The 144179-nt window shown below is 39.9% G+C and overlaps 4 protein-coding genes across 9 annotated transcripts; 2 read left to right on the top strand and 2 right to left on the bottom strand.

Moving 5' to 3' along the window:
* Nucleotides 1–30621: 30621 nt before the first annotated feature.
* Nucleotides 30622–41392, top strand: LOC143736253 (myelin-oligodendrocyte glycoprotein). Of its 2 annotated transcripts, XR_013203403.1 has the most exons (5): nt 30629–30771; nt 39940–39980; nt 40088–40408; nt 40525–40913; nt 40997–41392. XR_013203403.1 is itself a non-coding variant. In XM_077226975.1 (4 exons), exons 1-4 carry the CDS (start codon nt 30752–30754, stop codon nt 40635–40637), a joined length of 495 nt encoding a protein of 164 aa, XP_077083090.1. In that variant the 5' UTR covers nt 30622–30751; the 3' UTR covers nt 40638–41392. The 2 variants fall into 2 exon arrangements, 1 of the variants encoding a protein (XP_077083090.1); XM_077226975.1 differs by having other exon boundaries at nt 30622–30771; nt 40525–41392.
* A 10155-nt stretch (nt 41393–51547) lies between these two features.
* Nucleotides 51548–91058, top strand: LOC143736244 (uncharacterized). Of its 3 annotated transcripts, none has more exons than XM_077226965.1 (6): nt 51548–51843; nt 51922–52254; nt 52394–52531; nt 52790–52866; nt 53219–53304; nt 54696–56267. In XM_077226965.1, exons 1-6 carry the CDS (start codon nt 51783–51785, stop codon nt 54757–54759), a joined length of 759 nt encoding a protein of 252 aa, XP_077083080.1. In that variant the 5' UTR covers nt 51548–51782; the 3' UTR covers nt 54760–56267. The 3 variants fall into 3 exon arrangements, with proteins under 3 accessions (XP_077083080.1, XP_077083081.1, XP_077083082.1); XM_077226966.1 differs by having other exon boundaries at nt 53219–53312; XM_077226967.1 differs by lacking the exons at nt 51548–51843; nt 52790–52866; nt 53219–53304; nt 54696–56267 and adding exons at nt 90626–90690; nt 90943–91058 and having other exon boundaries at nt 51927–52254.
* A 5706-nt stretch (nt 91059–96764) lies between these two features.
* Nucleotides 96765–106664, bottom strand: LOC143736248 (uncharacterized). Of its 2 annotated transcripts, XM_077226970.1 has the most exons (3): nt 106580–106661; nt 102096–102143; nt 96765–99631 (listed from the first exon to the last, which is right to left on the bottom strand). In XM_077226970.1, the coding sequence occupies exons 2-3, from the start codon at nt 102118–102120 to the stop codon at nt 98994–98996; spliced, it is 663 nt and encodes a 220-aa protein (XP_077083085.1). In that variant the 5' UTR covers nt 102121–102143; nt 106580–106661; the 3' UTR covers nt 96765–98993. The 2 variants fall into 2 exon arrangements, 1 of the variants encoding a protein (XP_077083085.1); XR_013203398.1 differs by lacking the exon at nt 102096–102143 and having other exon boundaries at nt 106580–106664.
* Nucleotides 106665–116030: 9366 nt separating this feature from the next.
* Nucleotides 116031–128858, bottom strand: LOC143736242 (V-set domain containing T-cell activation inhibitor 1-like). Of its 2 annotated transcripts, none has more exons than XM_077226961.1 (6): nt 128584–128858; nt 123201–123244; nt 122711–123034; nt 120021–120338; nt 119798–119879; nt 116031–117951 (listed from the first exon to the last, which is right to left on the bottom strand). In XM_077226961.1, exons 1-6 carry the CDS (start codon nt 128592–128594, stop codon nt 117942–117944), a joined length of 789 nt encoding a protein of 262 aa, XP_077083076.1. In that variant the 5' UTR covers nt 128595–128858; the 3' UTR covers nt 116031–117941. The 2 variants fall into 2 exon arrangements, with proteins under 2 accessions (XP_077083076.1, XP_077083077.1); XM_077226962.1 differs by having other exon boundaries at nt 116031–117945.
* Between the last annotated feature and the right edge of the window lie 15321 nt (nt 128859–144179).

The following is a 144179-nucleotide window of genomic DNA, read 5'->3' as shown; positions in this document are numbered from 1 at the left end:
ATGCTCAAACAGCAACAGTTCACACTAGCTAAAGTTAGAAAAGTGAAATCGTGTTTTACAACCCCTTTAAACCGGGCCTATAAGGCATGGTGTGTCTTTAGTGCTCCTTACACTTATCTGCTTGTTCTGTGCAAGTGGACACACACTGACCGTTTTAAGTAGCTATGTGAGGAGATCTGTGTTCAAAACAAAATATAGCTTTTCCAGAAAAGTTTTTACTTTTTCCAACAATTGACCCTTCGCTAAGCCCCGCTCTCCCTAGTTACTGTTGCTACGCCTGTCAAGCTTTCGCGCCTGGCACGTCTATTACAGTGTGTATGCACCGGTGTCAGACATTCCCAATTAGATAATTAGTAATTTTTGGCGAACATGTGAAATATCTGAGAGAGCAAGATAAAAGGGACTGCAGTGTGCATTCGAGGGATATATCCGCGACATAATATGCAACCGATTAGAGAATAATTTCATAAAATTTAAGCTAAAGCCTATAGTCCCAGTCCAAGCAGCGCCTCATACGCTGACCATTCAAATGGGAAACACACAAATTGAGGAACAGCTATGCTCGTGCACAGCAGGGTAAGTGAAATGTGAAAATATTCTAATAATTATAAATCAAACAAATTTTGATTTGCCCTAAATTTTGTGGAATAACACTAACACCGGGAGAGCCACGATCGGATTGGGTGAAAGTTACTCAGTCAGGGGTAGTAGGCCGTCGATTAACAAAATGCTGAAATATATTTTAAAATATGTCACTGAGCCTCCGTCTTGTCTTTAATCGTTCATATTTTACGTTTAAATATATGCATTATGAACAAAGAACCGTCATTATTTCCAACTTCCAAGCAATAGGTGTTTTTGTTAATCCTGTCGACATTTAGATGTGAATGGGGTCTCCCACTGCTGGATCATGCCCATCATTTCTCCCCTTGGCTTTTAGATTTTCGGGAAGGAAAAAAATTCCACTCCCCTGTCCAAACTTTTAGGATACCGGGTATCAGATTTGCACAATCCATACGCACAACGCTTCGGCATGTTTCCCTCGCTCGAAAGCTTGCCAGATCTCCCGCACCTAGTTACGGTTGCTAAGACACGATTGGCCAGTGGCGGTTTTCGGGCGTGGCTTAGCGAAGGGTCAATTAGCTGTGCAGTGCGGCGAGTATTTTTAATGTCATATAGGCCTATAAAGTTGAGAGAGCGGAGGTAAACCACCACATTGTCGGCATAGAGCTGGCAAGTCAGATTTATTCAGTCTTAAAAGGTCCTCTCTCTCATACTGTATACCTTTGGAAAGGCATAGTCTATAGCCTACACAATACCAGTCCAAATTTTTCCAAAACTTTGTAAAACGTTAAGATGTCAAATGTTTTTGAAAAAAGTCTCTTAAGCTCACCAAAGCTGTATTTATTTGATCAAAAACACAATATTAATGTTTTGTTGTGTTTCTGATAAAATCAATACAGCTTTGGTGAGCTTAAGATACTTCTTTCAAAAACATTTGACATCTTAATGTTTTCCTGAAGATGTGAAATATTATTAGACTTTAATATATATTAACATATTAATATAATTTCCCGTATCTGCGGGAATCGATGCTTCTGAAATGCATAGACGAGATTCTTTTAGGTATGCGTTATCCTTCGCAGTCTTCCAGACGAGGTCTCGGAGTGAGTGCGTAGAAAATCTTATGATTTCGATGAGCACCATCCTGGTTACGTCTCCCGAATTGGTGCATAACGTCAAGTGCATCGTTGAGCTTACCAGAGATGTCAGGTGCCACACGTTTGAGAATGTTCGTGACAATCGAGTGTAGATCCTCATTCTTGGATTCAGGAACCCCGTGCACTTTTAAACACCAATGCCGACTGTAGGCAAGCTGCTCAATCGGCGATTGAAGCTCTGTAAGGCAAGGCAAGGCAAGTTTATTTATATAGCACATTTCATACACAATGGTAATTCAAAGTGCTTTACATAGAAGAAATTTAAATAAAAGAAATAAGAATAATTAAAACAGTTTAGAATAAAAGATAAAATGCAGAAATAATCAAAAGAGATCAGAATAATTAAAACATAAAATAAAATACAGTACAAACGGTCGGACGAACAGTGGCACAGTGCTCATTCAGTAAATGCACAGATAAACAGATGTGTTTTGAGTTTGGATTTGAATGTGATTGTAGGAGCACATCTGATCTCTTCTGGAAGCTAGTGCCAGCTGTAATGTCTCTTGTTATTCTGCACATCTTCTCCGAGTGCTCATTCATGAACAAGCATCTGCACTACTACAGACAGGTTTTCAAATGCTTTCTTTGTAGCATCAGTCGAGTTCTTGATGGAGATTAGCTTTTGAAAAGTTGCGTCTTGTTTTGCAGACAGTGCTTGAATGGCATTCAAAATGCAATTAAATTCAATATCCCTGCTTGTTTCAGACGACTTTTTAGATTTTTTAGAAGGAGGACTTTTTGCAGGAGTCGTTAGAAAGGGCGTCGCTAAACAAAGACTTGTATCACCAGACGCAGGAGGGTCACCAAGCACACCAAACCAGTTGCTCAGGCAAGCGTCAGAGACTAGTTCAACTTCAGCACCAATATCGATATCCATAGCTTTCGAAAAAACACGTCTCTTTCTTCCCATTTAGCAGAAGTCGATGCTAAACAATGTAAAATGTTCATGTAGTTGACCACAAAGTATAAAAGAACAATTAAAGTAAACTGATTAATCACATTACTACTACAACACATCAGAACTAAAATTAGACGTCCGTCCTCCACGACGCCATCTTCCCTTGTCCAAAACTGAGTGTATTGTCTTAAAGAGAAATCATGACTGCTGCGTATTTACACTTGACTGAACATTGGTCTGTGCTTCACACCCACTCTGCGCTGTCTAGTGCAGCTTCAACACACAGATTTTACTCATTTAACTCACAGCTAAATAAAACAGGCTGGGTGCAGAATCAATATTTTATATTTCTGATATAAATATGTCTGTTAAGTTGGACAGAAGAAAGCCCAAAATTGATTTCAGGGGACCTTTAATCACACTCCTCGCCCCAGTTCAATCTCCAGTCTCGTTCATAGACACTTGTTTGGACTCCCTACCTGACTCATGTGATTCATCTCCAATGTTGGCTGTATACCAAATGGCACACTTGGTGACGTCAGGAAGTGCAGTCCTAAAAGAGCAGACCTCGAGTCCGTGCGAGAGTGTATTTTGGGACAGGCTTGATGATAGCATGCCACCTAAAGTCAAACAGCCACGAAACTCCTCCCCTCGTTTTTTTAATTGGGCGTTCGCAATGATTCCTGGGTAGGTAACTCGTGTGGAGGGTGCGAAAGTGGGTGCAAAGGCGACACTCGCGAGGACACCTCTGAGCGCTGAAATGCCAAATGGGACACCCTACGGACTCGTACACTTGGCAAGCATGCGTCATTTAAGGCCACAAGACCGCGAGTCCACATAAAGTGTGCCATCTGGGATCCAGCCGTTATCCTCCAGCAATCATTCCCCTACCTCATTCCTCTCTGAGTTTCTCCAACGTTTCATCCCACCGTGTTTCCTGGTCTTTCTTGTATGCAGAGGTGTAAAGTCCAGTGTGGCGAGCAGGACGAGGCAGAGGGCCGTGAGAGAGAGGCACGACGCACCGGTCTCGATCTCCACTGTCTTTGCTCCTCCTTTTATGCTTCCGCTCCGCCATGAGAGATACGAGACCGGTGCGGCACGCAGGAGTCGCTCATCAGTAATCCACCACTCGTCCTGCTCGCCACATCCAGGTTCAGAAAGTAAAAGTAATCCTCAGTATTTTGTTCCAATCACCTTGATTTGCTAATTAGCACAGTTTTTCAGCCAGGAGAACTAATTAGTGAGATCAGCTGGCTGAGTTCATGGGTGGAATAAACATATGGCAGGATTTTTACTAATATTTACTTTTTGACCCAAGGACTTTATACCTCTTGTATGATTGTTCTCTTTCATTGGTTCACTCGACGCTGCGTAGCGATGACGCAATGGGAAAGTTCTTGGGGCGTTGCTGATTTTCTGAACTTGTATACAATCACGCCAATTCATTGGCTGAATGCTCTCCCCCGACGCTCTGCTGTCAATGATGCGTCCAAGGCCCTTCATAAAGCTGAGGCCTGGGGATCGGACGTCGAGATCGAGGTGTTAGAAAGCGAGCAGGCCTGCTATTCCCTCTCGCTCTCTCTCTCTCACCCGAGCGTGCGTGCGCCACGCTGATTCTCCGGTGGAGTTTCTCCATGATTATTTATGCCCCAGTCCAGAGGCACGCAATGGCGTTTCTTTTGGATTGGAGGATACTTTATTCACCGTGGCGTCTGATTCTGAGGATTTCGGGGCCGCAGCCGACGCTACCTTCCCATTCAGCGAGGTGTGCATGCGTTTCCATGCCATCCTGCTTCCGTCATCTACAATATCCTGCACCTGTAGACAGAGACTTCCATTATCATCCATATCTCTTCCAGTCATCGATATCTCTCATCGCTCATTCACTTACCTGTTTCTCATCATTCTGCTCTGTGCTGCTAAATAAACAACCTGTCATTATATCTCACTGTTTCCGAGTCTGTGTTCCATAACATTATTGTGTTAAAAGACAAAACCCTTTGTCTCCATCTGTTTTTATTTATGTTTAACTCAAGGCTGTTCATGTTAAAACTGTTCATCTTGCATACATTATTTGTAGTGGATCTTATAACTATTGTCAGTAGATTGTGTGGCACATTTGTTTGTGGATTGTTTTGTGAATGCCACAGGGTAAAGCAGGCTTTGCAAACAGGCTGTTATTTGGATAGTATGAGGAGTGCAACACTGAGAGAAAACCTACATGGGATCCAGCAGAAAACCAGCCCGTATGTAAGCAATGTTACTATTTTTTGCAGAAAAAGAGGGGTCATAGAAACAGTGGAAAATAGTCATAACTTTTATTGAAATAATTTAATAACTCTGAGTAAAACTTGACATTATAGTGTCAATTAAGTGTCACTTAAGTTTAAAAAAATGTATGATATGTTTTTTAAAACAGAGATGTAATGTAAAAGGTAAAGTGCATGTCCTAGATTATTTTAATTTATTTATTATTTTAATAAAATAAGCCAACATTTTTCCTATAATATATTTGTTCTTATTGTTTTACAGCTGTTTTTACAGCACCAAAAGTGCATTTGGAATGAATTAGAAATAACATTAGAAATAATATGTTTATGATAGTGTATGTGATTATTATCAATTCTAAAATTGATATGGCATAATAAAATGAAAGTGTGCGTGTGTCGGGGTTCAGTCACATTTTTAAAAACATTTTAGCTTTTCAATAGTAAACTTACAAATTCATACTCTGTACTATTCAAGTTGTTTTACTGATTACAAAAGCAGCAAGCGCAATTACTTGTGCTATGTCTATTTGCAAGGCTATCAATAACACATTGAAAATGAAGCAAGCACTATAAAAATGTTTATCAACAGAATCTCAAAGTAGGCTTTTATTAAGCAAATCAAGGAGTTATCCTCTCTTTTAATTTAAAACTGACATCTGTTATTAGGCACACAAACACTTCATAATTTAGTAAAGCTTTCTGAAAATGGTCGATTAGGCAGTTTATATTCTAAAAATCTGGGTTTAAGTTTTGTTCTGTGTAAATTAAATAAGTTTATAGTTTAGCTTAATAAAGTTTTATTTGGTTTAATTTATTTACAATATACAATTTAAAATGTATTAGCAATGTAATCTTTCAGTTGCTATACCCACCCAGCAAAAAAACTTGTTGAAAAGATAACATTGCCAGATGTATAAACAACGTTAAAATTTGTTTGGAAAGTGAACGTTGAAAAGAAGTCTTTTTCAGGCCTAATGCATGATTATATTTAGATATAATTGCATATTCAAAATTACTGTCAAAATAGACAATTCACAAAAGAGTACCAAAACATTTATTGACACATCAAATACATCTTTCAGGTAAAAAACAATTTCCTGATCATATTTTAAGCCTGCATTTGATCAAACATACCCTACGAACAGTAATATTCTGAAATATAACTACCAAAAAAAAATTCTACGAATTATAGTAAAGTGTAATTTATTCCTGTGATCAAAGCTGAATTTTCAGCATCATTACTCCAGTCTTCAGTGTCACATGATCCTTCAGAAATCACTCTAATATGATGATTTGATTCTCAAGAAACATTTCTGATTATTATAGTGTTTAAGTGATTATAGTATCACTTAAACACTGATTATTATCTGATTATAGTACTGTTTTTCAGTATTCTTTGAATAGAACTTTCAAAAGAGCAGAATTTATTTGAAACAGACTTTTTTTTAATTTAAAAGTCTTGACCAACTTTTGATCAAATGAATCCATCTTTTCTGTATACACCTAATTTTTTTAAAAACAATAAATCTTTCAAATATTGAAATGTTTATAAAACAGAACAATGACCAAATATAGCCACATTAGAACAATAGGAATATTAGGAATTTATTAGGAATAGTTCACCCAAAAATGTAAATTCTGTCATTAATTACTTATCCTCATGTTCCTCCAAACCCATAAGACTTTTGTACATTACATAAATGAAGATTTTTTTAACAGATGCCTTGTGTGCGCAAAAAAAACAACAGCAACAAAAAAAAACAATTACGTCTTTATTCATCTCCAACATATGTTGCACCATGAGATGGCCAGCTCTCACGCCAACACAACACGGATGCATCGTGGTGCTCTCGTGAACACGTGTCAGAGATATATATTTTGTGAATAAAGATGCAATGTTTTTTTAGCACACAAAGCATTCACAATGTTTCATAAAACTGAGGTTAAACCCTTGGAGTCATATGGATGACTTTAATGATGTCTTTACTCACTTTCTGAGGCTTGAAAGTAGTACAGTATCTTTTACTGTTCCTCCGTCAATCTACCAGCAACAGTTCTTTCATTAGAGCTGAGTTGTTGGCGTTCAACTTGCTTTGAGGCTTTACGGTTCCCACCTCGTCGATGCTCACTCAACCACAACCTACACGTCTTTTCCACCACTTTCTCCTCTACCTCCTTTCATTTAAATTCCTCCTTTAATACCATTACCATTTATACCAAATTGGCGGAAATTACATTGATTTATTTGTTTTTTGGATTGTTGATTCAGCTCCGCCACACTCCTCCCCCCTGGAAAAAATAACAACTCCAGGTTGTTAACAAGGTAGCATTGTCAGAAACCAAGAAACTCCTCATCTTCGTCAGTGGATTCGTGGAAGATTTCCAAATGTTTCAATTTTTCCTGGTGGTTTAACACTTCAACAGTAGGAAAACATGGCTTTAAGTTGCATTCATGAACATCCTCACCAGTGTCCTCTCGATAAGTCAGTGGTCCCAGCTGTTGTATTATTCGGTAGGGACCTTTTCATTTGTTGGCAAGTTTAGCACAAAAAATGGTGAAGTGCACTTGACTGCGGGAAATGTTTCACCCATACACAATCTTTTTCTTTATTGGTGACATCTCTTCGGGTTTTGTTGTAACTACGGAGCTGTCTTACTGATGCTTTCATGGTGAATTCTTTGCCTCTAGCTTGCAACTTGGACAGATGTTCTGTGACATAGTAAGATGGAGCAGTTGAAGAAAGATTTTGCCCATGCAGCAGCTTGTCCATTGGTCCCTGTAATTTTCTCCCTAGGTGAAGCTCGGCTGGAGACATACCAATGGTTTCTTGTACCGCTGAATTAATGGCAAACCATGGCTCAGGTAGGTGTTGGTCCCACTTTTTATGGTTGTCATCCACATTTGCTGAAATCATCTGTTTTAATGTTATGTTCACTTGTTCTGTTAGGTTTGTCTGAGGATGGTATGCTGTAGTCATCTTCTGGGTGACTTTCCTTTTCGCACAGATGTTCTGAAAGACGGATGACATGAACTTAGACGGGATGAAATCAGGTACCACCGAGTAAGGATTTCTTTTCTGAGGTGTGAAGCGACGCAAGGGGAATAGTTTAACCCATCGGGAATAGTATACTCCCAACATCTCGTTTGGACAAGTGGTGGTTGTCTACTGAATTTTCCCAGCAGGTTTGCGGTTCTTATTTTTCAAGGTTTGGCATTTCATGCACCTTTTAACATATTATTTTACAGATGTCCACATAGCTGTCCAGAAAGCGACCTGATGCACCCTGCTGTACGTTTTGTAAGTCCCTAAATGACCACTTAAGGGCTGTGCATGGTAATGCTCTAGAATGTTTGGGACAAGGGTGGCAGGGACATAGATTCTGTAACGCACTTGTCCATTGGTCAAATGAGTTTGATGATATAGTTTGCCTTCAACTACTTCATATTGGTCTTGCACAGATGAATAATTTTCTGCTAATGATTGAAATAGCTGGGCAATTCCCGGATCTTTGTGTTGTTCTTCCCAGATGTCTACTGCTGAAATTGGAAATCCAGAGTCCTCCTTATGAGTGGAGTACAAGTGGCATCCAGGTACGGAGTACATTCGGGATAAAGCATCTGGGGCTTCATTGAGTTTTCCCTTTTGGTACTCACCCACAAAGTCAAATTTTTGTAGACAGAGAGCCCAACGGATTAGACGTCCCGTGGTTTTTTGTGGAATTCATGACCCACCGAAGAGCTGAATGATCTGTAACTACTGTGAAGAGAGATGAAGATGAAGAAGATTAAGACGGACGACAGGATTACAAAACATTAACAAGGTTTTATTAAACTAGAAGGTAGGAGGCGTAACCCTGTACACTAACAAAAATAACAACGGACAACTAAAGCGTGAACAAGGAGGAACTTAAATACACATTGGTGACAAACAAAATGTTGAGCAGCTGTCACGGGTGTGTGCAGGTAGCTGAAGACGAGGATGCAGGAACTTCAAAGTAGTTGATTTATTTACAAAATTAACTTCAGGAACAAAATAACAAACTCCAGGAATTCAGTAACACAACCATACAAGGACGACGACCAACAAACACTGAGGGAAAACACAGGGCTTAAAAGAACTGGGACTAATGGGATAATTAACTGAACACAGGTGAAGAAACTGAACACAAACGAGGAGCGGGAAAAACTAACAGGACTAAACCAAAATCACAAAGACAGGGGGAAACCAAATCACAAAACAGAACTTAAACATATTGAAACATGACAGTACCTCCCCCCTCCCCGAAGGCGCGTCCTCGCGCCGTATAACATCCAAAGGGGTGGGAGGGTGGGCGCCCTGGAGCCTGACGAGGGCGCGGTTGCACAGGAGCGGGAACCCTCCAGGGCGGGAGCTGAGGACCCTTCGGGTGGGCGCCCCCCCAAAATTTTAATGGGGAAATTGACAGGAAAGAGGGGTTCTGGTGCAGGATCAGTGGGCTCTGGCGCAGGATCAGTGGGCTCTGGCGCAGGATCAACGGGCTCTGGCGCAGGATCAACGGGCTCTGGTGCAGGATAAACGGGCTCTGGCACAGGATCAATGGGCTCTGGCGCAGGATCAACGGCTACTAGAGCAGTAACAGCTACAAAGACTGACACAAACACAGAAACAAACATTGGCTCGGGAACAGACACCGGCTCAGGAACGGGAACAGACATCGGCTCGGGAACGGGAACAGACACCGGCTCAGGAACGGGAAAAGACACCGGCTCAGGAACGGGAACAGACACTGGTTCTGGCTCAGGAACAGCAGACACTGGCTCCGGCTCAGGAACAGCAGATACTGGCTCTGGCTCTTGCTCGAAGACTGACTCTGGCTCTTGCTCGAAGACTGGCTCTGGCTCTTGCTCGAAGACTGGCTCTGGCTCTTGCTCGAAGACTGGCTCTGGCTCTTGCTCGAAGACTGGCTCTGGCTCTTCTGGACCGATGAGAGGAGGGAGATCGGTGAAGTCATCAAACTCGTAAATAAACTTGACTGTGCAGATGACTGGTTCTGGTTTAACTGGACTCGGAACTGGACTATATCGCCCATATCCTCCCCTGTGACCTCCACGGTTCCCACGGAACACAGCTTGGCGGGTTCCCACAAAGGCTTGCTTCCAGATCTCCATCTTCCTTTTTTCTTTTCTTTATGGTTGGTCGTTCTGTCAGGTTGTGTGTGCAGGTGGCTGAAGACGAGGATGCAGGAACTTCAAAGTAGTTGATTTATTTACAAAATTAACTTCAGGAACATACAGGAACAAAATAACAAACTCCAGGAATTCAGTAACACAACCATATAAGGACGACGACCAACAAACACTGAGGGAAAACACAGGGCTTAAAAAAACTGGGACTAATGGGATAATTAACTGAACACAGGTGAAGAAACTGAACACAAACGAGGAGCGGGAAAAACTAACAGGACTAAAACAAAATCACAAAGACAGGAGGAAACCAAATCACAAAACAGAACTTAAACACATTGAAACATGACAGCAGCAGAGATGAATGGTTAGTGTCCATGGAAACAGATGAGTGGCGGGAAACAAAGACAAAGAACAAAGTTATTTTGACAATTTGCATTTTTCCCGTTCAGAGGCTGCATCCTTGGAAGGCCTTCACTTTGGTGCGACGAAGGCTCCTTCAAATGCGGCGTCCAAATGAGTCCTTCGTTTCCCGCGAAATTAAGGATACAACAGATGGATCCTTCAAGGCCTCGCATACTGCACAATTCATTGCTTGCCAGTGACAACAGGATTTTTTGGATAGATATTGCCGAATGTAAATTTTAAATGCAAGTATTGGGTTTCAACTTACCCAAATATCTAATTATACAAATGTAAAAAAAAATAACTTTAAAGCGGTTCAAATGTTGACTTATATCTCACTAAGACGCGATTATATATAGACTAGTTCATACTCTTTCCTATACACAGAAATGGACCATTGAACATATATAGACAGTTTGTGAAACCTTTTTTTCAGACAGTTTAATATAATTTTTAAAAAAGTCCAGTACAAAAGTTACTGTTACTCATCAACAGCTTTCACAGTTGCTAGGCAACAACAACTATCCTCCGTAGGCTAGACCGTCCCATTTAACAACTCTCAGTCCGACCTTCACAGCCTTTGAAGGATGCAGCCTCTGAATCGAGAAACCGCTATTCCCTGCCCTAGCATGAATTTTAATCCCAGTGCTACTTTGTGTGGTTCTGTCATCCTTACAGAATAATTAGCAAGTTTTTGTCTCTAGTGTTTTAGCACTGACAATTTCTCCTAAAGCTTTCTTCAGTTCTTTTTTTAGCTTGATGGGATTTACTTCTGTTACTGATTGTGTAAAAATGTCAACAATACCTTAAATTCTTCGATCTTTTTTTCTAAAAATTCACTGCTTGTACCCAATACTTGACTGCAAGTTTTCTTCGTTTTTCGATTCACAACTTTACTTTCCCTATCTTTTCGCCAGCACATAATCCATCTTCTATTCCCGGATCAGTACCTGAACTACGGTAACTTCCTTCCATCGGCACTCCAATCATTATCCAGTGTTGCCAATCGCCTCTGGGACCCACTCTAGACACCTTTTAGCACACAGGCCAAACCATTGTTTGAAATTGTGCAAGAGAAGTCATGCAAGTATGTTGCATTGATCAACAAACCAAAACGTCTGCATAGAAGTAGAAGTAGAAGTAGTGCTTAGATCAAAACTCGACACTGTATCAATGTCACCTTGCTATGGGGTGCTATGGTGATACAGTATGTGCTGTACTTTCATTCTAATCACAATACTTCAGAAGGATTTACTAAGATTTTGTCTGAAATGAAGGATATTCAAGGAACTTAATTCCTATATTGCAACCAAGGATTGAAATTAACATCCCCCAACCCGAGAGTGAAATCGACCATGGCCGGTAATGCATATCAACACACTAGCCAATTGGCGGGTTATAATTCATAAATTGTTTTATCACTTTGCATTGCACCACTATCAATGACCTTCCCCTAAAAGAAGCCTCAAACATTATCAAAACAAAGGGTGAAGAGGGTCACACACTGAGAGAAGCGCTGCGCAGCACCATGTCTTCAAAATTTGAACATTAAAGGGATAGTTCACCCAAAAATGAAAATTCTGTCAGTATTTACTCACCCTCATGTTGTTCAACCCCGTAAGACCTTCGTTCATCTTCGGAACACGAATTAAGATATTTTTGATTAAATCTGAGAGCTGGATCACTCCTCCATAGGCTTCTTCAGGGATTGAAACGTGCCAGCCCCGAAAAGTTTTTAAAAACATCGTTAAAATAGTCCAAGTGACTACAGTGGCTCAATCTTAAGTTTATCAAGTGACGAGAATACTTTTTGTGCGCAAAAACAACAAAAATAACGACTTTATTTCAACTATTCAATTCCTTCTCTGTGGGCCTCTAGTCAGTTAAACTAGTGTGATTGCATAGAGCTACGTCACACGTAGGCTCACTATTGGCCGACGCTGGTCATGTGGTCAACAACAGAAGCGTACGCTATATCACTAGTGAACTGACTCGAGGCCCACAGAGAAGGAAATTAATAGTTGAAATAAAGTCGTTAATTTTGTTGTTTTCTTGCGCAGAAAAATTATTCTCCTCATTTGAAAAACTTAAGATTGAGCCACTGTAGTCACTTGGAATATTTTAACAATGTCTTTAATAACTTTTCGAGGCCGGCAAGTTTCAATCCCTGAAGAAGCCTATGGAGGAGTGATCCAGCTCTCAGATTTAATCAAAAATATCTTAATTCGTGTTCCGAAGATGAACAAAGGTCTTACGGGGTTGGAACAACATGAGGGAGAGTAAATACTGACAGAATTTTCATTTTTGGGTGAACTATCCCTTTAACGGTGCGCACCCGACTACGACTCCGGCTGTTCAAAATAATGCTGCACCACAGCGTCACTCACATTTTCCATTTAAAATATAAAGATTTTGGAAAAATATACGTACGTACTGACTTCATTCTTGGCTGAAATATTGTGTATTGTGCATATTACAATTAGTTTATTTTGGCTTGAAAAAATTATTTTGCTTTCATAATAATATAGCCTAGATCGCCTCTCCGTTTGCGCCATTTTTGTTCAACTCATTGATGCCACTTTGTTAATTCCTGAATTGAACTTTTGCCTGTATAGTGATTAGATTCACTGTTTTGGACTGCCGCCTTGAACTTGAGAAAGCAAGTAGCCTACAAAGTGGCGTGACCGGTGTGTTAAAGAGTCCTAGGAGACAATTAAGATGCCACTTTCTCCGACCCAGTCTCATAAATGCCGCATGTCCAAGACTTAGAGTAAAAAGCACCCTATAGCATCTTTATTGCTATGCGCAGATAAACCCGTGGCTTTTGTTAAAGGAACATTTGCGGTCATTACTGACACGAGAGGCATGAATTGACAGCCTATCCGCAAATCAACATGTTTAAATTTAAACATTAATTTGAGCTATATTTGGAGTTTACAACTAAATAAATGTTGTTAAAATTACAAGAGAAGTCACAGAGAATATTTATTTTATTTTAATAGTAATGGTATGCATAAACAGTGAATGGCTGTCATAAGGCTGAAGGCGATTCAATGATTCAGAATCAGATTTAATAATAAAGCTGTGATTATGATAATCTGATTTATTAACAGAGCCGGCCCGAGCCTTTTGGGGCCCTAAGCAGAATTTGATTTTGGGGCCCACTCCCACTACGCGGAGTCACCTGAGCTTGACGATTATTGACACAAATACCACGCAATAATGATACATTATAAATTAATACAGTGAGGTTATGTCTTATTAATACAAAATAAATACTTAATAAAAAATAGATAGCCTACTTAAATAAAAAAGTTTTAACTTTTACTTTACTCTTTTACTAACTCTCTGAAACTTCTTAAAACAAACTGTCTCAAAACATATCAAATAAATTATTTGCTAAAATAATGACAAAACTGAGAAATCAGAAACATAATAAGAGCAAGGGTTCAACAATGACAATTATTGTTGAAAACTGTAAAAATATTATTATTTCTCAACTGTCTCAATACAGTGTAACTGTCCTCAAAAGCTTTTTTTTATTTTTTATTATTATTGTAACAGACTTTGTTGGATTGTGCATGACATTTGTCTCCTCCTCTGTCATTTTTGTCTTTCTATTTTCGGCACCAGAGGGATCCGTGCTTTTTGTGACATGGCTTGACATTACCGTGACTATGCACAGTTGCGCACGAATTGAATGCACGCGCGAGGTGTCTAGTTTATGCGCATGACTTAAACGCTGGCAGACCCAGCAGCCATTGTAGGCAGGTATGTTGATCATGAAATCAGAATTTTCTTGTCTTTAATTATTCATTCATTCATTCATATTAATTCATTCATTTATGTCACTTAAGTCATCTAAAAAAAATTTCTTCGATTTTTCGACTCGATTGGGGGGCCCCCTGGTGGCCAAGGGGCCCCAAGCAGCCGCTTAGTTCACTTATGCCTCGGGCCGGCCCTGTTTATTGATGATAAATTTGTTTCGGCTAGTAGAAGTTATGAATGGCCGGTAACTTTAAAATTGAGTAGCTAAATTGGCTGGTGAGTGAAAAAGTTAATTTCAAACCCTGATGTCAACTATTTTAATGTTGATTTTATTTTGTGGACCATGTATTATGCAATGTATTGAAATTTGATTTTCTAGTTTTGTGCCAATCAATATACAATGCTTAAGAAAAGAGTGTTTTAGAGAGGAGGACAGAATGATTGTTTACAGGGAACTCTTAAAGGGGATAAATGAAGGTTCCGAGGCCTGAGGTCGTGCCGTACATGTAAGGGTTTCGATATTGACTGATATGCATGGAAATGTAGCAAGTTATCCGAAGCACTTACAGCACACAGAATTTCCGGTTCATCTTCAATTGTGTTGAAGTTGACACATTTCAGTCTTCTAAAGAGTAAAACTTTCACAAATATGCTTTTGAGGTAAAAACAAGAAGTACAAGTTTTTTCTATGATAAATGAATATGCATAACTAGCAGATTATTTGACCAATAAACTTTGAGGAAGTAGAAGGAGATGTGGAACATTGTTTGTGTGTTTTATTCTTCTCATGTGAGAACGCATGAAAAGGATCTGAAACGGCACGAGCGGAACAACAGAGGAAAGTTTGTTGGAAAAGATAAACTCAGTTATTAATTTTTCTTACAAGTCGTGAGCATCTAGATTGAGATGTAGTTAATGACAATTAACTAAATGAACCTTTCTTTCTGATTATGGTGTGAAATGTGACCCAGGCATGAGTTGACAGAAAATACTCTTTATATGTCACTTATAAAGCCACTGAACTGATATGGCATGTAAACAGACCTTTATCCTTGTGTGGGAGGGACCATTTGTCTAAGGAAGTGATTCTTGTGGGAGTATGAGTTACGGTGGTTTTTGCACATGATCTGTCATTCAAACAACAGGTTCCAGTCACTGTTCGGTAGGTAATTATCTTAAATGTTTTTGAATAGTTCATTGCATTTATGTTTATATTTTTTTTTCTCACATATCTCCTTGTCTCTCTTTTGAGTGTCACATTAATCATGTTGCTTTTAACGTTGATGTTGTATACTATGTGGCCAGAATCATGTGTATTTAATGGTATAGGCTATAAGTAATTTTGTGGTGTTGTGGACATTTTATGGTGGTAAGGCTGCATTGGATGTTAGACATTTGTGACAAGTGTGTGGTTGTGATCGCATTGTGTTTGCGCCCCTTCTGAGTTGCATGTTAGTTTTGTAACCGAGTGAATGTATTTATAATACAAATGTGTTACATTCCTACCCCAGTCTATGGTTAGGGAAAGAAATAACAAATATTAATGCAACAAGAAGACACAAAATGAAAATAGATACACCACAGCAGATAAAAGCTTAACAAAAACTTTATTTGGTTATTTGAAAAATAATTAGGTGTGTGTGTGTGTGTGTGTGTGTGTGTGTGTGTGTGTGTGTGTGTGTGTGTGTGTGTGTGTGTGTGTGTGTGTGTTTGAATCATACTAAAGGAAGAACAAAACTAAACATCCTACCAAAATAAAATAAAAATAATGACAGAAATCATACTTCCCTCCCTGACTAACGACAAGCATGTTTTCCTTAAGATGTGCCTATAACCCAGTTACCATACAAGTTCAAACACGCTAGTCATGCTATTCCAGCAGACTCTCCAAGCATTTTTCCCTATATTATCCGATACTGGTAAAAAAAGAAAAGAAAAAAAAGTCTCTTTTTAACATTCCATGTTTGACTAGGGCTAAAAAAAACTAAAAAGGCTAAAATTATTGTTTTTCTACTTCTGTAGTACAAATACTTTAGTATGTAGCAAGCATAGACTTGTTCCCTAAATGTTAATGTACCGCTTATTTTAACTAATTTTCTTCAGTTGTGGAAAAAAAGAGAGGCTAGAAATGAGAATAGGATAAGGGTTGTCAAACAAGTATAAACCAGCCCAAATAGCCAAATGACCCTATCCCAAATAACAAAACTCAAAAAATGCCACTCCCATACCTAAAATACATATTTTACAGTCACTTTTATGCGCTACACACAATTTCAACTTGAAAATCACAATATAGTACTAATCATAAACACAAGTTTACCTGCTTTAATTTTTTCTTCACATTAAAAGAGTCACAATTTATGCAAGACTTAGCAATAAAACAAAAGCAAGGATAATACATAATTATGAACGTGTCACTGTTGCGTATTCCTACTTACTGGTATCAAAGGGTAAAACCATGGTACATATCATGGTACTGCAATTCACATACCGTGGTAGTCTGGTTCATCTCCAAAACACCACCATGACACAAGTGACTGACTGGTGTGTAAGCGCCCCCATGCTAACACAGCCTTAATAAGCTGTGGAACTTAAAGGTGCTGTCTGTAAGAATGTCAGCTAGTGGTGGAAATAGGTACTGCAGTCCAAATTCAAAATATCAGAGACCGTTGTTCCCCCGCCCCCTCCTCCTCAGACTCGACGCTCATGCGGGTTGCCAGTTTGAGGACACGCAACAGGAGCGAGCGCAATTGATGACGTAAACCGAGGAGACTTACGTAACGTAACATTGCGTAAGTTAATGAGTTGATTTATCTGCATTTTAATATACTCTCGTTTATAGAGATTTTTAAATGGATATCGAGGCTTTTTAGGTTGTGTGGAATCTGCAATCTCTGACCAGATTGTTTGCAAGGCTGTGATACGCTGCGTTTCCTGCCAATGGCATCCCGAGGTGTCGAAATATTATTGGGTGAACTGGCAGTTTAAAGTACAGTATGTGAAAAATAAGATTTAGTAAAGAACATTACTGTAACAATGAACAATGCAATAAGAATGTAGAAAAAAGCTAAATGATAAGGCAGGAAATGACTGAGTTGCCCTTGAGCAAGTCACACAACCCCCAAACACTCCTGTGTGTTCACTACTCACTGCTCCTAATGTGTGTACACTAACTTGGATGGGTTAAATGCAGAGGACAAATTCCAAGTATAGGTTACCATGCTTAGCCTTCACGTGACTTCATAATTAATAAACATTAATATTCATAAACCTTTAACTCTGTATTTTAATTTTGAACTGCTTGCACAAATTTCACATCCTGGCACACAACTAAGTTATGAGGTTCTTGCTGAAATCTATCAAGACCTGATGTCCTTGCGATGGACATTTAATAAAAAAAAATATCCTGTTTTCTACAGCTCTGAAAGATCTTTAAATTAACTTTGAATATTATCACTTGATACTAAGATTCAAATTTTGCATTAAATTGTCCCATTTAATATTGGAAATTTTCTATGTAAAATATTAAAATAAGTTTAAAAATAGAAAAACCAGCTCTGAAAAAATTGATTTGATATTGTTGTTGAACCACAGAAGCACTATGCGTAAGGACAAATATCTCCTGACTGAGATGGAATGTAAACGGTATGTCTTTATGTTTATGAGAGAGGGGCATGTACAGTGTACATGAAGTGGTTGTTTTAAGAATAGCAGGTTTGTGATTTTGTCTTCTCCTGAGAAGCTGTGGAATGATTCGATCATCGTTTTGTTTTAGTATATAGTTTTTGCGATGTGATCTGGCATTTACTGTAGGGTTGAACAGATTCCAGTGGCAGTCTGGTAGGTGATTTTCTTTTGTATAGATGGTGTGCAAATGAGCTGCTATATTACACCATTTGTATAGGTGGTGTGTTCAGTGTGTGTGTGTTCAGTACTCACTGCTTTGTGTGTGTCCACTTGGATGGGTCAAAAGCAGAGCACAAATTCAGAGTATATTGGACACCATATTTGGCAAGTCACTTAGAAGAAAGTTTGATGTGAATATTTTGGAGTTCAATCGGATGTTCTTACTGTGCATTCTCCTGAATTACTTGAGCTTTTCTGTTACTGTGTATTTTAAAAAACATTAATATAAATCAATCGCGTGATATAGCCAAAGACATTTAGTTTAGCGGTACAGGAATTAATCAGTTATTACACAGAGCTTTTGTGGTGTTTGTGTTCAGTGAATATAATGTGTCTTTAATGTTGTGTACAGTATATTTAGAGTGCTTCTTCAGATTACTTTTAATTCATTTTTACATTTATTTTTGCTTTTATTTGCATTTTTTTTAAGTTAGTGTGTGTGTGGTTTTTCTATGGTTTGCGATAATTTATATCAATTAATCTGGTGGGTTGTGAAAAATTGTTTGTTTGCTAATACTATTCAGTATTTGTCCCAGTGTGCCATGTGTTTAAATTGCACTTCTGCTGTTTTGTTTACATTTTTTATATTTTCCAATGCAGTCTGTGTTTAGAGTTCTCAGTGTAAAATCGATTCAGTGAAGTTATAGAATCTGTCTCTATTCAAACTATTCTCACTTTTAATAAAACTAAAAAGTCCAGATGGAGATGGGTGCTGCATTCTAGTTAACTGAACTTTACAAGTTTGAGATTGTTGTAGACATGCTACTCTAAAATCCCTGAAACAGTGAGAGCTAAACAGAGTTAAACATTTCAACACTCAAGCTCCAATATATGAGCAATTAGCCATTACTCTTTACCATCAACCACTGGTAAAAACAGGTTTAAAAAAACACTCACAAAAATATGTTTCATGCTTTATATCATTTTTGATACATCATTTATGGCTCATATATTGAAATGTCTCAATGATGACAAAACAATGACTTCTCACACTAAATCTTTTATTCTGAATGATGACACAGAATAAGTTTACAACAGACAACTCACCACTCTATGAACCCCTGAGAAATGAACCCCTTAGGTTCTGTAGCATGAACGGCAAAGTAGAACAATAGTAAGACTGTGGCAAAACACTGCAAGTCGATCACATGAAGCACTACTGACTGTCGTCATCATCCTCTTATCTAAATCCGGTACCAACATCAGAAATCTTGACCAATACCATGCATTGGCCCACGCCAGTGACTAAAAAGCTTTGGAGGGTGACCCTTCCTCTTGGGGACCTAAGCCCAAACTTGTTCCCTGGGCACAAAGTCATTGTCATCATTATGGACGTTATATGCAGGCTGCCATGGTCTCCTGTTGGTCATTGATTACTTGAATGTCTCATAACCGCCACAAGTAATCCATACTTGGATACCCCCGGTATCTCTTCAAGAGGAGGCCTAACAGGCGTTCAAAGTTGCCGTCCAAATATGAGAACAGCCAGTGTGCAGCATTTGGACCCCTAGAACACTGTCCAAAAGGACCACAGGACAAGAGGTAGGTGACGGTCCTAGTTACGCTGGTGTTCACTAGTCAGCTTAGCCAGCTGGTTGGACATAGTTCAGATAAAACCGCTCCACTAGGCCATCGCTTTGTGGATGGGAGGGGAGGAGTGCAGGCCTTAATTATTCCAAGGAGCCAACAGACTTCTCCAAAAACTGCCTTAAAATTGTGTCACTGTGAACTTCCTCTGAATCACCATCTTGGCTGATCAGGTACCACATAGTGTGACCACTTAGTTTTAAATAAAATATAATACAATAAACAACTGCATTTGGATCCTCAACCTTTGCGTCTCCGAGCATTTTTATGATACAGCTATTATCTCACAAAACATTCAAAATAATTTGCAATATCTTGAAAAACTAGTCAAAAATTCAAATAGAACTTTCATATTTACATATACATTAACAGACATTACTGTCACAGGTAGTGCTGTGTAGAGCTCACTCACAAAAGCACAGGAGGCAAGAGTCCAAATGTAATCTTTAACCCACAAACTGATGCAAATAATCACAGGAGAACACAATAGCGCACCAACAGTTACACAACTAACACCAGACAAAGAAAGAGGAGAACATATGGGTTATTTATGGGATTTGGTAATATTTCAACTTTTTATTTGAATTTTAAACTACACATAAATCATTTTCTAAATAGCCCACATCATTAGGCACATATTAAACCTCCAAAAAAAATCATATTTTTTTAACTAAAAGGCATTTAAGACCTTTTATTAATTTCAGTGTTTTACAAATTTAAACACATTTTATTCTCAACCCCGTAACGGACTAAATGGACTTGGTTGAAAGAGGATTTTACTCAAAACTTGTTATAAAACAAACATCTACCTACTGCCCATGTGTCCCTCATAACAATTCAATAACTACAAATGTAACATTTATGATACTTTTCAATTTTTTTGGTACTGAAGTTAAAAATAGACAAATTGTGTGTCTGTGGTCTCTTTATTTTTGTAAAAAGAACACTGTAAATTTAGATGGTTAATTAAAACCACAATTGTATTGTGTTAGTCCTTAACATGTCAGGTGGTAATAAGCAAGAAATGCCTTCATTTTAATTGCCTTCCCTATTTTTCCAAAAATGTTAATGTGACAAGGTTGAGAATAGTGTGACTGTTGAAGACTGTGACCGGTTTGAAGGGAGGTATTGCCTGTAGGAGCCAGCGTAAGTCTCCAATGTGTTCTATGTTTATGGTCTCATTCATAATATTCACCGCACTCCTATTGTAGGTGGTGGGCGTGTCCACCACAGTTTGGGCGGAAGTGATAGTGGTCTATATGTTTGCTTCACTGGATCTTGCTTCACTGGTTTTATGGCTTTGACAGAGAGAGGGGGTGAGCCTGGCAGCGAACACTTTCTGTTGACCGCACTCGCGCACTTCCAGCAATCTTATGACTTGGTAACTGCCGTGCCAGTTGTAATTTTATGTGTTGAATTAAGTGTAAATGCTTGAACTGAGATCGGCGAGTGGAACTGAGTTTCTGCGCGTCACAGTGGTTTCCATCTCAGTGTTTAGCCAATCGCGGCTGCAAGTTTTTGTTTTGCGTTGTCTAACGTTACAGCCGCTATATTGCCTTAAATTTTATATATTTAAAAAAAATGCTATCTCAAATTGTGGCCTTCTTTCTGGGTCAACATATATGCATGCATAACACTGTCTTTCTGCTGCTGATTTGGCTGCCATTTCTGAGATAAGATGCGTGTCAGTGTTTAAGTGCACACATTGCATCAAATATTCTATTTATAACAAAATTGTCATGAATTTTGTAAGAAATAAGACAATATTTTAGGATAAAAATGATTTAAATGCAATAATGCTTTTTATTCATTATAATGGACATACCAAAGTATTGGTAAGACAAAAACAAAAAATAAACAACTAAAACAAACCCAGAATATGACAATTACGTGAGAAAATTCATGGTCCTAAAAATTAGTAAATTAAATATTGTTATTTTTTATACACAACCTTTTGGCCAATATGGTCCTTCAAACAATACAGAAACATACAAACTGCATGAGCTTTTCTAATAAATTGAGTAACATGGTGTCACGTAACACACACAGGAGGCAGTAAATCCAATAGCAGTAGTTTTTAATAGGGTAAACCAAATCGTAGTCTTCCAGGCAGGGGTCAAATCCAAATAATCAAGCAGTCCAAAAACAAGAAACAAAACATAAAGTGTCAGTACATCTAACAACGACTCTGTACACATACTGACACAGACAGGGAATATATACACAGATCTAACAAGACTAACAATGCACAGCTGGGAACAATGATTACGGGGAACAGTAATGCAATGAGTTGAGTGCAATGGACTGATGAGTGACAGTGACAGACAGAAGCTGGGAAATGAAGTCAAATGTGACGGACACCGTGAGAACGAGGACCTCTAGTGACAAACAAGGGAAACACAACCAGACACTGTGACACATGGTCATCATAAAAATAAAAATCAACAGCAAAGACTATTAAGTTAAAGAGATTATGTTAACAATTCACAAACAGGGCAACATGCCCAAACAGTGAATCTGCAGAACTACCAGAGATAGTTTTGATATAAATAATAATAATACTATCCTAATAATATACAATAGATTTAGTATAAAAACCATTTAAGACCAAGTACTTCAAACTTTTAAAATCAAACTTCATTTGGTTGTGCAGAAGTAAAAACCAAACCATGTGATGAAAGGCATTGACAAATCACATGGTAAAGTAATAAGGAATACACATCTAGCTCATTCTGTTAACAGCTTGTAGCGCCAATGAATAATAGTACTAATATAGGCCTGTCCTATCATCCAATCACTATAATATATGCACTGATGCAAAAACATAATTGTATGCACATCCATTAGCTTAAACACAAAAATGCACTACATACGCGTATCAGGATTCACACCACTGATAGTGTTGATTAAAGATTGTCGAAAACTCAAATCTCACAACTAATAGATCAAGAATGCAATTCCTAAAAAATGGCAAAGGTCAATAAACAGATGTTTTACTGATCTCTGAGAAGAAGAAATAAAATACTGAGATAGAGCAGTTTACTTTTGTGATTTAGCAATTATTATTGGAGTTGTTTGTGAATGTATAATTTCTGCATTTATGTAGGCTACTGTCTGCTTTTTCATAAGTGTGACCAACAGAGGGAGCCAATATAACATTCAGTAGTAGGAATTTTGAAAACTTGTGCCTGATAGGTTTAGGTTATTTTGGAAAGGTATAATTTCCTGAATTTGGATGGTTTTAGCTATACCACAAAGTATCTGACACACTTTACGAAACTACCGTGATATGATAGATCTAATAATCTATGTGTGTGTGTGTGTGTGTGTGTGTGTGTGTGTGTGTGTGTGTGTGTGTGTGTGTGTGTGTGTGTGTACGAGAGAAAGTGTGTGTGTGGGAGAGAGAGAGAGAGAGTATGTGTGTGAGAGAGATTGAGTGTGTGTGTGTGTGAGAGAGAGAGGGAGAAAGTGTGTGTGTGTGTGTGTGAGAGAGAGAGAGAGAGAGAGAGAGAGAGTGTGTGTGTGTGTGTGTGTGTGTGTGTGAGAGAGAGAGAGAGAGAGAGTGTGTGTGTGAGAGAGAGAGAGAGAAGGTGTGTGTGAGAGAAAGAGAGAGAGTGTGTGTGTGTGTGAGAGAGAAAGAGAGAGAGAGTGTGTGTGTGTGTGTGTGTGTGTGTGTGTGAGAGAGAGAGAGAGAGAGAGAGAGAGAGAGAGAGAGTGTGTGTGTGTGTGTGTGTGTGTGTGTGTGTGTGTGTGTGTGTGTGTGTGTGTGTGTGTGTGTGTGTGTGTGTGTGTGTGTGTGTGTGAGGGAGAGCTAGTGATAGATCAATATATCTATATTGTGATAGAATAAAGAGATTAGCCTACTCAAATGTGCTTGCTTAGATCTCTAAATCCACACTGCATATGATGAGGTGTTTTAAAAAAAAAAAATTGTCAAGTGTCAGCTCCGAAACTTGTCCGTGGCTATTTATGAATTAAATTATTAATAACAACTTATATTATAGCCTAAAGCTGTGGGAATGGACTATGCATTTTGCATTGCCAAACTTCAACTGATATCCTGCATGTGCACAAGGAAAGGAAAACTGCAGTGGAACCAGTCATTTGGAGCACGAGGGTGCCGCCCTGTTGTTTACTGTCTGAGGCACGAAAAGGGCGCCAGAGCGGTGCTGTAATGGAAAGTCCGGTTCATTTATGCGATCCGGTTCTTTTACGGTTCGTTTCTAAGAATCGGTTCAGAACTATTCAACAATTCTTTTATGTTATAACGTATACGCCACTATCTAATTGTATCATCCGTGTCAGTCAAATACACTCTCAACCACCCTGAAATAAAGCGATAGTATACAACGGAAGATATTTTACCCCCGGATCTCGATGTTATGAGTGATTCAAAAGAACCGACATGGGCTGCGCTCCACTTCACATTTAGACACGCACTCGCGAACTTCCCTAAGCACTTCCCCTCGGGAGAAGTAGCCTAGTTCCACCACTTTGTGAAGTGGACGAGGAAAGTTTATGGACAGACTCTCCTCGAAAAAACTCGATTTTAACCGTGGGTGCGAGTCTACTGATGCACACTCGTGCACACTTCAAGGCAAGCAGCTCTGACTGTATCCCACAATTCAACTTGATTGTGACGTCACATATCGCGTTTTTTATTTTATTTTTAAAATTCATATCATTATAGTATAATATAATTATGTTGATATTTAATCGCATAATGTTTAGCTACCCTATGTTCACAGTCAAATTTTACTATTGATAGTTTTGTGTGTGTTTGTTTTTGTGTATTTGTAATTTTATTTTTCTACAACAGCTCATATCTGGCTACCTATTCTTTCCAACAACTTATATGCATCTAGAATGATGGATAAAAAACATTCATAAGTTAAAAAGGGGGTTTAAATAATAAATTAGCTCCATTTAGTGAATTGATCAAGAGCTTATTCCATTTAAACCTTGAGCGAATGACGCCAGTAGCCTAGTGGGCTCTCGGGCAATGTAAGCAATGCTAATACAGTGCTAAATTAGATACAATATGTAGGCTACAATAACAATTTTCCAGAAATCAATTTCAATAGTAGGCTATAGGCTACATTTGGTTTAATTTGTTATTGAATGAGATCTACTAATAATATATATCATTAGTGCCACGATCTTTCACGTGAATAAATACATAGATCCACAATAATTCCTATAGTGTTTTTTAATGGTCTTGTGGTAAAACTTTTGCCAAGCGTGTCAGAGGTTCTTACAAACGAATGAAATGAATGCTCTGCTCAACTGGAGATGTTTTATTTATTTGTATTGGGTAGGCAACATAAGTGCCACAGATGTTTCAAAAATTGGTGGGGACAATATCGACCCTGGCAAAAAGTGGTGGGGACTTGTCCCACCCGCAAATGACGCCTATATCATTTCAGATTACAGTGCAAATGGATAGATAGATAAAACAAAAATGCGCATATATTGACCGCAAAGGGGTCTGAAACCTTTTAAAACCTAAAACGATGAATGTACTGCATCTCAATTCGCCTACTTATACTACACCCTAAAAGGTCTTTCATGCTGAGACTCTCCTTATATTCATGCATAAATGCATTTAAAAGTTAATTGCCAAATAACAGACCATTATAACAGTTCACGTTTTTGTTGTAGATGAAATATAACATGGATAACATAAATATTTCTTATCAGCTTAAATGTTGATTATCAGTCACTCAAACCCCTTTATCTAAACTTCTCTACTTAACCGTCGGTCGCGCACATCCGTGTGCGGAGTTCAGAAAACTCCATGTTTGTAGTTCTGAATTGGATCCTCCTCCAAAGCACAATGGGTTGTGGGCAATATAAGCTGTTATAGTGTGCATTGAAAATCCACTGGAAATGTGAACTTTTGACATACTCTTTTCAACATATGCTTGTGTTTTGGGCTTATTTAAAGAAAAAAATGTGGTTGCTTGTTAGGAAAATATGATCACTACCTATTGTATTGTATAGTGATGTATTAGCTTTGGGTAAGTTGTTAGGATTGTACAATAAGGTGTGGGAGGTGGGAAGACTGCCTATCAAATGAAAAGAGGCAGTCATCATTCCTATTAGGAAGCCGGGAAAGGATGCAGCATATCTGTACAAACTGCTCCGAGACAAGGTTGAGGATCCAAATACAGTTTATTAGAGTAATCCAGTATCGTAGTAAAACACAGGCAGGGTCAAGCACAGGAAGGCAGGCCAAATAAACAAAGGTCAGAGGCATAAAGGGAATACAAGAAACAGGCAAACATCCAAGAACCAAGAGACAATGAAACCAGGGAGAACGCTCAAATGCAGCGCAACAACATACAAAACTTCAGAGTGAGTGAATGAGAAAACCAGGCTTATATGGGCTGAGCTAAACAAGATAATGAGACACAGGTGAATGTGATAATGGATGAAGAGTCTAGGCAGTGAGTTATGGGAGATGTGGTTTGTGAGGAAATGACAATAGTCTGATGTGGAGTGCCCTCTGCTGGCTCTCAAGGGCACTCCAGCTGATGACCATTACATAGCCCCCCCTCAAAGAAGCGGCTTACAGATCTATGCTCCTACAATTCTCCAGGAGGGAGGTGGAGCGGACCCGGGTTGGAGGGCCAGGGCCTGGAGACTGAGCAGGCGGCCATTTTGTCCGGCCATCTTGTCCGAAGACACAGGCGCAAACACCGGCTGAGACTCAGGAACAGGCACAGGCACAGGCACATGTTCAGACTCAGGTACAGGCGGTCTTGTGGCGGCCATCTTGTCTGAGGGCTCAGGTGGCGTGGCGGCGGGCCGTCTTGGCCGGAGACAAACTCTCATGGCAGCCAACTTGGGCGAGAGCTTGTGGGCTTGAGGCCACTAAGATCAGCGCTGCATCTTCCAGAGCCATCTTAGGCATGGCGGCCATCTTCTCAGAAGACACAGGCATGACGTGACGAGTCTCTGGCGCGGCAGACGTGACGTGAAGAAGCTTAGGCTCGGCAAGACAGACGTGAAGAAGCTCAGGCTGAGGGGATACTGTGGGCTTGTGGGGCTCCTCATCAGCAAAGCCCACAGTACAGGACCAGCCATTCAATTAAAGGGCAAAGTCCATATACTGCACCAGAGTGCAGTGAGGGGTATTGGCAGGCATGAGATAATAAATGGATTCATCAAGTCCATGGCGAAACATGTCTTTCAAGACCTCATCATTGAAATCAACCCCATGGCAAAGTCCACAAAACTCCTCCACATAATCTGCAATCGGACGGTTACCTTGGCTGAGACGGAAAAAACGAATTGCTGGATCAACGGTGGGTCTGGGTCTTACTCGGCTGCTGGATCTGTGCATGGCAAAGTTTTCTGTTACGATCTGCTCCGAGACAAGGTTGAGGATCAAACTGCAGTTTATAAGAGTAATCAAGTATCGTAGTAAAACACAGGCAGGGTCAAGCACAGGAAGGCAGGCCAAATAAACAAAGGTCAGAGGCATAAAGGGAATACAAGAAACAGGCAAACATCCAAGAACCAAGAGACAATGAAACCAGGGAGAACGCTCAAATGCAGCGCAACAACATACAAAACTTCAGAGTGAGTGAATGAGAAAACCAGGCTTATATGGGCTGAGCTAAACAAGATAATGAGACACAGGTGAATGTGATAATGGATGAAGAGTCTAGGCAGTGAGTTATGGGAGATGTGGTTTGTGAGGAAATGACAATAGTCTGATGTGGAGTGCCCTCTGCTGGCTCTCAAGGGCACTCCAGCTGATGACCATTACATAGCCCCCCTCAAAGAAGCGGCTTACAGATCTATGCTCCTACAATTCTCCAGGAGGGAGGTGGAGCGGACCCGGGTTGGAGGGCCAGGGCCTGGAGACTGAGCAGGCGGCCATTTTGTCCGGCCATCTTGTCCGAAGACACAGGCGCAAACACCGGCTGAGACTCAGGAACAGGCACAGGCACAGGCACATGTTCAGACTCAGGTACAGGCGGTCTGGTGGCGGCCATCTTGTCTGAGGGCTCAGGTGGCGTGGCGGCGGGCCGTCTTGGCCGGAGACAAACTCTCATGGCAGCCAACTTGGGCGAGAGCTCGTGGGCTTGAGGCCACTAAGATCAGCGCTGCATCTTCCAGAGCCATCTTAGGCATGGCGGCCATCTTCTCAGAAGACACAGGCATGACGTGACGAGTCTCTGGCGCGGCAGACGTGACGTGAAGAAGCTTAGGCTCGGCAATACAGACGTGAAGAAGCTCAGGCTGAGGGGATACTGTGGGCTTGTGGGGCTCCTCATCAGCAAAGCCCACAGTACAGGACCAGCCATTCAATTAAAGGGCAAAGTCCATATACTGCACCAGAGTGTAGTGAGGGGTATTGGCAGGCATGAGATAATAAATGGATTCATCAAGTCCATGGCGAAACATGTCTTTCAAGACCTCATCATTGAAATCAACCCCATGGCAAAGTCCACAAAACTCCTCCACATAATCTGCAATCGGACGGTTACCTTGGCTGAGACGGAAAAAACGAATTGCTGGATCAACGGTGGGTCTGGGTCTTACTCGGCTGCTGGATCTGTGCATGGCAAAGTTTTCTGTTACGATCTGCTTCGAGACAAGGTTGAGGATCAAACTGCAGTTTATAAGAGTAATCAAGTATCGTAGTAAAACACAGGCAGGGTCGAGCACAGGAAGGCAGTCCAAACAAACAGGGGTCAGAGGCATAAAGGGAATCCAAGAAACAGGCAAACATCCAAGAGACAATGAAACCAGGGAGAATGCTCAGAAATGCAGCGCAACAACATACAAAACTTTGCAGTGAGTGAATGGGAAAACCAGGCTTATATGGGGTGAGCTAAACAAGATAATGAGACACAAGTAAATGTGATAATGGATGAAGAGTCGAGACAGTGAGTTATGGGAGATGTGATTTGTGAGGGAATGACAGTAGTCTGGTGTGGAGTGCCCTCTGCTGGCTCTATTTCAATATATCAAAGCGGGTTTAGAAGAGGAGGCAATACTATAGAACCTATAGTTTGTCTAGAAACAGAAATTAGAAAGGCACAGGTTAATAAGGAGATAGTATTGGCAGTATTTATTGATATAGAAAAAGCATATGATATGGTATGGAAGGAAGGTGTAATGATTAAATTAAATAATTTAGGAATCACAGGAAGGATGTTTAACTGGGTTAAAGACTTTTTATTTGGAAGAGCTATTCAAGTTAGAATTGGTTCAGCATTGTCAGAAAGATATGTGCTGGAGAATGGGACTCCGCAAGGGAGCGTAATAAGTCCAATTCTCTTTTCAATAATGATTAATTATATATGTTTTAATATGCAAGATTGGGAGATCCTTGTTTGCAGATGATGGAGCGATTTGGAAGAGAGGAAGGAATGTTGAATATGTTAAGCAAAGGATGCAAGAAGCTATAATTTCAGTGGAGGAATGGTCATATTCATTGGGTTTTAAATTATCGGCTGGAAAGACAAAAACTGTATTGTTTATTAAGAAAGGTAAATTATATAGAAATTAAGATGTATGGACAGAGGCTGGAACAGGTCAAATAGTTTAAGTTTTTGTGGATGTGGCTTGATAAAAGATTAATGTGAAAGAGCATAATAAGATAATCAACAAATGCAAAAAGATAAATGTAATGAGATGTTAAACTGGAACTGAATGGGGAGCAAGTGGACTAAGAAACATTTATGTAGCGTTGATTCGATTAGTATTTTATTTTTGATCAATTATTTTTGGAAGAGCCTCTAAATCTGTACTACAAAAATAGATGTTCAGTCTAAAAATATGTTAAGATATATATATAAATATATATATATATATATATATATATATATATATATATATATATATATATAAATCAAATTAAAAGAAAACTATTGTGGAAAGGTGAAGTGCTGGGTTGTGAAAATGCTTGTGAACTGGGGAGTAATTGAAGAAATTAAAGATTTTTATTAAGGAACAGGACTTGTTCAACACTGTGAGGGCTAAGTCAATTTTCTTTATTTACTACTTCCCCTGCCTTTGAGAATATTCTCTCATGGGACTAAGGAGGCATGAGTGCATAAACATCCCAGGCAAGACAATGAAGATGCGGATAGACACCCTTTTGAGTAGCCCCATCACATCAATCATTTGTTTTCTGATCCCTGCAATACAGTAAAGTATTTAAAATATAACTGAATAAGTATTACATAACTATGCACTATTTAAGATACCTCATTATAAATAAATTGACAAACAAATAAATGAATGACTGATCAAAAGTCTTATGGTTGTTAGTTGTTAGTCCACTTCCATGTGTTTTCATGTTTCGCTCTAAAATGTCTCAACATTGATGATGTGTTGTAAGAAAGCTGTTAGGCACAGAAGGAAGTCACATGAATTAACTTGAGAACTTTTTTTCATATACATAATATAGGCCTATTATTTAACATAATATATTGTTTATTATACACTGAATAGGCATAAAATGAAGAAAATATGAATTTACATTATAATTAATTATTATATTTATTTTATATAAATTTGTAAATCATAATTCATTTTAAAATCATATTCTTATTACAAATAATAATAATAATAATAATAATAATAATAATAATAATAATAATAATAATAATAATTAGCTTACTGTAGCCTATTTGTTGATACGACCTGAAAATGCTGCCAGACTTCCGAACGGCGTCTTTTCTTGACTGGTTCCATGCTGAAAAGAGTTCACTCTTTGTTTCGGTCTCAGTCGGTCCCGGGATCTCGGGTCACTACCGAAGCGCATGACACTAGAAATCTGCGTAAGGGGTTCGCGCTATTTATGAATCAGAATATGAAGCAGTCACGTGGTTGTGTCGAAACCGAAACGAAACTTCGGACGTCACTGATCACATGGTTCGTGAGATGTTTCGTTTGTTTGATACAAGCTTCGAAGCCTCGGTGCCGAACGTCACATCATTAGAAAACGGGAAGAGAAACGTTAAGACGCACAAACCGCAGATCATTGTTGACGATCAGCCGCTATATGATCACCATGATACTGAGGTATGTTTGTGTGTTGACAAACCCATATCACACGTGTTTATTACGAGCACAATTTTTGAGAACGAGGCTACGATTAGGTGTGTTCGAACTTCGAAGTGCAGCCTTAACGATTGGTGAGATTGTCATGATTATGTCACAATTATTTATAGACTATAGCGCTTTTTATAATAGACTACAGATTTTTTAAGCCGATTTACTAACGGTAATAATAAGCGCAGGAGGCCCAAAACTCCACCGAAATATTCACCGAAAACACAGACCTCTATAGGCCTATTTAACGTAATCAACAATTATTTAACGTAATCAACAATAAATTGGAATGTGTTCAGTAGTGATGTTCGATGAAACTGAAGCTTCAAATCGCGTATCGATCGATAACGTTACGCAGCTCAGTTTTCATGAAGCTTGTTGTTTCAGACATGTTTCGTGAAAAAAAACCCCGAAACTTTCTTTGTTCGGAAACTTTTCAGAAACCCACATGTTTCCATTGACTTTGTGTTGCGTGAAGCTGCCTCCTTGCGATTTCTGACTTAGGCCTACAACAAAAAACAAAACAACGTCTAAAAGCTATGTGTACAGCAAACAAGCTAAAAGCCCAGAACTAAGTTTTTATAAGCTGTCGACCCCCAAAAACGAGCGTTTAAGGACACAAAAGTGGATACAGACTGCAATTGAGACCGTGCAACGTGTAGGCTATTATATGACACTATAAATAATTTAAGCCCTCTGGATGGTAACGTAATCTGAGACCGGGACAGAAAATAAAACTGACTTTTGGATATTTGACTTACCAGTGACAAAATGTTTACTTCACACATAGTGTATTTTTGGTGCAAAGACCAGGCTACTGAGTGTCAGGATCCCACACTGTTTGATTGACACTGTTGTTTTGGCATAGACCCCGCACTCGGTGATCTGTTGTTCACCAGCCTCCATTGTTTCAACGACAGCCGATGTTCAGAAACATAAGTATTCTGTTGGGATGTAATAAATGTACATAGTAGTTTGCACTTACTCCCGACATCAGAGCCACTCAAAACGCAGTGGATGGATTTTATTTACGAAGGAAAGGCGCTACTTAAACTTCCAAAAAACGTTTGTTTGCGCAAATCATTTTCTGACAGATTTCTGACAGGAGGGTCAATTCAAAGCAGGTTTTGCTTCAAAGTTAATCCTCAAGTGTGGATCGTTGCCTACTGTTCGCGATCCAATGTCACCTCTAGTAGACGTAAGTGTATTTTATGATTTTTGAGCAAATAGTCATTTCAGTCGATGTCAGCCAATTCAACAACAAATGCGTCTAAAGTTGTTGTCGTCGTCGTAGGATGTCTGTGTGTATATTTCGAACCTTGTTTGTAGGCTATAGTGTGTAACCACACGTTTATAAATATATATTTATTTTTGTATTAAAAACTGCATGTTTTCTGTAAAGACAAGACATCAAAATTGCTATGTTTATACAAAGGCCAGCACATCGACACGAAGCTGTAGAACGAGGGATACTGTGCAGACAGAAACATCACATCAATGTAATTTCGTTTGTACGTAGCAAACGTTATCACAAGTATTTGTGTTTGTAGTTTCAAAAAGTTGCGTCAACGTTATCACAGTTTGTGTGTGTCTGTTGCACATCCATAATTGCAAAGGGGACGCGATTACAACTCTATAAGTACATACATGTATCAAATAACCATTCCGAGACGTCCTGGTCCATTCTCATTTGTGTTTCTTCTGCCGGAGTCTCTTCATCATCTGGGTCTGATTCCGGTTCAAACATGTACGGCTGAATGCCATACAAAACAGCGGTTCTGTCATTCTCAGCCATTCTGCTTCTACCGACTGTAGTTTTCAAGTTACGCCCTCATCCAAAGGCAGGGCGGGGATATGCAGCTCATTTACATTTAACATGGTACACACCAAAACAACTCTTTTAAAACAGGCCCCAAAAATGACATTTTCAAATGGTTATAATAAATTAACTGTTGGGTATTTTGTGCTGAAACTTCACAAATACATTCTGGGGACACCCGAGACCAATATTACATCTTGTAAAAAGGGGCATAATAGGTGCCCTTTAACACCCACACTTTTCCCGATGAGAGGGTTCAACACCCACACTTTTTCTGCAGTTTTGCACAAACACCTTACTCCCGTCGCTCCTCCGTTTCTCTGGCCACTCTGTGTGTCCGAGACCGCGAGAGAGACTGAGTGTGTCTGAGCATTAGTAATTTGGCAACATTACATACTACATAGTAATATATACCGCGTATATACAGTGGTTAAATTTGGCCGGGGCTCTCCGGGGCGTTTGTGTCCTGATGTGCCTGTTTGCAGTCAGTTGCCTACTGGAAATTATGTCACATAAATTGTGATGAAAGTGATGCTTTTGAAAACATGTTTCTGACAATAAATGAAAGATTTTTGAAATGGCATGTCTATTTTGTCTCGGCGGAGCTGAGATGAAAACAATCGGAACACGGCCGGATTCTTGTTCAGCTGCTTAATCTCGTTGTCAGTCGACCATGATCGTGCACCGCTCGCACACGCGCATCTAGCTGACACGGATAAATGTACGATAACGCAGCAATAATGAATGTTCCTGGGAGATTCGTAGTTGCATGGGATGTGAAAGCGCACAAAAGTTCCAGAAATGTACAAAAAGTGCCCTGGCCTTGAATGACAAGGTAAGGAAAATAAGACTAAATCAAAATTAAATAACCAAGACTAGGTTGACCATGTGATTTTTCTCAGGAGATGTTTTGAGCATTTTACTTCAGACACCGGATTATCAGCAACTGCCAATAAAACTGCTAACGTTAGCTGGCTACTCAAAATAAACTAGCAATATATCCATTCAGCATATTTGTATTTGATTTGTGTGAATGACAGAAATATAAGACTTGCTAGACCTACTTTTAGCTACCAAGCAACCTTTCCACAAGGATAGATTGAAATTTTTTTTTTTTGTCATATGCTGCACTGTCTCTTCATGTGACACATTGTGTTTGGCACATTGTATGGGTCACTATATCCTAACAAGGTAATCAAGTGATGACTGATTAACAGTAATGTAAATGCTAAATGTCCTAATACCTGTTGATACGACAACAATGCAAAGTATAAGCTCTTAACCTTGCAGTTTTTCACATATCATGTAATACTCAATTTATTTGCACAAAACTCTCCAGAAAGTGCCATTTAATGGTTAAATTTTTTTTTAAATCCGATAAAACAGATAAGCGATATGCAGAACCGATATTTACTGTTATACTTCTATTTTTGACACAATTATTACAACACAAATGACCTGAACAAACCATTTTATTTATAACAATCACTCCCTACTTGCATACAAAAAAAAAAAAAACTTTATATTTATACACAAATAAATAGAGGGGTCTGAGTCCAAAAAATAAAGTGCACTGTTAGTGTCTTTGTTTAAAAAATAAAAGCTTTGATGAGGTAAAAAATAAAGCACAAAAAATGTAATTCATTTTAAACAGTTTTAGAAGGTTTATGTGCCGTTTAATAGGTTCACTTTAAAAGAGTGAGGAATAATTCACTGGGTAATATTATTTCACTGAATAATATTAGCTGGAATATAAGATTGTCACATTGTTAACAAACAAAACAGCATATACATCATTGCATTTTCCAACTAGTATGTTATTAATTATTAATAATATTTTTGTCGGTCTAGATAATGAAATGCTTTCTGACAAAGTGCTGTTTATCTATGCATTTACACAGAACTATAACTTAGGCTACTCAACCGCGATCGCGCGCGCAGATAATAAATCATTAATTTCCACAAAGCGGTATATTTAGATGTGTATTAGCGAAATAATTGCTATGTAGTAAATGATAATATTATCTAGGGTGTTTGAACAAGATAATCTTGTCAAAAGTTTCATTCAGTGGCCGTGCTTGAGCATTCCTGATCATCAGTGAGTGCTCAGCAATATGAACAAACTTTTTTTTTCAAGACTAATGGTGAGCAAATACAACAGATAGAGAATTAAATTCAGCGCTTTTATTTTCAACATGCACTCATTCATGTCTGTTTTATTTAATTCATGTAAAGTTACGTCTTTATTTGGGCAGGACATGACGGATTACGCTACGTGACTCCATGAGTTCGTCTCAATTTTTTAGAACCAAGCTGCATAAATAAACTATATCAGGCATTTATGTCTCAAATCTCATTTCTGCATATCTGTTATGTTAAATAAAGTTGAATAATTAAAGCAAAGCAAGTAGAACGTGTGCTTTACCTGTGCACAGAGTTGTTGTTGACTGATCTCCTCAGACGAGGGCTGCAATGGCAGAATTCTCAAAACGGCCACAAGATGGCGCCGTTTATCGGCGAATCCAATTTTACAAAACCTGTACACGATTATGGGAAAATGCTTAAATATCGGGAAAAAAAATCGGTCGATTACTAGGCTTTGTACCACTACTCTACAGGTTTATGAAAGTTCAAGTCCATTAGGCTACTAACACACACACACATAAAAGTGTAAACACGCGACAACCGCTGCGATGCGCTCATGCGTCGCGATGTGCTAGTTTTCCCACTCGCATCTACGCCGCAGCGAGATGAGAAAATCTAAACAGCTTCTGCTCCCTCTGCCCTTTTTTTTTGGTGGTTCGCGCATTTCCACCACCACCAACTCGATCCAGACACTGCGTCCGAAAACGTAGGAAGTGACTTGTTGCCTAGCTGACCTATCAGGCAATGACTTTGCAGGCAGCGACTGCGGACGAAGGTTCCTCACGAAACCGTTTTAAGACAGACTTCTGAGGCAGCGTAACGGTTTAATGATCTACATCAAAATAGAGAGAACTTTGGAGAAAATAAGTGAATATTCAATGACTTAGGGCTGCACAATTAATCGAATTTCTAATTGCGATTACGATTACGGATGCCACGATTACGTAATCGTTCAAAACCGCGATTACAAAAGAAAATCCACTCTGCGTGTGGGTGTTTAGAGCATAATTATCTTATGAGAGGTGAATCACGACTACTTCAGAAAACCCAGCACAATATGACATACCAGGCAGTGACGTAAGTGTACGCTGAAATAAAAAGTCTTTCACCTCAGAAAAACGGACTTTACTGTCCTGTCAGCCGTTATACTGTGCTCGTAGCGCGCACTCTTCAATTGCACGCGCAAATTCGGCGGCGCGCGCCATGTATCGCTTGACTGTACAAAGTGCAAAAGAAACTACGATCATGCAACGTCGTTACAATGTAAATTATTAAGTCACGAAATAAAAGTAAAATACCAATAAATCACGTGTTAGCTGAGAAGGATTTGCATGCAGGTATGATTTTGGTATCATTTCAGGTATGATCTATCTTCCCCCGCTTAATGAAAGACTTTACTACCGCCAGCGCTGCGTGTTCAGCTACTCTAGCTAAAAAAAAAAAAAAAATAGCCCTCAAATCCTATTAAACCTGTGTTCTCCAAATATTTAAATAAAGCTGCTCTGTTATTATGTCTCTGTTCTGGGTTTAATAGGTATCTCAAACTAATATCAATGTCCTCTTTCCTCTGAACCTCTTCTAATAACTTTTCTTTATCATCTTTATATGTTTTAAAATGCATGATGATCTCGACAAAGAAATGCAGTAGCACGTTGATCTGCCAGTCCCGGGTCTTTCATGCGGAGACTCATTTAAAAGTTAATGGCCAAACAGATCTTTGTATTTCATCTGTAACATTGTTGTTACAGATGAAATAGAACATAAATAACATTAAATATTTGTATCAGGTTAAATGTTGATTATTATTCACTCAAACCTTTTTATCTAAACCTCAACCTAACAGTCGGTCGCGCACATCTGCCATGTTTTGTAGTTTTCTGAATACACTTTATTCGTGTTTGTAGTTTAATTGGATCCTCCTCCAAAGCGCAATGGGTTGTGGGTAATATTAGCTGTTATAGTGTGCATGGATCCACACTTCGAAAATCCACCGGGAATAGTAGACCAGAGGAGAATGTGGCGCGGCCAGCGTTTTCCACTCGTTTTTAGACGCAAAGTGAACGGCCCCTAAAAACCATCAAATCATTAGGCCACCATTTACTAGGGCTGTCACTTTTGTGAAAAAAATCCTGTTCGATTTTTGAGACATATGTGTTCATTGAATCGATTGTAAAATCGATTTTTCCATGTCTAAAGACGTTTCCATTTTCAACACCAAATCACGGACAACTAACAGGCATTAGGAAGAACGTAAAGAGGGCTCTTGAGACGCGCACAAGTCAGCAATATTTCTGATGATTTATTGGCGTGAAGTTTTTTGCACAATGACAAACAGGAGTGCAATTCAAGGATTGAAATGAACACCCGCCAAATTCGGATAAAAATTAACTTTGGCGTGTAACGCTGTCATATTACGAGCCAATTTGGCGTGTTTCTATGTTTACTCACTTTGCTGGGGAAGTTCGTGTAAGCCAAATCTGCGTGGATTTAGCGCAAATACGCAACTCGTGAGTCCTCATCATAGATACTAAATGTCGCCTTGGCTACGGCAGTTCATTGGAACGAATGCGTCAATAGAGCCACCATCTTGAAACAGGGGAACCCCTCATCAGCGTCAATGTAGGAAAAGGTCTAACGGAAATAAAATCACTATAAATCGTCAGGAATGCGATTTTCTAGTTGTTTTGGTTCGTTCCAACGGTCAGACATGTATTTATTATAGAGTCCAGAGAAATTAATTTTTTTTTTTACAAAATTTCACAATCTTGTGAAATGTAATCCCTTGCTGTCTGGTTTTTAGATTTCGTTCGTGTAAACATCCATACGCAGCACAAAAGTCCGGCATCATCCATTAATTCAGCGTTACCCAGCTACTTCCTATGACAAGACCCCTGTTCCAAGATGGCGGCGGTTTTGACGCATGTTTAGAACTCCAAGGCGACATCTAGTGTTCATATCTATGAGTCCTCATGATATATTAAATACAGCGTATTGCGCAGAATCTGCGCATTTCTGGCTTGCTTGAACACACACGTCACTAAGCAACAAATAACGGCGCGCTTGTTCACTTGCACTGAAGTAATAGCGAATATTAAAAAGCATTTGGTTAACAGAAAATACATTGTTATTTTCCAATATCCTACATGTTCTGTGTACTGTATTGATCTGTCTACCTAAAACACATTTTTGGTTAAAAAAAGGCAGTTAAAATCGATTCCCTATTTTCGTTTTCGAAACTTGTGTTGGTTGGTCCGATCGATTGTGCAATCGATTTTCGAACGTAAAGTGACAGTCCTACCATTTACTTTATTATTATTATCACATTTCATTTATTTATTGCAAATAAATGCAATTTATAGTGTTCTGAATTATTTTATCAGAAAACTAAACCCATTTAGCATCATCAGACTTTTATCTGTGCCTAATGGATAAAATAATGGATCTGCGCTCTTGGGTTTATGCCTGCTGTAAATCTGACCGCCACACGAAGGCACTGTTTTTGACACTCTTGATGCTTCTAATCTTTTCCCGAAACAATCAGAGAAAAGCTTCAAAGATTTAAGATGTACACACTACCCGGTCAAAAAAATTAAATAAAACACTGTTTGTATTTAAATAGGCAAATGCTTAAGAGTCGATGATTGGATCATTTTTGCAGTGATTATTATGTTTCTAGCATGTTATATGTTTGGCAAAAGTTCTTCTAACACTAACTGATGTAGTGTGTAGTCCAGACTCCAGAGCTTAAATAGCTGGAGGAGACTTTACAGAGGACTCCTGCATTGACAATATAAGATCTTGACCAAAAACTGACGCACCTCTTGATGGAAATAACATCACAACATTTATTATAAATATTATATTACTTTGTAAAGTCTCCTCCAGCATCGATGCAGGCTAACAATGATGCAAACGAGTTTAAAAAATAATAGAAAATACCTTCTATGACCTTCTAGACGGGACGTTTCATGAAACATTGATTATGACTGACATCCGTCTCCCATCTCCGGTTGACATGCACATCCAACAAAGGGCTACTACACTCATGCAGAATAGCCAAGAGAATTATAAAAAAATCTCGGATTAAATTGCCTGTGATTCTCTTTTTTTTTTTCTTATCAACATGTCCTGCATTTTCAGTTATTTTCATTTTTTTATTTTAAAGTAAAAATGATACTTTTTATATAAGATTTGATAGTTTTAGGAGGACTGAAATAAGATACAGTGGCCCCCAGTAAGGGTCTAGAACCGCCCATGTCAGACACTTAGTTTTTGGTCCCCAGAAAAACATGCATTTTTAACCCTTAACACATTTTGATGGCACATGATAAAAATTATTCCACATAATTTATTACTTTATTGATCATTTCAACAACTATTTTTATTTTTGCAGATTGTTCCCCTAACTTTCAGCTAGCGTTCTCCTAATCTTTTCACTCAGATATCACCCGGCCTGTTGTATGTCAGTAACCGTCGCGCACTGCCCTTAAACCCTTTGTAGAGAATGTGAAGATGGCATGTCTTGTTTGCATGCTGGGAGAGCAGCGCCCTCTCGTGGATTCACTTGCTGACAGATACTGAAATTGATACCAATACCTAGTTATGCTTTGTTTTGTTTGCATAAATTGGTGGAATCTTGAGGGAATAATAATAATAATAATATGGAGAAGGGATGAGAAAAAGAGAATGGTAAAACTAAATTTCAATGCCAAGCAACAGAATTAATCAGGCTTCCAATAACTATTGGCAAGTGAGGCGAATTAGTGATTCGGAGTAAATTAATAATAACAATAATAATGAGTAAATTATCACACATCTTTACTTTGTAGTTAAAGCAGTGCATCATTTACTTGTGCTATGAATTAACTATGCATTTTATGCAGATACATTTAAGCATATGTATCTTCTAGTGAACAGTGAGATTCGAAACGCAAACGACTCGTATTGGTGGTTCAGAGTCGATTCTTTCTTTTGGGAGATAATAACTTTATTTATCGTGCACTTTCGACTTTACAACTTTGCAGAACTTAACATTCACAAACAGCTCTATTTCACACTGCATGAAAGGGAATATTTGAACAAGCATAATAGTAATGGATAGGCCCAAGAATCATAGATGGTGCAACCAGCCTTTGTTTATCAAATATTAACTTAGCTTTCTCTCATTTGTGCAGATGCTGCTTCATTGTATTACTTCTACATCTAACAGGCAAAGGTAAGTATTCACAGACCTCATTTTAGATATTTGGCATCTATTGATGTTGTGTTTGGTGCAGTTTTTGTTGTTGTTTGCTTTCTAACGTAAATTGCTCTTTTCCCCAGTGTCTCTGCAGGACTCTGCAAACACATTTGAGTGTGTTGTTGGAGACTCTGTCACCTTGCCATGCTTCTATGAGAATAAACAAAGTAATGTATTTTGGCGACACAATGTAAGCAGGAAAGTGTTAAGTATTATAAATGGCCAACTCTCACTAGAAAAACAGGACACAATATTCCAGAATCGAACGGAAATTTTCTCTTCAGAGTATGTAAAAGGAAACTATTCAATTACGCTGAAAAATGTGGAGTTAATTCATGCAGGACACTACACTTGTTTTATTGAAGAATTCAACAAGGAAAATACACTACAGCTCTTTGTCAAAGGTACATAGAATCATTGTTTGGTAAATGCCAGAGTTTTAAATTTCCATTTTATCTCTATTCAACTTTAAAGAATTTACAGTACTGCTTCTCTCTACATTATTTTGTTTTTCTTACAGAAAAGCCTGCAGAACCAGCTCAAAAACAAAGAAACTCGTGCATGGAAACACAATCACAGAAGATTATGACTTTCCTAACTGCTCTGTTCGGACTTACTCTGCACTTTATCTGAGTTTTGCTTCGGGTGCCTGTAGTGTTGCTTTCGTCAACGAAAATTATGACTAAATATCGTTGTCACCTAATCTCTATCATGTGATGAAAATGAGATGAGACGCAACGTAAAGGCTGGTCATGTGATGATGACTATAATTAAACGAATTGACGTTGATCATCAATACGAGACGAGACGAAATGTTGTAACGTTATTTCATCTCATTTAGTCGCGTTATTATTATTATTTTGCAGTATTTCTGTTACCTGTGTCTCACTTCAGGGGCTGCATCAGGTCGCACTGCGCAGACGCAGGCAACGTCACTTCCTCGAGCCCCACTCGCAGCATTATTTCAAAAGAATCTGTCTGCAGCCTACAAGACTTCAAGTTGATCACTGTTTTTTTTTAGTACCGTGAGAGTTATTAGAAAACAGATAAGTTCTGTATGCTTTTGAATCGCTCTCGCAGGAGTTTAACATAAACTGAACATACTAGAGTTGATTAAACTGACTGATTAGAACTGAAATGCTTGTTTTGGTATACAGTATAGCCGTTAGTGCTAGGGTAGCCTACTGATAATGTATTGCATGAAACCATATTGCAAGGTATTGTTTTATGAAGTGTGGAATATATCCTTTTGGAGGAAGGAAATATATCCTTTTGAAATTGGGCTTTATTATATTTTTTTTAAATTAAAAATCTTTTCATAATTTTAAAAATCTTTTGATGTCTTATTGTATGCCTGATTTGCTGATGATTAAACATTTTGACTGATATCAACAGACTGATGAACAGTTAAATGGACTGCTGACAAACAAATGTTATAATACTTTTGAGAAAAATTAACAACAAGCACACCCATAACACAACCTTTTAATTGAAAGACAACACAATGAGGGTTTAAGGACAAAAGAGGAATCGTCTCTCAAAAGCACCACAGCTGCACAAAAAATAACGAGGAAACAGTCGTAAACTGGTATAGAAAACAAATTAGGCGTTATCTATGCGTTTACATCTGTTAGGTGACATCTTACCCATGCATTTACATTTTAATAATGGAAAGTGATCACTCCAGGGCGATCTGTGTTGTGTTGCTGGCATCTGTGGGACACTCAGCGAGACAGATTGACAAGCTCAAAGTTCAAAATGTAAAAAGCGACAATATTACTTATACACTTCGATTTACACGGTTATCTCAGAAAATATTCTTACCGTTGTCTCTATAGAGGGTTCGCACCTCAGTCACGATTTGGTCAGTTACCCGGATGCGCAGCCATATTGGAGATATTCGGATGTAAACTACAGCATGAATTGCACTGTTTTTGTACTACTGAACACATTGTTACACTAATTTATGATGTCTAAACCACGGAAAAAACACATGGAAGCTGCTAAATCATATAGAGAAATACTTAGTAAGCAGGAAAGAGCGCGGATTTTGACAAACTAAAGTTAATATGAGGTAAAGATCCGAACGAGCTAACGTTAGCTTCTCTAGCCCTTAACGCTATTCTTCCTTCTATTTCTTATCCAGACATAGGCTACGTTAAGATTGTCAGTCCAAAAAAAGCACATGAAATCCTTTTTAAGCTACATCCATATGTGGTTTGAAATCATATTCAAATCACATATCAGTAAATCCGCTTCAGTCTGAACGCTCTGATCGGATTTCGCGTGGTGAGTGACTTTCTCACGCCACGTAAAATGTAAACGTCAGACGTTGTTATAGGGAACATGCTGAAAGTCGCTGCTGAAACAAGGCTGTGTTGTTACAAAGTGCCGGACAAGCAGAAAATTAGTATTTTTGAAACATATTTTGAAACCGATGCGGAAATACCAGTCTGTGCATACCAGCCTCCTACAGTTCTGCAGCTCGAGACGCAGGAGTCCAGCGTGGCGGCTACACATTTCCATGTTGTAAAATTTAAATAAGACAACATCTCTATTGCAAATGCAAACCCCTCCATCAACGCAACGCCATTGCCATATTGCCAAAGAGCTGCATGAACACACAACTCGGATCTGAACAGTTGTGATACACAGAGTGGACATCATTTTAGATCAGATTCCAATCGGATACAAAGATAATCGGATTTGGACTGACAGTGTGAATTTAGCCATAGATAACTACTTTACGTCAACATTTTAGCTATAGTCAACGCTTCGTTTACACATGTGGCTGATGCTGTGCCTCTCTCAACCACAAACGCCTCCTTTCATCCGTTTTTTGCACTTTTCTCTTTAACTTTTGGCAGTCTATAGAACTCTAAATGTTTTTTTCCTGGTGCGACCAAAACACAACAATTTTTCAGCAGCAATAATCAGCCAAATATGCAAGTCCGTTCAGTTCAGTGGCATTGTTTACGTTCAGTGCCTCCAAAATGGCCGACTTCTGGATTGATGATGTGTAGTGAAAACGTCTCGGTTACATATGGTAACCCTCGTTCCCTGATGGAGGGAACGGAGATGCAGGTCATGACTGACCAATAGGAATCTCGCCAATCTACTTCGAATGAAACTAAAACAAGCCAATACACATTGGCGTGCAATAATTTGCAACAGCTGCGCGGGTATTTAATAAGCAGCTGGTGCGATTGCACTAGTTTTTTGCTGAGGAGCCAAGCCTGAAAAAGCTGGCAGCCCCGGGCAGGACACTGTTGTTCCATGATAACCCATACAGTGAGATATTGGATAACACTGGGAAAGCGTGCCCTTTGTTTAGGAAGGAAACGCTGCGGAAGCCACTTCTTCAAAGAGTTATGTGGAAGTACATATGGACTAACCCAAAGGTTGTACTGCATATGAAATAATGGGTGACTTAGCCCAAGGGAAAGACACGGGCTTCCGATAGGAGTATCCGTGGAAAAAATACACATATGGGATCCTCGTAGGGTCACATATATGGAACCCAGCCCAGATCCGGTTCTCAAGGGTTCAGCGGATAAGGGCCTGGCGCCGGACGCTCCGCCAAGTCCGGGCCGAGGGGTTTTGGAGGATTTAACAGGTTTTTACTGTGGAGTAATAAGGGTGCACAGTAGGGTGCAGCAAGCCGACAGAGCCAGACCTCTCGGTGCTGAGGTGCCTGAGCATGAGGTCCCTGTGTTCGCATAGCTGATCTCGAGATTGTGCTAGTATGAGCCAGTTGTCGAGATAGTTGAGGATGCGAACGCCCTGTTCTCTCATGGGAACAAGGGCCCCCTCCGTGACTTTCGTGAAGACACGGGTGGACAGGGACAGCCCGAAGGGTAGGACTTTGTACTGATATGCTCGACCCTCGAACGCAAAGCGCAAGAACGGCCTGTGTTGAGGAAGAATCGAGACATGAAAGTATGCGTCCTTCAGGTCGATCGCTCCAAACCAATCTTAGGGACGGATGCATTCGAAAATGCGTCTCTGCGTGAGCACTTTGAACGGTAGCTTGTGGAGGCTCGGATTCAAAACTCGCAGATCCAAGATCGGTCGTAACCCACTATGGAAGTAAAATAATGTCAAATGTTTTTGAGAAAAAAAGCCTGTTCAATTGCACTACTTGAAAAAAAATAGGCATTGCATTAACCATACTTGCATTTTAATGCATTGTATTCTTAGGGCTTGCATTTTTATGGGCTGAAATTCAATATGGTTGAATATTTAAGCTGTGAATATTTCAATTAAAAACATTTCAAACACAATTCCATTATTAAAAATCCAATAATCCATATTCACCCTTCATATTTCACTTCCAAAATATTCTAACTGTTTAAAAATACAACCTATAATATTCAACAGGCAATTTTCGGTCCATTTTATTTCGTTTTGCAAATTCGCTTCCACAAATTCAGTGGTTCAAATTCGACAGTAAATTCAACATTGACGTCCAGGAACTGCAGGAAAAGCAGTAGATTGCCGAGCATACTCTGCATCTGCTGTTAGTCGACCTCACCAGCAGGGGGTGCAAAAGCTCGTGTTGTTGACGAAGACCAGAAAAATTAGAGCAAGTCATTCATTCATAAAACTCATTTACAGCAATGTAAGTTTATTTCTGATTATTATGACGACGTCTGTTTATGTTAAATTCGGTGCCTTCACGGTTACTTTTCCTGTGTAGCCTACATGCATATTTCTCTACCGTGAACGAGATCTGTTATTCCCCGATGCGGATATACAGATCCAATGTTACATTTTTGAGGTTGACATATATTTCTCTTGGTTGTTTAGTTGCCTTAAGTTTATATTGTGGCGATGTGCTGCATGCAGGCTATTAGGGTTTCCCTCAATACTTCAGGATTCCCCTGCTGGACATATACAACGCTTAACGTAGCTTAATGGAGTATTGATGTAAAAGTCCAAACCCACAAGCAAGCAGAAGAACTCAGAATAACGCGCACAGCTGAGCGTTTCCCTGTGATAGACTGGCATAAAGATGGCTTGATGTTGGACATTCGCACATTTAGGGACCGTCTCTAAAGTGTATACGACTTTGGTATACACGTTTCTAACTTCAATAGCATTTGAATAGAACGACTTACAGTCATAAAACCAACTGTAAAGTGTTCATGTAGTGTCAGGCATAATGCGCACCCTTTGGATTTTTGATATTTATTCAAATAAATTTAAGTTTGCTATTGAAGTTAGCAACGTGCATGCCAATGTTGTATGCAACTTTAGAGACGGTCCCTAAATGTGCGAATGACCAATGTCAAGCCAATGTTACATTTAGTCATTTAGCAGACGCTTTTATCCAAAGCGATTTACTGTTAAAGGGACACTCCACCCATTTGAATTAAGAGGTCCATTGTTAGACAACCAGTCATACTATTGAATGGTCGTGCAACATTCTTTCATTTTCCCCTGAGACGAGAGAAATCTACTATTTACCTTTTTCACTTCCTCCTACAATGACGCAAAAATCGTCATTTGACGTCATTGTAGGAGGAAGTGTAAAAAGGGGGGATTTCTGTATAGACTACAAGCACAAATTCCCACCCTTTCAAACCCGCCCATAGGGGGTTGTGCCTAATGCGCTAACAGAGCTATCACAGATCAGTGGGTGGGACTTCACTTGCAGATACTGAAAGCAATATCAGCCATCTTGTTTATAAGCTAAGCTAACAAGCGCTGTGTATATAGGAAGTTACGACAATGACGGAAGAAACTAAACATGATATGGAATAGAGGATTTTGAAATTCTGCTGCTCGAATCCGCTGTTCGTGGCTATCTTTACGAGCCGCAATATAGTGAAGAGCAGCTGAGGCTGATGGAGGATCAGGAGGCGGCTGCCTGTCGCGGACGAGGAGCCCGGACTGGTTCGAGCTGAGGCGGGCTGCTGGTGCGTGTGCTCTCGCTGTGCGCTACGGACACAGATAGAGTCCGTCTGCTGCAGAGAATTTCAACGATGGCAATTTCTCCTGGACGAAATCTCTGAATCAGACGACCACACGGACGTTTGTGTTGTGATGTGAACCATCCTAGTTTCGCCTGACTGAACATCCAGGTATCATGCAATAATTCACCATATAGAAAGAAATACAAACGAGTAATTCACTAATGTTTGCCAATGTAACGGGGTTCGTTGTTGTGGGAAGAAGGAGGCTGGAACCGGCGAACATTTGAATGTTTTAATAGTAAAATAAACAAATACAAAACAAAAGTATAAGCCAGCTGGCCACACACAACAGAAACAAAACATAAAATCAGGCCTGTTCCTTTTGTGCTTCCGCTCCTCCGTGAGAGATATGAGACCGCTGCACAGGTGTCATTCATTATCACTCGCGTCGTCCTCTCACGTCCCTCGCCCTTGTCCTGCTCGCCACAGCCAACTAACTAGACATTTTTTGTGAAATGAATTTCAAACTCATTTGGCAGCTAGCCTTCTTGTAGACGGAAGAGTGATTTCTCTGATGTTTGCGCTGTTCTGGATTAGTGGGAGTGGCTTGCGGAGCTGCATTGTGGGAGTTGTTGTCTTACATACAAATGCGCCCCAAAGTTATTTTCTGTCTTTTCTCGGTCAAGAGGGCACCAAATTCAAAATTTCTTTTACATTTCGACTACATATATAACCCACTTTCAATAAAGATTAATGTTGAAATGGGTGGAGTGACCCTTTAAACTAACAATAGGAGAACAACAATTTGCAAGTGCTATGATCCCAGTTTAAGCTAATGCAATACACATAGGCATTTTAGGACTTGGACTTATATATATATATATATATATATATATATATATATATAGAGAGAGAGAGAGAGAGAGAGAGAGAGAGAGAGAGAGAGAGAGAGAATAGAATAGAAAATGTTAGTATTAATTGATCAAGTGTTGATTTTATGCCAGTATATCACGAAACGCTCAGCATGAAACTTTGCGCGTAAAGTTTATAATCTGAGTCCATCTTCTTGCCTGTAGCCTATATAGTAGCCTACAGCCTACATCCCCAATAAGGTGCAAGATTGGTCTTTCATATCACTGTATGTGTTAAGCGTTTTGTCCCAACGGAAAGGGAATCCTTGAGTATGAGGTATTGAGGGAAACCGATTATAATCCTGTTCATGGTAGAGAAAGCTGATGACATGTAGAATACACAGGTAAAGTAACAATGAAGTTATTGAATGAAACTTCATCTTTTCCGCATATACTGTCACAGATAATCATTTCCATTTTATAAATGAATGTCTTCGTCAACAACAAGCGCTTTTGCACCATCTGATGGTGAGGTCGACTAACAGCAGATGGAGATTATGCTCGGCAATCGACTGCTTTTCCTGCAGTTCCTGGACGTCAATGTTGAATTTACTGTCGAATTTGAACCACTGAATTTGTGGAAGCGAATTTGCAAAGCTAAATAAAATGGACCGAAAATTGCCTGTTGAATATTATTGGTTGTATTTTTAAACAGTTTGAATATTTTGGAAATGAAATATGAATGGTGAATATGGATTATTGGATTTTTAATAATGAAAAAATGTGTTTGAAATGTTTTTAATTGAAATATTCACAGCCATTAAAATGCAATCATGGTGAATGCAATGCCTATTTTTTTAAAGTAGTGCAATTCAACAGACTTTCTATTTCAAAAACATTTGACATTATTTTACTTCCATAACCCACTCTTCCGGGGGAGGGAGCGATGCAGTCATCGTCTCCTGGAGAGCAGTCCCTTCCATCTCTGGGTCGCCCGTCCTAGGGCCGCTTGCCCCTGGGTTTGCCGCCCTTCTTGGCAGGGCCCTGGATGGGTGGGGCGGCCTGTCTGCGACCGGCTCCACAACGCCGTTTAGGTGGAGGCTACTGCTGCGGCACGGGAGCAGACGAAGGAGGACGCCCCCGGCGATGAGCAGACTGAGGAGCCCCGGGCGATGGGGTGGAGGCAGAAGCTGACCGCCGCAGCAGGATGTGCTTGATGGCCTCAGTCTGCTTTTGTACAGCCGAGAACTGCTGGGCGAAGTTCTCGACCGCGTCGCCGAAGAGGCCGGTCTGGGACACGGGGCAGTTTTCCTGAGCTTGTCGGTCTCCCGCATGTCAGCCAGACACAGCCAGAGATGGCGTTCCTGGACCACTAGCGTGGACATCGCACGACCCACTGACCGCGCGGTAACCTTCGTCGCACGAAGCGCGAGGTCCGCCGCGGTATGAGGTTCCTGGAGAACTTGTGGATCATGGTTACCCTTGTGCAGGTCCTTCAGTGCCTTGGCCTGATGGACATGCAGCAACGCCATAGCGTGCATGGCAGAGGCAGCTTCCACACAGGCCTTGTAAGCCTTGCCAGCTAAATCCGACGAGTACTTACAGGCCCGGGAAGGAAGACACGGTTCTCCACACCAAGTGGAGTTAAGGCACAGTTGCATTGCAACAGCCCGTTCCACTGGCGGGACAGGCGCGTATCCCTTATCTGCCCCGCCATCAAGGATGGTGAGGGAGGAGAGGCAACCGGAATGGTTTCTGGCAGTGGAAGGTGCCGTCCACGTCCCCGTGAGCTCCTCATGCACCTCTGGGAAGAAGGGCACTGGGGTAGGTTGCTGAGAACCAGCGCGCGCCACCCCGAGATACCAATCATCCAGCCTCGAGGGCTCGGGACACGGTGGAGGGTTCCACTCGAGCCCGATCCTGTTAGCGGCCCGGGAAAGCATGGCCATCATCTCCGGGTCCGACTCGGCATCGCTGGCACACCCATAGGAGGCAGGGGGTCCGAGCCATCGTCCGCAGAGACTTCTGACGCTTCCTCCGATGCAGCGATCAACATCTGGTCGTCGTGGGGAGCACCAAACGAAACGACTGGTACACACCTCAAGGATGGTCCAGCACGCTCAGTTGGTAGCTCTACTGGCTGCGGAGCATGAGAGGGGTGAGGGTTCCTAGGGGGGTTGGTTTCCCGGAGGAAGCGCGCTCACGGTAATCCTCAGGTCACCCGCATCACTGCCCGCAGCAACCCTCTGGGGAGGATTGGAATGAGGCAGAGGCACGGGGACTCCGCCCCTTTGCAGGAACGTGAGTCTCGACCGCAGCTCCGAGATGGTCATCTTTCCACAATGGGTACATGACTCATCCACGAACGCTTCCTCAGCGTGTTCGAGGCCCAGACACACGAGGCAGCCATCGTGACCATCCCGTGAACCCAGGTAAAGACCGCATCCAGAAAGACACAGATAGAACGTCATCTTGAAAAAGACGCGAACTATCTTGTGTAAGCTCTTTTAGAGACTGCTCTCCTTGGTGCTGAAGCACGCAGGGGAACAGTCACGGCGAACACAGACAGGAATGTGCACCTGTCTGTGCGCTGTTCTCTCTCGCTGGTCTTACCAGCCGTGAACACGGCCGTTGAGCACTTTAACCACGCACCTTACCAGGCGTGAAAACAGCTCTTTTGTTTGCTCAGTATTAAAACAACAAACAAAGAAGAGAGAGAAGAGAGAAAGAGACAGCTCGCGCTGGTGTGCCGTCACACCCGCACCAAAGTGGAGAGATCCAGAAGAGGCTTGCTTTCAAATTCACTCTGTTCAGCATACGAAGTGCCTGGCTCCGAAGCAAAAAGCTAGGGTGCAATCGCACCAGCTGCTTATTAAATACCCGCGCTGCGAGGCTGCACAGCTGTTGCAAATGATTGCACGCCAATGTGTATTGGCTTGTTTTAGTTTCACTCGAAGTAGATTGGCCTCTCTAGCGAGATTCCTATTGGTCAGTCATGACTGATGTTGTAGTGACTGACCGATAGGGAACCCTCTATACGAGCTGGCATCTTGCCGACATTTCTTTTTGGTTTTGACACATCGCGTTTAAAAGAAAATTTTGGTCACGTCTATACTACTAGGTACTTATTGACTGGGTTAAATAGAATTGCATTACAAAAAATAGACTAAAATATAAATTTCATTGACTAAAACTAGACTAAATGTCATCAGTTTCCGTCGACTAAAACTAGACGAAAATAGTTAAGGAATAAATCTGACTAAAATAAGACTAAAATGCTCAGACTTTTAGTCGACTGAACCTTGACTAGACTAAAAAGAGTATGAACGTGACTAAAACTAATAAAAACTAAAATGACAGCTTGACACAAAGTAAAACAGGCCGCCAAAACCAACACTAACGCCCGTTTCACACATACTCCGTTTGCAGTGCGTATTAGAGGCTGACATTTTTTCGGGAATCCCACGGGTCACGGGATTCCCGTGGGATTCCTGCAGGATGGGAGTCATCTTTGCTATCAATCACGGGATTTGGACGGTACAGGATAAATAGTTAACGGGAGCAGACGGGAGCGGGAATCAACCAATAGCAAAGACGACAAAAAAAGAAAAAAGTAAATGCATCATTTTGTAGTTTCCTTTTAATACGCCTACAATGTAACGCAATTAAAAAATAACTACACGACCCAGCCGTCCCAGAAGCCATCAGTGCTTTTTGTCATGGCTTACCGCCGAAATTCAAAGAGCAGTGATGGAGGGAGCTAACAGCCGCGGAGAAGTCGATGTGGCAAAAAATGATTTACAGCGCAAAGTCAGAAGTAATGACATGTCTATTAAGTTCACAGAACTGGTCGGAAAGTCTGAAATATTAATTAAGTTTATGAGAGTAGAATGTGACGGTGATAGCACAATGTACGCTGCTTGTAAGACATGCTTAGTCTTGGTCAAGTACGCAAGTGATTCAGGGACGAGCGGTCTGAAGAAGCACACTTGCAAGGCAAATTCGGGAAAGAATCAGGCAAGCATCGCTTCGTTCATCAAGCGAAAATTGCCGTATATGGGAGCGGTACAGGAGCGGGAGTCAGTTTAAACAGGAGCGGGATGGGATTGGGAGTCAATTTACCAGGAGCGGGATGGGATGGGATTATTTTTTAAACTTTTTTAAAATTAGGCCATGACTGTCCTCACAGAGCATACACAGAGAAACTTTGATGGAATTATGCTGCTTGTTTGATCGGTTTGACAGAGTGCGTTCATATACCAAACCACTACTGTTTAAATGTTGCTGCAAATTACCATACGAGGTATATGTCTCTGACCGGACGTCTTGTGACTGCTCACTTTCCACCAGAATATAAGATAGTCTTCATTACAATAGAAGTCTGTCAGCTTGGCACATCTTGACTTGGGAATATTTTCCCACTCTTCTTAAAAAAACATTCCAGTTCTGTTAAATTTCAAGGGCCTCTTATTATATGTAAGTAGCAACTATAATTGTAAATCATTGTATGCTCTATTGCTTTTACACATTTACATGACATTTAGTACTTCAATAGCACCTGCTGGTGGAATAATCAAACTACAAATGCACAGATTTTTCAAACCCAGAATTGAATTAGTGATATTGTAATTTTTGGCTAAATTATATCCTTAAGTGCAAATTCTTTTAAACCACTCCACCATCTTTCCATTCCAACATGAGTTAGTGGTGTTTTGCAAAATCATAAATATGCGTACAAAAAGCCATTTAGTGGTGAGGGAGGCTGTTAGCCATTTTTGTGTGGCTGATTGGCTTGGAGTATAAAGTATTTTTTTAATTTTTTTGCTTTTCTGTTTTATATTTGTACAAAGAGGACTTTGATATAATGAAGCTTGCTTCTTATGATGTCAAAATTAATTGGTAAAAGGATTAAAAAAAAAAGTGCTGAGCGATCATGAGTTCATCTCTGACTTCCCCTTTAGTCTGTGTGGTCGAGGTTTGTGTTTCCGCTCACAGTACGAGATGTTTGAATGATCATAGCAGATATTATTCATCTGGATCAGATCATGAAGATCATACAGCTGCAGATCTGTGAGTTTCTCATTCACATTTGACTGAGTCAGATTTATTTTGATTTTATATCTCAATGTGTTTTTCTTTCTGTCATAGATCTGTTCATGTTGTATCAAGCCACAGAGAGTCTAACAAACATACGAGTAACTTTAGGATCTGATGTGATTATAACCTGTGATCTTGATATAAAGGAGATTTACTGGTACAAACAGAAATTACCGGATCCATCAATGTTGATCTTACGCACGTTTGATAGCACAGTTGAAGTAGGTAAATATGAAAACAGCAGCTTTAAACACAAATACTCAGTGAAAACTAACAGTCGTCTGTTCATCAAAAATATCACCATTGATGAATTAGGAGTTTATTATTGTGTGAAAACTAGTGAACCACTAAAATTCAACAACGGCACCAAAATCTACATCAGCGGTAAGTTATTTTATTATATCATGTCTTTATAAACCACATGATGGATTCCATATTGAATATACTGTATGAAGAACTAATAATAGTTTTATTGTTCTGTTAAAGATTGAAATTGAAAGATTGAACTACAAACCTTTTACAGACTTTGTCCAGAAGAATATTACAGACTCAGTCCACAGGAATCAGACAGATGACGCTACACAACACCAGATATCATGGAGAAATATGACCATCATCATATCTGTCCTGCTGAATGTGCTCCTGATCATTGCATTAATAGGTTTGTTCTTGTTTTACTACAGTAAAAGTGTCAGTGAATCTCTGTTCAATAATTTCCTATTATCACTGTAAAGCTGCTTTGAAACAATCTGTATTATTAAAAGCGCTATATAAATGAAGGTGATTGAACTACTAGACAAAATCTAGATCTACACAAATGTAACAATATCCTATTCCTATCTAGGTTTTAATTTAGTTTGTTTAAACTGTCAGAAGGTGTTGTGATACGGTGATGTTTATTCCCTGTTGTTTTCTTCAGTTGTGTTGATGAACCTTCATGCAACTAGAAGATCTAAAAATAGTTCAGAGAATCCTCCAAGTACCACTGAAACTCAGGTAAGAATAAATGTGTAATGAATATCAGCTTAATTTTTCAAAATTACTTAATTAGCATACTGTTTTCAAATAGTGTTGTAGATCCATTATTTTAATGAATATGTGATATTAAATAACTACAGTACAGTATAACGACCAATAAAATGCATATTTGACTGTTGTAAATTGCACTAGTTTCATGTCTCACACAACCACCGCACTTATATTTATAGATTTAATTGATTATTGCAAAGTAAACCCGTTCAGACACATCTACTTCATGTCTGAGGTTTTTTTTTATGATAATGATCGCCCGGCAGTACATTATTCCTTACATATATGGCCATTCACTGCTAATATCTTAATCTTTCAGTATGCTGAAGTTGAATCACCCGTGCCTCCCGCTGGAATCAGGCCTTGCCAGGATCAGATCTACTCTCTTCTACAGCCAGTAAAAACGTAATATTGTATGATATGTAAAGATTTATAATATTCATAATTTGTATATAAAAATATATAATATATATAATTTGTGGGATTTCATGGATTTAAACACTTCAGTTACGTATTTTTATTAATATCAAATTGTAATGAACATAAATAAAAGCTGAGATCAAGTTATATATTTAAAGTAGGAAATTGTCACAAAAAGTTTTGAGTCCAACGGGTGTTTCCACGACTGGTGGTTTTAACCACAATGTTGATCTGTGCACAAGAACAAGAGTATTTTGCATGCATGTTGTGATCGATGCTGTACATAGTGTGGTAGATAATATACTGATCTTGTCTGGTATTAAATGTTGCTGTTTTGAATGTAGATCTTGATTTTACAGCTTTGACTTGTTCAGACTTGTGGAAGTTGCATGTAAACCACAGTCTAACAGGGTTTCTTGGTGCTGAAGCAGCTTCTTTGCCCAGTTTCATAAAACATGCACAAATAATCCTTAATCTTACCATAGATCAGATGGCACGTTTAAATATAAAATTCCCGCCTTGCATTATTTTTCTAAAATGTTCTGCTACTTTTATGTTTCATAAAGATTTGACAAGCAGCTGGTAATCACAGCTTTCAGTGGCTTGTCTATTCATATTTTTATATATTTGTTAACCTATTAAAACACCCACTTCTGCTCATCTATTCTTTGTGGTTAACATGTGGCGTGGTTTCTTGCAAACGAACTTTTCCGCTGTTTGGTCACTTGATAGACACAGCTCGAGTCACGAGTCCCTCCTGTCTGTTTATTTATATTTTGTTTATAAGTCATAGACTAGGGTAGAAGCCAAATCTAATTTTATGCATATGAGAACAAGGCTGTGAGAGATAGACATAACATCTTTATAATGCATGCGCTGTAAACTTCCAAGATCCCATGCCATTTTTAAAACTCAAAACTTTCAACTGTTTTATGGAATTTTTGTCTAAGGAAATTTTTTTTTTTTTGAAAGATGTTTCTCTTGACCAGTTGATAATAGTCCATTTGGTTCTTTGCGAACAGCGTTGACGTGTTTTATGGGCGGAGATTACCTGGTGGCAGAAACTAACAGTTCTGCTGTTGCAGTCTATTGAAGCCACGGAATAAAAGGTTTAAAAAATAATAAAAAGATAATTTCGAGTTTATATCACAATTCTGACTTTTTTTCCTCAAGTCACAATTCCGAGTTTATATCTCAGAATCAGAAGACTTGAGAGATATAAACTCATTATTCTGTCTGTAAAATATTTAGGTTTAAATATTATTTCACACTGTGACTACATTATGTCCCATATGAACTGCATATGCGAATATAATTTACTACATTATTTATCTTTACACCAAATTCATGCTTTAACAGTCGGGTAATCATTGCAGGTTTCATCAGTCTGTCCGTTGTCTTTCAAAGGGAGTCTTGGACAACGCCAACTCTATTCTATAAAATGAAGCCCATCTTTTTTACATTCCAACTCTGACATCCAAAGGCATTTTTCTGCAACGACAATGAACGCTCAGCTGCAAGTGACGTAACTATGACACTGTTCATTTTGGACCCTATTTCATATATCCAGTAAGAACAAAATTGCCTTTTTAAAGTAAGATTTGTTCATGAGTTTTTAAGGGTTCATGCGTAGTCTTTTAGACACAATCCAGCCCACAAAATGGATTTTTTTTCCTTCTATTTATTCCTTCTGTGGAGAGTTATAAATGGAAGGTCATAAACGCCAAACAGAGCGTAGGAAACGAAAGTGGGCTGCCTACACAAAACCTGCATGGGACCAAAGGAACGAAAGCCCATAATGGGCCATCATGAGCGTAATGTGGGCAATCCCGTAATGTGGGCTGTTCACAGAGAGCCCGCGGTGAGCCCAAAGCTGTGGCCCTGTCTAGGGTCGGTGTGGGCTGGCCCCAGCCCACTGTGCCCACAAAAAGCCAGCATGTTTGCAGGGATCTAATCTGTTGTACGTGTCCTACTTTAAAAAGCTCCCCAAATCGAACAAATATTTCAGGAGTAAAGGCCCTGATATACTTAAAGCGAAATCGAAGAACGATTTGGTGTTATGTCATTTCGAACAAAATCAGGCTGAAACGAAGTTGGTTTTGGGAGTTCGAAACAGACTGCCAAAGCTGGTAAACTCATTTTTACTCCCATTGGTCTGTGACGATTAGGTAATACGTAGGTGTGCACGGAGGCTCCGCCTTCTTTCACGTGAAAATCCATTTTCTTGTTCAGTTGGCCTGTTCAGGCGGTTGAGGTCAGATGTTGTTTTGATGTTGTGTTAATTTGGTTATTGAGAGAAAAGCAGGCATCACATTTACTTATTCATTTAACCATCATTCTCAGCAGTGTTGGCGGCGTCAGATGTTCGATAACAGTATATCGCTGCATGTATTTCGAGCTTTGTTTTACCCCTAAACGAAGAACGAAAAAGGACTTTGCCGTGAGTGTATCGGGGCCTTAAACATGAAACTGCTCATCATAGCCTGTTAGCCCCTGTTGGTGGGTGATGAAAAGAAAAAAACATGAACAAAACTACAAAAAGTAAAAGAAATACAATCCGGACTTATTTAAATACCTATTTGCTTTGAGGATAAACATGTTTTGTGTCGACCACAGTGTTTTGTGCAGCAAATTACTGACTGCTAAAAACGTCATTGACATTTACTTATATAATGGCTGTATAGGCTACAGTTGAAGAAAATTTTCAAAAAGTGAAAAGATTAGGCTATATGTATTGTGAACAGAATAAAACTCTACACGTGTGGTCAGAGCAAGCCTGACTTTAACTTCCTCTTGATGTGTGAATCACCGTTTTACAGCTATGAGGTAAAGGTTCATGTGAAAGTAACAAGACTTGTTAATGCTGAAGTATTTTAAGACCCTAAAGATCATGTGCTTTGGAAATTAATACTTTGTTTTATGATGTTTAATGACAAAACAATGATCCATATTGTGTGTGTGTGTGTATTTATTTCGCAGACCTGCTTATGGTCTGAAGCTGAAGAGATTTTAACAGATTAAGGTCAAAATATGACTATAAACTGTGATCTTGATGTAAAGGTTACCTTGGTTATTACTAAAACTACCTGATTATATGGTTCTGAAGTTACGCACTCTCATCTACAACTCCTCATTACTACAATAATAGATTTAGACACAAATATTCAATGCAAAGTATAAAAATAAAAAATCGATGGTTTATATATAATGTCACTGTTAATGATTTGCGACTTTATTACTGTGACACTACAGACACTCCTCCAAAATACAGCAATGGCACCAGACTACACATCTTTGGTGAGTTCAGAGAACATGTTATTACACTACATACTTTTTAGATACTTAAATTTATGTAAAACCCTTCAAGTTATGGATCTTGAACAACCTCAAGACCAAAGCCAAGCCATGTGTAGGTAAAACAAGTGAAACTATAATTAAATATGACATTTCAAACCTGTTGGGTCTCTTTCTTTCTTCAACACAAAATAAGATATTTGGAAGAATGTTTTCAACCATTTTTTTCCATACAATGAAAGACTATGCATGGGGTCCAAAAACAACATTGACTTTGATGAAATATTTATTTATTTATTTTCAAAAATCATCTTTTGTGTTCCACAGATAATGTTTCTGAGTGTAGAATGGTTTGAATTTAAAGACAACAGCAATACGTTTGCATTCTTCTTACATGCTATTGGTTTCCTGTTGCTTTTTCAGTACGCTGTGGTGGACTTTTCCACACCATGTCAATGGTTTCCGTCCAGCCAAGTCAACAGCACCTGTGCACTTCTAGAGCTGCTGAAAGCAAGAACACATAACCATTGAACACATTTCTCATTGTATTTAATAAAATGTCATTAATCTTCTGTTGGGTTTTTAGACTTACGTTTTAAAGCTGGGGCTAACAAAATCATCAAGACTCTCTGGACTCTATTGCAACCAAAGTCAAGCAAGTATCTGTTTTGCAGCGAGTAGATGCGTCACGAAGTGTGCCTCTTTTGAAGGTGACCCAGATTCTTTCTTTCTCATAGGCCGTGGTTAACCGATTGTGATCTTGCCATTCTCTTCTCTCCCTCTCCCTCTTTCTTTACTTTACTTTGTTTATACTGTATATAATCTTTGCTTAGTTTAGTTGTATGTAGCCTATACCCATAGTTTCATTTATTAAACCATTACATCCACGCTTTGTCTCTGTGTTTGTTGCACACAAATTAAAGTCACTGAATCGCCAGGAAGATAATTAATTTCCTAGACTTGATACATGATTATGCTGTGTGAACTGATTAAATAATTGTAATATTAATTCTGCTACAGTCTGAAATCTATCCAAATATTTATAATTATAATTCGTAAATTATACATATTTCCCTTTTGAGCAGATTTTCTACACTTAGTTAAAGCATTTACTTTATTTTTCCATCTTCAGTCACTAGAACATAATAATGAATATTATTATGAACCTCTTAATGAGAGAAAGAACATGTTATCAGTTTGTTTTGGGACTGTTTTTCGGATCAACTTCAACCTTGAAGAAGCTGTGTGTGTGTGCGCTATGTATTCGCTGTTACAGGTCCTCTTATTGGTGAGGTGAACAACTGGCTCCACGACCTCAGAGGGTCACTTCGTGCCTAAAGACAGGATCGTTGTGTCATCCGGATAATCAATGGAGATATGGTCTATTAGTCCATATGTGGAGATTTTCTAAATTGATCTATTTCTTAACCAATCAGAATCATTCAACCTGAAGTAATGACGTAGATTAGTGACCTGTGTAAAGTATAATAGCCGTGGTTTTGTGAATGTACTGCAGAGCGGCCTACAAAGTCCTTGCTGAGTGTTGAAGCTACTGATGAAACATGAAATTTTCTTCTGTAAAACTTAATTCTATTGATTTCATCTCTTGACTCCTGGTCTTTCATTCATCATATCTGGCCATTGGGTCTTGAACTCTAAATGTCCCTACAAAGGGCATTGGTCCGATTTGTTTCACTGCTGTTAAACTGATTTCAGCTGTGATAGTTTCATATATCTCTTCTTTCTCTTTCTCCTAATAAACTAATTTAAATTCCGATCAGTGTTTCATGTTTATTTGGTAAATAGCAGGGTGATATTGGGATATGAACAGTTAGCCTATTTTTTTTTTCTTCTGTAGGCTATATTTCCAATGTTAAACATACACTACTGTTGTTTGTTATTTTTAATGAAAACTGTTACAAAATTAGATGTTGGGTAGAACGGCGATATGGTAATGCATTCTAGCTCCAAAATGGACAAAAAAGAAGCATAAATGTACTCCAACCATACAAAAATGATTTTATTTCCCTATACAAAAAGGTTTCCATTCTGAACAAATGTCATTTTTACTCTGTTTATTCTATTCATATCAGGAGAAGTGTAGCCAACAAATCAGATATGTTTCAGCTGAAAGACTTCTTTAGTTACAACCTTGAAACAAAATAAGCTATAACTTTTTCACAGTTTGGTGTCTATCAGCCTAGCTACATCTGCAGAACTTTGCTAACCTGTGGCTAACACCCAGGAGTTTACCTCATATGAGGTCGGCTGTATGCTAAGGTGTTTAGAGATTGTCTTGTAAAGTGTGCGACTGGTCTTAACCGCAAAGTTTCAGCTTTGTGAGAGTGCAAACAAACAAATAGTTTTTCTATTTGACGTTATGCATCAAATTCTCACCATTTTCTTAATCTTAATAGGAAGAGTGGTAGCCCCTGTGTTAAAGGGTTGTTCACCCAAAAATGAAAATTCTGTCAGTAATTACTCACTCTCGTGTTGTTCCAACGCCGTAAGACTTTCGTTCATCTTCAGAACACGAATTAAGATTTTTTGATGAAATCTGAGAGCTGTCTCACTCCATAGGCTGCTATGTAATTGCATCTACCGACCCAGAAAAGATAGTAAAGACATCGTTAAAATAGTCCAAGTGACTACAGTGGCTCAACCTTAAGGTAAGCCATTCATTTTGTAGAATTGGTAAGGCACTTTTACGTTTTCTCGTTGGTTTCTCACGATTCGGACATCCAGGAAATGCACACTTTAGAACCATTTTAAACACTACATCGAGACCCATCTGCATCATCTTCTCAGTTCTCACACATGTCGTGGCGCTCCCGTGAAATCAAGTTAGAGGCCCACACAGAAGCAAATGAATAGTTGAATAAAGTCGTTATTTTTGCACACAAAAAGTATTATCGTTGCTTAATAAAAAAGTCCAAGTGATTACAGTGGCTCAACTTTAAGTTTCAACGATGTCTTTATCTTTTCTGGGTCGGTAGATGCAATTACATAGCAGCCTATGAAGGAGAGATGTGATACAAATAATGTAGCCAGACTACGCCACCAAATTGAAGAGCTGGGACTCTATTCAGGGCCGGCCCATGGCATAGGCGGAATAGGCAAATGCTAGGGGCGCCACTCAATAGTGGCTCCAAAATGAGTGAACGAGTGCATTTTTTTTTACTAATACTATTTTAAAAACATAAATTCAAAATATTACAAAATAAAGCAAAAAAACTCCACAAAAACTAAGTCCCCCGACTCCGGTCCAGCGCATCAATCTTCCCCTGCCCAGCGAGTGCTTGAAGTGCGTCAGAAACAGAGAGCGCGCGATGGGTTTACTATTGGTAATTTGTTGTGTAGCGTCGCCCCTCCTGCATCCAATGTAGACAGCATTTCTTTCGTTTGAGGGCACTTAACACACTTAAGCACCCCGTAGAAACGGGCCTGGCAGCTCAAGCCATGTCTAGACATGGTGAAAGTTACCTGATTGTGACGGATGGCCAAATTTACATGACATATTTTAAATTAGCATTATAGTCTGCAATAGATACAGTGCCCTAACCCTAACGGAAGAGAAGAGGATAAAGACAGAGGTAATGTAATGAATGAACAGTTTATCTAATTGCATAGTAGTAAGATATATAATTTAATGGCAGTTATTTTTACCTTAAACTTTATACTAACAGTTGTTCTGAGTTCTCCAGAGGCCACAGACAGTGTGATTTGTAACAATCACGTCAGTTTCTTTAGACGCATTCACTATCACTTTAATTAATGTTTTACTCTACAGTTGTGCAGTTTTGAGGGGGATATATGGTGTAAGGCCGTCTAACTCGATCCAATGGCGGTATTCGAATTAGCGGTGAAGGTCTTTGCGTGTTACTGTCTTTTCTCATGGCAAAGTATTTTTGGTTAAATGCAATACATTTTATCTTATGTATTAACTCGTTTCATCTGACTCCATAAAATGAAAAGGTTTTTCAATGATATCTGTGCATCATTAAATGTGAGCGAATGTTTTACTATTCTTTTAAACTCTTGAACGCAAATAATGTCAAAGTCAATTAGAATCATCAAATGTCACAATTTAATATGCCAGGTAAATGTATCATTATAATTTCATAATCAATTCAAGGATAATCAATGCAAAACATCAAATGCTCTAGAACAAAGAGGAAAAAGTTTACCCGACAAGAAATGCATGAGGCAGAGAGACTCGCAACTCTCAGCCTCACGGGCCGATATCAAATATAGAAAAGGCCCTGAGCTCTCGCTGCGTTTCATTATATACCCAGACCTCATTTCAAATCTAAACATCATTCACAGTGGAAATGTACCTGTAAGTCACCATTTGCTAGCAGTGGAAAATTAGCATTCAGTCAAATGGTCGAAGGTGTTAACTCAAAGACACCCCCTCCATTATTGGAGGGTGTGGAAGATATTTCTTAACTTCCTAAGAACTTTATTACCTTTTGGGTTTACTTCTTTGGGAATGAGACATTTTTACCAGTCGTACCGAGACATTTCAAATAATACCAAACATGTATAAACCTTGATGATAATCATTCACATTAAACCATTTAGATTCTTGTGTGAGTTTGGGAGACCTCTGCCAGGATGAAGAATGGGGGAGAGAAATGTAGATTAGGATGAGGGAGGTGAGACCTTCGTCTCAATAGTGCATGAGGGGGAGTTCAAATGTTAATTTCCTTTGTTTTCTCAGAGAGTGGCCCTCTCTTAAAGTCCGTCAAGTTTTTCCAGTCTTACAGATTGGCCTCTTGACCACGTGGGTCACATTCAAATGAACACTTACGTGGTCACAGTAAGACGGTTGTTGTAATCCTCGAGACGTAACTCAAAAATTGTCTTTGCAATGTTAGCATCTGTAGAAGCTTTCAGAGTGCTGTGTTCACCTGCAGAACACCTGGTCTCACCAGGTGTATGTAGCTTGAGTTCAGCAGGTGGATGAATGCGTTCAGGTTTTCTTCTTGCATTTCAGCCTAGAATGTGAGCAAAGTTCAGAGTCAATCTGGACCTTTGTGACTTGTTCAGTCGACGTGTCATTCCTTCATAGAGAAACTTCTGCTTCTCTGGCACCTTCCCCATGATGATAATCTGACCCTTCTTGGCCAATCCTGTCACCTTCAGCGGTGCGGTTGTCTGGGCAGACCTCGATGGATGAAGGGGCTCTCCTTGGCTTCACACTGCCTTGTGTGAGACATCTGAAAAGCATCTTAAATGTCCGCTTCACGATTGAACACATATGAACTTGAACTCGTGAAGAAATGCATAGAAACGCGTAATGCAACAAAACAAAATCATGTCATGTTCACTGTAAAATACCATGTTCTTGTCAGCAAGTGCGAATGGTACATCTGTCTCATATGTTTCTCAAGGTCCTGAATGGTAAGGATGTCTCATATTAAATATCCAATTCTTAAATATATATATTTTTTGGTCTGAATTATATAAAGAAAATGCAGCAAGAGGTCAGTGTAATCAAAGCAATCAAATAGATTCTATGGATCAAGAAGTCATGTAATAACAATACTATTCAATAAATGCATATGTATATAATAATCAGTGTTTGTTCAGGAATCTTCCAATGCCAGCCACTTATGCAAATCTAAGAAGTGACTTGGAACATGCTTAAATGTATTCAAGAATGGAGATTGTTCATTCCTTGCAACAGGTGCGAGAGTGTGTGTTTGTGTGTGGGTGTGTGTGTGTGTGTGTGTGTGTGTGTGTGTGTGTGTGTGTGTCTGTGTGTGAGAGTTTGTGTGAGAGAAAGAGAGAGAGCGAGAGAGAGAGTGTGTGTGTGTGTGTTGTTGGCTAAGTCACAGTCAATGACAGGGTTGAATTGTAAATTCTGTAATTGATTGAAGCGCTCACACAAAGCGATCTACTTAGTTATGATGTTTCTGTTATTAGTGGTTTGTTGTTAAATCAGGGGCCCTCTGATTTTCCAACCACCCTAATAACAATCAGAAAGTTTAAACATTTTGAAATTTAATAGCAGGTCTGCCTCTGCTTTTTGATGCATTGCACTGATTTGTGACTGTAGCCATTAATATGTATATTCCAGTGTTTCCCCATGAGTTGGCAGAGTGTTGTGAATAGCGTATGCTATGTCATGGGATCAGCTTTCCCATCCTATGTGTGTGAAGCTATCCGGTTCTGTTAGTGTGAAGATGCACAATAGATCTTTAGTGAAGTGACACTTTTGGATTCTATGTCATCTTTATCTTCTCATGATGTGTAGTGTTCAGTCTGGATAGACTTGATCTATTCCAGGTGATGATGCTGTGAGGGTGTAGTGATGGAGGTGTGTGTTCAGTGTTCATGTCTAGGAGATGGGTGGAATCTACTCTATAACAATTGTGTTGCAATTTTATTTCCAGTTCTATACTGGGAGGCCATGCTAATGTAGTGATGTGCTATTTTGAGATGTAAATGGCCTCTTGAATTGTCTTTTCACCCATCTCCCGAAGGTTATGTTCTAACAATCGTGAGGTCCGGCCCGTCCTGGCATCCGTCCTCCGAGGAATTGCAGAAGTAAACCTGACAGAAACAAATGCAGAGAGAACCACAGTTAATTCTGATGTTTTCAAACAGTTTCAAATTCAGACATGTGGAATTATTTTGCTTGCTCAATTATCATGTCCATTGCAATTTTAATTCCAGTTGTCACATGAAACCGAGTTTCATTGACCAGGTCTGAATTATTGCTGTTTTTTCGGTGCAGTGTGTGACACCTTAAAGCTGCTCTTGCAGTCGAGCCTTCACAGTCTGCTGTGTCACAGCATTAGAGATCCCAGTTTTCGGGTTTTACAAGTTGCTTTCATTACAGCCAGATCTGTGGGCATGAATTAGTTCATGGTTTCGTTCACACGTTTGGTTAGTGCAGGTCTCTAGTTACCTGCAAAAGGCTGTGGTCTGTGTGATGTTTAGTTCACACCCTCCTTGTAAATTTGCTTACCTGTGCCACACTTCCGGGAGTGTTTTTTAAAGGCAAAAAATTAAAACACACCTCCGCCCTTTTGGCACTGGGTAGCAGGTTAACGAAATCGAACTGTAAGGATGAATGTTAATGTCATACTTCTCAAATTAATGCCCTGTTTGGCGATTACAATATAATGTATATTATAATTTAAGAATATAAATGAAATTATATTGTTTCTGGTCTCTGAAGAGTCTCTGCTCGTTCTCGTGTCAATACATTTAAGGGAAAAGTGTGACAGATTCAATGAATTTAGATGTTAAACTATTAAGCCATTTGCTATTGGGCTGCTACCCGACTAGCAAATGACGCTAATAGCTGAAGGCCTTGAGTGACCAAAGTTGTTAGCTCAGTGAGGGATGCATTTGAGCTTTGGTTGCTTGCAGAGCGCTGGTTTGTGTCATCAGAGTGTGGTTGTCTGCGTTTTGCCAGAGGAACCACTGAGAATTCCTGGTATCTCAGGGCGCTATCTGGGATGTCTTCTGTAGGTTCGGTAAGAGAAGCGACACACGGTAGTTTCCCACAAACGCGACCTCACTAGTCTCTCACGTGTGATTAGCACTGTTTCATGAGAATACGTGCACTACTCGGTCATTCGACTATCAAAGGGGAAATTTCTATCCCCTCACCTTCAAACAACGTTATACCAACATTAAATCAGTTCTCGTATGGACAAGTTAGACAAGTTCTATATTTCCGCCCTCATTTCTTCCTCCCGGACGTTTCCTTTTTTTTTTTCTCCCTCCCCGCCAGCCTTCACAACTCTTAACAGTGGCAAGTACTTTTAACATAACACATAATCATACATTTTCCTTCCTTTTCAATAAAAATAATATAATACATGGATTTAGGGGAAAACGATAAATAAAATATTAGAAAAAAATATTAACATAAATGAATACCCAAACTAATTAAAACCTGTAAAATAAAAATCTGAACTTGAATGCTGAGATTTGCACTCGCAGACAATAGTCACAAACCTGTATTCTGAATTTGAAGCTGCAGACAAGCAGTCACAAATGTGTAAAATGCCATTCACAAAAATACAATGACAGACACAAACTTGTAACATATTTGCACTTATTCTTACATTCACACTCGCAGTGCAGCCTCAAGTAGGCACTTGCAACTTCTCAAATCTGTCACTGCAAGTTCAAATTTCGCGCCTTGACTTTTGCTACTCTTTTCGCGATTTATTAGATGCAAAACTGACTTGTGCACTTGCAACTCAGTGGCGGCGAGAGAGGAAGGGGGCGGGAGTGGGGGTGTTCAAAGGAGCCGCTGTATTGGTTGGCGCCTAGCCAATGAAATGGGACTTCTGTTATATGTGATGATGTCACGAAACCCGTCCTCGGGTTGTTGTTGTGAGGTGTTGTTGTGAGGTGCATGTACAAATCTTTGTATATTTATTGTTGCATTAAAAAAATAAAGATCTGAAATGCTAACATGGCTCAATGCATTAGACTGATATTAAAATAAATAAATGATATTATCAAACTCAGTAAACAACACCATACTAATAATGCATAGGCCTACTATGTACAGAAAAGCAGATCAACACAGAATATGAACACAATGCATTTGAGACAGTGTTATGAAAAGGCCAAACTCAGGAAACACCATGCCTACTAATAAAGCATAGAAAAGTAATTTGCACATAATATGAAAGCAACACGTTTAATTGTACGTTAAGCATTTCCCTCCCATAGAAAACCAAGAAAACACTTCATGAGGCTTAATGGACCAACAGTTATAAAAATAAAAAAACACAATTTGTTATTATTAATAAAACTGCAGGCAGCAGGTTTATTTGCACTAAACACATTTGCTTTCTTTCGTCATATTCTGGGCTCATTGGCTTTTCTGTAGCCTACAAGGCTATGCTTAATTAGTATGGTGTTGTTAACTGGGTTTGATAATATCATTTATTAGTTTTAATATCAGTCCATCACAATCGGGGTTCGTGATATCTTCACAAATAACAGAAGTCCTATTTCATTGGCTAGGGGCCAACCAATAAAACGGCTCCTTTGAACACCCCCGCTCCCGCCCTCTTCCTCTCTCGCCGCCACTGATTTGCAAGTGCACAAGTCAGTTTTGCACCTAATATATCGCGAAAAGAGTAGCAAAAGTCAAGGCGCGAAATTTGAACTTGCAGTGTCAGATTTGAGAAGTTGCAAGTGCCAATTTGAGGCTGTACTGCGAATTTGAATGTTAGAAGAAGTGCACATTTGTATTACAAGTTTGTGTCTGTCATTGTATCTTTGTGAATGGCATTTTACACATTTGTGACTGCTTGTCTGCAGCTTCAAATTCAGAATACAGGTTTGTGACTATTGTCTGCGAGTGCAAATCTCAGCATTCAAGTTAAACTTTTTATTTTACAGGTTTTCACATTGAAGCTGTGAGTGTAAATGTTCGCGTACAAGTACGAATATTTTCTCAAATTCACATCTACATGCTCTCGAGTTTTGCTACTAATTTACCTTCATAGATTTGGGGGTGGGGTTTGGGGGGTAAGTGCGTGGATGAGGAGGAGGGAGGGTCTAGCTAGCCTCTGTTTTGTTCGACAATACTTTAAACGTCAACAAGAAGTGATGTAAGGTCGTGCTCGGTCGGCCCAAAGTCCGGCATCCGATTAGCACGGAAGGTCTCTGCGTGTTACTGTCTTTTCTCGCGGCAAAGTATTTTTATTTTAAATTCAATACATTTTGTCATATGTATTAACTCGTTGTTTCTTCTGACTCCATAAATGAAAAGGGTTTAATGATATATGTGCATCATTAAATGTGAGCGAATGTTTTTCTATACTATTAAACTCTTGAATGAAAATAATGTCAAAGTCAATTAGAATAATCAAATATCACAATTTAATATGTCAGGTAAATGTATCATTACAATTTCATAATCAATTCAAAGATAATCAACGCAAAATATCAAATGCTCTAGAAACAAAAATGTTTACCCGACAAGAAATACATGAGGCCGAGAGACTCGGCTCTCGACCTCACGGGCTGATCTGGATAAAGAAAAGAGCCCCAAGCTCTCGCTGCGTTTCATTATACTGTATACCCAGACCTCATTTCAAATCTAAACATGGTTCACAGTGGAAATTTACCTGCAAGTAACCATTTGCTAGCAGTTGAAATTTGCATTCAGACAAATGGTCGAAGGTGTTAACTCAAAGACACCCCCTTCTGTGTGGAAGATATTTCCAAACTCTTCAGAACTTTATTACCTTTTGGTTTACTTCTTTGGGAATGAGACATTTGTACCAGTCGCACTGAGACTTTTCAAATAATACCAAACATGTATAAAACTCGATGATAATCATTCACATTAAACCATTTAGATTCTTGTGTGAGTTTGGGAGATCTCACCACGAGTGGGAGGGAGTGGGGGTCGAGGGAAAGAGATGTAGATTAGGATGAGGGGGGTGAGGCCTTCATCTTGATAGTGCACGAGAGTGAGTTCAAATGGTCTTCCAGTTTTCCAGTCTTACAGTGACGTCACCCGACATCGCTTAGAGCACCTTTAATTTGTGTTCCGAAGATGAACGAAAGTCTTACGGGGTTGGAACAACATGAGGGTGAGAAATTACTGACAAAATTTATTTTTGGGTGAGCTAACCCTTTAAATTGTTAAAAATGGTTAATTCGTTTTGTGCATTGAGAAAAAGAAGATTTAGCCTATAACATGCTTTAGCATCCTTTTTTTGTTGTATTGGATCTTTATCATAACGCATAAAGTACGAAAATAGCCTGCCAAAAAATTGAGAATGAGAAAGTCTTTTGTATGGTAATTTTTCCCATTTTATTTCACAAATTAGCATGACAAATCAGCAGTGCAGTATACATTATTACAAGGATATATACCATTGCATCTGAAAACGTCAAAAAGAATTTCAAAAAATATTGAGAAACTTTAAGAACCAGAAACACTGCTGAAGAATCAGCATTATCAATGTTACTTTTCTCACTACTGGCTGTTACATGTATGTCGTCTGTTTCCCCCTTCCTATTGTTTTTGGTTCAGTCCTGTGTCCTAGTTTTCCCGCTCCTCGTTAGTTCAGATATATCACCTGTTAATCATTGCTAGCATTTCAGTTCATTTCATTTGCCCCAGCTGTGTCTCGTTTCCCTTGTCTGTTCTGTGCATATAAGGCCGGTGTTTCAGTCTGTTCCTTGTCTGTCGTCGTCGTCGCTAAATGCCTGGTTGTTCTCTTCCTGTTCACTCTGAATCCTGTCCGCGTAATATTTTGTTTGTTTAAATAACTACTGCTGCTAATGAGATCCCGCTATGAAGATCGCCCTGTCAGACTCCCGCCCCGCCGAGACGCCCAGCCAGAGTCTCGTCCCGCCGAGACCGCCCTGCCAGAGCCTCGTTCCGCCGAGACCGCCCCACCGGAGTCTCTTCCAGCCGAGCCTGAGCTCCGCGTCAGCCCTGCCGAGCATGTGCTCCACGTCAGCCCTGCCGAGCCTGCGCTCCGTGTCAGTCCTGCCAACCCTGCATTTCATGTCAGTCCTGCCGAGCCAGAGACTACTCGCGTCATGCCCGCTGAGCCAGAGACTGTTCACGTCATCCCTGCCGAGCCAGAGACTGTTCACATCAGGCCCGTTGAGCCAGAGACTGTTCTCGTCATGCCTGCAGAGTCAGAGACTGTTCACATTATGCCCACAGAGCCAGAGACTGTTCACGTCATGCCTGTTGAGTCAGAGACTGTTCTCGTCATGCCCGCTGAGCCAGAGACTGTTCACGTCATGCCCGTTGAGCCAGAGACTGTTCTCGTTATGCCCGCCGAGCCAGAGACTGTTAACGTAATGCTTCCCGAGCCTGGACCTTCTATCCCCAAACCTGAGCCTGTCCCTGAGCCTGTCCCTAAGCCTGTACCTGAGCCTGTCCCGGTCCCAGAGCCTGTCCCAGAGCCGGTCCCAAAGCCTTTACCTGAGCCTGTTCCGGTCCAAGAGCCAGTCCATAAAAATGAGTCCGTCTCTCCCCCCAAGAAAATGTTGGGGGTGGCTATAAGTCCTCGCCATGGCCACCCAAAGGCCCACGGCCGCTTGAAAAATCATCTCAGCCATTGCCACCCGAAGGGTCTTCTCCGCCATGGCCACCCGAAGGGTCTTCTCCACCATGGCCACCTGAAGGGTCTTCTCCGCCATGGCCACCCAAAGGGTCATCTCCACCATGGCCACCTGAAGGGTCCTCTCCTCCATGGCCGCCCGAAGGGTTCACTCCGCCATAGCCACCAGAAGGGTCCACTCCGTCATGGCCGCCAGAAGGGTCTTCTCCGCCCTGGTCCTCTGCACAGCCAGCTCCGCCTTGGTCCCCTGCACAGCCTGCTCCGCCTTGGTCGCCTGCACAGCCTGCGCCGCCTGCTCAGCCTGCTCCACCCTGGAGGCTTTCTGCCCCGGATTGGCCACGCCCTTGTCACCCCTATTGGTTGCGCCTTGCAGGATAGTCAGGTCCGAATCTTCAAGATTGTGTAACCCTGTAGGCATTTTTGGGGAAAAGTTGTTATACCACATTTTTAGAAAGTTCAATGTCTCCTGAATAAGGTTCCACCGTATAACATTGAAATAAGGGGTCCCATTTTCTTGTAATTGTTATCAAAACAATAGGTGCATTATTCACAGCCGAAACACTACAGGTGGATAGGGTAAACATTTTAAGTTATAGATATCACCATAAAACTTTTCCAGTTTTTTACTTACATAGAGACACACATTTTTTGTATTACACGTTTTCTCAAATGGCATGTTTACATATGCAAATGAGGCATTATCTATTTAAATATTTGCTAATTTGGGGTTAGCATACAAGTTAAGCAAAATAACACAAAATCTCAATTGACCATTGCATAAAAAAACAACTTGGTTGTACTTCAAGTTAAATAGTGACATGAGCATTATGCATGGATCAAATGTCTAGCCCTTTTTGTAACAAATTTTATGCAGTGCCACCAAAACAGGGACAACAGCGTTTGGATATGTCAGTGAAGTCAACTGGATACATTTGTAGAGGAGAGGCTGTTGCCATCTGAGGGTAGAAGAGTCACTTTCAGGGACAAACTGAAAAAGAACAAGTATTTGACTTTTGCTTCCCTGTTTGAAGTTCAACAGTCAGACCCAATCACTGGGAAGGCAAAAACTGTCAAGGCAGACAGAAACATTCTACAGCGCCTCATTCCTGCATATGAGGCAGGACGCCCAGTCAACCTCAAAAGCATTATGATGCATGAATTATTCATTGTACCTCTGTCCTTGGCAAAAGTTAATGGTCAGCTTCGTTCAGGTTCAAAGGCGATACTTGCTAAGGTCTTGACTGCTGACATTCCATGTCCCAACCACCTTGGTGCCACAGACCTACAAGACGAATCAATGCTTATCGTTGATGGTCAAGCTTTGGTCATTGCTATTGGGAAGCCACAAGAAGCAAAGACTTTTGGAGACCTGACATCTTTGTGGAAACTGTTCTCCGAAGTGGAGCACAGTTCCAGCGAATTGATGTTCTGTTTGATCGCTACCACACACACTCAGTCAAGAGTGGAACACGTAAAAGGCGTGGAAGAGGCTTGGTGGCAATCAGAAGACCAGTTGAGAGCAGAGATTTACTTCTTCCCACAAAATGGGAGAACTTTATCGCTCACGAGGACAACAAGGCAGACCTTGCTCACTTTATATCACAACAGCTGATTGTGAGAGCACCAAACACCAAGATTATAGTTGCTGCAGGTGGCTTCAGTGATGAAGAGATGGTTGAAGCATCTAACACAACCCTTAACACTGACAGCTTGGAAGCTAAACATGAAGAAGCAGACACAAGAATTATCCTTCACTGCATCAGACGCAAAGCATCAAAAATTGTTGTCTCTGCAAGAGACACTGACATCTTGGTACTGCTGATTGCACACTTCCACATGATGCCATGCCAAAAGATCTGGATGAAGACAGGTACAGCAAAGGAGAGAAAGTACGTCCCAGTTGATGCTGTAGTGGAACAACTGCAGATGGAGCCACAGGTCCTCAAGCTACTTCCTGGTGTCCATGCTCTCACCGGGAGTGACTCAACTTCATACATTGCAGGACATTCAAAGAAGACATGCTGGGAAGTTTTCATAGAGTATTGACATCTACTAACAGGGCTTGGCGAAGGTCCAGAACTGAGTGACCACACCATTCAGAATGCAGAACAGTGTTTCTGCAAACTCTATGGTGTAAAGGATGCTGATAACCTCAATGAAGTTTGAGCAAGCATGTTTGTCAAGGGCATGACAATAGAAAGACTGCCCCCAACCAGAGTGGCTTCTCTACTTCCACAATCAGCGCTCTCACTTCCAGGCTTTGGTCTGGCGGCAGGCCCACTTGCAGCAGCCAGTTCTGCCACCCCCTGAAACCATTGGATGGAAGGCCGAGGGGAATTCCCTTATTCCTCAACTCATGTCACTACCCCCAGTTCCAGATGCCTGTAAGGAGTTAATCACCAGTGCCTGCACCACTGGGTGCAAGACAGCCCGATGCGGCAGCCATTTAAACATTAAAAACTGTCCCTTTCATGTTAATGTTGTTTTTTCATTGTTTACATGTTTAAATATTCTGAGAATGCACAGTTTGGTTCTAATATTTAATGTTTAAACTGCAATAAATGCATTAAAACGTGTTTTTTTTGGCAGCCATTTTGTTTTTATTGTTTATTCCAAAACAGTGATTTTTACAACTTGTTATACGGCAGAAATTGATTCAGCACCTAAAAATCATATAGAAACAACACTTGAAGTACTTTTCCTCAAAAATGCTTACTGCATCTTATCCAGGGCTATTTATCTATTTTGGGACTCGACTAGGAGGGGGGCTTCTGGTACATGTATGTCCTGTGTTTCCCCCTTTCTAGTGTTTTTGGTTCAGTCCTGTGTCCTAGTTTTCCCGCTCCTCATTAGTGTTCTGTTATATCACCTGTTAATCAGTCTTTATCAGTTCATTTGCCCCAGCTGTGTCTCATTTCCCTTGTCTGTTCTGTGTATATAAGCCCGGTGTTTCAGTCTGTTCCTTGTCTGTCGCCGTCGCTAAATGCCTGGTTGTTCTTTACCTGTTCACTCTGAATCCTGTCCGTGTAATATTTTGTTTGTTTACATAAATACTGCCGCTATTGAGATCCCGCTTCTGATTCTGCTTCAACCAGCCCGTGGCACTGGCCAGATTGGACCAATCAAATACATTTGTGATATTGTAAAAGAATGCATAAAAAGGATTAACAATGTGTTTTCAGAAAGATTGATAAATCATGTTTTCATTTATATGTCAGTTGCAACGTCCTGAGAATATATAACCGTAAAAGATTACTCTTTTAGTGAAGGAATTTGTACTGTAAGACAAAATCTGTCCATGCCTCGCAAAGGCGGATTCAGTTTTCTGAGCCTTGACACGCCCTCTGGAGGAACACTGCGGTTTAACAGGAAACACATTATTTATATTTTAAAAAAATGTATTTATTGCAGAATGTACATAATAAGACAGGGAACAATCAACAATGTAAACAGGTAGCCGATATAGACATCGAAAAATATACTAAAATAGTAAATATTATAGTATAACAGAGAGAGTTTCAGACTTGCTATTATGTTTTTTTTAAACATTTAAATAAAAAAACATTGAAGTATATTAAAGAAAGTTTAATTTTTTTTCCATTAAAGTATGGATATGATATTTACTCATTATTAAAACAAAATTTACAACACCAAAGAAGTGTTAATTTAAAATCACACTTTTTTAAAAAAGCACATCTTTTTGGGTTATAGGAGGAACTGTCTCCATTTAGAAGTAATCTCACTATCACGATCAAAAACGAGGAAGCAAGGATGCAAGTAACTCTATTTATTTAAAGGTCAGAAAACACAAGAACACTGGTGACACATGGACTAGATGATCAGGCGTCCGGTTGTTGAGTGGTGATGACCAGGTGTCCGGTAGTTGAGTGGTGAGGTGATGAGTGCCGAGTGGTGAGGTAATCCAAGGAACACGAAGACAGGAACAGGACACGAACTGAAACTCCAACAAGACCAGGACCAACACGCACGAGAGACATCACACAACGATCTGACAATGAGAGGAGAATGTGGTGAGATTAAGTAGGCGAGTGAATGGGCTGCAGCTGGTGAGATGAGTACGCTCAGCTGGATCGCTGATCAGTGAATGGAGTGGCAACGCCCATTCCCACACACCCACACATAACAACAGAAACACGAGACAAAAAGGAAACAGTGAATTTATAAACCGTGACAGTACCCCTCCTCCTAGGAACGCCTCTTGGCGTTCCCAGACTCCCTTACCTGTCGATTGTAATCATCAATAAGGGAGTGATCCAGGATGTCTCTAGCAGGCACCCAACTTCTCTCCTCCGGACCGTAACCTTCCCAGTCCACCAAGTACTGGAATCCGCGTCCCCTTCGCCTAGAGTCCAGAATACGATTTACCGAATAAGTTGGTTCCCCTTCTACGAGTCGCGGCGGAGGAGGAACCGGGACTGGCGGGTTAATGCGAGAATGAAATACGGGCTTAATTTTGGATACATGAAAGACGGAATGAATCCTCCTGTACACTGGAGGCAAGTTGAGGCGGACTGCCACCGGACTAATGATCTTGGCGACAGTAAACGGGCCAATGAATTTGGGAGCTAGTTTATTAGAAACGGGGCGGAGAGGAATGTTCCTGGTAGAAAGCCACACTTTTTGGCCAACGACGTATACGGGAGGCCTTGACCGGTGGCGATCGGCCTTAGCCTTGGTGCGCGCCCCCACCTGGAGTAGAGTCTCCCGGGCTCTAGTCCAAGTGCGGTGACACCTCTGGACGAAAGCGTGAGCGGAGGGAACCGCGACCTCGGATTCCAGACTGGCAAAAATTGGTGGCTGGTACCCTACGCTACACTCAAACGGAGACAGACCCGTGGATGACACTGGTAGCGTGTTGTGGGCGTACTCCACCATGGACAGTTGTTGGCTCCATGAGGAAGGATTCTTGGAAACCAAACATCGCAACACCCTTTCCAAATCCTGGTTGGCTCTCTCGGTTTGACCATTGCTCTGGGGATGGAACCCTGAGGACAGACTAACAGTCGCTCCCAGTAACCTACAAAACTCTCGCCAAAATTTGGACACAAACTGGGGTCCCCTGTCGGAGACCACGTCTATCGGGAGGCCATGTATACGAAAGACGTGATCTACGACTGTCAACGCTGTCTCCTTAGCTGAGGGTAATTTGGGTAAGGGAATAAAGTGAGCCGCCTTCGAGAACCGGTCCACCACAGTTAAAACAACCGTGTTACCCTGGGAGGGTGGGAGGGCGGTAATAAAATCTAGAGCGATATGGGACCAGGGTCTCGAAGGGACAGGCAGCGGTTGAAGTAACCCATCTGGGGGTCGATTGGAGGTCTTACCAGTGGCACAAACCGAGCAAGCCAAAACAAAACTGTGAATGTCACGAGCCATAAGAGGCCACCAGAACCGTTGCTTGACTAAAAAACTAGTGCGGTTAACTCCTGGATGACAAGCCACGTTGGAACAATGACCCCACTGAATAACGTCAGACCGTAATCCCTCCGGCACAAATAAACGATTCGGTGGGCACCCGGGCGGAGGCGTTACCCCTTCTAAGGCCGTTATGACCTTCGATTCGACCTCCCATACAAGAGTGGAGACAACTAGAGTCTCAGGCAAAATACACTCGGGAGTAGACGGGCGTTCGGAACGGTCAAAAATGCGTGACAAAGAATCGGGTTTGATGTTCTTAGAACCCGGGCGGTACGAGAGAGTAAAATCAAAACGTCCGAAAAAAAAGTGCCCATCGAGCCTGCCTGGAGTTCAATCTTTTAGCGGTTCTAATATATTCCAAATTCTTATGGTCGGTCCAGACGATAAAAGGTACCCCCGACCCTTCTAACCAGTGACGCCATTCCTCCAACGCTAACTTGACTGCCAACAACTCTCTGTTACCAATGTCATAATTGCGTTCGGCACGGGATAATCGATGAGACAAAAACGCGCACGGATGAACCCTGTCGTCTGTGGGAGAACGCTGGGAAATCACTGCACCTACCCCCACCTCTGACGCGTCGACCTCCACCACGAACTGACGTGATGTATCAGGGGTAATGAGGATGGGGGCCGAAACAAAGCGGGCCTTCAGTTTGGCAAACGCTGCTTCAGCAGCGTCTGACCACCTGAACGTAGTTCTGGGGGAGGTCAAGGCGGTCAGAGGTGTGGCTAGTTGGCTGAAATTGCAAATAAAACGCCGGTAAAAATTGGCAAATCCCAGAAACCTCTGTAGGGCCTTACGAGAATCTGGACTTGGCCAATCCACCACAGCCTTAACCTTCTCAGGATCCATGCGAATTCCCTCAGACGACACGATGTATCCTAGGAACGGAACAGACTGTGCATGAAAAACGCATTTCTCCGCCTTGACAAAAAGCCCATTCTCTAGCAACCTTTGAAGCACTTGTCGGACGTGCTGAACGTGTTCCTGGAGAGAAGATGAAAATATCAATATGTCATCCAGGTAAACATATATGAACTGGTCAACCATATCTCGCAGCACGTCATTGACAAGTGCCTGGAAGACTGCTGGGGAGTTGGACAGCCCGAAAGGCATGACCAAGTATTCAAAGTGCCCCCTGGGGGTGTTAAACGCAGTCTTCCATTCATCCCCCTTCCTAATGCGAACCAAATGATAAGCGTTACGCAAATCCAATTTAGTGAAGATAGACGCTCCCTGCAACCTCTCGAAAGCTGAAGACATCAACGGCAAAGGATAAGTATTCTTTACCGTGATGCTGTTCAACCCTCGGTAGTCAATACAAGGTCGCAGAGACCCGTCTTTTTTCCCCACGAAAAAGAACCCCGCCCCCGCTGGAGAAGAGGAATGGCGGATGAACCCTGATGCTAGAGAATCAGAAATATATTTCTCCATAGCCTCCCTCTCTGGAACAGAAAGTGAATATAACTTGCCTTTAGGCGGAGACTTACCTGACAGTAAATCTATGGCACAGTCATAGGGACGATGCGGAGGAAGAGAAGCAGCACGAGACTTACTGAACACTTCCTTCAGGTCTAGGTACTCCGCGGGCACGTTAGATAAGTCCACTGCCTCCTCCTGAAACTTAGAGACAGCAACAGACGAACAGGCAGAGACAAGACAAGACTCATGACATTTATTACTCCACTCCACCACTGATCTCTGCTGCCAGTCAATTTTGGGGTTGTGTGTGATGAGCCAGGGGTGTCCAAGAACAATGGGTGTGAGTGGAGAGTCCAGTATGTAAAATGAAAGAGTCTCAGCGTGGTTGCCAGACGTGATGAGTGTGACTGGTTCGGTGATGAGAGCGATGGTGGGAAGATCTTGGCCGTTGAGTGCGTGCACAGCTATCCTACTGGTGAGGGGTAAAAGGGGGATATGAAATCTTTGAGAAAATGAATGGTCCATGAAGTTACCTTCTGCCCCAGAGTCCACCAGTGCATGACAGTCGTGATTGTGGCCTGACCATCTTAGTCTTACCGGAAGGAGCGTAGATGTAGATGAGGTCTTTTCAGCGGAGATCCCACCCGACAGTAGCCTCATACTTACTGTCGGGCTTGGCCTTTTACTGGGCAGTTGTAGGCGAAATGTCCTGCTGCCCCGCAGTAAAGGCAGAGTCCTTGGGATCTCCGCCTTTCCTTCTCCTCCCGGGAAAGCCGAGCTCGCCCGACCTGCATGGGCTCGTGATCGTAGACGGGGCTGACCGCGTCCCCGCCGCTGGACCGCTGACTCTCGGTCCCTCCCAAGCTCCGGCTAGACAGTGTTCTGCGTTCCACCCTGGTCAGTCTCGCATCCACTCGAAGGGCTAGATCTATTAGCTCATTTAGAGAGGTGGGTAGGTCCAGGGCGTATATCTCCCTTTGAACGCGGTCAGCCAGCCCATGCAGGAACATGTCCCACTGCGCCTCCTCGTTCCAGTGACACTCTGCCGCCAGGGTTCTGAACTCAATGGAGTAATCCGATACCGACTTCTCGCCTTGTTTGAGTTCCGCAAGCATCCGAGCCGCTTCTCTCCCGGCGACCGCTCTATCGAACACTCTTCTCATTTCGGCGGCGAGTGTTTGGAACGAGGCGCAGCATGGATCTTGGTTCTCCCACACCGCCGTTCCCCAGAGTGCCGCTCTCCCAGTCAGAAGCGTGAGCACAAAAGCCACTTTGGTTCTCTCCTGAAGAAAAGTCCGGGGCTGTAGAGAAAAGTGCATTGAGCAACGAGTGAGAAATGCTCTACAAAAGTTAGGCTCACCATCATATGTCTGGGGAACTGGTAGGCGGGGCTCTGACTGGGGTGCCTCTTCAGGTGGGATGTGAGGAACGGCTGGTGTGGGTGGCGCAGTGGGAACTCGTAGCAGATGTACTTGCTGGGTGAGCTCGGACACCTGCGTCACCAGCGCTTGAACGGCGCGAGCCGTCTCATTCAAGTTCTTCTCTTGATGATCCATCCGTTGAATGCTGGAATGCACAAACTCCTCCAGTGGTGTAGATTCACCTGCTGCTTCCATAGTTGGTCAGATCGTTCTATCACGATCAAAAACGAGGAAGCAAGGATGCAAGTAACTCTATTTATTTAAAGGTCAGAAAACACAAGAACACTGGTGACGCAGGGACTAGATGATCAGGCGTCCGGTTGTTGAGTGGTGATGACCAGGTGTCCGGTAGTTGAGTGGTGAGGTGATGAGTGCCGAGTGGTGAGGTAATCCAAGGAACACGAAGACAGGAACAGGACACGAACTGAAACTCCAACAAGACCAGGACCAACACGCACGAGAGACATCACACAACGATCTGACAATGAGAGGAGAATGTGGTGAGATTAAGTAGGCGAGTGAATGGGCTGCAGCTGGTGAGATGAGTACGCTCAGCTGGATCGCTGATCAGTGAATGGAGTGGCAACGCCCATTCCCACACACCCACACATAACAACAGAAACACGAGACAAAAAGGAAACAGTGAATTTATAAACCGTGACACTCACAGTAAAAAAAAGGTGAGGAAAAGATAAAGTGTTTCAGGAAAAGAAGAACAAAAGCCACAATGATCCACCTCCAGATTAAATATTCTGTATAAAATCACTAATTGGGTGAATCTTAAACATAATTTTGCAATGAGTCTCCTTGACCTTTGGAGCAACTGGGTATGCTATATAACAGGTAAAAGCTTTATCTCTTACTGAGGTTTCAACAACTACCAGAAAATAGCACTGATAATCAACTGTGATGTTCTTTGTAAATAAATTGCACTTTATTTTGTTTTTGCACTTATACTGTCTGAGAGGTCTACATTACATATTTTTAAAGAGGCAAGAGAAACAACAGGTCTAGAGGATCCGAAAAAACTGCTTTGGATTATTATTACACTAAAAAAATCTTGTTTTATTTTTTCTACCCAAATCCTGGGTTGAGCCTTTTGGGTAATTTTTTTTGGGTTATTTTTTCAGTGTTTGGATAGTTTTTGTGTTACCCTGCCATTGGGTCAGACGTAACAACCTAGTGTTTGGGTAGTTTTTGTGCTACCCAGATACTGGATCAGATGTAACAACCCAGGCCAGGGGTTGAGTTATTTATCGCTGGCTTTTTGCAACCTCTTCAGGAGAGAGCAGTCCAGCTCCGTCAAATTGTTGCATGACTTCGGTAAACTAGAGGTTTGTTTACATTTTATTTATTTCTATAAATACATTATTATTCAGTATATCGTTTAATTTATAGCAAAGCAACATACAGGGGCGCAATGATGAGAGTCACGGGTCAGTCTTTTAACTTTGCGTGATGGAAACGCCTGATGCCTTGCATAAAATGTTTTGATTTTAATAAAAAAACGATACAGAAATAAATGCTTTGAAAGTTAAAATTCGTTCTCAGAACTGTATACTGATTGTTCATGGACAGGTTAAGCATATTTCAGCTACGAGTGAACCGCAGGGCGGCGGTCTGAAGTTAGAAGTTCCCCCACTGAACATGATACAAGTTACATCTGTTCCTCCACTTCTCCTGCTGCTTCATGCTTTTTCTTTGTGGCGATGAAAGATGAGGCTTGCAGCCTTGCATGGATTACCAGGCATTACTGGCATTAAACAAAATCACAGTCAAGTTCCGTGATCCACTTCCCCTCTTCCCGGCTGCCTTGGAGCAACTTTGCGGAGCCGCTGTCTTCACCAAGCTGGACCTTCGAAGCACATACGACCTCATCCGGATATGTGAGGGAGACGAGTGGAAGACCGCCTTTATCACTCCATCAGGGCACTATGAATACCTTGTCATGCTGTATGGCCTAGTCAATGCTCGCTCCGTATTCCAGGACTTCATGAACCGCTTCTGATAATATACATGATGACATCCTTATCTAATCCTAGAGCCAGGCCAAACATCGCCACCACGTTTCAGAGATCCTTCAGCGGCTCCGCAACTACCAGCTGTTTCTCAAGGCTGAGAAATGTAGCTTCCATCAAATATCCACCCACTTCCTTGGATACATTGTGAGTCAACAAGGCATTCCTGAAGATATTGCTTCTAACAGATGAAGAGTTTGGTTCCAAAACGCAATAAATCCATTTGGATTAATTTGAGTAAAAATGTGTTTTCTTTACCAAGAAAGTGGAAATGGGAAAACCACTATTTTCTGTTTCAAACTTTCACATAGCATTTGTAGGGTATAATAACAAAAAAAATTAAAATCCAGGTTTTATTTTCAAAGATTTATTATAAAAACTGATTTTCCCCCCCAAAATGCAATAAATCCATTAAAAAAATTAAAATGCAATTAATCCATTGAAAAAATATAAAAGTTATTTTTCATAGTGAAACTGTTGAAAATACACAAAAAAGTAAATTTATTAATATAATAATATTAGTATAATATTTTTAGTAATTTTTCATAGACAAAAACACGTACTTTCACAAAGATTCACATATTATAATATCAATTTTATATCACTTGTTCCTGCTCGGTTTTTGTTGACTTAGAATAAACAATTGAAAGTTTTTCAAAAGATCCCCTGGGGTCAATGTGTCAGCGTGACAGAAGTTTGATACTGTCCTCCTGTGAGAACAAGCAACAGCCGGCATTTTTCCTCCTCCCGAGTGCCTCATATCTCTATATGTGAATTGCTTTAACAAAACAAACACAAAAACACTTTTAAACTACAGTAGGTATTGTTTAATCATGCCCTTATACACTACAAAGGTTTTTAATTCACAACAGGAATAAGCCAAGAGCAGTGTTCAAACAAAACAAAATTGTGCATCTTTTAAAAAGTAAGAGTATGAAAAGCAAAATGGAAATATATAAAAAAAAGTACAATAATTGTGTCCAAGCTGCAGTGGACTACAAGTATAAAACAGCAGACAATACTCAAGTTCTTATTATAATTAAAAACTTATAATTACAGTCCACAAATGACCCACGATCACCCATCTTTTTCAGGAAAGCTTAAGGCGACGGTTGTTGTGCTTTGCAGCAAAACGTTTCACAAACGTATCTAAATTAGTGCTTTTGCACGCTGTTTCTCAATACTAAGAACAGCAAGATTTCTCAGACGGTCATATGGATACTTTTTTTAAAATGCTCACCAAGCCTGCATCTATTTGATCAAAATACGGTAAATATATTAATATTGTGAAGTATTATTGCAAATTAAAATAATATACTGTATATTAAAATTACACCATTCTTCAGTTTCACATGATCCTTCAGAAATCATTCTAATATGCTGCTTTGGTGCTAAAGAAACATTTCTTATTAGTATCAATGTTGAAAATTGTTGTGCTACTTATTGTTTTTGTTGAAACCGTGATTAATATTTTTCAGGATTCTGTGATGAATAGAAAGACCAAAAGAACATCATTTATTTGGGTTACACTTTATTTCGATGGTCCACTTAAGACCACTAACTCCATTACAGATTTACTAGAGTGTTAGTGGACTGTTAGGTTAGGTGTTTGGGTTCAGTTTAGTGGAATAAGTTGACAAGTTACATTTAGTCAGTAGAATGTCTATTGGGCAAGGGCCATGTAGCTAATAAGTAGCCTATTTAACAAATATAAAATCAGAAAGATTTATCACATGCACACACCAGTTATGTTTAGACTACTTAATCCTATTGTATTTGTTATTTCCCCAGTTGTAACCTGGTTTCATTGCTGTGATATCTGAGAGGAATTGGATTTATAGGACTGATTAGCTAATCAAATGATCGATCTCCTAACTGGCACTGTATTGTGTTGTAACGTAACGTCGGCGTAACCGCGGCCATCAAACGTTGTGGAAACAATATTTTATATTTTTATTAAGCAAAAGGAAGAGTGCTCTTACAAATCACGAGGGAGCGATTTTACCGCTGATTTTGGCTAACGTGACTCGCTGTTTTTGTTACAGTTTTCTTACAGTTTTTGGATCATCAAAGTTAGGGGGGCAGCTAGGGGGGCAAGGCTCTAGAGTGGCGAAATGTCCCCATAAGAATGGCAATATCTGAAATCCTTGTTCGTGTGGGGACATTTTTTGGTTCCCATGAGGAAAACAGCTTATAAACAACCCATTCTCACTCCCAAGGCGTCAAAAACTGAAGCATGGTCAAGCGCCCGAGGCGTCACATACCAGACGCCGAAGGCGTCCCTTGGCGTCACTCTGTGGCGCATTAGGAACTCCATTGCTTTCAATGGGAAACCTGTGGCGGCGATAACAGACGTGAATTGTATCAGTAGGAAATAGCGTCGAAGAAGTCTCATTCCGAACACATCGCGATGTTTGGCATCGGGTCACGTGTGCCAAATGTTGGTAAGTAGTCGTAAATACGCTGTCCAAATAATGTTTGCTATAATGTCTTTTCTGTTTGTCGATATTAATCAGATTAGCTCTCTCATGTTCAGTCACTGCATTATATCTGCCATCTCCACGGAGGCTTTGCGTTTCATTGGTTTCTAATTCAAAACACATTACTAAACTAACGTGATTAAACACTGTCTGCCACGTGACGTGCTATAACTTAGGCCTAGACCTTCAATCAGATATGAAATATAATATATTCATATCAGGTTCAAAGTAGATATTAGTTCCAAAGTGGTTTTTGTAGTAGAAGCGCAGTAAGCACAACACTTACCATGCTTTTACCTCAGTATTTTTAGTTTTAAAGTAATATTTGTTGTAAATGCATAGTAACCACAACACTTACCATGCTTTTACCACAGTATTTGTAGTTTTAAAGTAATATTTGTTGTAAATGCACAGTAACCACAAAACTTACCATGCTTTTACCTCAGTATTGGTAGTTTTATAGTAATATTTGTTGGACACCGCACAAAGACAGTAATGAAGTGGACACCACCAGGAGGATGCAGGAGACAGCGAAGACCAAGGAAGACATGGAGACAGATGTTTCACGAACACCTGAAGAATGTCAGTGTCCCATGGGAAGATTTGGAGAACTAGTCCACGGATCGAATACGTTGGAGGACACTTGTTGCCCAATGTGCCCAGCACAGGACTTGATGATGATGTTGTGAGTTTAACCATAACTGTGGGATATTTTTCTGTAAAGAGATTGGATAATTAAATGTTAAATGCATTTATGTAATAAGTTTACTGATATGTGGGCATGATTAAAAGTATGTCATTAATAGCAAGCAAAAATAACACGATTTACATGCAAATGGGACAGTTATCAGCAGTGTAACTGATCTGATCATGACAAAATAATCGAGTATCTGATGTCGTGTGACAAGTCAGATTAGCTTTTCCACTCTTGCAAACAGACAGAGGTAGGTCATGAGGTGTGGAGAGACATCATGTATCATTGGAACATCAACAGACAGGGTCCAATTTGTAATAATTTTAAATAATACAATGCAATTAATATAAACTTTCTGACAGTGTGTGGGGCATCTGCAACTGATTTGCAAATATCGCGATAAATATGTACAGGAATTGAGGCAGTAGCCAATGACAGCACTAGGAGTAAAAGCTGCAGGATTATGTACGAGTATACAAATATGTATGTGCATCGTATGAATTTGAGAACTTGTTAAATCTTGTGAATTATTAAGACTTAGAGACTATGTTTGTACTGATTGGGCTATGGGTTTTGTAAGACAAGGTTTAAGAAACAACAAATGATTGATAAAATGTTTGATTACAGGTTAAAACCAACACATACATACCATTGTGAATATTTGCCTTTGTAGCTTTTCGTCTCCCGTTTACTTCTCCTCAAACAATAATGAGCTGACTGAGTCCGAAAGGCCCTTTTGGTCTTTTCAGCTGAAAAAAAGACAAAATAAAATATCATTATGTATAATATATAGGATTATTTAAAGGAAAAATTACAGATTTACCTTACAATTTTTGGATTTTAAATTATTAGGCATTAAAAGCATGGTAAGTGTTGTAGTTACTATGCATTTACAACAAATATTACTATAAAACTACCAATACTGAGGTAAAAGCATGGTAAGTTTTGTGGTTACTGTGCATTTACAACAAATATTACTATAAAACTACCAATACTGAGGTAAAAGCATGGTAAGTTTTGTGGTTACTGTGCATTTACAACAAATATTACTATAAAACTACCAATACTGAGGTAAAAGCATGGTAAGTTTTGTGGTTACTGTGCATTTACAACAAATATTACTATAAAACTACCAATACTGAGGTAAAAGCATGGTAAGTTTTGTGGTTACTGTGCATTTACAACAAATGACACATTATAACTGCAAATACTGTGGTGAAAGCATGGTAAGTGTTGTAGTTACTATGCATTTACAACAAATATTACTATAAAACTACCAATACTGAGGTAAAAGCATGGTAAGTTTTGTGGTTACTGTGCATTTACAACAAATATTACTATAAAACTACCAATACTGAGGTAAAAGCATGGTAAGTTTTGTGGTTACTGTGCATTTACAACAAATGACACATTAAAACTGCAAATACTGTGGTAAAAGCATGGTAAGTGTTGTGGTTACTGTGCATTTACAAAAAATGACACATTAAAACTACCAATACTGAGGTAAAAGCATGGTAAGTTTTGTGGTTACTGTGCATTTACAACAAATATTACTATAAAACTACCAATACTGAGGTAAAAGCATGGTAAGTTTTGTGGTTACTGTGCATTTACAACAAATGACACATTATAACTGCAAATACTGTGGTGAAAGCATGGTAAGTGTTGTAGTTACTATGCATTTACAACAAATATTACTATAAAACTACCAATACTGAGGTAAAAGCATGGTAAGTTTTGTGGTTACTGTGCATTTACAACAAATATTACTATAAAACTACCAATACTGAGGTAAAAGCATGGTAAGTTTTGTGGTTACTGTGCATTTACAACAAATGACACATTAAAACTGCAAATACTGTGGTAAAAGCATGGTAAGTGTTGTGGTTACTGTGCATTTACAAAAAATGACACATTAAAACTACCAATACTGAGGTAAAAGCATGGTAAGTTTTGTGGTTACTGTGCATTTACAACAAATGACACATTAAAACTACCAATACTGAGGTAAAAGCATTGTAAGTTTTGTGGTTACTGTGCATTTACAACAAATATTACTATAAAACTACCAATACTGAGGTAAAAGCATGGTAAGTTTTGTGGTTACTGTGCATTTACAACAAATATTACTATAAAACTACCAATACTGAGGTAAAAGCATGGTAAGTTTTGTGGTTACTGTGCATTTACAACAAATGACACATTAAAACTGCAAATACTGTGGTAAAAGCATGGTAAGTGTTGTGGTTACTGTGCATTTACAAAAAATGACACATTAAAACTACCAATACTGAGGTAAAAGCATGGTAAGTTTTGTGGTTACTGTGCATTTACAACAAATGACACATTAAAACTACCAATACTGAGGTAAAAGCATTGTAAGTTTTGTGGTTACTGTGCATTTACAACAAATATTACTATAAAACTACCAATACTGAGGTAAAAGCATGGTAAGTTTTGTGGTTACTGTGCATTTACAACAAATATTACTATAAAACTACCAATACTGAGGTAAAAGCATGGTAAGTTTTGTGGTTACTGTGCATTTACAACAAATATTACTATAAAACTACCAATACTGAGGTAAAAGCATGGTAAGTGTTGTGGTTACTGTGCATTTACAAAAAATGACACATTAAAACTACCAATACTGAGGTAAAAGCATGGTAAGTTTTGTGGTTACTGTGCATTTACAACAAATATTACTATAAAACTACCAATACTGAGGTAAAAGCATGGTAAGTGTTGTGGTTACTGTGCATTTACAAAAAATGACACATTAAAACTACCAATACTGTGGTAAAAGCATGGTAAGTTTTGTGGTTACTGTGCATTTACAACAAATGACACATTAAAACTACCAATACTGAGGTAAAAGCATTGTAAGTTTTGTGGTTACTGTGCATTTACAACAAATATTACTATAAAACTACCAATACTGAGGTAAAAGCATGGTAAGTTTTGTGGTTACTGTGCATTTACAACAAATGACACATTAAAACTGCAAATACTGAGGTAAAAGCATGGTAAGTGTTGTGGTTACTGTGCATTTACAACAAATGACACATTAAAACTGCAAATACTGAGGTAAAAGCAAGGTAAGTGTTGTGGTTACTATGCATTTACAACAAATATTACTTTAAAACTACCAATACTGAGGTAAAAGCATGGTAAGTTTTGTGGTTACTATGCATTTACAACAAATATTACTTTAAAACTACCAATACTGAGGTAAAAGCATGGTAAGTTTTGTGGTTACTATGCATTTACAACAAATATTACTTTAAAACTACCAATACTTAGGTAAAAGCATGGTAAGTTTTGTGGTTACTGTGCATTTACAACAAATATTACTTTAAAACTACCAATACTGTGGTAAAAGCATGGTAAGTTTTGTGGTTACTGTGCATTTACAACAAATATTACTTTAAAACTACCAATACTGTGGTAAAAGCATGGTAAGTGTTGTGGTTACTATGCATTTACAACAAATATTACTTTAAAACTACAAATACTGAGGTAAAAGCATGGTAAGTTTTGTGGTTACTGTGCATGTACAACAAATATTACTTTAAAACTACCAATACTGAGGTAAAAGCATGGTAAGTTTTGTGGTTACTGTGCATTTACAACAAATATTACTTTAAAACTACCAATACTGTGGTAAAAGCATGGTAAGTTTTGTGGTTACTGTGCATGTACAACAAATATTACTTTAAAACTACAAATACTGTGGTAAAAGCATGGTAAGTTTTGTGGTTACTGTGCATTTACAACAAATATTACTTTAAAACTACCTATACTGAGGTAAAAGCATGGTAAGTTTTGTGGTTACTATGCATTTACAACAAATATTACTTTAAAACTACCTATACTGTGGTAAAAGCATGGTAAGTTTTGTGGTTACTGTGCATGTACAACAAATATTACTTTAATACTACAAATACTGTGGTGAAAGCATGGTAAGTTTTGTGGTTACTGTGCATTTACAACAAATATTACTTTAAAACTACAAATACTGAGGTAAAAGCATGGTAAGTTTTGTGGTTACTGTGCATGTACAACAAATATTACTTTAAAACTACAAATACTGTGGTGAAAGCATGGTAAGTTTTGTGGTTACTGTGCATTTACAACAAATATTACTTTAAAACTACCAATACTGTGGTAAAAGCATGGTAAGTTTTGTGGTTACTGTGCATTTACAACAAATATTACTTTAAAACTACAAATACTGTGGTAAAAGCATGGTAAGTGTTGTGGTTACTATGCATTTACAACAAATATTACTTTAAAACTAAAAATACTGAGGTAAAAGCATGGTAAGTGTTGTGCTTACTGCGCTTCTACTACAAATACCACTTTGGAACTAATATCTACTTTGAACCTGATATGAATATATTATATTTCATATCTGATTGAAGGTCTAGGCCTAAGTTATAGCACGTCACGTGGCAGACAGTGTTTAATCACGTTAGTTTAGTAATGTGTTTTGAATTAGAAACCAATGAAACGCAAAGACTCCGTGGAGATGGCAGATATAATGCAGTGACTGAACATGAGAGAGCTAATCTGATTAATATCGACAAACAGAAAAGACATTATAGCAAACATTATTTGGACAGCGTATTTACGACTACTTACCAACATCTGGCACACGTGACCCGATGCCAAACATCGCGATGTGTTCGGAATGAGACTTCTTCGACGCTATTTCCTACTGATACAATTCGCGTCTCTTATCGCCGCCACAGGTTTCCCATTGAAAGCAATGGAGTTCCTAATGCGCCACAGAGTGACGCCAAGGGGCGCCTTCGGCGTCTGATATGTGACGCCTCGGGCGCTTGACCATGCTTCAGTTTTTGACGCCTTGGGAGTGAGAATGGGTTGTTATAAATCATACTAAGTGATGTTTTTTGAAAATGTAAAAATGCAGAAAGTTTTCTGTGATGGGTAGGTTTAGGGGTAGGGTTAGTGTAAGGGAATAGAATATACAGTTTGTACAGTATAAAAATCATTATGTCTTTGGAAAGTCCCCATAAAACATGGAAACACTACATGTGTGTGTGTGTGTGTGTGTGTGTGTGTGTGTGTGTGTGTGTGTGTGTGTGTGTGTGTGTGTGTGTGTGTGTGTAAGCGTCCCAACCCAGATAGATAGAAAATATGTGGAAATGATCAAAAGTGTACCTACCTATGTCAGAAGGCAACACGGTACATCATAAGAAAAGCGCACAGAATACACTTGAGAGTAGAAATTTATTCCGTCTTCGACTGCAAGAACTGGAGCGCGTCACAATTGAACCGAAACTCAGCGTATAGGATACTTGCCTCACAGACATGAGGAATAGTCCTATATACGGTCAAAATATATCTATTTTTAAACGAAACAATTCGAAATAAATAGTTTGATTACCTAATCCATATAGGCGCGCGCGCACGTTCACTACTGCAGGAATGACGAGTCAGCATCGCAATAATCATCTTTGCTGCCATCACACTGTAAACACTTGTTCATTAATAAACAATTAAAAAATCTCCTTGCTATCATTTCCCGACACATCCATAATCATTAGGCTACTTTCACCAGTGCTTTGCGACAAGCTTCATGTGTGCTGAGCGCGAGGCATATATACCGCACCCCAGTAGCCTATATTTAATTCAATTAATTTATTGTTATAGCATTTTTCACAATACATATCGTTTCAAAGTAGCTTTACAGAAAATGCATGTGTCTAAATTACAATTTAGAGTGATCTGTTATCAGAGGTGACTGTGTGTAATGCATTTCAATTAATTTTCATTCAGTTTCATTGTTAAACAATGCATTAAGAAAAATGAGCCAATTGAAGTAAAGAATACATGTTGTTAAATGATTAGGAAAAATTTAGCATTGGTGCTTTTTTACATACTCAAAATATGTGTAAAAAAGTCAACAAACTGACTGAAAAATAAGTTTTTTTTAGGTATTGTTATATTGTTAAAACTGGTTTCATAAAATTGGTATCGAAAAAAGTATCGATCAGGAACCGGTATCGAAGTCAAGGTATCGGTATCGAAAATTTTGTTATGATACCCAGCCCTACTTACTCCTCGCGTAAATAATTCGAAATTAATTCGATTAATTCGATTAATTGATCGAAAAGTAGGTACAAAATAAATAAGAAAAACACGGGAAGCCAGGTGTATTTAAAGCGCTGCCGTTACTGTTTACATTGCGTGGAATGGTGCGTTGTGATTGGTTGAGCGGATGTATCGCATTTTGCAGAAAAGGGAGACTGGCGTTTGTTGTGGTTTGGAAAGAAAGGGAGAGGCATATAGGCATATAAACATTGACTTTTCAATACCGACCAGATACAATACTGATTTTTGCAGTAACTCAATTTTTTTTTTAAATGGCGTTTATCGCGTTTTGGAACCAGACTCTTCAGATGTCCACAGTTTATCTCATGAGGGTGGAAGACCTTCTTCTCCCTTCTAGGTGTGACCATAAGTCTCACGTCTGGATACCACCCACAGTCCAATGGGCAGACGGAGAGAGATGTGCAGGAGGTCGGCCGCTTTTTGAGCCCGTTCAGCCAGAGCCACCAGCACTCCTGGAACCAGTTCCTCGTCTAGGCCAAGTATGCCCAGATCTCCCTCCAACAGCCAACAACAGATCTCACTCCATTTCAATGCATGAACAGTTTTCAGCCTCCATTATTACCCTGGTCAGGTGAGCCTTCTGATGTTACTTCCATCAACCACTGAGAGTGAGAGGGAGTGGCACAAAGCTTAATACCATCTTCAGTGGGCAGTGCGCAGAGACAAGAGCTAAGCTAGTATGGCTCTCGACATGGGACATCTGTCTGCCCTGACGTAAGCTTACTCCCAAGTACATCGGTCCATTCCTGGTTGTAAGACAAATCAACCATGTCACATATGAACTCATGCTCCCTGCAGAGTACATAATTCACCCCACATGCCACGTATCCCAACTGAAACCTCACCGTATTTCTATTTCTGTTCCTTCCACAGAGCCTGGTCCCAGTGATGAGCCCCCGTACCACTAATCTATGACGAGGAACCCATCTACGCTGTGAAGGAGATCCTGGACTTCCGAATCCGTGGTGGCCGCCTTGAGTATCTGGTGGACTGGGACGGCTGTCTGTGTGGTCGAGGTTTGTGTTTCCACTCACAGTACGAGATGTTTGAATGATCATGTTCTCAGAGAACCCCAAAAATAGAGTCTCAAGTGACAGAGCCTTCCAGCCGTGAAATTGAGTGGGAAACTTCCATTTACCGCCTCTAGAGGGCAGCAGAGCAACTGCAGGGTCTCCTTTAGATAACGCTGTTTTACTGGTTTGGCCCCATAGACACTGGTGTTAAACTTTCTTTTGTAGTATTTAAAAAATGTATATTCTTTACATTTTCAAATTGCACTTTGTCAGAAAACAAATCAAGCTTGGAAGAATTATTTTCACATTTATTTTGGGAATGTAAAATAAATAAATACCTGTAATCATGAGGTCATCTCTGACTTCCGCTCTTGTCTGTGTGGTCGAGGTTTGTGTTTCCGCTCACAGTACGAGATGTTTTAATGATCATAGCAGATATTATTCATCTGGATCAGATCATGAAGATCATACAGCTGCAGATCTGTGAGTTTCTCATTCACATTTGATTGAGTCAGATTTATTTTGATTTTATATCTCAATAATTGTGTTTTTCTTTCTGTCATAGATCTGTTCATGTTGTATCAAGCCACAGAGAGTCTAACAAACATATCAGTAACTTTAGGATCTGATGTGATTATAACCTGTGATCTTGATATAGAGGAGATTTACTGGTACAAACAGAAATTACCGGATCCTCCAGTGTTTATCTTACGCACTTTTGAAAGCACAGTTGAAGGAGGTGAATATGAAAAAAGCAGCTTTATACACAAATACTCAGTGAAAACTAACAGTCGTCTGTTCGTCAAAAATATCACCATTGATGAATTAGGAGTTTATTATTGTGTAAAAACTAAACCACTAAAATTCAACAACGGCACCAAAATCTACATCAGCGGTAAGTTATTTTATTATATCATATCTTTATAAACCACATGATGGATTCCATATTGAATATACTGTATGAAGAACTAATAATAGTTTTATTGTTCTGTTAAAGACTGAAACTGAATAAAGATTGAACTGCAAACCTTTTACAGACTTTGTCCAAAAGAATATTACAGACGCTCCACAACACCAGATATCATGGAGAAATATGACCATCATCATATCTGTCCTGCTGAATGTGCTTCTGATCATTGCATTAATAGGTTTGTTCTTGTTTTACTACAGTAAAAGTGTTTTTGAACTACAAAGTGACAAACTCTATATATACACAAATGTAACAATATCCTATGTACTCTTTAATTGTTTAGATTATTATAATTTGTGAATTAAGATTTTTCATCTGTTGTTTCAGGTATGGTGAAGAGCTTCATTGATGCAACTGGAAAATCTGCAGCTCAAAACTCAAATAATCCACAGGTAAGATCTTCAATATTATGTGTTATAATAATGAGTATATATCATTTATATATAAAAATTATATAACAATAATATATGTTATCTTATTTTGTCCTCTATTATCCTGGTTATTTTTACAGTGCAACTGTAAAGAATCTGTAAAGAATCTAAATAATCAAAGTGATCTGAAATGTTTATGACCGACTGACAGTACATTATGTCTCGAAGACTGTATATTGCCATTCATACTATATATAATATGTTCTCTTTCAGTGTGCTGAAGTTGATTTCTTCATGTGCTCCAGTAACACCAGGTCTAGTCAGGAGCAGAGCACTACTGTCTACAGCCAATGTAGGATGTGATACACATTATTAATACAAAGTGTACCTACATATAATTTTTAAATGGGAGAACATTAAATGGGAGAACATAACCTAATAGAAAATTCTTCATTTGTTTCAGGGCAAGGGCTTTTCATAAATTATATATCTTTCATAATTTTTTTTATATTTTTTGTTATACTTCATAATTTCTGTTATATATTTTTGATATATATATATATATATATATCAAGTTTTTAATGTTGTTTATGTCTATGTCGCGTAATTAATATGCTTTAAAGGTGCAATGTGTAAAAAATTTGAGTATCTATTAACAGAAATGCAATATGACATCCATAACTATGTGTTCAGCGGTGTATAAAGAACTTACTTAATAAACCGTAATGTTTTTATTACCTTAGAATGAGACATTTATATTTACATAACCGCGGGAATCCCCTTCTATGAAGCTCGACATATTGTGTCATGTTTCTACCGTAGCCGACAGCGAACAAACAGCGTTACAGAGCGCGTTTTGTCACTACCTTGAAAGAGAAGCAGCAGAAAGCTAGAAGCTAGCCATAAACACCGCGAGTAGTGACTTTTCCCTTGTCAGTGGTGTAAAATATGTGGTTGGATTGTTTCATGTAACTTAGTTCTTCTCCCTCGCTGTGTTATGGCTTTGCTATGTGTGGATAAATGTGCTGGTTACGTTCGTGAGACAGCTGATTAGTACTCTTGTCATTGACCGTAAAACAACGTTACAGGAATCACCAACCCGTCGATCGCAGTCGACAAGTCGATCTTGGAAGCATTTTAAGTCGATCGCGAAGAGTTTTCAAAATCAGAGAAAAAAAGCCTATTGTGTGTAGTAAATGGTGACTAGGGGATGCGGAGGAGCGCGCTGTTACAATCACGTCATTTTTGCCGCACGCACCTTTGGGCTCATGCGGACGCGTCGAGTTTAAACAAGGCTTTACGCTTTAACCAGCTCAGCCACAGTAACAGCTCATATTTAGCCAGCTAAACTTTTACTACCCTGTTAGAAAAAATATATAGTTGCATAGTTAAATGTGTTTCTTCTCCCTCGCTGTATTATGGGTTTGCTATGGGGGGAGAAATGTGCTGGTTACGTTCGTGAGACAATCAGCTAATTACTATTATTACATTATATATTAAGACCCTTGATCCTCATCTAACTATGGCTTTGTAAACTTTATCCATGATGTGGTTTATAATGGATTGTAGTACAGAAACAGTGACAGTAGCTGCGTCTACATGGTTCAATCGGAATGAAATCAATCCGATTGATGAATCCGAACACGGTGTTTACATGAACGGTAAATAAAGTAATCGGGTTGATGTGCGCGTTTACATGTCACAAGATTCAAATCGGAATTGATTTTTTGACATGCGCACTGCACGAATATGCCGCTGTTCGCGCATAACTATTCTCCTCTATTGGTTCTTTATTTTTTTTAAACAGCAGACTTAATATTTATCCGTCTCTGGTCATGATTTGGAGACGATGAGCATGAACCGTTTTGCCGTGCTGCTTATATGGATCACGCAGTAGAACCCCGCGCCCAAAACCAGTCGTCCATGGATGATAATCTGAAACAAGCACTGGTGGGACGTTGTCCTGCTTCACTTCACAGACACTGAGTGAAATGAGAATTTTTTAATAACGGAACACTCATTTATATTCACTTTATTCAACAGGAAGAACAGCTCGTTACCTGCGTCATATGTCATTACGCTATTTCAACGTCATTGCACATGCGCAGTCCTTTTAGTTTCGGTTTTCAATCCGATCAAGTGTTTACATGTTCTCTCGATCGGATTACAAAAGGAGTAAACCACCCCTTTCAATCGGATCGAAATTTCAATCGGATCGAGCTCAATTGGATCTATTAAGGTGTTTACATGAAGGTTTTTTAGTCCGATTGAGCTGTCAATCCGATTATAAGTGTCCATGTAAACGCAGCTAATGTTACACACTCTTGGCTTACTCTGGCTATTCTCTGCTGTCTTAGACGACGATATGTTTGTCCAGTTTCAGCCACCGTAGCTTCTTCGAAAGGGAGGGGTGAGCAGTGCGCTGAGCCCTTAGTGCAACTCGCAACCGAACCGCTAGATGCTGCTAAAAATCACACACTGCACCTTTAAGAGACACAATGTGCCAATTTATAAGTCATCACCATTCCTAAATATTTTCCCTTCAAATCTGCAGTGAACCAAAGACAGTCTCAAAAACTCGGTTTGAAATCGCTGGTGTTTCTGACTTCACAAACTACCTTGTAACCAATCAAGTGAACGTGCCGGCGGGCTTTAGCAAATCGTCATTATTATGCTGTGAAGCAGGGGTCTCAAGAGAAGGTAGCCTATATTTTTCTGTTGAAATGAAAAATCAGGTAGATTTAGCTATATAGCGGGTGTATGATGTATATGACGATGTTATGATGAACTATAAGTCGTTCTCCACTGACGTTCGGAGTTGTTCAAAGCGTTGGTAAGGATGCTGTTTTTTAGCTGTCAGACTGTGAGACGGCGAACGGGAACATCGTTTTTGTAACATTAATAACACATTATTAGTTGTTTGATAACAATCAAGCAAAAGGTTAATCATATTAATTACCGTTATGTGTCCGACAGATAAGATATTTTTGATGAAATCTGAGAGCTGTCTCTCTGCTTCATAGGTTGCTATGTAATTGCATCTACAGCCCAGAAAAGATAGTAAAGACATCGTTAAAATAGTCCAAGTGACTACAGTGGCTCAACTTTAATTTTATCAAGCGACGAGAATACTTTTGTGGCCAAATTTTTTTAAAATTAACGACTTTATTCAACTATTAATTTTCTTCTGTGTGGGCTTCTGACGTGAGTTCACGAGAGCGCTACGACACGTGCGTGAGAACTGAGAAGATGACACGATCATTTGATGGGAAAGTTTGAAAGGTAAGCCATTCATTTTGTAGCATTGGTAAGGCACTTTTACATTTTTTGTTGGTTTCTCACGATTCGGACATCCAGGAAATGCACATTTTAGAACCATTTTAAACACTATATTATCGAGACCCATCTGTGTCATCTTCTCAGTTCTCACACGTGTCGTGGCGCTCCCGTGAACTCACGTCAGAGGCCCACACAGAAGAAAATGAATAGTTGAATAAAGTCGTTATTTTTGGGAGTTTTTGCCCACAAAAGTATTCTCGTCGCTTGATAAAATTAAGGTTGAGCCTGTAGTCACTTGGACTATTTTAACGATGTCTTTACTATCTTTTCTGGGCCGGCAGATTCAGTTACATAGCAGCCTATGAAGGAGTGAGACAGCTCTCAGATTTCATCAAAAATATCTTTGTGTTCTGAAGATGAACGAAGGTCTTACGGGGTTGGAACAACATGAGGGTGAGTAAATACTGACTGGGTGAACTATCCCTTTAACTGATGATCTGATTCCGGGGCTGTGTTAGAAAGTAGACTTTCTAGTTTTGTGCCACACGATATTCAATGCTTATCAAAAGAGTATTTTTGGGAGGAGGTCAGAATGATTGTTTACTCTTAAATGTAAGGGGACAAATTAAAGATTCAAGCCCCGAGGTCGTGCCATTCATGTAAGGTTTCGATTTTGACTGATATGCATGGAAATGTTGCAAGTTATCCGAAGCACTTGTTGTAATTGTAGCTGACCAATAAACTGAGGAGGTGTGGAGTTAATTTGTGTTTCATTCTTCCCATGTGGGAACGCATGAAAAGGATCTGAAGAAGCTTGAGCGGAAGTTTGGGGGAAAAGATTTACTTGTTAATTCATTTTTCCTACAACTCGTGAGCATCTATATATTGAGATGTAGTAAATGAGAATTTTTTTTTTTTTTTTACGTCTGGAAATAATTTGAAAATTATTTTTTCAAATAATTACTGTTTTGTTTTAAAATAACGTTTATACATAAAATAAACATAGGATACACATCTGCTGTGATGAAAAGGTTTTAAATTCTTGAAATAAAATTCTATTCTAATATAATTTAGTTGGGGTCAGGGTTATATTTTGACATTTTTATAGTTAAGATTGTAAAATATCACATGGTGTTACTTCCAAAAAACTTTTAAATCATTCATGATGTGTAAACAAAAAACAAAAAAAAAACAAAAAATGTACATGTATATTCTGTTATATTCACTTAATGGTTACACCACATTAAATTTTTGTATCATGGTATTAACTTGTTTGAGGTTCATATGAAACCAACGTTGAGTATTTTTCTAAGAACTTGGCACTTTGTTTTCTCTCTCTCTCTCTCTCTCTCTCTCTCTCTCTCTCTCTCTCTCTCTCTCTCTCTCTCTCTCTCTCTCTCTCTCTCACACAAACCTTCAATGAGTAGCTCCACAGTCTGCATCACTGATTCCTCTATGACTAGTTTTCTTTTTTACGATTTTCTGAATGTAGACAAAACACCGTATTTATGAATTTTGGGGGCTCTTCTTTTGGAATATTACATCAGACTGTCCTGAAACAGTGTAGTTGACACTGTGAGAAGGTGTAGGCCTACTCTCCATCTTTCATTTATTCAGGCATACTTTTATTTTGGAATTCAGCATAATACAGTGACAGGCTGTGAGGTGTATAGGCTACTATAATTTTCAGGTGAGATAGATAGATAGATAGATAGATAGATAGATAGATAGATAGATAGATAGATAGATAGATAGATAGATAGTGGAGCATCTAGAAAGAAGGTGACATCTTCAGGAAGAAAGGCAAAGTTCTGGGATTTCCCAAATCGATATCGTTCCGTTAAATTGAATATCAATTAAAATCGGAGAATCGATATTTTTTACCCAGCCCTAGTATTTTAAACTATAAACTATCTCTTCTGGTCAGTTGTCATTCATAAGTTCATGAGAGCATTGTTAAGCGCTATACTGTAAAACATGATTTTTCGAAGTTGCAAGTAAAACCGATTGGAATACGTCTTCAAGATAATTTCTGTTGTTCCACTTTAAAATTTCAAGTTCAATTCTAATTTTTTTTATTTTAAGTACCAAACTTTTCCTTCAGCATGTGAAGCTCGCACAATAAGTGATGGTCCTCACAAAATGCTGACAGCACTTTTTTGGGGTGAAGTATCTCTTTAACAGACATTCATTCAAATTAAAATGTTTATCACACCGAATGTTTGCACTGAACGTTAGTCTTTGTGTGAACATGCCCCTAAGTATTGCAGATAGTGTTCAGCCAGTATCGTTTGCACAGCTAATTCTTAGCTTTTAGATCACTTGTCATGTTTTTTTTTTCATACATGAATCAGACACCATTGAGAGTGTGCCTTCAACAAAATGACAGATCAATTGATACCAAAAAACTCATATTACTGATTCTATCTTTTTTGTAGCTTTGTCCAGATTTATTATTTCTACATTATTTACTAGTATTTTTGTTCTTGTCATGGCCTGTTGAACTACAAAATAATTGTCAACTGTGGAAATGTATAGAAAAAATATATAAACTGTATTAATACATACGTACAGAAGTATTTTTGTGATAGGCCTAAATTGTTTGCAATGTCTTTCATTTCGCTTTGTACAAAAAATTCTGCTAAATTATAATGTATGTAGAAGTTACATTTTTACATCCTAGTTTGTAACTGGGAAGAATGCAAAATTATTTAATGTCTCCTTTATCATTTATTATTAAGCACAATAAATATTGATTATATAATGATTGGGTGTCACGGTAGGTGCGGGTTGAAGAAGACGAAGATAACAAAGGCTCAATTGCAAAACGTTTACTACAAGAGTAATCGTGCAGGCAGGCAGGAACAACTCACACACTAGCATTTAACTTCAACTACAGACAAAGACTGACAGAACAGAACAAACTAAATACAGACACTGATGAACATAACCAGGTGACACAGATGAAGGTGATTAACAAGACACAGGTGATGAAGATGAACTAATGACGGTAGGCATGGCAACGAATGAGTGGCGGGAAAACAAAATACATGTGACTAAGAATGAAAACAAACAGAATCAAACAGATACAAATGTGACATTGGGCACACACTCTGCTGTACTGTAAAGGAAGGCAATATTCATATACAATTTTCATATTAATCAACATATATTACACTTGTGAAATAGGGACTAATGTAGTAGAGAGTAATATGCCCAAAAATTGGACCTGGGGCTGGTTGCATAAACATGGCGATTATGTTAAGACGGTACCTTAATCCTCTGGGGTCTAGTATGACCAACTAGCATTGAGTCAAGGTGTAGTCAGTCTTACCTTCTAGAATTAAATTAAACTAATCTACGTTTTTTTATAACTGACTTGAAACAGTTTTGAACAGACTTAAAGAAAAAATCAGTAGACATGACGTGAAGAGGCTCAGGCTCGACAGACATGACGTGAAGAGGCTCAGGCTCGACAGACTTGACGTGAAGAAGCTCAGGCTCGACAGACATGACGTGAAGAGGCTCAGGCTCGACAGACTTGACGTGAAGAGGCTCAGGCTAGGTGGACATGACGTGAAGAAGCTCAGGCTCGACAGACATGATGTGAAGAGGCTCAGGCTCGACAGACATGACGTGAAGAGGCTCAGGCTCGGTGGACATGACGTGAAGATGCTCAGGCTCGACAGACATGATGTGAAGAGGCTCAGGCTTGACAGACTTGACGTGAAGAAGCTCAGGCTCGACAGACATAACATGAAGAGGCTCAGGCTCGGTGGACATGACATGAACAGGCTCAGGCTCGGTGGACATGACATGAAGAAGCTCAGGCTTGGTGCATGACATGAAGAAGCTCAGGCTCGACACACATGACGTGAAGAGGCTCAGGCTCGACAGACATGACGTGAAGAGGCGCAGGCTCGACGGATATGACGTGAAGAAACTCAGACTCAGTAGACATGAGGTGAAGAAGCTAAGGCTTGGTGCATGACATGAAGAAGCTCAGGCTCGACAGACATGACGTGAAAAGGCTCAGGCTTGGTGCATGACGTGAAGAGGCTTAGGCTCGACAGACTTGACGTGAAGATGCTCAGGCTCGACAGACATGACGTGAAGAGGCTCAGGCTTGACAGACATGATGTGATGAAGCTCCGGCTCGACAGACTTGACGTGAAGAGGCTTAGGCTCGACAGACTTGACGTGAAGATGCTCAGGCTCGACAGACATGACTTGAGAAGCTCAGGCTCGACAGACATGACGTGAAGAGGCTCAGGCTTGGTGCATGACATGAAGAGGCTCAGGCTCGACAGACTTGAGGTGAAGAAGCTCAGGCTCGACAGACATGACGTGAAGAAACTCAGGCTCGACAGACTTGACGTGAAGAAGCTCAGGCTCGACAGACTTGACGTGAAGAAGCTCAGGCTCGACAGACAGGACGTGAATAGGCTCAGGCTCGACAGACATAACATGAAGAGGCTCAGGCTCGGTGGACATGACATGAAGAAGCTCAGGCTTGGTGCATGACATGAAGAAGCTCAGGCTCGACACACATGACGTGAAGAGGCTCAGGCTCGACAGACATGACGTGACGTGAAGAGGCGCAGGCTCGACGGATATGACGTGAAGAAACTCAGACTCAGTAGACATGAGGTGAAGAAGCTAAGGCTTGGTGCATGACATGAAGAAGCTCAGGCTCGACAGACTTGACGTGAAGAAGCTCAGGCTCGACAGACATGACGTGAAGAAGCTCAGGCTCGACAGACATGACGTGAAGAAGCTCAGGCTCGACAGACATGACGTGAAGAGGCTCAGGCTTGGTGCATGACGTGAAGACGCTTAGGCTCGACAGACTTGACGTGAAGATGCTCAGGCTCGACAGACATGATGTGAAGAGGCTCAGGCTTGACAGACATGATGTGATGAAGCTCCGGCTCGACAGACTTGACGTGAAGAGAGTTAGGCTCGACAGACTTGACGTGAAGATGCTCAGGCTCGACAGACATGACGTGAGAAGCTCAGGCTCGACAGACATGACGTGAAGAGGCTCAGGCTTGGTGCATGACATGAAGAGGCTCAGGCTCGACAGACTTGAGGTGAAGAAGCTCAGGCTCGACAGACATGACGTGAAGAAACTCAGACTCGACAGACTTGACGTGAAGAAGCTCAGGCTCCACAGACAGGACGTGAAGAGGCTCAGGCTTGACAGACTTGACGTGAATAGGCTCAGGCTCGGTGGACATGACAAGAAGAAACTCAGGCTCGGTGGACTTGACGTGAAGAGGCTCAGGCTCGGTAGACATGACATGAATAAACTCAGGCTCGGCAGACATGAGGTGAAGAAGCTCTGGCTCGGCGGACATGAGGTGAAGAAACTCAGGTTCGGTAGATATGAAGTGAAGAAACTCAGGTTCGGCTGACATGATGTGAAGAAGCTCAGGCATGGTGGACATGACGTGTAGGAACTCAGGCTCGGTAGATATGTTATGAAGAAGCTCAGGCATGGTGGACATGACGTATAGGAACTCAGGCTCGGTAGACATGATATGAAGAAGCTCAGGTATGGTGGATATGATGTGTGGGAACTCAGGCTCGGCGGACATGTCATGAAGAAACTCAGGCTCGGCGGACATGTCATGAAGAAACTCTGGCTCTGCGGACATGATGTGAATGTCTATGTGTGCACCTATGGAAACAGAGAATCCTATTGCTGTCGTGAATTTTTTTTAGTTAAAAGTTATAACTCACATTGGTTGTGGTTCTTTTTATAAACCTTTAGTGTTACTAGAGTATGTATTAGCCTAGAGAATGTATTAGCTTAGAGAAATAGTGATTTCAATTGGAGGAAAAAGTTCATATGGAGAGCTACCAAGCTACTCTGTTGACATGGTCCTGCCTTGCATCATATTTTTAATGTGAACGTCTAAGTTGTGTTATATAGCCTACATTAGGCTCACTTTTTTAACCCAAAATCAATTCAATCAATCGTGGTTTGGGAGTGGCCTCCTAAGGGCAGCAAAGCAAGTGCATTCTGGGAGTTGTTTTCTTTCAGCCACATGAGTAAAAAATACATTTTCTGCCTTTTCTCAGTCTAGAATGCTTCAATTTCAAAAATAATTTCACATTTGTACTATATAAATGACCAATATTAAAAACACATTCATCTTCCCAGAGGTGAAGTATCCCTTTAATGTTCGCGGGGCAATTTATGCAAACCAATCGTAGTTGTAACTTTACAGTAGGCATAATTGTCATTGTGTATGTGTATAGCCTATGCTTACAAGTTCACCTTCTCATCACACTATACAAGACTCAGAAACTGTTTGCCTTGCCTTTTTTAGTCACTGTTTTACCACTTAATAATGTTCCGTGTGTACTCGTACAGCACACAGAATTTCCTTTTCATCTCCAGTTGTGTTGAAGTGGACACATTTCAGTCTTGAAAAAAGTAAAACTTCCACAAATATGGTTTTGATGTAAAACATCTACATGGTAAACAGAAGTAGCCTACAATGCCTTATGATCATCTGATCATTTGTTTATTCAAGCAATTTAAAAGAAGTGTTTGTTTTATGAATAAGCATAACAAGCAGATTATTTAAACGTGTAGCTGACCAATAAACTGAGGAAGTAGAAGGAGATCTGTGTTTTAATCTTCCCGTGTGGGAATGCATGAACAGGATCTGTTCATGATCCTGAACAGGTGATCTTTTCATGGGGATTGAAAAAAGCATGTCTCTCTCTCTCTCTCTCTCTCTCTCTCTCTCTCTCTCTCTCTCTCTCTCTCCCTCCCCCACACCGCCATGTGGATGGCCCTTTTTGGTCTGTGTGTGTGTGTGTGTGTGTGTGTGTGTGTGTGTGTGTGTGTGTGTGTGTGTGAGTGTTACATGATACCCGTTCGCATTTCTGAGCGCATTGCTAGGGACAGTGAGAAAAAAAAGAGTTTTTCTAATAATGCCACATAATTTACACTACAGTCAAAAAGCATGCCGCTCCTTTAAAATTATATAAATAAAATGGTTATAAAATGTACATAGTCATTTACAAATATAATATTTTCACACTAACTAAAGTTGAAACACATTCTGTTCTTTAAAAGTATATAAATTAAATGGTTATAAAATAAATATCAGACTAAACTTACTGATCCAATTATTTTAGATAAAATAGAAAACACTTTTACATTTTCAGCGAGTTGAGTTTAAAGTTGTAATACCAAAGATCCCAGAGCGTTTCTCTCTCAAACCCACACCTGTTGCATTTGTCAGTCTCTGAGCTAAATGTGTATGTGTGTGTGTGTGTGTAGGCGTGTGTGTGTGTGTGTATGTATGTGTCTGTGTCTATGTGCGTGTGTGTCTATGTGTGTGTGTGTGTGTGTGTGTGTGTTCAGCGAGCAGTATGAGTATGACTATGATTTCATTTAAGATATATTAAAACATTTTGATGATGAAGCCAAAAACTGCTTACCACATGTTTTCATAAAAAGAAGAACAATTATTAAGACATAAAACACAACGTCTGTTTTCTGGATTCACCCGGGCTGGTTCTGGAGGCCGCAGGGGAGTGACAATTTGCCGGGGGAGTGACAAACGCCTCTCACTGACCTCCTTGGGCGCTTCAGCTGGGTTCAGACAGCCGGCTCTGGACGAAAACTCATCGAGGTAGGCTAGTGCTTTTTGTCCTTCTCTGCTATTATAGTTTTTCAAGATGGCGGAACGACACGGAGGTCTCCATGGACTTACCCATCCCATGAAAATAAAGATAAGAAATTCTTCGCTTACAAGGATAAGTCAGATCATTGGCAGAGCTAATTTTACACCAATGAGATCATATTTATGAATAAATACATTGATTTTAGCTAATAAAATACTTTAAAAAATAGTGTACCTATAATTTCAGATTTGCAAATTACAAAACAGCATTTTTCAACCGAGATAATCTACACATGAGTGATCTTCATAAGCCATAACTTCAGGGGTCAATGGGTCTCCTGAGAATATTTAATTTCCCTTAAAACCAAAGATTAAGTTTAATGACGTTAGTATCCAGATAAATTACGCTAGTTATCAAATACTGTATTATACTCTTTTCAAAGGATAATCTAGCTTTAAAGTTAGAATAAAAAGTTAAAACCATACATATCTTCATACCTGTTGTGTTCTGACGCAAGGCCATTAACTGATCCAGCCATAGCTTAACTAAAAGAAAATAATATGGAAGTCATTATCAAACTTTAATGAAACCATATTTTATTTATTAATATTAAGGCTTCATGCTGATTTAAAATTTTTGTTTGTTTGTTATTAACCTTAATTTTTTTTACATCCAGCACAAATTAAAGAGATGTATGAACTAATGATGTTCCCTGCCCCAAATAATCAGATAGTGGGATGTTCACAAGTTACAATTAGATATTCTCCTGCTTAGTATGTGTGTAAATAGTTGTGCTTAAATGTTTGGGTACATTTTTACACACCAACACATTTTGTCACACCGTAGCGATGCAAAGTACAACACTCTCTTAAAGACTATGGCCTAACTTTAAAACGTCTTGGTTACTTATGTAACCCTCGTTCCCTGAGTAGGGAACGGAGACGTTACGTCGGATGACGACGAATGGGGTTTCGCTTAGAAAGCCTATCGACTTCGAGTATTACAAAATAAGCCAATGGCAAAGAAATGCCATGGGTCTGTGGAATTTGCATAGCGTATCTCTGCCTTATCTCGTGGGTATAAAAGGAGGACGCCGGCAACATGCAGATATGTTTCTTCGCTGAGGAGGCGAGACTGAACTCAGGAGATCCCCGCTGTACAGCGGAACGGGGCAGGAAGACATAACGTCTCCGTTCCCTACTCAGGGAACGAGGGATACATACGTAACCGAGACGTTCCCTTTAGTGGTAACTGGTACTCGGAGGGTGCCGTGTTACAATGCCCACCTCGGGACTCGGTCGCGAAGCCAAAGCTGAAGCGGTCTCATATGAGCAATCCGAGCGGCGATGTTGCGGCTACGGACGCCATATGCCCCAGGAGCTCTTTTCCCAGTTGACCCGAAGGCCCAGACGAGCTAGGTGCCGGAGCACGGAGTCCCTGTGTTCGCAAACCTGGTCTCGAGAGTGAGCTAGGATAGCCAGTCACCGAGATAGTTCAGGATGCGAACCCCGTGTTCCCATGGAGGAACAAGGGCTGCCTCAACAACTTTGTGAAGGCACAAGGAGACAGGGCCAGCCCGAATGGGAGAACAGCGTACTGATATGCGTGCCCCCTGACAGCAAACCGTAGGTACGGTCTGAGTCGAAGGAGAACGGAGACATAAAAGTAGGCGTCCTTCAGGTCTATCACTACAAACTAATCCTGTGGCCGCACACTTTCGGAAATGCGTTTGGCCAGGAGCATCTTGAACGGCAGCCTGTGAAGGGGGTGGTTCAGATGCACAGGTCCAGGATTGGCCGTAACCCACCGGATTTCTCCGGGACAATGAGGTAGGGGCTGTAAAACCCGGACCTCTTTTCGGCTGGAGGTACAGTCTCGATCATACCCTTTGCCAGTAGGGTAGCAACCTCCGCTCTCATGATAGGGGCATAGCCACTGACCATATTGGAGCGGACTCCCCAGAGGCTTGGAGGAGACCGTGCGAACTGAATCGAATAGCCGAGCCGATGGTCCGTGCGACCCAGCGGAGCAGATTGGAAAGCTCTAGCCAGGCTCCCAACAACTGTGCCAGCGGAGTCACACGAACCACAGACGTCCCCACGGTGGTGCAGCAAAGCGTACTGACCGGCCCGGACATGGACGGCATAGCGGCCCGGTGTGGGGGCACGGTCATAACCGCACCCTGACAGAGGAGGCCAGGGAAGGACCAGCGTTCCACGAGGGCCTGCTCTGCCAGGGGTCTGGCGACAGAGGGGGATGAGAGCGGCACGGTCCGGGGACGGCACTCTCATCCGGCTCTGAGACAGAGGGGGACGAGGGGTGCGCGGCTCGGGGGCGGCGCACCGTGTCGTCCAAGAACTCTGTGTGCTCAGAGACGGGAGAGTCAGTTCTTTCTGAGAATAAGGATTCTTCCGGGGAAAGGAGTGGCCCTGCTAGCAGCTCCTGGAAAGAACCGAGCCCCATCTCTGAGCAGCCCGTTTCAAGAGCGCCGCTTAACCTGGCGTATAGCGGGGGACGGGGCTGGAGAGGGCAGTGGCGTCCCCCTGCGGCCTCCAGAACCAGCCCGGGTGAATCCAGAAAACAGACGTTGTGTTTTATGTCTTAATAATTGTTCTTCTTTTTATGAAAACATGTGGTAAGCAGTTTTTGGCCTCATCATCAAAATGTTTTAACATATCGTAAATTAAATCATACTCATACTCATACTGCTCACTGAACACACACACACACACACACACACACACACATAGACACACACACACATAAACAAAGACACATACACACACACACACACACACACACACACACAACACACACACACACACACACACACACACACATACACACACACACACATTTAGCTCAGAGACTGACAAATGCAACAGGTGTGGGTGTGAGAGAGAAACGCTCTGGGATCTTTGGTATTACAACTTTAAACTCAACTCGCTGAAAATGTAAAAGTGTTTTCTATTTTATCTAAAATAATTGGATCAGTAAATTTAGTATGATATTTATTTTATAACCATTTAATTGATATACTTTTAAAGAACAGAATGTGTTTCAACTTTAGTTAGTGTGAAAATATTATATTTGTAAATGACTATGTACATTTTATAACCATTTTATTTATATAATTTTAAAGGAGCGGCATGCTTTTTGACTGTAGTGTAAATTATTTGGCATTATTAGAAAAACTCTTTTTTTTCTCACTGTCCCTAGCAATGCGCTCAGAAATGCGAACGGGTATCATGTAACACTCACACACACACACACACACACACAGACCTAAAAGGGCCATCCACATGGCGGTGCGAGGGAGAGAGAGAGAGAGAAACGCATGTTTTTTCAATTCCCGTGAAACGGTAAGATGATTTTATTTTTTGTTTTAGAATAATTGCTTAAGTAAGATATTTATTTTAAAGGACTGCACCGTTGTAAACCCATTCATAACCTGTATGTTTTTTCATCTCTCTAAAACATGGCGGATGATTTTTATTTTGAAAAGATATTTTATTACCATTTCATTTACACACTTTTAAAGATCAATGTTTTTCAACTTTAGTGTAAAATATTTGTGAATGACTGAATGTACATTTTATAACCATTTCATTTACACACTTTTAAAGGAACGGCATGCTTTTTCAATTTGAGTCAGATTTTACATGAACAGATTGTTTAAATTTCCGTGACCTTGCCTTTCACCAAATCTTCCGAAATTATTCCCCCCGGGTCAATAGGGCAAAACTACCTGTCAAAATGACATATTATACCCCCAGTCAATAGGTCAAAACTAGCTGTCAACTTGATCGATCGGTAACAAGGGCAAAGGTTAAAACCGGAGGTTCGCTGGAAGGGCAAAGGTTAGCCCCGCCCACCTGTCAATCATATAAGATTGACACAAGGCACAGTGTTAGTACTACTAACAACAGAGTGAAGTTTGTGTATAAAGATTAACTAATGAATAAATTTGTCTTACAACTCGTGAGCATCTAGATTGAGATGACATAAATAATGACAAATCTTAACAAATCACCTTTCTTTCTGATTCTGGTGTGAAATGTGACCAAGGAATGACTCTACAGAATATACTCTTTATATGTCACTTACAAAACCACTGGACTGATGTAATGAGACCTTTAGCATTGTGTGGGAGGGACCATATATACTGAGACTAAGGAAGTTTTTTTATTTTTATTTTTATATTGAGGAAGTGATTCTTGTGGGAGTATCAGCTACAGTGTATTTTGCGAGTGATCTGTCATTTAAACAACAGGTTCCAGTCACAGTTCAGTAGGTACATATCTTTATTTGTTTTAGAATAGGGCCAGGGGCGTCTTGCAAGCCACAATCTGAGACGTTGCAATTGTTTTCTGACGGGTGATATGGATCATGTTAGGAGGGGTCAGGGGGTTTCTCCCCCTGAAAATGTTTTAATTCTGGCTGCTAAACATACCATTTCAATGCAGTTTGGATAACAACTATGCTGTAGCTTTCGAACGGGTAGCCTATCTTTTTTCAATGCTTTTGAATTAGCTGCCTGAACTGTGAAGAACCGTGAATAAAAGTCTATGGGAGAAACATCAAGTCGATGCCTTGATAACGTTAGGTTGGATTTTGCAGTTAGCCTACAACAAATTGAACACCCTCGTTTCTATGAAACTGAAAACAGTTGAACCAGCTGGAGACTTTGACACAGGACAAAACAGAACAGATGTTTCAAAACCGATCAGATAACGTTACTATGGCTTATTGGCTTTGTATGGCAGGCAGTAACGTTAGCCAACTAGTTTACGGTTAGACTAGGCTAGCTATCGATAACGTTACACTGACACAACTTAAGTTAATGCTCTGAATTCTGAGCTAATATCAAATCCACTTTTTGATCAAGTTAAAATTTCCAGGTCAACCACAAATAATCCCACTACCTTTTAATATCATCCGATAACTAATTCAATGCCGATTTGTTGCTTTGCCCACTTACCACTTCAAGACCATCTGTAAAACATTGCCAGCTCAACGTGCGAGACGAGTGAGTTGTTTGAACATACACAGCAAAGATTCTAGACGATACGCGCGTAGCGCTCTAGATTTGATATACACATACACCATATTAGGAAAAAGGGGCGGGCTGATGCTGACCGATTTATTACACATCCAGAAGAATACATTTGAGTCGTTATAGGCTCTGGTAATTATGGAGCATAATAGAAATAAAGTTGTGACAAAAAAATTATCAGGGAGGAAAAATCTCACTTTGAATGGGCATGACGCCACTGAATAGGGCATTGCATTTATGGTTACATTTTTTAAAAATGTTTACTCAAATAAATCGTGTATTTCCTCTCTTTTTGACTCGTCTCAAAAATATTAATAAAAACATGTTTTTAATGTTATAGGGCAGGCTATAAATAAGTGTGTGGTGTTGTGGACATTTTTTGAAGAGAGAAATGTGTTTGTGTTTATAAGGCTGCATTTGATGATGAGCATTTAGGGTTTTTTTATTACTATTTTAGTTGTGCTGTTTGGATTTAATCAATGTATAACGTGTTATGAACAGTGCATATTGGGACTTAAATGTCTCTGGCATTTGCTCTTGCATTTACTTTGTTTATTTTATTGTATTCTTGTGAAATTTAAGTGTGTGACTGTGATCGCATTGTGTTCTTATGGAGTGAATGTAGCCTATTTATAATATAAAGGTTATGGATGCGTTTCTTTTTTGTTTATTTTATGTTCTATTATAGGAATGATAAACCAGTCCCTTGTTTTATGCACATAAATAATTTAATTATTTATTATGCTATGTAATTAAATATTTTATTGTAATTATTAATTGCAGAGAAAGTAGATCATTCTAAAACTTTTTGTAACACGTTTTTTCACTTTCTGTAACATGTCTGCTATTTGTCTCAAAGTTTGATACAATTTTCCCAAGTCTAAGTCTATTTAAAAAATAATTTCAAACTCTACAGCTGATCTCTTAACTGAAAACTTTGCTGAAAACTTTATAAGTTAAATGTAAGTTAACTTTGTAAGTTAAAGATTGTATCTGCAAAAGTACAAGTACTAAACAAAATATAGCTTTGGTCAAAACAATTTGAACTGTTGATGTAGGCTAGCAGATGTATTTTCTTCTATCATGGTTTTGAAGATTCCTCTTGTCATACTCCTCTGGGAAGGTAAAAACGTTGCTTAAGTGATTGTTTTGATCATGCAAAACATATATGTAATAAGGTAAATTTAGCATTTTAGCCCAAGCTTTAGCCCAAGTAGGCTACCATGTATAATTTATATACAGTATAATGCAGAGTGACATCAAAATAAATCACTTCACATACCTGATTATCATGACTTAAATAACTTAAGTTAAATAACAAATATTGTTATCTTTAATCTTTAAAAGGTTTCTTAAATTGTCTGCCGCATTTATAAAAGAATGGCTGAAGAAGACGAAACGCGACGTCATGGGAAGTTTGCATCAATGACATGTTCAACACTGGTGAAAGCGTGCAACTAACACTTTCAGTTTTACGACAGATAGAAACGTTTCAGATCCTATAGAAGTACATGAGTAGTGCCGTAAAATAATTCAAACCTGTCACAAGATAGTCCCTGACTTTTCTCATGAAACAGTTGTGTTTCGTAGTAAACTCAAAATACATTTCTCAACAAAGTCAATATTAATGGCAAATATGTTAAAGTCCGGCGGACAAGGATACTTGTTTACGTGACGACGGAAAAGTAGTTTAGCTTATTCCGCGTACTGAGACAAATGCTCCATTAACTTCCATTCGAACCAAACAGATTCTCTCCTATTTACTTGTCGGCTCCCGCAACACATTTGTATCTCTTCTCGGTGGAGCTCTGATCGACATCACAGTCTGAATAATCTGTTCCGGTTCACTTCCCTATTTTGCTTTCGCATTAAATCCAGATTTGACTATTAAAAACTGGGAAATATGACACGCCTCAACGAACTTATGCGTATTTTATAGAGGAAAATTTCATAATTTCAGAATTTGTGTAAAATAATGGACTTGGCAGGAACAGGAAACATGAGGGTAACAGACGACGGACCAGCACAGGACTGCAAACACAGGGAGAATAAGAAGCGAACAAAAGAGGGTAGGACAGGGGAGGCAACTTAACCTATAATCAGCTAACAAGATGGACAGGGCTAGACAGTCGACACATGGCACAAGGAAACACACATGACAAGCCATGTGCACACACCAAACATGACTATAAGCACATGGCCTGTTGTATCGTAGATACCGAGGAAAAACTCAGAGACAACGGCAACTTCAGGATGGTCTCGTTTTATTAGGACTCATCTCTGTAGCTAGCAATACACACACAAGTTCCCCACACTGCGCGTTCTTCTCTGCTTTTAACAGTGCAACAGCCCACAAACACAATGCGCCATCGCCCCCTACTGGACAAACCCAATACCACCCTTAACATACAACATTTCCCCTCCACTTAACTCAGAGGCAATCCTTTCCCAAAACACATATTCTAGGACAATTTTACAGTGATTTTTTTTTCCTTTTTTTTTTTTTTTTTTTTTACATCACACAATTCATAATTCAATAGGTTCTTCTTGATGCCACTATTTCTTATGTCACAAAGTCTTTAAAATATGCTGGTGGTTTCCTCTCTCTTACTGAACGTCGTAGACATCCAGAGGATGCACTCTCAAGCTCATTTCTATCTGCAGTTTGAGTCAATTCAGGCATTCTTTGAGCACTGGGTGAATCTGGCAATTGATTTCTTTGACATCCAGATTTCAAACTCTCAGGCTCCCAGTTATCTGAAGATTCAGGTGTTGTCGACGTACTGAGTGATTCAGGCATTTTAATATCAGCATCCATTGACACCACATCAGAATCATAAGGTTCCCCCAAGGCCATTTGAAAGTCTTTAGTCAGGATCTCTTTTTGTTGTCGACTGAATAATTGATCCACATGACGTCGCACTATTTGGGCACTTCCTATTGCCACTTTATAGGATACAGGTCCTGTGATTTCCTGAATTACTCCCTGCACCCATTTTGGTCCATACCCAAAGTTCCTAGTGTACACCGTATCTCCTACTTCAAAATAGCGAGATTTTGCATGTTGGTCATGTTGCTCTTTTTGAACTTGTTGTTTCAATTCAATTTTGCTGGTGAAGTCAGGGTGCATTTTGTCTAGGGTGCATCGCAATTTCCTCCCCATCATCATTTCTGCAGGTGATAATCCCGTTGTAGACTGGGGTGTAATACGATAACTAAACAATGCTCTATGCAACTTGGTCTCCATAGTGTTCCCAGAACTTTTTTTCATAAGGTCCTTAAAAGTGTGGACTGCCCGCTCAGCAAGACCATTAGATGATGGATGATACGGGGCAGAAGTAACATGCGTTATGCCATTTCTAGACATAAATTCTTTGCTCACTTCACTTACAAAACACTGAGCGTTATCAGACATCATCATTTCAGGAATGCCATGGGTACTGAAACTCTTTCTGAGGCACTCAAGAGTATTCGCTGTTGTTGCTGAATTTACGGGATATGCCTCAATCCACTTAGAATGGGCATCAACTAAGATTAAAAACATCTTTCCCAGGAATGGACCAGCATAGTCCATATGCACTCTTCTCCATGGCTGTCGTGGCCACTCCCACGGATGAAGTGGTGCACCCACAGGGGCTTTTCGGTGTTCTTGACACACAGTACAATCTTTCACTCGGGCCTCAATGTCAACATCTAAATTTGGCCACCACAGGTAACTCCTGGCCAGGCCTTTCATCCTTGACATACCTGGGTGAGACTGATGTAGCTGTTCCAGTAACCCCGAACGTCCTTGCTCTGGAATGATGATGCGGGCTCCCCACAGCACACACCCGTCTTGAACACTGAGCTCTTGTTGTCTCTTTTTATAAGGTGCAAATTCATTTGTATTACTGTGATCAGGCCAACCTTTAAGCACATACTCACGCACTCTAGAGAGGACAGGATCTCGAGTTGTCCAGTGCTTGATTTGCTCTGATGTCGTCAAAGGACTTACAACACTGTCCAACATCAAGACATAATCCTCCTTCGATTCTTTCTCTGGAATCTCTGGAACAGGAAGACGACTGAGGGCATCTGCATTTCCATTGTCCTTGCCCGCTCTATAAGAAATGACATACTCGTATGCCCCCAACATCACTGCCCATCTCATAATTCTTTGAGAGACCATCTGCGGCACAGCTTTCAGTTCATTCAGTAAACTTAGTAAAGGTTTATGGTCTGTACATATCACAAATTTACGGCCATACAGATATTTATGGAATTTCTTTACCCCGAACACTACAGCTAAACCCTCCTTCTCCAGCTGTGAGTAGTTTTTTTTCTGCTACTGTAAGTGTTCGTGATACAAACCCAATGGGTCTCTCCGTTCCATCTGCCATACGATGTGCCAACACGGCTCCCACACCGTACGCTGAGGCATCACAAGAAAGCACTAATTGTTTCTTCTCCTCATAGTGGATTAACACACGGTTAGACTGCAGTAACTCTTTGGATTTTTGAAAAATTTCCTCTTCTTCCTCTTTCCAACACCAGGGGACATCCTTCTTTAAAAGCCTGTGCAATGGAACAAGCAGTGTTGAGAGGTTTGGCAGAAACCTGTTATAGAAATTCAACAGTCCCAAATATGCTTTCAGCTCTGTTACTGACGTCGGTCTTGGTGCCTCTTGAACTGCTTGGACTTTTTCAGGAACTGGATGAATACCAGTGGCATCCACTTTGTGTCCCAGGAAAATGACTTCCTTTTCCAAGAATTTACACTTTCCCCTTTTCAACCTCAAACCATACTCCTCCAAACGCTGCAACACTTGATCCAGTGTCCTCAAATGCTCCTGATCATCTCGTCCTGTCAGCAAGATATCGTCCAGATATACAGTGACCTGTGGAATATCTTTCAGGACCCCTTCCATGGTCCTCTGGAAGATTGCTGGACTGGAACTAACGCCGAAAGGTAATCTGGTGTACGTGAACAATCCTTTGTGGGTATTCACAGTCACATACGGCCTGGACGTCTCATCTAACACAATCTGTTGATATGCATGACTCATATCTAACTTGCTGTACTTTTTACCTCCAGCTAAAACTGCAAACATGTCCTCCATTCGAGGAATAGGATACTGCTCCAGTGATGACTCTCTGTTAATGGTTACTCTGTAGTCTCCACAAAGCCTTACTGACCCATCTGATTTTAAAACAGGCACAACAGGTGCTGCCCACTCTGAGAATTTCACAGGCTCTATAATATGGTCTTTAATCAGGCGATCAAGTTCGGCTTCAACTTTCTCTCTCATAGCAAAAGGCAGTGACCTTGATTTAAAAAAATGAGGCTTTGCATCCCTTGGTACATGAATCTTAGCAGTCGCTCCTTTTAATGTTCCAAGTTCGTCTTTGAAAACGGTTTCATGTTTCCTTAAGATGTCTTGCAACAACTCTGAGGTGTCTTTAATTTTACTCACTCTTTCCCAGCTGAGTTCCAGGTCTATAAGCCATGATCGTCCTAATAAATTAGGCCCAGCTCCTGCCACCACTACTGCTGTGAGTTCTTTGATAAGCCCTTTGTGGTTGACTTTAACCTTGGTGGTACCTAGAACGTGCACTGGCTGTCCTGTGTATGTTTTTAGACCGAGAGAGCTTGTTTTGAGTTCAGCCAAGTTCTTTTTAGCTTCCATTTTTCCATACTCCATCTGTGATAAGACAGTCACACTACATCCAGTGTCAATCTCAAACTTCACAGGGCATTCATTTACAATCAGTATCTGTGTAATAGGGGGTACATGGGGCTGTGGGGTCTCTAAACTATACATGGTGAACACTTCTTCAGATGGATCTTCCTCCTCTTCTTGAAGATAATTTGCCCTCTGTGATTGATTTCCTCTCCCCCATTTCCAAAATTTCCTGTCTTTATCAACACCGGTTTCTTGTGGTTTCATTCTACATACTCTTTTCACATGTCCAATTTTACCACAATTATAACACTTTTCGTTGGCAAATCTACAGTCTTTTGGTCCATGGTTACTTCCACCACATCGATAGCACATTCCTGTAACACTCGATTTACTTTTTTCTCCTGTGTCCATTTTGAAAACAGTGGTACCCATTCGATGTCCTTTATCTTTATGCAAATCAGCCATATCCTTATTAGCAGCTTCAATAGCTTGAGCTTTCCTTAGAGCCGTCTCAAACGTCAGTCCATCCTCAGCCAGTAATCTCCGTTGTATGCTGTCATCATTAACACCACACACTAATCTGTCTCTCAGCATAACTGTAAGCGTGTCTCCAAAATTACAATCTTGTGCCAGCTTCCTCAATTCGGCCACATATTCTACTATGCTTTCGTAAAATCGTCTGTTACGTGAATTAAACTTCCACCTTTTAACTATTTCACTAGGCTTCGGATTAAAGTGATTTTTCAGCAAACTCACCAGATCCTCATAACTTTTTGATCCCGGTCTCTCAGGACTCAGTAAATTCCTCATTAGTGTGTACGTCTGAGCTCCCACACAGCTCAACAATATTGCTCGTTTTTTCTCTGGTTCTTCAACATCATTTGCCACGAAAAAATGATTCAATATTTCACAATACTCTTCCCATGATTGTGACTTATTATCAAATGGTGTCACAGATCCCAGCATGCCAGCCATAGTTCACTTCAGTTCAGTCAGTACTTCAGGTGATAGCTATTAACTTTCATCAGCTCACCCCGTTGGCGTCCTGCTTTTTTATATGCTCTCAGGAAACAGCTGCTCCAAAGTTCTGACTTTCATCCTCGTCGCCATATGTTGTATCGTAGATACCGAGGAAAAACTCAGAGACAACGGCAACTTCAGGATGGTCTCGTTTTATTAGGACTCATCTCTGTAGCTAGCAATACACACACAAGTTCCCCACACTGCGCGTTCTTCTCTGCTTTTAACAGTGCAACAGCCCACAAACACAATGCGCCATCGCCCCCTACTGGACAAACCCAATACCACCCTTAACATACAACATGGCCAGTAAAACACATCACTAACCATGTGCTCACACAAAACGAGACATGAACACGCAGCCAAAGAGAACACTCACACTGTTGATCTCGCCACATCAGAAGATCTACTAATAATCAGAATAATCTACTAGTAATCAGAATATCTACAAGATTTTTAACTGCTAGTTTCATGTCAATAAAGTCATCAGACTGCTTTTAATTGTTGTGCCACCAAGAAAGCAAAAATATATTCTCTCTCTCTGTACAGTAATAGCTTTTTATAGCCATCCTTGCGTGATGGTTAAGTTTATGGTTATGCAGGGCTCTCAAGTCTCACACACGCATTTCAACCCGTTCACACGCTCACGGCTTGTATTTCTCACGCTGAGGAGTAAGGGATCTTGTGCCGCTATAGGCTACAATTAATGGACGAGACGCAGGCAAAAGGAGGGAAGTTCTCTGCCGAGTTCATAGCATCTGTCTCGAGTTATACAGAGTTAAATGTTAGCTACCAGCCAATCAGAAATTAGAATTAGTTGTTTCCGGGTAAATTATGTGTTCCCGCTGCAAGCTCGTTACTAGACAACACGCGCACACACGGAGTGGAAGTTGAAAGAGCACGATCTGACGAATGCGGTTTGTGGACATCTTCATTTATTTTTTATTTTGTTTAGCATTTTGATTTTACGATTCCTGGACGACATCTCTTGCCTGTGATCAAAGACAGTGAGAGCTGATGTTGAGGAGTATAGCCAAATTCGTGCTAAATTATTTTTGATGCATTCAAAAACTCTCCAACTGCTTTTAAAGGGGTCATCGGATGCAAAATACACTTTATATGGTATTTGCAAATAAATGTGTCTTTGCAGTGTGTGGACACAATCACCATGCAATGAAAAAAATCCATTCACTTTTTTTTAATCCTCAAAAAGCCAAAAAGTTGTTGCTATATCATTTAAAGAGACATGCACTGCTAGCAAAAATTGAAGCGAATTTGGTTGGGTCGAGGGACCGCTGCTGCAAATATTTGGGTGGCTCCTCCCCTAAATCTCACTCTAAACTTTTGATAAAACTTGAGAGCCCTGGTTATGTAAATGTTAACAAATGTTAACTAAAACATGCAAGCATGTTAACTAAAAGAGAGCAAGTTTTTCTTACCAAAGCTTTGTCACCCTCTGGAGGCCATTATTAATGACTTCTTTACAGTGTTAACCAGGGGTCTTCAACATTTTTAAGGCAAAACATCTAAGTTATAACCTATAATTATTTACACTTGCCCATTTCCTCTATCACTTATTTTAGTTATCATAAATTTGGTATCATTTGGAAGTTTAAACTTTAGAAATGCATCCTATTAAAATCATTTTGAAATTGGACATTGCGTTACCATGGAAACGGTATTTTAAAACCTCCTCCCCCTAGTGGGCGGTGTCATGTTTCACATTTTACTACATTTACTGCACTACATAATAATCAAACCTTTTTCTAATCTTGACAAATCGCATATTGTTGGAAAGGTCTGAGACTCAATGTTCCATAAACTAATTCTAACTTATAACAAACTAACACTTTCTCAGTTTGTGTAAATCCAATTGAGATTCAGATAATTATTTTTTTCCCATATTAATTTCGCATGTCTAGCACAATTATGTGGTTTTGTTTAATTAATAAAGTGTATAATTTTTTCTTGATTTACCCCGGAATAGAAGTGAACTGTGACAACATGCCCCATAAGTGGAGTACATTATAACATGCCCATGTGACAGATACAATTGTTATCTGATCTAATAAAAAAAATATACAAGACAATCTTAAATAGTTTGTCAAATACAATTATTAACCTTTTCAAATAAAATAATTGCATTTTTTAACAATTAACAAAGTAATTTTTGAGTTTCACAACAAACACACCTCAAAACACAGCTATACAGCATAATTCAAAACATAATAATAATTAACATAACAATAATGAATAATTTCTGAACATTGATTCTGGCTTTAATCACCTATTTCTCAAGGTTTCTCAGTAGAATGCATAAAGTATAGAATAGAATAGCATAGTTTTAATAGGGGCACATTGTAACGCAGTGTTAAAACATTCCCCACCTGCGCAACTGGGATTTACATTTACATTTAATCATTTAGCAGACGCTTTTATCCAAAGCGACTTACAACGGAGGAGAGCAATGGAAGCAATTAAACTAACAAGAGGACAACATAAGCAAGTGCCGTGACCCTTCTCAATTTAGTCTAACGCAATGTATTTTTAATTTTTTTAATAGATATAGAATAGAAGAGAAAAAAGAAAAGAAAGTGTTAGAATAAATGGATCAAGTGTATGGGTAGCTCGGGTTGAGTTAGAGAGTTCATTCCACCAGCTGGGAACAGTCAATGTAAAGGTCTGTGAAAGTGTTTTTTTTTTATTTTTTTATTTATCATTTATTTAACCAGATACCTGGACAAGATAAAGCGTCAAGGTGCAGACACAAAGTTACATAAAGGACAAGACAGTGTAATACAGGTTACAAACAGTTGTTCAGTCAAAGGTGCATCGTACTAAGTCAAATCACAATAACTAGACAGTATTCCTAATGGTACAATAATAAGAACATAGTAAATAATTAAACTGTGTGAAAAATAAAGTGCAGTATGCGTTATTGACAAATGACAATACAGGTAGAAAAGACGATAAGTAATTACACTAATTTGCACAGGAGAGAAAATAGTAATACTAATATGAATCGCTTCTTCATGAAATATCAATCGCTTGAAAGTGGATAATGGTACAAGTGTTTCAAGGATTTTTGGAGTTCATTCCAGTCATTTGCAGAAGAAAACTGAAAAGACAGTAGAGCTTTAAGGATCATTCATGGGGTAGGTTATAAGGAACATACCAATACATATTTTATGGAGTCCAAATTACTAAAATTTAATGATTTGGTGGATTTACAGACTGTGCAAATTCTATATAGGGCAAAGTGTAATGATTTACCTCAAAATGCACAAAAGTTATTTACTTGGAGAGAAGGAGGATATGGGTTGAGAGGAAATTTTTATTTCAGACTACCATTGGTACATAGTAGGAAGAAAAGTGTTTTTGTTTCAATACAAGGGGTGAAATTGTGGCACAACTTAAATGAGAAGCTTAAGGAATGTCCAAATATAAAACAATTCAGGAAAAGATTTAAAGAAATGATTTTTGAACGTTATAAAAATGAAGAAAATTTAGTTGGTAAAGCTAGACATTTTTGTTGCTAGAATATTGTGTAAATGTATGATGAAATATGAGTTTGTGTTTTGAAAACAAAATGAAAAATAAAATAGTAATACCACAGGAAGTAAACTAATTTATCAAGAGTTTGAAAGAAGGGATGGGAATCAATAAGTGTTAAACTTCATCCCACTCCTTTTCAAGCAGAGGTGAATTTTTATTTGTTTGATTATCAGTGTACTTTTGATTATTGTATTATGTGGTACATACTGTACACTTTTTCATTGTGTGCTTAAAAAAAAAAAAAGACGGCCAAAGGAACTAGGGACGTTGGTAGTAGTTAATGAAATAAATCTACTTGATTGCAGATTGCGAGAGGGTCTACCGAAATGAGGTTTCTCAAGTAGGTAGGGCCTTTGCCTAGGATCATTTTATAGATGAAATAAAACCAGTGTCTTTGTCGTCGGTTGTGAAGGGAAGGCCAACCAATGAGTGTGTAAAGATTACAATGATGAGTACTAAATGGGGCATTGGTAGCAAAACGTATAGCACTGTGATATAATACATCTAGCTTTCTAAGAAGAGTGTTAGAGGCGGATTTGTAAACCACGTCACCAAAGTCTAAGATAGGAAGGATAGTCATATTCACAAGGGCATGTTTAGCAGGGATAGTGAAAGAGGGCCTGTTATGAAAAAGAAAACCAATCCTGGATTTAATTTTAGATTGGAGTTTGCTAATGTGGGTGTGGAAGGAGAGTGAAGAATCTCACCAGATACCTAGGTATTTATAAGTATCAACAATTTCCAATGCAAAACCATCCAGGGTGGACATTTAGTTTTTGTTTTGTGAAACATCAGTGCCTTGAATTTGATGCGGCAACTGACAACAGGTGCAATTTTGCGGAGAGGTGTAACGTGTGCGCTCTTCAGCTCGATAAAGACCACTCTCGCTGCAGCATCGGGATCAGACGCAGATGTTTGACAGTAGATACGGGAAGACCAGCCAGGAGAGCATTACAATAGTCCAGTCTGGAGAAAACAAGTTCTTGGACAAGGAGTTGTGTAGCTCTGATAGGAAGGGTCTCTGCTTGCCACAATAAATCTTCCACAACTTATCTGTATCTTAAATGCACAAGCTAAATGACTTACAATGAAATGTAAACAACTGTGTAGCAAATTAAAGGGATAGTTCACCCAAAAATGAAAATTCTGTCAGTATTTACTCTCCCTCATGTTGTTCCAACCCTGTAAGACCTTCGTTCATCTTCGGAACACGAATTAAGATATTTTTGATGAAATCTGAGAGCTGGATCACTCCTCCATAGGCTTATTCAGGGATTGAAAATTGCCGGCCACGAAAAGTTATTAAAGACATCGTTAAAATAGTCCAACTGACTACAGTGGCTTAATCTTAAGTTTATCAAGCGACGAGAATACTTTTTGTGCGCAAAAAAACCCAAAACATTACGACTTTATTCAACTATTCATTTCCTTCTCCGTGGGCCTCGAGTCAGTTCACTAGTGTAATAGCGTACGCTTCTGTTGTTGTACGTCACACGTAGGCTCACTATTGGCTGATGCTGATCATGTGTGTGTGATGCGTGTGACGTACAACACAGAAGCTCTAGGCTATTACACTAGTGAACTGACTCGAGGCCCACAGAGAAGGAAATGAATAGCTGAATAAAGTCGTTATTTTTTTGCGCACAAAAAGTATTCTCGTCGCTTGATAAACTTAAGATTGAGCCACTGTAGTCTCTTGGACTATTTTAACGATGTCTTCAATAACTTTTCGGGGCCGGCAAGTTTCAATCGCTTAGAAGCCTTTTGAGGAGTGATCCAGCTCTCAGATTTCATCAAAAATATCTTAATTTGTGTTAGGAAAGATTAACGAAGGTCTTACGGGGTTGGAACAACATGAGGCTGAGTAATTACTGACAGAATTTTAATTTTTGGGTGAACTATCACTTTAAAAACAAACACCCCCCAAAAAAAACATCTAAAAGCATAAAAAAGTATTTTGGCCAAAAGTATTTCTTTATCATATTTTAACGACATTCTCAGCATCAAGTCTATCTTCATGGCAAGATAGTCAAAAGTAAACGGAGTATAAAATTATAATATCAATTATAAAATTAATAAAATATACAATAACATAAGAGCGGAATAAGTGAATTGTTACTGTAGACTGCAGTGTCATCAGTTTACGATGGTGGCTTAAAGGGTAAGTTCTGCGTTTTACAAGTAAAGCCCTGTTTTAAGATTGTTTCTGATGAAATCGAACGGTTAAGATTAAAATTTGGACATTCTGCTGTCCCGAGAATTTTAGGTTTTTGTGTTAGCACCTATAAAATGGTTTCATAGGGGCACTGGAACAATCATTCATATAAACGCATTAAACTTTAGTTTACAAAGACGTGAAACTCACCGAGTGGTCTGGGGTGTTCACTGATATGCTCACGCAAAATCGCTGCAAAAGATGCTTTCCAACGGGTTTTATCGTAGTTTTTGGAAGAATGTGAGTTTTGAGGCGTTGGAAAAATAGGTCCACAGTTTTACAACGAATGGTAAAACACCTGTTGGAAAGCATCTTTTGCAGCGATTTTTGCGTGAGCATATCAGTGAACACCCCAGACCACTCGGTGAGTTTCACGTCTTTGTAAACTAAAGTTTAATGCGTTTATATGAATGATTGTTCCAGTGGCCCTGTGAAGCCATTGTATAGGTGGGGGGTGCTAACACAAAAACCTAAAATTCTCGGGACAGCAGAATGTCCAAATTTTAGTCTTAACTGTTCGATTTAATCAGAAATGATCTTAAAACAGGGCTTTACTTGTGAAATGCCGAACTTAACCTTTAACGTCTCCAGCTGTTTCTCAGCAGATGTGGCGATCTCAGCAGGTCATTTTGAGGTTATTGAAGAAAAGAAACACATTGCTAGACTGTAGTTCCTTCTGCCAATACTCACATAAAGAGCAGAATGGGAACAGAAAGAAAAGGCACTACAAGTAAAATCTTCTCCGATCTCGATTGAGCTCCTTGGTTTATTTCTGGTGGACACAAAGACAATTGCATTAGATTCAGTAAAACATTTCATTGTGTTTTAAAGAGGTCTCAAAAATGATCTCATTCTCAATTAAAATCATCTTAACATTATTAGTTTAAATGAATCAAACTTCTTTTTCACAAACCTAGTGTCACTCTTTGAATTAGTAATTCATTCGTAATGTAGCATTTGTAGATTCCCGTATCATTGCGTTGAAGATTGTTGAGTTTGAGTGAGAAGTTTCCATTCAGATATTCCTGAGGGAAGGTTTCAGTTCTGTTCTTGAATGCTGAATCCTGTTCTTCCACTGAGACTTTACCCTTAATAATGTCAAACACTTTCAGGGTCTTATTGTGTCTCCAACTGACTGTAATGTCTTCAGTCGTAAGTGGACGTTCTCTAGCAGAACAAGGTAAAACGGCAGAACCTCCAATAAAACCCACAATCTTGTCTGGCAAAGGCACTGAAAACAGAGAGAAGTAACAATAAATAAGTTTTAATGCATGACTGTTGACTGAATGGCATCTTTACTCTCAGTCAGAGAACACTGTAATTGACTGTAATGTCTAAGGTCATAAGTGGACGTTCTCTAGCAGAATAAGGTAAAATGGCAGAACCTCCAATAAAACCCACAACTGAGTCCTGCCAAGGCACTGAAAACAGAGATTGGTTATAATTTAAAAAAATTGCTCTATCATTGACTACGTTTACATGCAGCCAATAACCCGTTCAAAACCGGGATATTAGCAATAACCCGGTCACGCACGGCCATGTAAACACCGGCAAAAACCCGAATGCTCATATCCTGGATTTTAAAAACCCGGATATGATACCTGGGGTACCCCTTCTCTAACCTGAATTTTTGGTCATGTAAACGCGTATCGGCATATCCCCATAATGATTTGTGTTCTGCGCATGTTGTATTCGCAAGGAATCTTGGTCTTTTGAGTAGAAGAACTTCTTGGCGCATACAAAAACCTGCGTGCAGTATACCGGAAGTAAACATGGCGAGACGCAGCACAGCATACTTTTGTTGCGAGTTCAGTACCAGCACCAAAGCGCAAACAAAGGCGATCGCTATTATATATACCTATTTTATTTATACCTATTACGATATATATCTCCCCCGAACTATTCATTATCCGCGTGCTGCTGCTGTTGTTGTTGTCTTTGGATACAGGAAGAAGAATCGGAAATGACGCATATTGCGTCTTAAGGTTGTCCGTACGTCCAGACGCTAACCGTGACTGATGACTGAATTGCATCTTTACACTAGTGTTCTCAACGGGCCTGAAAATTACAACGCGACCCGACCCAGCCCGTGGCTTTTAAAGCCCGGACCCCGATGTAACCCGACACATCAACATGAATTATCTGCCCGAACCCGGCCCGCGGCCCGACGCCGATTTTCTTTTTTTTTCCCTTTTTTTCTCATACACATATTATCATGACCAGCAGACGGGAATTCAAATCAACCTTTAATGTTCGCATCTTTTAACAATAGCCTACAAACAACTGAAACAAACTTTAAATATATAAATAGGCTATATAGGCTACTAAATATGCCTCAAATAAAAATCTTCTGGACGACCCTGTTTTTTTTTTGCTGTCATATTTCATCAGCACCTTGCATTTTGAGCATTGCACATAACCTGTAGAATTTCCATCAGAATCCAGCACCACTCCAAACACTTTCCAGACCTCTGATTTTCCCACTCCTGTAGTAGCGACGGTGAATTCACCTGCGGCACCTGGTTTACTTTTCACCAACTCCATCTTCATCTCCAGGCTAAAGGCGTGCACGCAGCGGCGTCGGGTCTGCCCCCGCGATGCACGTTGCACGCAGCAGCCAGACTTTCTTTATGGTGAACAGAAGCGATGATTAATAAATGTTTTTGTTTTTTTCACTGAGCGGAACAGATTAAGCCCGAGGTCCAAACCGAGTCATTTGCTTATATTTTCGACCCGAACCCGCGGGTCCCGTCGGGTTTGTCGGGCCGACCCGGCCCGTTGAGAAGTCTACTTTACACTAGAGTTTACTCTCAGCCAGAGGACACTGCGAAAACATTGATTTTAATAGAGATATCAATCTATTATGCAACCAAATATATTCGAATTCAGAAGCCCAAACCAAAACCACATCTAAAATGCAGTTTACACATAAAATAAGTGGAATACACCTCTGCTGGTGGTTTTACATTTCGATCTGAAACAAAGAAACGTCCAAACTATTTCTTTGCTTAATATTTTAAAAATGTTTGTCCACCAAATTTATATCATGTGGTGAAACATGCAGGAAAACAAAATAAACCCAGAATTGCATCACAGAGAAGAGCCCTACACAAATATTGGCTATTTTGACTTTTATAGCAAGGCAAGGTTAGTTCAGGTTATAAAATGTTGTGTGACGTTTCAAAAAACCTACTGAAAAATTATTTTGATAGGTTTTCAAGTTAAAATTATTTTTAAATTAGTTATATACACTGTAATATTTACTTGATTGTTACACATTATTACTTTTTTGTATAATTGTATGAAAGTTTTTTAAAACCAACATGACTAGAAAAAATAAATATCTATGAACTTTGCACGTGTGATAAAAATAAGGAAAAAAATACATTCTACAGACTATAAGTAACTTTTCATCTACAGTACACGTCAACTTATTCTACTAACTCGAACTCTAACACCAAACTTTAACCTAAGACTACTACAGTCTACTAATACTCTAATTAGAGTAAGTTAGATGAGAATATAAGTACATTGAAATTACTTATAGGGAATATAATGTCTAAAATGGACCTAAAATTGTGTCACTAAAAAAATACCACAAACCTTCGATGAGAAGCTCCACAGTCCTGATGACTGATTCCTCTGTGATGTAGCACTGGTACTTTCCTGTGTCACTGTACTGAAGATTGTTGAGTTTGAGTGAGAGGTTTCCTTTCTTATACTCTTCAGGGAAGGTTTCAGCTCGGTTCTTGAATGACGGATTCTGTGCTTCTCCGGAGCCTTTGCCCTTAATAATGTCAAACACTATCAGTCTGTCATCGTATCTCCACTGCACATTGATGTCTTGAACTGTAAGCTGAGGTTCTTCAGACGAACACGGTAAAACGACAGAACCTCCGATTAAACCCTCAACAGTGACCAGAGACGCTGAAAACAGAGAGAAGTTACTGTACAATAATAAACAAACATGGTTTTAATGCAAAAACATGAATTAATGCTTGTGTTTTAAACTAGATAGTTTAAAGATGTTTCCTTTTCTTTATCATGGACACTTTTACATGTCATTGACCCTGTAAAGATTCTTAGTGCTCACCTTCATTAATCACCATTAGCAGATGAAGTGAAACAATGCAGCACCTGTAAACACAGAAAGAATTGAAATATTTACTTTTAGCAATGTGAAAATAAAATTCACATTCCTGCTGTTAAACCGTTTAAGTCCATAGTTTGGTTCGTGCATTATTGTAATCAGAATCAGAAAGAGCTTTATTGGCAGGTATGTTTACACATACAAGGAATTTGTTTTGGTGACAGAAGCTTCAACAGTACAAACAGAATGACACTGACTCCTACTTTCTCAATCTCTGAAACGGTTTGATAAAGGACTCAGTCTGTTTAACCTCCTCCTTTCTGTGACCCTACTCTGCTCTGATTGGTCAGATGGCTCAGTCTGTTGTGATTTGTCAGATGGCTCAGTCTGTTGTGATTGGTCAGATGGCTCAGTCTGTTGTGATTGGTCAGATGGCTCAGTCTGTTGTGATTGGTCAGATGGCCCAGTCTGTTGTGATTGGTCAGATGGCTCAATCTGTTGTGATTGGTCAGATGGCTCAGTCTGTTGTGATTGGTCAGATGGCTCAATCTGTTGTGATTGGTCAGATGGCTCAATCTGTTGTGATTGGTCAGATGGCTCAATCTGTTGTGATTGGTCAGATGGCTCAGTCTGTTGTGATTGGTCAGATGGCTCAATCTGTTGTGATTTGTCAGATGGCTCAGTCTGTTGTGATTGGTCAGATGGCTCAGTCTGTTGTGATTGGTCAGATGGCTCAGTCTGTTGTGATTTGTCAGATGGCTCAGTCTGTTGTGATTGGTCAGATGGCTCAGTCTGTTGTGATTGGTCAGATGGCCCAGTCTGTTGTGATTGGTCAGATGGCTCAGTCTGTTGTGATTGGTCAGATGGCCCAGTCTGTTGTGATTGGTCAGATGGCCCAGTCTGTTGTGATTGGTCAGATGGCTCAATCTGTTGTGATTGGTCAGATGGCTCAATCTGTTGTGATTGGTCAGATGGCCCAGTCTGTTGTGATTGGTCAGATGGCCCAGTCTGTTGTGATTGGTCAGATGGCCCAGTCTGTTGTGATTGGTCAGATGGCTCAGTCTGTTGTGATTGGTCAGATGGCTCAATCTGTTGTGATTGGTCAGATGGCCCAGTCTGTTGTGATTGGTCAGATGGCCCAGTCTGTTGTGATTGGTCAGATGTAATCAGAATCAGAAAGAGCTTTATTGCCAGGTATGTTTATATGGAGCTAGAAATGTGTCTTTATTACATGTGAGAAAATAAATGATCTGAGAGAAAAAAAAAAGTTTGAGAGAAAAAGTTATCACACTGATAGCAAAAAAGCATTTCATGAGAGAAAAAAGAATATTTGAGAGAAAAAGTTTTCATACCAATAGCAAAAAATAATATGTGAGACTAAAAAAAGTTTTGAGAGAAAGTATTTTCTCATAGAACATAAAAAAATATAAATTTGAAATTTTTTAAATTATTTCTGAGAAAAAAAATCTCTCTTAAAATACTTGGAAAAAAAATCTCAAATATATATTTTTTGCTATCAGTGTGAAAACATTTTCTCTAAAAATAAAAAGTGTTTCTCTCAAAACGCTTTTCTTTGCTCTCGATGCAATTTTTTGCTCTCGTGTCAGGATTTTGCTTTAGCTGTGAAAATTGTGTCATGGGCGGGGCCACGTTCTTTTTTTCCTATTGGAACGTTCCTATTGGCCAGTCGGGTGAGCATCGTCTTACTGTACGTTCACACCGCCGCCGACTTGAGCGTCAAAGAAGCTCTGGCCGCTCTGTCAAGGACGCTTGTCAAAAAGCACGGGGAAGCTCGTTGACGCTTTGGACGCTCTGACGTAGCAGGGAGAAGAGAAGTGTCACAACATGAAATGTAATAAACAGAAAAAAACAAGCAATACATTGAAGAAACCTTTTATAATGACAGCATTTTTATAACTGTTTTGGTCACTTTTGGTCGGGGAAAAAAATAATAATTAGCTATTATTATTATTATTATTTGCATTAGGCTATTATTTGCATTAGTGCAATTGGTCAAATCTTTGTCACCGTGAGCAAATGAATTGCATTCCCATGCCTCGTTCTTTTGTAACTGGTCCCTGTAAGCAAACAACGTCATATCATATATGTTAGGAAACCCAGCAACAGCGATTATCAGCTTCTCCTCCATTTTCTCGGAACTAATGTTTTGGTAAGAACGAAAGTTCACATCGTATGTTTCTCCGGAATCAGCCAGAGTGAAGGACGTCTTTATTCTGATTGGTTTCTGGCGTTTTGCCGCTGCTTGCCGCTGAACCGCGTCATAGCTCATTACCATAAAGTTGAGCTTCTTTCAACTTTCTGATTGACGCTCAAAACGCTCAAAACGCCCAAAACGCGACGCCGAGGGATTTGACGCTCCTTGCAGCTGAGAGAAGCCAGCTTCCATTGAAAATGAATGACTTCCGGCCGCTTTGGAAGCTCAAGTCGGCGGCGGTGTGAACGCACCTTTAGGCTTGTTCGACTTGAACCGGCGCTGCACAGACCGATCGGTTGATGACATCAAAGTACCGCGAGAGCGATTCAAAAGCATAAGGAGCCGTCTGCTCTCTAATCGCTCTCGCGGTACTTTGATGTCATCAACCGATCGGTCTGTGCAGCGCCGGTTCAAGTCGAACAAGCCTATCGTCTTAGGAGTCGAACTGAATCATTACACCATTGTTCGCGTTCGGTTCACCTAGATAGATGCAGTCTCTGCCTTAGAGTTTAGATTCTCTGCCCGAGCCCAGGCCCGACCTCGGGCCGATATTTCCCGTCACCATCCTCGGGCTAGGCCGGGCTTTTGATCTAGAGACGTGCACTCCCAACGCAAGAGAGTTTGGCGCGGGACTAGGTTTGATGGCCGAGTGCGAGCGCGGGCGCGGGCTGTAATGCACTCACTCGGTGTGTGTGGGTTCCGGGAGAATAAAACGATTTGTGGGACTCCCGCAAACTAGAAATATCTATGAATAAAACATAAAAACTAATACATTTTTATTCATCTGTTGCAGAAAAACAACAAGAACAACTAAAACAAAATACAAATGATTTACAGGCCAGAGTTTTGTTTTATAACATGTTTGCAGCGTTGAGCGATGTAGCCAATCACAGACATATGTGTTGATTTCTTGAACGCAATGGCCAATCAGAAGCATTTAAGATAGTCTCCCCTCACTGCTCAAAACGGACTTTTTGTTCAGAGCTGAATTCTGTATGCTGGCAAATCCTCTAATTATAACAAACAAAGTGTATATATTATGAAAGATTCATTGTGCAGTCAGCGTCATTGATAATAACAGAGATGTGTGAGATCGCGATGAACTGATGTCAGCTTTAGGGATTTTTCAGGGAGCGCACTTTGCGCGCATTCAGTCATGCCAAACCATGCACTCAGTAGCTGCTTGATTTTATGTTATAACAGTGGTTTGTGTGTTAATGCTTTAATAACACATAATTTATCAGGAGCATTTATGCTGATGTGTATGATGGCGACACGTAGGCTAACTTGAAAGTATTTGGAGGTGCAGAACAGAGGAGGAGGAGAAAGTAACATAGAAAGTAGTTGAGAACGTCAGTTATAACGACCCACGTATTAAAATGGTCGGGACTCGGGTTTAAATCGGGCTCGGGCTCATAATTATTGTTAATGCGTCGGGCTGGGCTCGGACACAACGTGCACGGGCTCGGGTAGGATCGGGCTTGATTTTTTGGGCCTGATCTAAGCTCTAAGTCGAGCACGGACACTCCAATGTTTGGGTAAGATGATGACACACACAACTGGATGTTAGCTGGCTGAGCAAGTTCAGCATCACTGAAGATTAAACATTAAAAATAGCACTCATATTCATGAATGAATGTGTATTATATTATTAGCTTGCTAATCGCTAGTAAAGCTAATTATTAATTAGCCATCATGCTAGGTAAACTTGCATGAGTGCTATTGTTTAATGTGTAATCTTCAGTGATGCTGAACTTGCTCAGCCAGCTACCCATCGAGTTGTGTGTGTGTCATCATCTGCAGAGACGGCATCTATCTAGGTGAACCGAACGCGAACAATGGTGTAATGATTCAGTTCGACTCCTAAGACAAGACGATGCTCACCCGACTGGCCAATAGGAACGTTCCAATAGGAAAAAAAAGAACGTGGCCCCGCCCATGACACAATTTTCACAGCTAAAGCAAAATCCTGACACGAGAGCAAAAAATTGCATCGAGAGCAAAGAAAAGCGTTTTGAGAGAAACACTTTTTATTTTTAGAGAAATTTTTTTCACACTGATAGCAAAAAATATATATTCGAGATTTTTTTCAAAGTATTTTGAGAGAGATTTTTTTTCTCAGAAATAATTTTAAATATTTCAAATTTATATTTTTTTATGTTCTATGAGAAAATACTTTCTCTCAAAACTTTTTTTAGTCTCAAATATTATTTTTTGCTATTGGTATGAAAACTTTTTTTCTCAAATATTCTTTTTTCTCTCATGAAATGCTTTTTTGCTATCAGTGTGATAACTTTTTCTCTCAAACTTTTTTTTTCTTCTCTCAGATCATTTATTTTCTCGCATGTAATAAAGACACATTTCTAGCTCCATATGTTTACACATACAAGGAATTTGTTTTGGTGACAGAAGCTTTAACAGTACAAACAGAATGACACTGACACCTCTTTGTTGTGTGTAAAATCTATGTATAATATGCTCAAATGTAGTGTTTGGATTTGTATGTTCACAAGCTATTAGATTATATTTAATTCAGCGCCAGGTCGCAAGAAACTGCTAAAGTTCAGCTACAACTAATGGCTTTCTAAACCTGAGGGGTTTGTTGGAACTGGGCCCCGAATGTCAGAAACTACATAGATAGATAATGCCAAGATAATTTCTACATCCACATCGATCAGGATTATTTTTAAATATTTTTCTCATTTTTAATATTTTTCTCATTCTTTTATGATGTTTAATATATAGCTATGCAATAAGGTGAATGTAGCATTTTCAGATGTTTCTGACGAAAAGCAACTCTTGGAAAACACTTGAAATAGCATTGTGAAGTTCATATCTTATCCACATTAATATGTACATAGTCTTATAGTTACTGTATCTGTGTGTATAGAAACAGTTGTACAGTTCAAACATGATAACGTTAGTCCTGTTAATCTCTCGAAAAGTCCTCGAAAATATAAGAAAACTGAAAAGTGTCAGTACTTTCCCTCCTTTACACTAAACTAAAAAATTATTTAAATGTTTATCTTATTCATCTTTTTCCAGTATCAGGTGATCTGTGTGCTACAATGATAACGTTTACGTTAGATTGTTTAAGCAGTTAGCATTTAGCCCAAATACCATGTATTATCTATAATGCAGTGTGACATGAAAATAAACAAGTTCACATACCTGATTTTCATGACTTAAAAGGTTAAATAACAAATATATATTTTGTTTAAATAGTTTCTTAAATTGTCTGACGCATTTATATAGGTTAGGCCTATAGGCTTGTTCGACTTGAACTGGCGCTGCACAGACCGATCGGTTGATGACATCAAAGTACCGCGAGAGCGATTCAAAAGCATAAGGAGCCGTCTGCTCTCTAATCGCTCTCGCGGTACTTTGATGTCATCAACCGATCGGTCTGTGCAGCGCCGGTTCAAGTCGAACAAGCCTTATGTCACAATTCCAAATAGGCCTTTATCGCATCACAATAGAGCTGGTAAGTCCCGCCCCTTCCGCTAACCCCGCTGGACCTCTAGGTTGAAAAATCGTCAATGCAAGTGAATGAGAGAAAATAATTATTTTCTAATCCCGTTTGAATTTTGCAATGAATGTGAACATATGTTGTCTGTGAATTTTTTAGATAATTTTTCGTGTAAAGAGTGCTACAATTTAGCGGGTAGAATTTTCATACGGTTAGACTTTGTGTGAGAGCACTGTGGACTACAACTCTTCGCTGCTTTCGACGCGTTTGATATACGTCACCACCACTAGCACACGGATCCCGCTAAACATGCCTGTGTCTTTGGTGCACTTCACCGCCTTCTTTCAGGGAGAGAAACACACAGGCATCTCGATCTAATTCCTTAGATTATCGCACCGTGATTTGTGGAGGGAAAATGTGTTATGCGGTGACGTCACATATGCGACGTGTAGTCTTTCTCGTTATGTCTATTCCACAACTGCTAGCCAAAGAATCATACAATATACTGTCAAACTCGTTACATGAGAAATTATATAAAAAATTCACAGACAACATATGTTCACATTCATGGCACAATTCAAACGGGATCAGAAAATATTTATTTTCTCTCATTCACTTGCATTGACGCTTTTTCTGCCTGCCTGTAATCGCTGGACAACTTCGCTCTCGCATCTCCCAAAAGTTGGCCAAGACGATGTGGTGCGACTCGTGAATGAACACTCAACGGAAAAATCATCCAAGTTGGAGAAAGGATACAAGTTCTTTTACGAGAATTTTGTCTTCAATTATAGAGGTAAGTAGCTTGAATTCTGTTCTGTTGGTGAGTTATCGTTAGCTTGTTATGTTTAGTAAGCTATTCGTCAGCTTGTTAGATAGGTTCACTTCAAATACAGCGTATCCTATTTGAATAATTCGAACAATGTGACTTTTTTGCTTTCACTTGAGTATGTCAGTGGTCATTAAACTTTTGCCCTAGGAGGTAACCTCTAGATAACGTCAATGGCCCGATGTTTTGATGATCACTTTGGCTACATTAACGTTCCGAAATGCCGTTGCGGCGGTTTAAGAATCACAGCCAAAGGTTACGGTGGCCGAGAGGTGCAAAACAAATCACAATTATAAAAACAAAATAACAATTCAGAAAACACAACGACATTTCAGAAAACACAATAATAATTCAGAAAACACAATAACAATTCAGAAAACACAATAACAATTCAGAAAGCACAACGACATTTCATAGAAAACGGAAAAGGTAGGTACATTTTGAGAATGGCAAACTTGTCGCTGATTGGACGAGACACCTGTCAATCAAGCTTTACAGGAAGTAAGAAATTTAAACGTTACTTTGAAGAAGGACATTCATATGCCGTGATTGTGGACATGCTGGCGACATACCACGACATTAAAATGAGCTTGTGCTCAAATGGCTTAAGTTTATCGCACCCATCAACATGCCAAAGATAGTTCGGTCCCATGGAGTGATATGCAGACATCCCAAGTCTCCCGGAATTTCCCCGCATATTGATAGCGGCTCCCTGATGCCCGCAAATTAGTTAAAGGGTTAGTTCACCCAAAAATGAAAATTAAGTCATTAATTACTCACCCCCATACTGTACCAACCCGTAAGACCTTCGTTCATCTTCGGAACACAAATGAAGATATTTTTGATTAAATCTGAGAGGTGGATCACTGCTACATAGGCTGCCAGAGGGAATGAAACTTGACGGCCCAGAAAGTCATTAAAGAACATGTTTAAATATTCCATGTGCCTACAGTGGCTCAACTATAAGTTTATCAAGCGACGAGAATACTTTTTTCCCGAAAAAAAAAACCATAATAACGACTTTATTCGACTATTCCTTTTCATTCCTTGTGGGCCTGAGACGAGAGTTCAAGAGATTTCCACGACGCATGCGCGAGAACTGAACAAGAAGTATTAGAAGAAGAACGTTCTCTTCTCAGTTCTCGCGCATGCGTCGTGGAAATCTCTTGAACTCTCGTCTCAGGCCCACAAGGAATGAAAAGGAATAGTCGAATAAAGTCGTTATTATGTTTTTTTTTTCGGGAAAAAAGTAGTCTCGTCGCTTGATAAACTTATAGTTGAGCCACTGTAGGCACATGGAATATTTAAACATGTTCTTTAATGACTTTCTGGGCCGTCAAGTTTCATTCCCTCTGGCAGCCTATGTAGCAGTGATCCACCTCTCAGATTTAATCAAAAATATCTTCATTTGTGTTCCGAAGATGAACGAAGGTCTTACGGGGTTGGTACAGCATGGGGGTGAGTAATTAATGACTTAATTTTCATTTTTGGGTGAACTAACCCTTTAAACTCGGAGCTCTAGAGAATCTAGAGCTTGCGAGCTCCAAACCGTGTAGCACACGGCAGAGAGGTAGAGACAGAGAGCGAGAGACCTTGCGTGTGTGTGCGCCTCACGAAGCGCATGTAAATATTTTTTAGTAATCTTGTAAATAGTTTTAATATCGGGGTATGTCGCCAGCATGTCCACAATCACGGCACATGAATATCCTTCTTCAAAGTAATGGTTAATGTGTTCCATTTTCGCATTTAGCAAAACAAAGATGATCACAAATTTCTTACTTCCTGTAAAGCTTGATTGACAGGTGTCTCGTCCAATCAGCGACAAGTTTGCCATTCTCAAAATGTACCTACCTTTTCCGTTTTCTTTGAAATGTCGTTGTGTTTTCTGAATTGTTATTGTGTTTTCTGAATTGCTATTGTGTTTTCTGAATTGTTATTGTGTTTTCTGAATTGTTATTGTGTTTTCTGAATTGTTTTCTGAATTGTTATTGTGTGTTCTGAATTGTTATTGTGTTTTCTGAATTGTTATTCTGCTTTCTGAATTGTCGTTGTGTTTTCTGAATTGTAATTTTGTTCTTATAATTGTGATTTGTTTTGCACCTCTCGGCCACCGTGAAAGGTTAAGTTGTATGTGGTTAAACATTTAATCCTTTTTCAGTATGATGTGTGACTATTTCCCCCTTTTAATGCAGTGTCAGATTTAGTGAGTGAGGCAGTGGTAGTGCAGGCGAGCTGCTACCGTTCTATGCGAAAGAATGAAGAGCTACATACACTTCAGGTTACATTGATAGTCAGGAAGTTCAGGCCGAAATCATGCTCTAGTTCCTAACTTACTCGTCAACATGCGTTACTGGCTTTCTGTAGTCTTTTGTTTATCAACAGGACATCATGTAGATAGTAGCCTAATCTTTCTGATCCTTGATGGATTTAATCAGATTTACAGTTTGGATCCAGACAGTGTTACAGTACCAAATTACCCCAAACTTGTAATGTGTAATGAATAGAGCATGGTTTCAGACCTACAAAGGTTCAGGTGCATTTGTTCAGTATGTTTTTGTTTCTTCTGCTGTTGCAGATGCTCTTTTTGTTGTTCCATATATCTGCTGTTGCAGATCTGTACCTTTTTTTTGTTCGGCTTTTGCCTTAATTTTGTTCAACCTAGTTTTACAATAATGTTCCTAGTGTCAAATAAATGCTAATTACTGTATAGGCTAAACATCCAAAACTTTCCCTCAAGTAAATGTTCTCCATTTCTAGATTGTGCTGCATGCCGTTAGACCTGTGGAGTTAAATGGATGCTCCTGCTCGTGTGCTGCTGGAATGGCTTTATGCAACCATGTGGTTGCACTCCTGTTTCAAACGGCTCACTACAGCACCATGGGGCTGAAAACTGTGCCAACCTCCTGCACCGGTGTGCTTCAATCATGGCACCGTCCAAGGACACCGGTAAGTTTGATGCAAGTTGTGTCTTTAAAGTTTGCAAGTGCACACTGTTGGAATACTGATTCTGGTGTAGATATTTCTGCACAGTGGATCCATATCCTACACCTCATCCATATGAATTGTTCACATGGTAATATAAGATTTGTCTGGGTCCCTCAGATATAGCCATACATGCAATTCTAGAATTACTCACACATCACATTTCAGTATACATTTGTTTCCTTCTATTTTGCAGAGCAGCGGTTGCCTGCATAGGATGTACACCTACAATATGACTTGTGTGCTGAATTAAACTGATACTCTCTCAGACTTGCAACTGAATTTAATTTCTTTTTGTGTTGATACAGGGGATTCGTCCCGAACCCATGGATGAACTCGTGGTACGAAAGCCAAAGGCGCTAGGACGTAGTAGTGTCAAATCTACTCTGTTATCGCGCTTACGCTGGTAAGTTTTAATTACGGTAATTTACTTATAGACTTTTATCACGGCAGAATTGATTACTGGAAGTGCTCGTCGAAGCAGTGTATCGATTCTTCCGGTTATGTATTTTCAATTTGCTTTTGTTAACATCTAGTTGAATAAACGCCTCTGAAAATGTCCAGATTTGTAAATCATCCTGCGGGTGTTCATTTTAAGAGACAGGAGAAGAGATATTTTGATGATTACTGTGTACATCATTTTTCAAACTCAAAGGAACTTGTAGGTTTTTAATCTAACATAAGCCATGGCTCTTAAACATGCGTGAAAATTTCACCCCACGTCAGTGCTCGTCTAAATAGTGACCACAACGCTGCAGTGTGTATGAGCACTGATATTTTTATTTATTTGTATTAAATATTTCAGTCATTTTTCATTTCACTGTATGTAATTCACGCGTTTATTCCAAAATTCGTCGCACTGTTAGCCTGTTAAGATGAATTCAATTTGTAGGATCGTTACATTTTTTTACGGCAGTTTAAGACATTCATTCATCTATTTTCATACTGCTCTTACGATAATAGACCATGGTTTTACTACAAATAAAATACAAAATAAAACAACACGTTAATAGTTAAATCATGGTAACCAAAAATCAGCCATATTTTAACCATGTTTATCAGAAAAAAATTGGTAAAATTCAGTTTAGGATTGTAAATTCACCCGGTATGAAATATGATCAGTACGAGAAAAACGCTGTTAATGAGAAGACGAACACTGGACTTCGTCAGGTTAGTTTGGAAATAAATGTATGTATTAATCAGAATGCGCATTTGAAAGGGAAATATATTTACAGGAGGAACATTTCAATTAGTTGAAGATATAATGTAAACATCCTTAGCGCCGCGTCTAGGACAACTCGAGGTATCGCACACCAGATGTGCACTTTCTCAGTTTATGGCCAGCAATATTGTTGTATAAGCACATTATGGAATTAAGATAATGTCTGTACTATGTTATGATTAAACCTGAATCCGATTATTCATTATTATTACTATTGCTGAAAGTCCGATAACATCAGCAATTTTTAAATGAGAACATGCAGATAGTTCTTTATATCAGATTAGCTACACTGTCGCTTGTAAATCATTGGCAGTTATTAACTGATGAATGGTTTCTGTTACTTGTGTTTTTAGGACCCCTTCCTGACCCGACGGTGTTGTCAGTTGGAGCCCAACTACGCAACCATCAGCCACAACCTGGCATTTGCAAAATCTTATAAGGCCTCTCTGACCTGACTTTAGTGGACTCTAAATTTGGACTAGTCCCTCGAGGTTCAGTTCTTTCTTATCAGTGCACACCAATAATACCCCGAGAAATCATTAAGCATCCAGAAGCTCCCTCATTCCCCCAACTTCCATTAATTAGTGGCTTAACATTAGAACGGCATCTACATTTTGTCCCCAATTGTCATCAGTTTTATCACATACAGAGTTTAGAACTAACCCGTGAATGTGCAAGTATCATCTAAGAGAATACAAGGGGGCAGTCGGAGAATCCTTTGTGGAAGGAAGTCCGACAGCCCCGCCTAACTTCCAGTAGATTCGGCGAAGTTTGTAGCGTTAGAGGGGAGTCATCTAGTCAGGCTCTGGCAGCCAGGATCATAAAGGGGGTAAGGCAAACACCTGCCATGAAAAGGGGTATTGACCTTGAGCCAGAAGTTTTACAACAGCACAGTGACCTTTGCAATGTCAGTGTCGCTCCTTCTGGATTGTTTGTGAATCCTGATGCGCCTTACCTCGGTGCTAGCCCTGATGCCAAAGTGTATGATCCCACTGCAAATCCACCCTTTGGGTTAGCTGAAGTGAAATGCCCAGATGTTAACAGTATAACAGAGGTTACACATGTAAAGTTTATTGGTGGTCAGGCCAAACTAAAAAAAATCACAAGTATTTCTGGCAAGTGCAAGGCCAGTTAGCCATAACTGGTTTAAAATGGTGTGATTTCATTACATCCACACAAAGTGACCTCACAGTAGAGCGAATTTGGCTTGACGAGTCGCTGATCAGTGAAATGAAAGGTAAACTTGATATATTTTATTTTGCCACATATATGGAAACGTACCTGAAACTAAAGTAAATCTATACATCCCCCCCCACCACACACACACACACACAAACAAATGGGATCTCTTTCTGATTTTATTTATGGAACGGACATACTTACTCTCTAATCATCACCACCACCACATGCACGTGCGCACGTACGCACACACACAAATGTTCCCACACTCTTGTACTTAATCCATTAATTAATTGTTTTAATTGTAAATTAAATGTATGTAAATATAAATGTAATATGAGTGTCTGATTTTTTTTAGTGTATAAATGTTATGTTATTGTATTAATTTTCACATAAATTCATTTTTTTTATAATAGATGTATATATGTCATGCTATATATATATAAATATAAATATATAAAAATAATAAATGCTATGTCATGTTTTAATGAAATAAAATGAAACCAAACAAATCTGAATCATTCATCTTATGCCTATGTTAAGGGTTTCACACTGGGACATCACCCTTCACATCCAGAGGGCCCTGGTAGTTGGACATTGTGTTATTTTGCTTAGTGCGATAATAAGCAAACGAGGCGTGTTTACAAGTTGAACATATTTTACTCGGCAACTTTCACATTACAACATCCAGTGCCACTCTCCCGGCTACATCTGTTTACTTTCGGCCCGGCGTTTCCCCTCCCCGAGGCATGCTGGGTAATGGAGTTCTTAACTTAACGTATTCATAACATCACATCTTTCCCCCTATAAAGAAATAATATTCACCCCTGTAAAAACATACCCATTTTAAGGTGGTGATATATACTGTATATATATATATATTTTTTTTTTTTTTTTTTACTTACAACTTCCCTTTGTAAACAACAGTTTCAATTTAAACTTTTTTTTTTTTTTTTTTTTTAACTAGACCCTCTTAACAGTCCATGTTGCTCTTTTGTACAACAAACAACAACAAAAACAAACTTAGGAGACTTTAGCAACTCTCAATCAACCTCTGCGGTGGCTGAATATGTCTCTTAGGTCTAGACTGTCTTTCAGCAGCTGGCGATTTCGACAGACTGGAAGGTGTTGCAGCAGCCGGTGGCGCAGGCGCCGCTGCAAGATTACTGTCAGTTAACTCCGTAGATTCAGTCGCGTCCTGCTGAACAGTCTCCTGAGCTGTAGTGTCCTTTTCAGTCGGCTGTAGTTGAAGATCTGTGCGGTTCCTCCTCAGAGACAATCCATTCTCCATCTGGATCCTATAGGAGCGTGGAGCAACTTCCTTCTCCACCTGTCCCTTTTGTCTCCATGCTCCTGTAGAGATGTCCCTGAGACGCACTATGTCTTCAGGCTTCAGCATTGGCAGGTGTTTAGCTGTTCGATCGTACAGCAGTTTTTGTTTCGCTTTTTGTTCCTCCTTGACTTTTCTGACTTTGTGTGCGCTTTTGGGTGTAAGCAAATCCTCATTTACTGGTAGGTTAGAGCGAATGCGTCTACCCATCAGCATTTGAGCTGGTGATAGTCCGTTCTGTAGAGGTGCACTCCTATAGATCAGTAGGCTTTTCTGAAAATCATCTCTGTCCTGCGCTTTTTTTCATCAAGTTTTTTACTGTTTTCACTGAGCTTTCTGCCAAGCCGTTGGACTTTGGGTAGGTTGGACTCGATGTACAGTGTTGAAACCCCCATTCTTTGGCAAAGGCAGCAAACTCGCAGCTGGAAAACTGGGGCCCATTGTCTGAAAACAGTTCACATGGGACACCATGTCTGGCAAAGACAGTCTTGAGGTAACTGATGACTGCCTTGCTTGATATTGACTGCAGCGCTCCGACTTCTGGATAGTTTGAAAAGTAGTCAGTGACCACTATGTAACTCTTTCCATTACAGTCAAATAGGTCAGTTCCCACCTTGTAGTAAGGTCTGTGGGGCACCGGATGACTCATCAGCGGCTCGGCTTGTTGTTTTGGCCTGTGTGTGCGACAAAGTTCACATGAAGCTATTGTCTGGCTGATGGCTTGGTTGATTCTCGGCCAGTACATTACTTCTCTCGCCCGTCGTTTACACTTGACTTCTCCGAGATGGCCTTCGTGTATCTTTTGGAGCATTTGTTTACGTAACGATGATGGAATAACAAACTTGCTCCCCTTCAACACTATGTCATTCACCACAGTAAGCTCCGTTCTGCAGTTCCAGTAGTCTGTTATGTTCATTGGGCAATCCTTTTTGTTTTCAGGCCATCCTTTCTGTATTGCACGCTTGAGTTCTTTCATCGTTTCATCTGCATTTGTCTCTCTCCGTATTTGTTCTGTTCTGTCAGCTGTTACTGGCAGATTTGTCACTACCATGTCCACGTACGCCTGTATTTCTGCAGTGCTCTCGCTGTCCGTATGCTCCCCTTTATCAACTGCTCTAGACAAGGTGTCGGCGGTGTACATGTATTTCCCCTGTGTATATATCATGTGCACATCATATTTTTGCAGCCTAATTAGCATGCGTTGTATCCGCACAGGACAGTCATTCAGAGGTTTGGACATGATGGACACCAGAGGTTTATGGTCTGTTTCTACTTCAAAAGCTTGACCATAGACATATTGGTGAAAGCGTTCACATGCATACATGCTCGCTAATAGCTCCTTCTCAATTTGAGCGTACCTGGACTCAGCGCTTGTCAAGGCTCTAGATGCATAGGCAACAGGTAGCCACTGCTCGTCGTATTGCTGCAGCAGCACCGCTCCCAGGCCGTACTGTGACGCATCTGCCGAGACCCTTGTTCTTCTTTCTGGGTCATAAAACTTTAACACAGGCTCTTGTGTCAGGATCTCTTTAAGTTTTACAAAACATTTCTCCTGCTCATGAGACCAGATCCATTCATTTTTCTGTTCGAGAAGACTCCTGAGAGGTGCTGACTGTGCTGACAGCTGTGGGACAAACTTTGCTAGATAGGTGACCATTCCCAGAAAACGTCTGACCTCATCTTTGTTGTTTGGCCTTTCCATATTGTTGATTGCTGATGTTTTTCTTGGGTCAGGCTTCACTCCCTCTTCACTGACAACATCTCCCACAAAGGTAAGCGTTTTCACTCCAAACTCACATTTGTCTTTGTTAAGCTTCAGATTCACTTCTCTTGTCTTGTCTAGCACTTGTCTCAGTCTCTCGTCATGTTCTTCTCGATTCGAGCCCCAGACTATGATGTCATCCATCATGGTCTCCACTCCTGGTATGTGCTCGAAGATCATGTGTATAGTCTTGTGGTAGACTTCAGGTGCTGACAAGATACCATACGGCAGACGAAGAAACCTGTACCTGCCCTCAGGTGTGTTAAACGTGCACAGTTTCGAACTCTCTTCGTCCAGCCTCAGCTGCCAGAAACCTGACGAAGCGTCTAGTTTACTGAACCATTTAGCTCCAGCAAACTGTGCCATGATTTCTTCTCTGGTTGGTAACTTAAAGTGTTCTCTTTTAATTGCTTTGTTTAAGTCTCTTGGGTCCAAGCACGTTCTCAGAGCACCTGTTTTCTTCTGCAAAACAACTAGAGAGCTGACCCATTCAGTTGGTTCGTCTATTTTCTTGATGACCTCCAATTTTTCCATGCGCGCTAGTTCCTCTTTCAGCTTTCCACGTAACGCGAAAGGGATTTTTCTACAAGGATGCACAACAGGAGGCACGCTTTTATCCACACATATTTTGTGTTTTCCAGGTAGACATCCAAGTCCTTCAAAACAGTCTTTATACTCCTCCATGAGTGAGTCATGATCATTTGCCGTATCCGATGTCACGACAAACACTCTTTTGACCAGATTGAGCTTTGTACATGCCTTGAGTCCCAGAATTGGTTGTGCACTCGTATCCACGATCAGTAGCAATGCTCTTATCTGCTGGCCTCTGTGTTTGAAGGTTGCGATGCATCCGCCTTTAACAGGAACACGTTCACCAGTATATCCCGTCACTTTTGTTTTAATAGGATGAATTTCACTTTTCACTGCCAACTTTTTATAGTCTTCAAAAGATAACAGGTTTACATGAGCACCTGTGTCTAACTTGAATGGTATTATTGTCTGATTCACCTCGATTGGCACGATCCATTCCTCTTTTTCTGTTGCATGAGCACGCACCACATCTACAATGAACTCTTCATCCTCATCTTCTTCCTCACCAACTGCGTGAACTTTCTGTTTAAAAGCTGATTTGCAACATCTTGCATAGTGATTGCTCTTTCCACAGTTGTTACAGGATTTACCATATGCAGGACATGATTTTGGCTTGTGACTGCCTCCACATTTACCACATTTGAATTCTTCAGACTTCTCTTTCTGTCCTTTTTGTTTGGTAAATGCTTTCTTTTTCATCTGTTCTTTATGGACTGCATGCACTGTGATTTCACCTCTCCGAAGCTCTTTTGCTTGTGCTCGAGTGGTTTCCGCTGCTCTGCACATAGTGACACACTTATCTAATGTAAGTCCAGTCTCTCTGAGCAATCTTTCTCTGAGTGCATTATCCACTGTGCCACAAACAATCCTGTCTCTCACTAGTGAATCTCTCAGGGTGCCAAATTCACATGTTTTGCTTAGAGTGTGAAGCTCTGCTAAGTACTGATCAAAAGGTATTCCTTGCTTTTGGTCATGGGTGAAAAACTTGTACCTCTCAAAAGTCACATTCTGACTAGGCACAAAGTACTCTTCAAACTTCTTTATTAGCTCTGCTAAAGTCAAATTAGCTTCATCCAGCTGAAAGCTGTTATAGATATCCAAAGCATCTTCTCCCATAACATGCAAAAGGATGTGAGCTTTCAATTTTTCATCTTCACCCCCTGCTCCGCTTGCTGCTAAATATATATTAAATCTTTGTTTAAACCGCTTCCAATTATCAGCAAGATTACCAGTCAGTTGCATGGAAGTGGGTGGACTTAGCCTCTCCATTACTGAACGTCGGGGTATCAGGACTTCCCCAGCCCTCTCCTGTTGCTGGTTTTCCTTCGATTCGGGCACCAGATCCTCTTCTTCTTGTTCGATCTGTCCCTCGTCCCCCGCTTCACTTCCACTGCCACCTGTAGCCATCACACGCCGTAGCAAACTCTTTTAGCATGTTGCCGTTTTATCACGTTACACTCACGCGACCGGAGATTTTTCTTTCTTTTCCGACGTTCTTCCGCGGCAAATCTTCCTTTCGTAGCTGCTCACGGCCACTTCTGACACCATGTGTTATTTTGCTTAGTGCGATAATAAGCAAACGAGGCGTGTTTACAAGTTGAACATATTTTACTCGGCAACTTTCACATTACAACATCCAGTGCCACTCTCCCGGCTACATCTGTTTACTTCCGGCCCGGCGTTTCCCCTCCCCGAGGCATGCTGGGTAATGGAGTTCTTAACTTAACGTATTCATAACATCACAGACATTAGGCAACAAGTTGCCCATAGCTGATTGACGGACCCTGAAAGGGTCAAAGGAATGGTTGTGTCCCAGATATGATATTCCTTCACTCTTCTGATGGCTCTCTCCACCAGGATACTTAGTCGGGCGATGTTCTGGGTTTTTTCTGTGTCCTCTTTGCTGAACCTGGTACCTCTTTTGAAGGGGGGGATTATGAGGGTTGCTCCAACATCAGACAGCATCTGGTCAATGACAAAGCCTTTATCAGCCATGCATGCATCTCCAGGCTCAAACAGGCTGAGGATCCCTGACTGGCGTGTAATTTCTCGATCTGATATTGAACCTGTGAAAAGCTTTGAGATAAAGGTGATAACACCACATGGGGCAATGCCAATTAGACCTTTGAAAGTATTGGTGTTCTTGTAGGAGGAGAATGTTTCTGACCACACGCGTGGTCTCACTGCATGTCCAGCTAGACTGCAGCTAGCCATCTAAAACACTATTTAGGTGAATTTAAACAATGCCTAAGTTGCTAAACGCATCTTGTTCACATGTAAGGGCCCTGTTCATGTTGGACAGACATTTTAATTGCATTTTGTGTTTGTTAAAAGGCACAAAGACACTCTTTATGTATGCCCCAAGCGGCAACATTCTAATCTGAAAAATGGAGCCTACCCGGAAGTACGAAAAACTGCAATACACCGAAAATCCGCTAGGGGCAGGTCACAAAAGGGAGCAAATGTCCATAGACTCCATGTTAAAATGTCCGTTTTCACAGCATAAATTCATGCATGTTTTACAGGTTGGTCCCATGGATTTTTATTGTATTTTTCGATAGGTTCAGAGTGCCTGACAACTGTTAGGGGGTGAATTGTTTTCTAACTTGTTAGTTTAGATCGTATTTAGATATAAAATGTATGACAAATAAGGTCGTGGTTAACTTTGATTGACAGCTGATAACGTGCTGCGCCTAGTGGAATTCCTGAAATTTGACGTCTCGGCCATCATCTGTCAACACATCATACCACCTCTGTATCGTTTCTGAACATTTGTATTGAAATATCGTACATAAAATTGGTTGCTCTGCTATAAATTACACTAATCGACACTGTAAGAGGACTTCGCTTCATTTTTTTGGTAACGTTAAGTGACATTCCACTACTATTTCACGTAGTTAGCACCAGGGCCGTGCACAGACATTTTGAGGGGCAGTGGCCTAAACCAAAAAAAGGGGCACTAAGGGGATGGTTGCTTGTTAACACAAATTATCCAGTTATTACAAAATATACAATTAAAAGAAAAGACAGCACACGGTCAAATACATTTTAGACTTTATTGTAGATGTTTTGATATAAATTTTTCTCCCTTGTGTACATGGCTGTGGCTGCCTCACTCTCCATTTCTTCCTGTTCTGCGTCTGTCTCTTCCCTCTCTGTCTCATTGTATTGCCTTTCTCATTCTGAACTTTTTCTGTCTTTGGCTCAGTTCCAAGACCTTCACTTTTACTCTTTTGAGTTTATTCTGCGGCTGTTTCATCTTAATATAGAGAATGAATAACAAACCTGTTGCAATCATATTTTAAATACAATTGTTAGGTTTAGTGCTAATTCAATTTATGTTCTTGTAATATAATTACTCTTCCATTCAAATAATTTAATGTCTATCTTTCTTGTTATCAAATTCTATCATATTTAGAATCCTTTACTGTCAGCCAGTATAACCACACTGACCTGTAAGTGTCTGATTTGGCTGATGCTCAACAAAGTTTTTTTGTCTACAAATTGTCTACAAAGTGTGCCAACAACAGAAAATTGAGTTATTTGTATTAGATCTGATCGAGAGTAGCCTACAATAATTTGATTAGACAAGCAAGCAGCTAACTCTAAGAACGTCGATATGTTACAAGTTGTTATCACTAGTAGAAGACCAAGAGGAAAACATTATCAACATAAAGAAAAAAAGAAGAAAATAAAAATTTCCCAGATTCAACCACTGCCTTGCATAGCCTACCTGTTAATGGGACAGCTTTCGTGAACTGTCGTGTTCACTCTCAGTTTCAAGAGAGCGCCGCAGACACATATATTGTGAGTGATGCTGCGGAGTGAGTGGGAAAACCTGGAGCGGATTAGCGGAATGCTTTGCGCCGCGCGGTGGGGGTGGGGAAGAGGGGCACCTCAGTCGATGAGGGCAGAGGGGCAGTGGCTCTAGCCACCGGGCCACCCCCCTGTGCACGGCCCTGGTTAGCACTATTTAGCGTCAATGTTTGTGGGCAGTGGCACTGCAACAGTTAGCATTAAATCGCCTCAGATAAGATAGCGTCCGAGGTAACTTACTTTAACTATGGTTATAACTGACGTTTGAAACATTGTAAATGCGTCTGCCAAATGAATAAATGTAACTTAACATTTAAAATATTCCTACATAGGCTTTATAAAATAAAATGTCACAACCCTGTCTCTTTTTGTGAGACCAAAGATCGCCCGTTAGATATACACAAGAAGAATTATATCTCATGTTCAACCACTAGACTAGAGACATCGGAGCCAACGGCACACGTCAGAAGCACTACCCGAGGTAAGGCGGTACATGAGCGCCGAGCGCGTGCTGATCCCTGGATCTCAACTCTGAAAAAGTCAGATCAAATTTTTAAATAGGCGCTATCTTTATAAATAAACCACAGATTGTAGCTTTAAACAACTACATTGTCGACTGAAAAACTATTAAAACTACATTTTGTGACACAATAACAGTAGTATTTTTAAATTTCGCAGCTTTTCTCCTCTGAACGTTACTATTACTATTTATATCATGACCAAATACAACCAGAAACAAATGTTCAGTCTTGCTTGTGAAAGATAATTCATCGAGACTTGTTTTCAATTGTGTGGCGATTTGGACAGCCCCAAGCAGGCACGAAACTCATATGGGTTTGCCCAGAAGGTGGGCGGGGTTAGGATTTTCCAAGATGGCGCCGCCCTTACCCCCCATAAACGGCTTCAAAACCGTTCTTCAGAAAGTCTATGGGTGACGTCAAAGACGCTTTGTCCATATTTTTTACAGTCTATGATATGCCCCCATAACTGCCGTTTTAGTTGAGGGGGAGCTCTGGCCATTTGCGGGAACAGCTCCGTGTTGCAAGCACCAATCCGGTTCGTTTTTTTTTTCTATAGACAGTACTCACAAAGGTATAACGATCAAGATTAACTTAAAAATTGCCCGGAGTTCTCCTTTAAATGACTGGCGTCCTGTTGCTCTGACCCCCATCATCAGTAAATGCTTCGAGAGACTAGTCAGAGATTACATCTGCTCTGTTCTACCTCCCTCACTGGACCCACTGCTCTTTGCATACCGCAATAACCGCTCCACTGATGATGCTATTGCATCTACAATACACACTGCTCTCTCCCACCTGGAAAAGAGGAACACATATCTGAGAATGCTGTTTGTAGACTACAGCTCAGCATTCAACACCATAGTGCCCTCCTTGCTTGATGTGAAACTCCGGGCTCTGGGCTTAAACAGCTTGCTGTGCAACTGGATCCTGGACTTCCTGTCAAACAGACGCCAGGTGGTTAGAATGGGCCGCAACATCTCCTCATCACTGACCCTCAACACTGGAGCCCCACAGGGCTGTGTTCTTAGCCCACTCTTGTACTCCTTGTACACAAATGACTGCAAGGCAA

The sequence above is a fragment of the Siphateles boraxobius genome, unplaced genomic scaffold, assembly GCF_051911475.1.
Source record: "Siphateles boraxobius isolate OS27281-9 unplaced genomic scaffold, OSU_SipBor_1 13, whole genome shotgun sequence".
In the NCBI taxonomy this organism is placed as follows: domain Eukaryota; kingdom Metazoa; phylum Chordata; class Actinopteri; order Cypriniformes; family Leuciscidae; genus Siphateles; species Siphateles boraxobius.
This window is presented reverse-complemented; position numbering and strand designations above follow the sequence as displayed.

Coding starts and splice junctions, on each gene's coding strand:
- LOC143736244 (XM_077226965.1), top strand. CDS start 51,783: ATGATCATAGCAGATATTATTCATCTGGATCAGATCATGAAGATCATA. Junction 52,867..53,218: donor CAAGTACCACTGAAACTCAG/GTAAGAATAAAT, acceptor TTAATCTTTCAG/TATGCTGAAGTTGAATCACC. Junction 53,305..54,695: donor CTTCTACAGCCAGTAAAAAC/GTAATATTGTAT, acceptor TAATCATTGCAG/GTTTCATCAGTCTGTCCGTT.
- LOC143736242 (XM_077226961.1), bottom strand. Junction 123,035..123,200: donor GCTAATGGTGATTAATGAAG/GTGAGCACTAAG, acceptor CTCTGTTTTCAG/CGTCTCTGGTCACTGTTGAG. Junction 120,339..122,710: donor TGTGGAGCTTCTCATCGAAG/GTTTGTGGTATT, acceptor CTCTGTTTTCAG/TGCCTTTGCCAGACAAGATT.
- LOC143736248 (XM_077226970.1), bottom strand. CDS start 102,120: ATGGCCTTGCGTCAGAACACAACAG. Junction 99,632..102,095: donor CTTGCGTCAGAACACAACAG/GTATGAAGATAT, acceptor CTGTTTCCATAG/GTGCACACATAGACATTCAC.
- LOC143736253 (XM_077226975.1), top strand. CDS start 30,752: ATGATCACCATGATACTGAG. Junction 30,772..39,939: donor ATGATCACCATGATACTGAG/GTATGTTTGTGT, acceptor TCATTTGTGCAG/ATGCTGCTTCATTGTATTAC. Junction 40,409..40,524: donor ACTACAGCTCTTTGTCAAAG/GTACATAGAATC, acceptor TTTTTCTTACAG/AAAAGCCTGCAGAACCAGCT.